Source organism: Myxocyprinus asiaticus, chromosome 14, assembly GCF_019703515.2.
Source record: "Myxocyprinus asiaticus isolate MX2 ecotype Aquarium Trade chromosome 14, UBuf_Myxa_2, whole genome shotgun sequence".
Classification (NCBI taxonomy): domain Eukaryota; kingdom Metazoa; phylum Chordata; class Actinopteri; order Cypriniformes; family Catostomidae; genus Myxocyprinus; species Myxocyprinus asiaticus.
This window is the reverse complement of record NC_059357.1, coordinates 45,626,834-45,771,012: the sequence shown is the minus strand read 5'-3', so window position 1 is coordinate 45,771,012 and position 144,179 is coordinate 45,626,834. Positions and strand designations below refer to the sequence as shown.

General features: G+C 38.0%; 2 protein-coding genes across 4 annotated transcripts; both read right to left on the bottom strand.

Annotated features, from left to right (window-relative positions):
* Positions 1–15,625: 15,625 nt before the first annotated feature.
* Positions 15,626–18,260, bottom strand: LOC127452179 (suppressor of cytokine signaling 3-like). The gene is made up of 2 exons (XM_051717485.1): positions 18,093–18,260; positions 15,626–17,655 (listed from the first exon to the last, which is right to left on the bottom strand). The coding sequence occupies exon 2, from the start codon at positions 17,548–17,550 to the stop codon at positions 16,921–16,923; it is 630 nt and encodes a 209-aa protein (XP_051573445.1). The 5' UTR covers positions 17,551–17,655; positions 18,093–18,260; the 3' UTR covers positions 15,626–16,920.
* Positions 18,261–58,954: 40,694 nt separating this feature from the next.
* On the bottom strand, positions 58,955–143,709 carry LOC127452165 (cytohesin-1-like). Of its 3 annotated transcripts, none has more exons than XM_051717452.1 (13): positions 143,462–143,709; positions 89,479–89,561; positions 84,453–84,517; positions 83,352–83,418; positions 83,136–83,254; positions 79,240–79,320; positions 78,955–79,067; positions 77,105–77,253; positions 76,706–76,817; positions 71,222–71,298; positions 67,333–67,401; positions 66,960–67,114; positions 58,955–62,647 (listed from the first exon to the last, which is right to left on the bottom strand). In XM_051717452.1, exons 1-13 carry the CDS (start codon positions 143,535–143,537, stop codon positions 62,569–62,571), a joined length of 1,245 nt encoding a protein of 414 aa, XP_051573412.1. In that variant the 5' UTR covers positions 143,538–143,709; the 3' UTR covers positions 58,955–62,568. The 3 variants fall into 3 exon arrangements, with proteins under 3 accessions (XP_051573412.1, XP_051573413.1, XP_051573414.1); XM_051717453.1 differs by lacking the exon at positions 143,462–143,709 and adding an exon at positions 109,128–109,297 and having other exon boundaries at positions 71,222–71,300; positions 76,705–76,817; XM_051717454.1 differs by lacking the exon at positions 143,462–143,709 and adding an exon at positions 99,955–101,015 and having other exon boundaries at positions 71,222–71,300; positions 76,705–76,817.
* Positions 143,710–144,179: the final 470 nt, after the last annotated feature.

The following is a 144,179-nucleotide window of genomic DNA, read 5'->3' as shown; positions in this document are numbered from 1 at the left end:
GTCTGTAAACTGTCCCAGATTTTATTGACATGCGGACAGTCCTCGTCTGTCGACATCGTCTATGTATATGGATGGGATTGGCTAATATGTGGGTCCACTAAGTGGCAACATTTACAGTCAGGTCATTGGTTTTAAGTAGTCGAAGAAGAGGGTGGACTCTTACAATAAAAGCAATAAAGTAGTAGTAGTAGTAACAACAACAATGAAAGGGCATTTTGATGAGCATTTGTGTGAGGAGGTGAGAAGATACCCCCTTTATACAAGTCCAGTCTTGAGAAGTATAAAGACATCTTTTGTTGTATGAATTCATGAGGGAAATTGCATAGATGCTGAACAAAGAGGAACAGTTTTGCAGACAACTGGGAATATCTCTGCGACAGATATGTGGAGGCGGCCAAAAGGTTGAATGGAAGCAGTGGCGATAAGGGTGGTAAAAAGGCCTTCTCGCAGGTTGTTACCATGCTTAGCTGGCTCTCGTGTTTTATAAAACACAGTAAAACTGATGCCAATGTCTCCAAAAGAGGAAGGTTAAGCGATGTTTTTAATTGTGAAAATATAAAGTAAAGATAGGGTCCTAATTAGTTATGCACACACTCTATGAGGCAGTATTTATCTTGCTAGCATGCTAGCTACCTACATGTAGTTGATGCACTGATTCTGTACATTTCTGACTGATATTATACATTTTCCAGATGGAGTGCTCCATCGGTAAATCTGAATCTCTGGTCACTCTGAACTTGGAGTGCATCACCTCTGAAGCTCCCAACGCCGACATGGAGCAACCTCCCTTCCCATCCTCACCATCCCCTTCATCTTCTGAGCTGAGAGTCATGGCGTTCAGCGGCATCATCATATCCATCTCCCCCTATTTTGAAGAAGCGGAGGAAGGACCACTTGACGGCAGTTCAAGATGCCATAATGGCTCAGCTGGCCACCCTTACAAATTTTGTCACACTTGTGGCGAATTGTCCATTGTTTCCAAAGGTTTGCTGCATGCACACAACTACCAGTGAAGAGCTGCAAAGTACTGGCAAACATTTGCTATTCACAACACAAGCTCATTTGTATTTGAAAATAATAAGTAGCAAAATTGTGGCTAGTTTGGCAGAGTATGATGAGGACAGGCAAAATGCAGAAGAGGACATGTACTGCAGCAAGATGGTGGGGAGGACACTCTCCAAAATGTTGTCACGAAACAAGGCACACATCCGCTTGGAGATTTCCCAGGTGCTTTTCAAGTTGTAGATGGAGGAGTGCAACTCGTCCATGCCTAAATAAACTTGGCTACAGACATTGCACAAACAAATTTGCTCTGTTCTCTACATGATCCACTGGCCAAAAACAATACTTGTCTCAATCTTTGCACAAGGACCATAAACTCTATCTGAGCACTCAGTATTCCATTTAATGCACATCATATGCATGAAGAATGCATCTATGCTAAAACAACTGCACATTATTTACACTTAAAGACTACATTAAAGATGGATATTGCGTAAACACTTATAAAAAAATATATTTTCTATATACTTAATTTTTTTATTGGGATTTTTATTTATAACCTGCAATACAAACACTACAAGTCTTAATGCCTTTTTTTTCAACATTGTGTTTTTTTTTTTTTTTTTTACTTCTTTTTGTGCACTTCAATATTAACATTGAAAAACTGAGTTGTTTTTTTGTTTTTGTTTTTTGTGCTGTTCACCCAATATCTACAAATAAAACACATTCCAGAAATCACTGCATTCCAAGTGTAATTACTGGTGTAATACACTGTTAAAGTAATCTATTGTAGAAAGACAAGCTATGTTTTTATACACTTATGTACAGTATACAGATTTGTCACATATGCACAGTAAGCATATAGATATGCCAGATTTAGTAAGAGCTATGCTAAATAAAGCCATCATTTATACATGTAGCTACATGTTGTGTGGCCCTCTTTTGACAACTCCCTATTGTCATGGTAGAAGTCCATTGGGTGTTTGGAAGAATGACGTCAGGTTGTGCCTTGAAAAAAGTGCGGTAGAGAGTTGCTTTGGGTCAAGAAGGTTAACGTCAACTGCCAAGAGTCACCTCCACTTCTCTGGATGGATGTCACACTTGCAACCGGTGCTGTCTATGAAATTAGTGGGAATGTATTTGCTGCTCCCTGGATTTGAACCGTCGGCACATGTCAAAAAGTTGTGTAAAGCCACCTAGGCTTTAACAATGTGCATGGCATTCATTGTGCTATAGTCTATCGGTTGGCCACCCTCCACCGACAAGGCAGGATCCCAAAAGCATTCTCGATTGTTCTTCGCGCCCAATAAAGTTGAGAAATATAGATCTGCTCTGCAAGGGTGAGGTATGATGTAAATAAGTTTTGTGAAGACAACATCACTTTTATACACATTATCACCAAATACATACAATAGAAATAATTGCAATGAGCCTCAGAACATTAGGGTAATACTCACTAGGAAATGGACATTTCAAATTTGAGAGAATGGGGCAGGCAGGATCTCCCACAAATGCGTATGGGCACACAACATCTGTGTCTGGTAGAGTGGTTGGCAGTGGCAGCCCCTAAGGTGCTCTCTTTTATGACACCACCATCTCTCTCATGGCCATAGATTCCTACGGCCACCATGGTAAAGCCATAGTGTGTCACATGCCACCATTAACACCGTCGAGCAAGTCCATTTGTAATTGTAGTAGTCACTGACGGCATTCGTAGTGGCTCTAAACTGTGCATGTTTCACATCAATGGCACCTACACACCGTGGGAAGTTCCATATCGAGAAGAAATCATGTGCAATGTCCACCCATTGTGTCTGCGATGAGACATCATTGTGTGGTTTGATAAAATACGATTGTGAATTGTGTAAGTAATTAAATAATAATTGTATATAGAACCCCAGTGAGCAAGCCAAAGGCAACTGTGGCAAGGAACACAAAACTTCATAAGATGTTGGTTAATGGAGAAAAATAACCTTGGGAGAAACCAGGCTCACTGTGGGGGCCAGTTCCCCTCTGGCTAACAACATGAATATAATGCCAATATTACTTATATATAGGTTTAAAATTATTAAACTAAGTAAGTGTTAAGGGTCAGTGTTTAAACAAAGATTTTGTATAAAATGTAAGATTAATGACAATTAAACATTTCGATGGAAACCCAGCTATTGGCATTGTTGCCAAAGGTTTGCTGCAGGTTCACCACTACCAGTGAAGAGCTGCAAACTTCTGACAAACATTTTTACATGTGAAAATAAAGAGTGGCAAATTTGCGGCAAATGTTGGGCAAGTTAGCGGCTAGTTTACCAGAACTCTAGATTTTTTGTAAGATAGAAGTTCTGCAGAGGTACAACTGCAGAGGTGCTGTCCTCAGTACCACAAGCAGTCGTAGTATGCATACGTCAAACATGTCCGTCTGCACTCAGGGTGAATGGTGAATACTTTGGAAACCAACACGGTTGATCAGCTATGATCTGATCCGGAATGCCTTAACTGTTGATGTATGGAAGAGAGCTTCATGAAGATTTTTCAAAACTTTGTGTTCCATGGAAAAAATAACAACAGGTTGGAATGTTATGAGGGTAAGTAAACAATGACAGAATTTCCATTTTAGAGTTAACTATCCTTCTGATATATATATTAAAAACTCAACATGTTCTAACTGGCCTGGGTTTTAATCTAATTTCTTTACAAACACATTTCTTTAAAGTTTCCTCTTTCATATGCGGACTCCATGACAACCGCTATGGTACAACATGTACAGTACCTTTTTTTTTCTTTTTTTTTTTTTTTTTGCAGGTGGGCAGCATGTTTCCATGGAAGCAGCAATGGCTGTTTTTGGATTAGGTGCTATAAGGTTTCCGTTGACGTCAATGTTTCTGGCTGTAATCTGGTATGGTCACCATGGATGCAGTGTTTTTTTGTTTTTGTTTTTCTTTTTTTTTTTCTTTTTCTCTAGGAGTGGTTCCAAGCCATTGCTTGTCTTTTCCAGATCTGAAAATGAGCAGATGCATTGCCCTTTTTTATTCTTTTGCCTTTGCTGTACTCTGATTCTGGATAAGAGCTGTAATAAAGGTATTTTAAAGAAACTCAAAAAGTGGATAGAACGTCAACACAAAAAAATTAGTGTCTAGTGTGTTTATGTGTATGTGTGAGTACTAGCAGCCAGGAAAAGCTGTTTCCTCAGATCAGCTGTGTTTTATTCTTGGGCACAGCAGTCAATCTAAACATGCAGCCATCAGAAAAAATAAATTGTCTATTAGCCAAGGTGTTTTCAAACTGCTGTCTGTGGACCTCTAGGGGACCACAAAGGGACACTAGGGGGTCTGTGGAAAATTTGAGAAAAAGAAGAAAAAAGTTTATTATGAAGTGTTTTTATAGGGCTGTGAAAGTTTAATAATGATAAAAATTTTAAACATTTTTACTGGTGGTCTCAGACATTTGGACCCCAATGTACAATACAATTCATAACCAAAATCAAATATTAATGAATACTTCCCGACAAAGCTGGCAGGCTGTTTAATTATTTCGTATTTTCAGTGAGCCATGCAAATTAAGTTAAAGTGCTTGCATTATGCAATAGTTCTCACACTATGCAACCATTGCATGGGAAACAGCACCCTGGCAATTATCATACAAAACACAAGATCTTTGCTGTGATCTGTGAGCATCGTCATGAATCACCTTTTTACCCTCTTTCTTTTTCACTTTTTACTTGAACCACTTTGCTTTTCTTCAAGCACATTTACAGTAAGCAGAAACTCTCCTGCCTGTCTTGAAAATGAAACAAATGACATGAAGTATTTTGACCTTTTCTTTGTTTCCCCTCATTTCATTGTCGTGGCATGTATGGATGCTTGTGTGTGTGTGCTTGAGCTGGTCTGTGTGTGTGAGATTGATTAGATCCACAATCACTTCAGTAAAAAAAAACAACAAAAAAAAACATGTACAAAAACATGGCAATGATCGGGACTGCAAAAGGATGCCATTTAATTAAACAAATATGTAATCTGCATGTGCTGCATGCTTTAAAATGAATGTGTGTAATACATTCATAAAAAATAACTATTCAATAACCATAATTATAATTTTGTGTATCCTCTGTGTTTTTCACTTAAATATTACACCTGTTGGCCAAATAAAATGTCCTGGAAAATTGTGCCTTGAAAAGAGTGGGAACCCTGACAGTACCAGAATGGAATCGGTTGGAGGGATTGAAAAGTAAAAGGGATTTGAAACGTAAGCCGAAAAGGAAAGTAATTTCAGAGTCAGAGCAACTGAATCGTTCGCCAAAGACCATGAAAGTGATAGCAAATAGGGCCACTTTTGATTTAATGTTGTGGTGGTTAAGGAACAAGGACACAGAAAGACAAAACTAAATAAAACACGGCAGACAGTCAATATGTATAAATGTGTCAAATGATTAGGACTCGTGAACCATGTAAACATACAATACACGTGAGGTGTGGTCTAAATGTTATGTTATAGTACATGAATCAGTACTAATTATGTTTTTGAATGTCATCACCACTAATTCTGTCGTGCCTGCACATATAATTTAATATAGCAACATGCTAAAAAAAAAAAAAACTACAGTAACACTTTACAATAAGGCTGTATACATTATTTAACACAATAGTTAACATGAACTATTAACATGTACATCCAAAACGATTCATGCGCTTGTTTGCCCCCAACTATTATTAGTTCTTGTGTTGTGCATATAAATATTCACACATATGAGGAAGGAATCAATGGTAGTGAGGGAATTTCTGCAAACCATTTATCTCTGTTTAAACTGAAACAGCAGAACTCTAAAGAAGAACTAATGCACTTCAGGCTTTCTGACTGGTTAGTCTGGTATTTTTACTATCATTTTCTGTGAATTTCATCTGAAGCAGACAGAACATTACAGGGCCTTTAGAGGGGAAATACCATCTACATGTTTTCAGTTTGAAATGGGAACTTTGGGATTCCAGTGTCCAATACACTTTCACTTACATCAAAACTACACTGAAACTTTCATGGAATATTGTCTCCAATAAAGCACATGCCACCTGCAGAAGTACAGCATGCATTTCTTCCTGTTCTAAAGTATTAATTGTTTTATTTATGCAAATTGTTTCTTATTTAGCCCTAAAATAGGCAACGTGCACCACAAGATACATCCTGTTTAGTTTCATATAGGGGATATGAGAAAGAGTTTCTAACCCAATCTTGTTATCATTTATCATAGTTGGGTCTATTTTGAGTATGTGGGTCACATGAATAAGTTTACATTTTCTGTGATCGTTAAATCAGCCTGACCTAAAACCAACATGGCCGCCCATGGTGCAGGACATGCTGACTTTGTGATAATTAATTATATATTAATCTTACTTTTCTTCAGTGAAAAAACCAAACAAACAATAAAAATGCTAATATTAATTGAGAACATTGTCTTTAGATGTGGAAGAAGAAAATTAAATCATATGTTGTTCATGCTGTTATTTAGCACATTTTGAAGTGTGTGTATCCCCTGAGATACGTTGCCAGATTAAGGGAAGAAAAAGGGTTAATCCATAATATTACTCATACACATTTATTACACTTACACATGTCATTCATGCAACCTTAAGCTCAACTTTTCATGTTACACAAAGTGCTGGGTAGTAACAGATTACATGTAATCTGGATTATGTAATCAGATTTCAAAAATCAAGTACTTGTAATTGATTAAATTACATTTTAAAATATTCATAATTGGACTACAGTTACTTTTTATGGATTACATTATTACATATTAAGAAGGCAACGGCAGTAAATTGTTAATAATTTATTGATCACCCTAATCATTCTCTTTTTTCCATTCTAAATCAGCATACCATACTGATATACCTAGCAACATCATTGCTCTTGATTTTATGGTCATTAATTTTTGTTCATTTTATAATCATTTTATGTTGATTTTATGACCAATTAATATTTTTAATGTTTCTATTGTTTTATGCACTTAAACTTAACTTGTCTGATGTCTCAGTGTTTTGAATGATAAACTTGGCCATGCACTGTCATTGATGTTAGATTTAATGTTTATTGTATTCTCATTCAGGTAATGTTTAATGCACTTTTTAAAAATGTCATAAGGAGCTCTATTTTGTGAGGCTCTTTTTGTTTGTAGTAAAGAATGAAATACATTTTCTTTCTTATTGTACTTTTATGTTAAAATGATACAAGGTTATCCTCAAATGCATGTGACATCAAATAAAATTTGTTTGGAAGTAATCCAAAAGTAATCAGATTAGATTACCCAAAAAAATTTAATCTACAAGATAACATAACTGATTGCATTTTTTATCATGGAATTTGTAATCAGTATCTGATTACAATTCACAAGTAATCTGCCCAGCACTGGTTACACACACACACACACAAACATACACACACATATTGGTATTTGTGGTTTACAAGGACTCTCCATAGCCATAATGTATTTTATACTGTACAAACTATATATTCTATCACTTTAGAAACACTATAGCAACCATAAAACTACAAAGTACACTCTCAAAACCCTAGCAACCACCCAGAGAACCTTAGAAAATTACATAGCAACCAGACAGAACATTCTAAAGACTGAGTAGCAATGTGCTAAGAACCACTTAGTACACTAAGACAACCACAAAGCAACACCCTAGCAATCACCCAGAACACCTTAGCAATGACATAGCAACACCTTGGCAACCCCGAGAACACTCTGGCAACACAGATAAGGCCCAGATATACTTCATACGAAATTGAAGAACATATGGGTATGACGTAATTTACATCCAAATCTGACCAAAAAGAAGGTGTTTTTGTGTTCATTTTGGTGGTTTGGAAAAGCACACCTGGGCTAACTTCAGGCAAATTCTTAACGGCTGCTAAACACCTTACTGCCATTGGTCCACATCATCGGTTGGTATGAATTGTCTCCACCTATCTCCACCTACTACTATGTTTACGTTTTGCAACTGGCGTGCAAGACCAAGTCATATGATTTATTTTTTTATTAGTCTACAAATAATTCTTCTCAAAAACTCTCAAGTGCCCATTCACTCATGTGCCAGCAAAAGCCATTTACACATCTGCCCAAAGTAAGACATGCCTAACATCATTCATTTGTCTGTATTCAGAATATTCACTCTTTTATACACTTATCTTTGCAATAGTATCAGTGTCATCATAAATTACGATACACAATTCCTTGTGTAAATGAGAACACTTGGCAGTAAAGCTCATTCTGAATCTGATTCTGATTCAAACGGAGTGTAATCGGCACATATTATGGCCGTGTATAGTGTGTTAGCGCATTAGTATCATGAATTCAGAATCTAAACTAAAGAATCTAAAGACCAATTAAACATTTTCTACTGCATATACAGTATATTACTTTAAATCATAATCGAGTGGTTAAAACAACTTCTTTACTGACCTCATGTGAATTCTACACATAGAATAAGGAATAAAGTCAATGATAACACATTTTAATGTCACATTAGTTAAGGTTTTACATGTAGCGTCCTCATATTTAAATGCTCCTCTAAACGCCTCCCACAGCGGTGTGGCTGGTGTCTGAATGTTTGCAAAAAGTATACCGTTGCTCTGCTGTTTAGAACTTCTTTTTACCTCGAATGAAGAATGAAAAATAACTTCTCTGGAAGTGTATCAGGGCCTTTACAATCACCTAAGAGTTCAGAACACCCTGGAAACACTTTAGAAACACCATAGCAGCCACAAAACCACAAAGTGCGTTATCAAAACTCTAGCAACCTCCATGAACACCTTAGCAACCACATAGCAACCACAAAAAACATCCTAGAAACGAGTAGCAATGTGCTAAGAGCCACTTATAACACAATTACAACCACATAAGGACACCCTAGCAACCACCCAAAAACACCACATAGCAACACCTTGGCAACCATCCAGAAGTTCAGAGCGCCCTAGGAAAATGCTTTAGAAACACTTTAGCAGCTGCAAAACCACAAAGTACATCACGCAGTATATTCTTGAAACTTAGTAGCAATGAACTAAGAACCACTTAGAACACCATGACAACTACATAGCAACACCCTAGCAACTACATAGCAACCACACAGAACGTTCTTGAACCTTAGTAGCAATGTGCTAAAAAAAAAACACTTAGAGCACCATTAAAACCACATACGTTAAAAATGCCCTACCAACCGCCTAGAACACATTAGCAACCTCATAGCAACTCCAGAGAACACTCTGGCAACAAACTAGCAATTACCCAGCAGTAAAGAGCAACCACATAGCAACACACTGGCAATGATCTAGAACCCCCTAGAAATCACAAAGAACACTATAGCAAAACCCTAACAACCACCCAGAACACCCTAGCAAACACATAGCAACCACCCAGAACATCCTAGAAATTGAGGAGCAATGTGCTAAGAACCACTCTAAACACCATGATAACGTGGCAGTTCCCTAGCAACCACCCAGAACACATCAGCAACAACATAGCAACACCCTAACAACCACCCAAGAGTTAAAAACAACCTGTCAACTGCATAGCAACACCCTGACAATAACCCAGAACTCTCTAGAATTGTGGCAGGAGCAAATCTAGTTTTTCCTTTTTAATTAAATTTGCCCATATGTTACCCTTTAAGAACATCAAAAAGACATTTCACAATTTAATTTCACAATTTCATTCATGAAATGGAGAGTTCAGGCAGTGATGTATGATAGTGGAATGTCTCCTTACACAGGTAGTGTAGTTACTTTTAAGCACTATGGGCATGATGTATATGTAGTTGTGTTTATATTCGTGCCTATAGTGTTAGCATGTGTGAGCGGGAGTGAAACGTATTCTGACTGACTCACTCGACATATTTATCGAGCTGTATAATGGAAACATGCCAAACAGAGATTTATGAACACATTGAGTCTGTTTGGAAAAGTTGCATTCAAATTGTAAGCTTTTGGGAAGTAACTAGGCACCACAATTAACACACAGAGCACAAGACTTGCGAAATGTCTGTGATGACTTTTTTAAAGACTGTTCGCTTCTCAGAGATTACATCATTTCCCTTTAGTCATAAGGGAAGAGTGCAGGCTCACAGCAGCGAACGACAAAAATGACAACGAGGTGATTGAAAGGGGAAGTCCTTTTAACTATAATCGACAACTTTTAATTTTGCCATTTCATTTCGTAAGCATGTGTCATCTCAAGCATCTATAATTTATATAGATGTCTGAGATAGAGTTCTGGGAAGTTATATGACATCTGCTGTAAAGCTTGGTTGGGAGCTTGGTTGGGAGCTTAGAATTTACACTAAGCTGTTTTTGGCAGTTCTTTCTTTTCGTGGTAGTTCTTGGTAAATTCCTTAAAATTTGACTACAATAGTGTTAATGAATCATTTTACAGTAGCTTTTATATGAATTATTATATAGCTTATATATGGAATATACACTCACTGAGTATCTTATTAGGAACATTATGGTCCTAATAAAGTGCCTGAGGTGGTCTTCTGCTGTTGTAGCCCATCTGCCTCAAGGTTCGACGTGTTGTGCATTCTGAGTTGCTATTCTGCTCACTACAAATGCACAGAGCGGTTATCTGAGTTACTGTAGCCTTTCTGTCAGCTTGAACCAGTCTGGCCATTTTCTGTTGACCGCTCTCATCAACAAGGAATTTACGTCCGCAGATGTTTTTTGTTTTTGGAATAAATTCTAGAGACTGTTGTGCGTGAAAATCCCAGGAGATCAGCAGTTACAGAAATACTCAAACCAGCCCTTCTGGCATCAACAATCATGCCATGGTCCAAATCACTGAGATCAAATTGTTTTCCCCATTCTAATGGTTAATGTGAACATTAACTGAAGCTCCTGACCTGTATCTGCATGATTTTATGCATTGCACTGCTGCCACATGATTGGCTGATTAGATAATTGCATGAATAAGTAGGTGTACAGGTGTTCCTAATAAAGTGCTCAGTGAGTGTATATGTTTTACTGTATTCGTTCCAAAGAGTGGCTTATCCCGCCACGGAATTAAAAAAATGAAAGAGGGATATAAAGTCACAATTGGGAGACTTAAACTTACAATTGTGTGATATAAAGTCGAAATCATGAAATAAAGTTGCAAATGCAGTTTTAAATCAACCAATTGCGACTTTATATATCAGAAATGTGTTATTACGTCGCCATCTAGGCCGTTTCTAGGCATTAGTTAAGTAGGCGGTCACCTAGGGCGCCACCAGCAAGGGGGGCACCAACACGTAAGTCCCCACAACCCACACCCAACCAACGGGATCACCAATGATGAGATCGTTCTGGCAGACAGAAGCACCAATAACGAGGTCACCGCACGATCTAGCGATCTCGCCAGGGCACCAAAATTACCAGAAATGGCCCTGGTCGCAATTGCAAGAAATATAAGACAGGAGTTGTGAGATGTAATGTCAGAATTACCTTTTTTATTTTTATTTTTATTCCATTTTTTTATTCCTACTTGCGGCAATTAAAATATGAACACTTGCACTTGTTTTTCTCATGTGGTTTCTGTTTTTCACTTGAGGTTTTAGTGTAGATGTAGAACTTCCGTATTTCTTTAGAAAAGCAGGGTCCAATGTGCCTCTGACAGACAAAAGCAGAGCGTCACACAGCTTATGAAGGAGAGTGAAAGAGAGAGCGAGAGAAAACGTTACGTAGTGCCATTATGCCATTACGTAATCACAAAGAAGTTCTGTTGAATCACTTGGTCGCTCGATTAGCTACTAGAGAATTTCACATTTGATTATGGAGTACACTGGAAATCTCTTGCTGCCTAGTTACAATTTAAAAATAACTCTGACCTGGCCAGATGTCATGAAAGTATTTTTTATATTTTATCTGTTTATCAAAGCAATTTAAAGTTAAAAACAATTATCAGTGGTGCTTGCTATTGCTCATAGTTAGCATTAAGGTTTAACTATGGTTTGCAAATGAGGCAGGAGCAGAAAATTATTGTTAAAAACACATGCAGTATTTGAAAGAGTTGTTAGGGTTTGCAAACATACAACTGACCATCAGTTTGAATTCTGGTAAATGTAACAAGTTGAGTTGGTTTGTGCACATGCTGCATGAACAGCAGCGAAGATGGTTGCGAGCCTTGATGTGGCTGGTATGAAAGTGTTTCCTGGTGTTATGGCTCCCGTAGTTCTCATGTGCTGTGACACAGGTAAGCTTTTTCGGTTTACTGTAAACGCCAGTGTAGCAGGAAGAAGAAACAGACAAAAGGGTTGTAAGAATCGTGACAGTTTATCAGCAGCACCTTATTTTTTTGTGGTGAGAACTTTTTTCTCCCACTCAGTATTCAACATAAAAAAAATAAAAAAAATTATGGGTCTAAAAACATTTTATTGCAAAACTCAATAACATATCGGTAACAGTATTTTAAACAAATTATTTCTTATAATAAACGGCACCTCTTGAACCCAAAATACAAGTTCAGTTGTAACTGTGGTAACACCACTGTACCACATTGTAACACATGACCTTGAGCTGTGTATTGCTTTTATAAAATGGCGGCAAGAGCCGTTTATTGTTGCCAAATCACTGTGTTGGGAAGTAACTAGATAAAAGTAGCAATGCAACTAACTTTACGTTTCATTAGCATGTCAGAATTGTCACAGCAGCGCCATATTAGATCTTCTAACATGAAAACGAGGCTGTGAGGGATAGACTTCGCCTACGGAATTTTGCCTTGCGAAGGTAAATCTGGCCACACCTTTAAAGGGACTTTGCCTTCTTTTTCGAAGTGAACAATTTAATTAATTGCTGCTGTTTATCACTATATTTCGCCTCACGTTATATAAAATAGGGTGCTTTATAGTTTTATTTGTTTATATTTAGTATAAATGTATGTTTAGTTTAAAATTCTCCCCTAATTGTTTGTCAACCTAATTAATTAATTAATTAATTAATTAATATCATTAATGTAGTTAGCCCATTTGTTCCTGCTTTATATTAGGTGTCTTTAAATACTATGTACTAACATTAAAATACATACAATGTATTTACTGTGTAACTATATATTGTTCTGCAAAATTCTCAAAGAAATTCACATTTGTTGCTACTGAGGTTGAGGTACAGATAGGTTTAGCGGTAGGGGTTAGGTTTAAGCCCAAAGTATATTTCGGTCACACGCAGGACGTGTGACGCAAATCTCGTCATCAGCAGAATGCGTGAGCACTGAACGCGTGCAGCCCGATTTTTCAAACCGTATCTTTGAACGCACATAATGCGTATCCACCTGGAGTATTTGCACTTATTAGTGGGTCCACAAGGTGGCAACACTCACATTTTGAACTGTTGCTGTCACGAAGAAGCACTAGAAGAAGATATAATCGCTGCTAAGCATCAGGAGATGAAGGTAAAAACAACAACAGTGGATGTGCACGTAAAAATACCACCTTTGTATGCACGCAGTTATATGGAGTATATTTTCACAGGCTTGCATTCGACTGTATGCAGATGCTGAGCGTGCGCTTCAAAATTGAAGTATACCTAGGGCTTTAGGGCTAGAGTTAGGGTTTTTGGTAAGGTTTAGAGTAGGGTTAGGTTTAGGGTTAGTGGTAGGGTTGCCACTTTTGAAGTTGTAAAATACAGGACACTCTCTCTGGGATTGGTGGGGTGGTTTGGGATGCCGGTGCTGACTGACGTTTTCAGATGGTCTCTTACCACACCTTCCACATTTTTAGCACGTGTGTGGACTTTTCAGATGGTCCCTTGCCCACCGTAGGCTTAAATTAACGATTTTGCTGTGACGCCATCGGACCAGCTTAAATACGTGACAAATCGCGTACCTTACTGATTCGATACGGGACGAATCATTTCACCTTTAAATACGGGACCATCCCGTATTTAGTTAGCGGTAAGTTTGACAGTGTAACTACAGATGTAATGAAATGCAGGTACATTAAATGTAAGTACAATGCATCAACTTGTATGTACATAATAAGTACATTGTATCAAAGGCTTAAGAACATAGAAGTTAAAGACACCTAATATAAAGTGGGTCAACTCCTTTTTATTAGTACTTCATTATTATTATTTTAAAGAGTAGCTTTACTGTAGTTTAACAACTTTAAGTTAACAGTGGCTTGTCGCTAGCTACAGTTTCAAAGTAGGTTCCCAACACTGCGCCTAGCAACATAGCAACTTTGCAGTTGGCACATTAGTACAGAATTTAACTGATGTACTATTACAGTTTGTGCATATACCATATTTTACAAGGGATTCATATGTAGCTCATTTGATCAGATTTTAATGTCAGAACTAGAGTCATTTTATAAATCACCATCATGCCCTAAAGAGAAGCATTTTACTCCTTTTAACTCCATGGATGTAGTGTGCATTGCGTTGAAATGAAATGTCTGCAAATGTCAAGTATCAATAACGCAATTTAATGAAGTGTTGAACTCATACAGATGCATTTTTAATATTGTGATGATATATGTGGCGATGTATAGATCCAGTCACATGTACTAACATATTGTACACAAATACACTCAATCTCCCACATACATTCTCAGACAAACCCTCATACACACACCCCAGCTGTGTAAGTACATGCATTCCATTGCTGTTGGGTACACCACAACACAGCGTGACTTCAGAAACCTGATTGGTTTCCCAGCAGACTGAGTTCAAAGGAGTTCAAAAGTTGCAACTGTCACACCTCTTCCCCATTATTACAGTCTCTACCAGGTAAAGCAAACAGAGTTACCAAAAGCTTTTTGAGGAAGGAAGATCAGCTGTCTGTGTACACACAGTGCCAGTCAAAAGTATGAACACACTTGACTGAATACGTTTCTCGTGAACTTTAAAAACCTTTTGATTAAAAGGGTTATGCTTAAATACTTGAATGTTTTTTGTAGACTAATAAATGAATATGAATTGTGCTTATATATGAATGTCTTTACAAAATAAAACTGTTAATTAAAGACTTATTTAAAGACTAATTCAATACTTTGATCGCAGCCAACAAGTGGCCAGCATGTATGTATACATGTATGTTTTTATCTAAGAAGTACTGTATAGGGACAACAGTTCACAATTAACAATTAAGTTAACTAATAACTTAGCTTGGGTTTAAAAATGTCTTTAAAATCAAGTAAATAGAATCAGATGGCATAACTTTATGTACATTAGGGGAAAATGTCATTTTATAGATATTACTTTTCAGTTGAAACCAACACATTACGCCCTAGAAACATTTTTTTTTTAATCAGTTTTCTCTCTCTCTCTCTCTCTCTCTCTCTCTCTCTTATGTAATTTCTTGCTTTGTGATAATTCACTTTTGTTATCCAAGGTTCTTCCCTTAAATACTGTGTAAAGCATTGACTGTAATCCTGAGCTTCCTCATATCAAAGTCTTACTGGAACAGCCTTGTCAGGCCAAGAGGGGAGGAACATTCCCCCTCCCTAACATGAATATCTTTGAATCCACTTTGAATCTGGAATGTGAATCATAAACGACACAAAGCTATGATTCATACACAATATGAACTTTTCACAAATAATTGTATTCTGTTCTTGTGGTAATATACTTCAAAAGATAGGCCATAAAAATGAATAACCACACACATGGATTTTGTTTGTACAAAAATAATGCTCTTTAATAAATTATTGAAATGATGTATAAATATAAATATGCATTGTCGAGACAAATGTTTCGTATATCTTTACAAAAGATAAGTGATCTGAATTTATCTTCATATACAGTATGTAACAATATCTTGTATGACAAGGTGAAACATGGGTGTTCTTTAGACAGACAACATCTGTGTGAGTGTGTGTGTGTTAATACATTCAATAACAAGCAATCTCTTTTAAACTGCTCCTGACATTAAACACAACCACATTTCCTGTCAAACTCAACTTTGGATCTAACCCTCCTTCTAAAACTCCAAAAAGAGACAGCAATTTTGTTCCAAAGTTGTCGCTCTTTCAAGTATAAACAGAATTCTGACATTTGTCCATGATGGGTGATTCTCACAAAACTTGTCAAGAAAATGATCTTGTCCTATTTGAATCCAAAATAAAAAGAAACCAGTAAGAAATCTTCTTGACAGGTTTCGTGAGAATCACCCCCATATTTATATATATATATATGTGTGTCCATCTCAGTGTTCAGTCTTAAATTTCTTTGACTCATTTGTTCCCTTCAAGAAGTAATTTCTCAACAGCATGTCCGCTCTGCCTCAGTGGTGTGCAGTAACTCACTTCTTCCTTTTTCCCTTGAAAGGCACAAATATTTACTTGGAAGAAGGCGGAGGCTGGTTCCTGTTAAATGACTTGCTTTCTCTGTGCAGATTCGGGGGAAGTGCAGAGGCTGGCACTGGTACAGGCGTAAAAACAGTACAAATGGCACTTGAACATCAGTCACATAAGAATGCCCCCAGTTGAAAAGACTAGCATTGACGGTCACCAGCATATGTTGTCTTTTTGGATGCACGTGTCCCCACCAGGCTTCATAACCCCCTTCTCCAGAAAGACCAGAAAGAAATTTTTGATGGTCTAAGCCTTTGGCGGTACTTGGATGTGATCTTTTGTGGGGAGCAGTTTGATCTTTCGGGTTGGCAACTGATTGTCTCTTCTTAGGATGGGGGCACAAGGAAAATCTAGGGGTGCCATGCCCCCTCTAGCCCCCCATTAGACCCGGCCATGCTAAGCTGGTCTTTTCAGTAGGGGCATTAATGAAAGCACTCAAAATTATCATTAAGAGCTCAATACTTCAAGCTCTTAAACTCAGCTCATCAAGCCCCAACCTAAAATCCATCTCCTTGAGAGGCCTTTTGCGTCTGCCAGACTTGCTTCAACGACCTCATTGCTTCTTGTTTCTTCATTCAAAATAGCCACATCTATGTTCCACCACTCTATCAATTTAGATAGGTGCATCATACTCCTGTAGGAAGTCTTTAAGTTGTTGAGGCAGCTGGTCTCTTTTGCTGGAAACATCTATATGTCCATTCACCGTCTTCCTGCACAGATGCTGCAGGGAGGACATGGTGCATGGTAGCGGTCTCAAGAGCTCCAGGGGGATTTTATCACCTCCTGAGTAAATGTAGTATGCACTTTGAGAGTTTCCTATTAACAGTGGACTCCTGGACAATGGCATGTAGTGATGGACGAGTTTGAGCACACAGTCAAAGCGAGGCACAGACTGCATGCTCTTGGAGTCCGTCTGGAGGAAAAAGCACTTGCTGTCACACTGGACTCGCAAGTTCTTGGTGCCCGACTCTGTCTTGACGCTGAGTGTGAAGAAGTGCCGGTTGTCCGAGCTGTCTCGGACCAGAAAGGTCCCACTGGGCTCTGAGTTCAACATGTGATTGGCATCTTTGCCACTGATGGGGCCCCAATAGAAGCCGCTCTCTTGAAGCTTCCGGACGGCGTGTTGCACCATCTGATATTGCAGTTTGGAGCTGAAGGTCTTGTAACGGTGAGATGGCAGCCGCATATTTGCGTCAAACAGGCTGCTGCTCATTGCGCTGTCAAACTTGCTGTGGGTTACCATGGCGCTGTGCACAAAACTTAGGCTGCCGGTACCACGCTGTATATGGAGCTCTGGTGAAGTAGATTACAGAGGAAGTGTGAGCCTCTTAAAGCCGGTTACAGGAACCTGAAAAGTAAGACATAAGATTAGTATACTACAAGAAATAAGCATTCAATAGGACAGGTATTTGATTGTTCTTAGGGGTCAAGACTAGAGTAAATGTATATTTATTATATTCATATTTAGATCATAAAAAAAACGAAGCTTAAAATTGAAAGCCATTACAGTACAAGAAGTAAAGATACCCCAAAATATTCCTTTGTTTCAGTCTAAAATTTAAATTGAATGTTCTTCTTTCACTTGAAGATTATGATCAGTGACCAAAACTTTATAGAAAAAATATTTCTTACACTCTAATATACAAGATATTTATATACACATTTCTATTATATTTAAATTAGGGATTCATTGGAGAAAAATTAAGAACTTTCAGCACTCTGTTGCCACTTAGTCACTTGCCATAAACTACATAAAAAGTATCATTAACTTAGAGTCTCTCTTACCTTAATGTTTCTGTTGGTAGACGAGAACTTTCTTATTATATCCAGTGTAGTGAGCTTGTACTCTGCGTGAACTCGTCTCTAGTTAAGAGAAGTTAGTGTTTGTTCACTGTTCTTGTGCTGAATTACTGTTATTTGTACTCGTGTGCTCCTCATATGTTTTAGTTTGACTCCTCCCTCATTAGGGCTTTTCCAGTAAGAGTAGGCTCTCAGTAATACTATTCCTGGTACTACAAATGCTCTTCCCCTCCCCCTCTGTGCTCTTCCAGATCTGCTGCCTTACTGTAAACGTAGTCCTTACTACATCACCTCACCATTGTCGATGAACAGATTGCGTTGCCTAGCAACAGTGCGATAATTATTTTTACGGATTTGATGCGGCTCTTCAGGCACAAATTTGCGCCATGAGTGCAGTCAGGATCATAATCTCTCTAAAAAGAGGTTTAGACCCCTTGCCACTTTAGTTAATGTAGTGTTTTCCATAATTATGAAATATGTACACACGTTTGTGTCAAAGAGCGTAAATATGTTACATTTATTACCGTACATAGATCGCAAGTCATGACAGGATAGTTTTGACGTTCTTATTAATTGTGATAGTACCCGGATCTGTCCACAAGACGGCGCTAATGTAACCGACTACTGTTAGGAACCTTCAAAAGTGGTTATATGTTAGCCTTTTAATAATTATATTATATTTACATATAGGGTACGATGGGCCTTTATTAAGGGGGGAGAGGTTGATTTGTTATGAAAAATGTTCAAAGTGGACTCAAAGTGACTAATTCAATCACAATAGAAATGTATTTGTTCATAGAATAATTGAGATATTATGAAATTTCAAATGTGATTTAAATGACCAGGAAATGGTTCACACTTTTCTGAAGTGGTTATTTTGAATAAGCATTATCTTAATTTGTTACTAAACACACACACACACACACACATATCTTGCAAAAGTGTTTGCATAAGTTGACAAATTTTGTCATGGCCTTTTACCCCAAGTGTGGCTAAAAAAAAATTTTTTTAAAGAATTTTAATCAACCATCAACCTTCCGTTATTATTTACCTTCTTACCGTCACATAAATTATGTTGCTCCATCAATACTCAATAAAAATGAATATATTTTTTTCTATCTTGATCAACTTTGCGACCAAGAAGAAAATCCTTAAGGGGTGCTTTAACCTCGTTGTACCCTATTATAAAAAAAAAACATAAGGGTATTAAATTATTTAAAAAAATAGAGTATAAAATTATTAAAATACATTTTATATATTAAAATATAATAAAATATATAAACCTAATATTATTAGTATTTTAATAAAATACTGATAACAGAACTCCAGCTAGTAATAATCTGGAAATACAGTGTCCCAACTTTTGTGAAATATAGTATTTTATGAAAAGTTATTGGGCAGTTGCCAACTTTTTAACTGGCATATATCAAGCGATTATCAAGTGAATACTCACATTATAAATAAATCATGCAGACTAATCCAGTTTGACAAAACAGATACAAAGAATAGTGGAGAGACAACAGCCCGGAATTGAATGTGAACAGTGCGGCTCATTTATTTCTCATGATGTCTTCAGGCAGAATTGAAAACTGAAGTTACTATTAAAACATGGGCAGTCCGACAGCCCGAGAAAAGGGAACAGAAAGAAATCCTGTGTCTCTCATTAGAAACTGGACAAAATAGTTGTGTTGTGTGTTTTCTTTTGGTCAGTATTCCATTCACCCGCTCGTTGAAACTGGCTGTGGACTTCAGACCCTTGTCAAGCAGAGAGTTTTGCACAGAAAGCAATTACGATAAAACTAGATTATTGAACTTTAATACTTGTTTCAAGTCCCTTACCCTAAGTGTGAATAATAGTGTAGCACCACTAATTGACTGTGACAATTTGGCAATCTTATCAACACATTATGCATTGTAATTTTAATCATTTTTAAATAACATTGTAGAAAACAACAGAATAACTGCCCAAGGATCAAAAGTGTCACCCTCATAAGGTTTCCTGCTATTATTCAGTTACATCTGCATTCGGTTTTCCTGGTAACCCACTTGCACACATATTAAACCATCAACAAACTGTCTACTTGGCTGCATCCTCTAATGACACATTTCAAAAACAGCTCATCATAGTACAAGTGACTAATGCAAGAATAATACGTTTATAATTAGTTGCGGCAAGTCACACACAGCATTTGTCAGACTTTACGTTTGCTCAGGGCAAATTTGAAGAGTCGATAATTGCCATGAAGGATCCAGGAATGGGTTTTATCATATTTAAACAAGACAGTTTACATTAACAGGAGGGTTTCATGTAAATCACATGTGGTTGCCCATTCAGGGAAGCACAGCCCCTTATCAAGGGCATCTTATAAAATGACTCAGTCTTTTGTTCAGTAAAGGAGATATAGGACAGGAAAGACAACGTTTTGGAATGAAAATAGTCTTTGCTGGTCAGTGAATAATGCTGATGTGATGAATATTCCAAATTCGCATGAAATTATTTGGCCATTACTAGAAATTCTGCAATGCATTGAGGCAGAAATATTGAGCATTGAGCTCTGCGATGCTTAGGAATTTTCTGTTCTGCTTCCAACTTTCCTCCCCTGCAATTTCACAAGGGAGGTGATATTTCACATGCTGTGGAAAAGCAAATTTCTTTTACAGCTTTGTTGCCAAAACAGCACAATCTTATCAAAATCTTGTTTTACAATTTTAAAAAAATGTATGAAAAATTAAAGGAATATTCTGGGTTCAATAAAAGTGAAGCTCAATCGACAGGATTTGTGGAATAATGTTGATTACCACAAAAATTAATTTTGACTTGTCCATTCTTTTCTTTAAAAAGGCAAAAATTTGGGTTACAGTGAGGCACTTACAATGGAAGTGAATGGGGGCCAATCCATAAACACTGAAATACTCACTGTTTCAAAAGTATAGACACAAGATTAAACAATATGTGTGTTAACATGATTTTAGTGTGATAAAATTACTTACTAACCTTTACTATGAAAAGTTATAGCCAATTTTACAACTTCGTTACCATGACGATGTAATGTCAACAAACCCTAAAACCCTAAAAAGATGATTTAAACAACTTTACAGCTCAAATAATACATGCGTTTTAACAGAAGAATTAATGAAAGTGCTTTTATAAAATTATAAGCTTCACATTTCTGCTTTTAAACCCTTTTAAAAATTGGCCCCATTGACTTCCATTGTAAGTGCCTCACTGCAACCCAGTTTTTCACTTTATTTAGAGAAAAGGAAGGACTGGTCGAAATAAATGGCCAAACATTGTCACAAATGCTGTTGATTGAGCTTAACTTGTATTGAACCCGGAATATTCCATTAACTAAACATATTGCATTGTTTGGGAATGATTCAGCCGATGCTTCCACGGTCTCATTGACTGTATTTAAACAAAGACAAATGTGACTGCAGTTGCACCTCATCAGTTTGGAATATTCCAGCTGGCAGCTGCAGTGTCATCCTCTTCTCTTCCAGTCTTTGTGTACTCTGTATTTAAGTCACATTTCGGAACTTGTTTTTCTTTATTTTGACTTTTCAAGAAGAGCACCAAGGCTCTTTTAGACTTAATTATTTGCATGAAGCAGTGACTGTCAGGACCACCATGTGTTGTTGTGTTGAATAAGCTGCTGTTTGGGGAAAATCTTTCTGATTTTGATTATTTGTTTCAAGAATAGCTACAGTAGGTTACGTCAGGTAGCCTATATTTTGTTACACAGAATTTGCATATCATTGTTTGCACAATGCTGCTTCCTTGTTCATGTTAAATCTGCATTTTTTAAATAAAAATATGTTGTGGTTGCTCCCTCATTTAATGTCACTTTTACCAATAAAAACACATGAAGATTTTAGTGCAACCCTGGTTTACGTACTTGATGTGTAGATATGAAACTATAATGAATTCACAAAAAATTACTGTTTACAAACAAACACTCCGCTCTGGCACTTCCAGGTGCTTTTGGCAGTGGAGAAAAGAAATTCTGTCTATGGGCGCTTCGCTCAAATTGAGCTGAAAATACCCAAACATATTGTTTGTGGTATTGAAACCATACATTTCCAAAAGATTATTGGAGATTTGTGCTTTTTTAAATTTCCATCAGGATTTGACCAATTTGATGATATTTCACAGATAACCGTCATTGTTTTGTCTACTCTATTAGACCCACTTAACCCACAGCTGCTGTTGGTAGATTTGAACTTTTCACGAAGGAATCACATGAACTCAGATCGCAAAATGCTCTTTTTAATTTCCAAAGTGCAGCCGCTGTGACAGATATGAGGTCAGATGTGTTCTTACAATGATCTTATATGAACAAAAGCCATGGAAGATCTAATAGGAAGAATGGGATCCCATCTCCACCATTGCAGCGCATAGGCTACTGTTTGTGAAAGGATATGCGAATAAAAATAATGTCATGTCAACTACTAAGATTACATCTTTGTATTTGTTTTGAATGCAGTAACAATTCTTCAATCGAAAATGTCAGAAATTAAATTTGAAAGTGTTGTTAAGTGTGTGCGGATGTGTATTCATCAACCTGTTATATGTCTGACATAATCATACAGGCATATTTAATCAAGTAAAAACTTTACAATAATTCAGAAACAACATACCTACATAATTTCTTCGCTGTAGACTATGGAAATCCCTTTTTTAATAACTTTTATTAACATCAACAAACATTATTAAATTATATACTTAATGCTTAAAAGACTTTTAAAACAGCAGTGCTGCCCATCTCCACTACTGAAATCTGCTGCTCGAAAGAACCCGGAGGCGCGATTGCCTGCGGTGTGACGTCAGAGTAATTTCATCTATTGACTTTGTTTAGGGTTTTTCCAAAATTCCTAAACCAAGACCAAAATTATCAATTGTAACTCCTCCTACAGCTTTCAAGCTACATCCACTAAATCTGGCACAGACCTTCAGACTGTTCTGACTCGCGTTTGCTATACCTTTCAAATTGATCAGAAAAACGGTTTTTGTGCAACGGGCGATCAAATATCTGAAAAATTCCATTGACTTTACATGGACAGAATATTCAAACGGTCAACAGAATGCTCATTACTTCAAACCCTAACTGTCAAAAATTCTAATGTAAACAAACACATACACGGCTTTAGGTTACAAAACAAAATCTATCCATCTATCTATTTTTCTGAAGGTCTTGACTATCTATTTTTTTAAAACTTTCAGACAAACGCTTTGTCAAGCCAACATCAAAGACTGTCTTGACAAAGTTGACCTATTTAGTTTATTTATTTATTGCACTGTTTGCAAATGCATTGATTCTGCAATGTACATTTTATCAGCACATCCAGTAAATCTGAATCTGTTCTCTGACACCCCGTCAACACCGGTCGTGTTGTGTGTCACCAATATTGCATGTCGCCCCCATAAATCATCTTTTGGTCATAACCACATGTAAACCATGTTGTAGCAACAATAACATTATGATAACACCTATATGCTTATATCAGTGGATTTCCATTAAAAATAAAGTAGGAAACCACCTATTTTCCCATTTAACTGTTGCTAAAGTCTACTCGAGCTAACAGCTGATTGGTCCGTGTTTGCTCTGACGGCCTCAAGCGTTGTGCCACATCAATGGACGCATCCGGTGTAGAGAGGTTGAAATTTAAAATAACAGCCATTGTAAGAGCTTCTGTGAATGACAATACATTTTGTTAAGCAAAGGACTATCAGGAATAAATTATCCATGATGCTATTTTCAGATGTTTTTGTCACAGTAGTGTTGTGGAGATGAAGGACCAAAAGCAGAAATGGAAAACAAAAGTGAGCTTTATTGAGGGCAGAACAGACTGGAGAGCCGCCGCTGAGGGCTGGGCAGACTGGGGAGCGGACTTACTGGACATGGGCGACCGCTGGACAGTGGTCAGACTGGACTTGGGCGGATGCTGGGCGTTGATGGCCGCTGAAAAATGGTCTGACTGACCCCTGATGTTGGATGGGTGCTGGTAACTGGACTGAGCAAAGGGCTCGTCGGCGGCCACTAGGGACTGGATAGGATAGTTGACAGCCTTATGGAATTGGACAGGCTCGTCAATGGCCACAGGGAACAGGACAGGCTCGTTGATGGGCACAGGGAACAGAACAGGCTCATCGACAGCCTCATGAAACTGGACAGACTGGACAGCGGCCGTTGTGGACTGGACAGACTCAATGACCAGAGGGAACTGGACTGGCTGTGCGGTGACCGCCAAGGTCAGGAGCACTGGCAGCGACTGGCAAGGAACGACCTTTGTGACCGTGAACACTGACAGGGACAGGGGAACTGCCTCTGTGGCCATATGCACTGACAGCAGCAGGGAAATGGCCTTCATGGCCATGGACGCTGACAGCGGCAGGGTAACGGCCTCCGTGGCCGTGGACTCTGACAGCAGCAGGGAAACGCCCTCCGTGGCCGTGGACACTGTCAGCGGTGGGGAAACGGCCTCCATAACCGTGGACGCTGACAGTGATTGGGGCTCGGCTGCCTTACTCGGCTTCCTTCCCCTCCAGACGATCGGAAGCACTGCAAGCACTTCCCCTCCTGGCGGTCGGCAGTGGGAAACACAGATCATAGATAAGCTGAACGCTCAGCATTCCCACGGAAATGCTAATCACCCACCTGTGTCACTGGAACACATTGACACACACAGACATGGCACACACAGACATCACACTCAGACGAGACAGACAGACAGTCAGGGGAGGCACAGTCACGCATGACTGTGACAGTTTTAAAGTGTGCTGGTGTGTACCATCAGGGCTGCTAACTGCAAAGTTGCAGGTCATGAGTGAGCCTTTCACCATCAATTGTGTCCTTCAGTAAGGCTGTGTATACTTTGTTTTTCTGCATTTCAGATCAGAACGCACCCGGTCGATTGTGTTGACTTTTGGGGTGATCCTGGTCAGTACCTGGATGGGAGACCTCCTGGGGAGAAACTATGGTTGCTGCTGGAAGAGGTATTATTGAGGCCTGCAGGTGGTATGCACACTGCGGTCTGTGTGGGTCCTAACAGCCCAGTATATTAATGGGGACACTATACTGTAAAAATGCACCGTCCTTCGGATGAGATGTTAAACCAAGGTCCTGAATCTCTGTGGTCATTAAAAATCCCAGGGCACTTCTCGAAAAAAGTAGGGGTGTAACCCCGGTGTCCTGGCCAAATTTCCCCCATTGGCCCTACTTATTCACGACCTCCTAATAATCCTCATCCCTGAATTGGCTGTATCAGTCCACTCTCTCCTCTCCACCAACAACTGGTATGTGGTGAGCATACTGGTACACTATGGCTGCCGTCACATCATCCAGGTGGATGCTGCTGGTCATGGTTGAGGAGATTCCCTCTGTACATGTACTATGTACAACCTAAAAAGCACTATATAAATGTAAGGAATTATTATTATTTGAAAGTATACTCTTTTGACCGTGAGTGAATACCAATGTGTTCGACACATGTGCACTACGACTGCTTTGCGATACTTTCTTAGTACAGTCAGCTGACGATGTGCACAGACGAGGACTGTCCGCGTGTCAAGAAAATCTGTAGAAGCGATATGGTAGGTTTGGGTGAGAAACAGATCAAAACTAAAGTTATTTTTTTACTCTAAATCTCCACTTTCACTTTTTCATCTGAAAATTACATGTGGTGCCTGTTTAGTTTCACTTTCACATTTGAAAGTGAAAGTGGAGATTTAGAGTAAAAAATTACTTAAATTTGTATCTGTTTCTTACTCACACCTATCATATTGCCTCTTAACATATGGAGTTAACCAGTGGAGTCTACAAAACATTAGTGACTGTATTCCACTACAGTTACCATTTAAATCGTTGGAATACAGAATATAGTTATTCAAAAAAGTATTTTGATTACTGAAGAGATTTCTTTGCATTTTACTGTAATTTGTTCAATTTATTATTTAGTCTGTTCAGTTGAAAAAAATGTATCCGGGGAACGTTTGAACAGCGGTAAGTGTTTTTTGATACAATTAACACGTTCTTGTTCTTATGTTCTTGTAAAAATCAGTCTTGCCTAACTAGCTTGAAAGAGCGAATTCAGAAGACATGACAACATAAAACACATCTATGTGAGTTTTGAGATGTGCTGCAATCAGGGACTAAAATGAAATGTTTTTCATTTCGGTTCGTTCTGAGCAAAAACTGTATTTTTTCGTTCCGGTTCAAAAGTTCAGCAGCCTCCTTTCCAAATGGTAACCGGTTAGAGCCAAATAAAAGAACGGTTAATAACGTTCTTTTTAAAATGACAGTACTCTGTTCTAAGGGGTGAGTGAAATACAAATTGCAGTGCTGCAAGATCTCACAAGAGAAACAAGCAACCTGTCTGGAAAAACAAGCCCAAAATACATGGAAAAGAAAGCAATTAAATTATTTCTGGAATGGTGGATTTATCAGCATAGAAATCATAACAAGCATACAGTTAATAACAGTTAAGTATAATTTTTATTACAGAGCTTCTTCTGAGTCAAAACCCAGCAGCATCAAATCTGTATTAATGCATCAAATCTGACAATAATTAAGTGAAGACTAGTGAAGACTTGTATCTGGATTAGCCATGCATGTACAGTATATGTGGTATTTATACAAAGTTGTAAAAAAGTTTTCATTCACAGAATGCAACATATCCACAATGTACAATTAGGCAAAGAAATGTGTGATGCAGCACTTTTCTTCAGATCAAAGCATGTTTCATTTTTTCAGGCAACATGAAGTGGTGTAGTTCCAAAGATTTATTGTGATAAATCCTTTGGTGTTTGGTTTCATGAAAAAAATATATATATATTGGAACAAAATTAACCAGTTATAACCGGTTACAAGCATTTATGAATAAAGTTTTCACTAGAAAATCACTTTGTTCTGTTTTTCGTTTATGTTCTGCAAAAAATTTCATTCATTTTCCGTTTTCGTTTTCGTTCCTTGAACCATTTTTAGCCCATGGCTGCAATATGTAGATTCAACAAACTCTTAACTGTTTTCTTTTTTGTAGGTGGGTGATGACATCAAACAAGTCCACAGAACGTAAGAACGCAAAAAGACATTGAAAACGGACATTGAGAAACAGCCTTTATAATAATGTTTCAAGGAGGATATGACATTGAGGAAAAAGATGTGGTTGTGTACACTCTGTGGGGTTTTGAAAAGTTTGGAGCAGCAGAAATAGTTAACCTTGTGTAAACTGTCATGTGAACATTTAGCTTTTTGCTAAGCTAAAATGCTATTTCTAGCCCTTTTACATGCACCTGTTACCAGCCACAGTTAATTTGTTTTGAAATCAAGAAAATCCATGTTCGTATAGATAGATAGATAGATCACAATTTCAGTGGGTCAGAAGTTTACACCCAGTAAGTTAACTGTGCTTTTAAGCTGCTTGGAAAATTCCAGAAAATTATGTCAAGCCTTTAGATAATTAGCCAATTAGCTTCTGATTGGCTAATTGCTAATTGGAGTCAATTAGAGGTGTACCTGTGGATGTATTTTAAGGCCTACCTTCAAACTCAATGCCAATGAAATTAGCCAAGACCTCAGAAAAAAATTGTGGACCTCCACAAGTCTGGTTCATCCTTGGGAGCAATTTCCAAACACCTGAAGTTACCATGTTCATCTGTACAAACAATAATATGCAAGTATAAACACCATGTGACCACGCAGCCATCATAACGCTCAGGAAGGACGCATTCTGTCTCCTAGAGATGAACGTAGTTTGGTGCGAAAAGTGCAAATCAATCCTAGAACAACAGCAAAGGACCTTGTGAAGATGCTGGAGGAAACAGGTAGACAAGTATCTATATCCACAGTAAAACGAGTCCAATATCGACATAACCTGAAAGGCTGCTCAGCAAGGAAGAAGCCATTGCTCCAAAACCGCCATAAAAAAGCCAGACTTCAGTTTGCAAGTGCACATGGGGACAAATAGCTTACTTTTTGGAGAAATGGCCTCTGGTCTGATGAGACAAAAATTTAACTGTTTGGCCATAATTACCATTGTTATGTTTGGAGGATAAAGGGTGAGGCTTGCAAGCCAAAGAACACCATCCCAACCATTATGCATGGGGGTGGCAGCATCATGTTGTGGGGGTGCTTTGCTGCAGGAGGGACTGGTGCACTTCACAAAATAGATGGCATCATGAGGAAGGAAAATGATGTGGATATATTGAAGCAACATCTCAAGACATCACCCAGGAAGTTGAAGCTCAGTCACAAATGGGTTTTTCAAATGGACAATGACCCCAAGCATACCTCCAAAGTTGTGGCAAAATGGTTTAAGGACAACAAAGTCAAGGTATTGGAGTGGCCATCACAAAGCTCTGACCTCAATCTGATAGAAAATTTGTGGGCAGAACTGAAAAGCTTTTGCTAGCAAGGAGGCCTACAAACCTGACTCAGTTACACCAGTTCTGTCTGGAGGAATGGGCCAACATTCCAGCAACTTATTGTATGAAGCTTGTGGAAAACTACCCAAAAAGTTTGACCCAAGTTAAAGAATATAAAGGCAATGCTATCAAATACTAACAAAGTGTATGCAAACTTCTGACCCACTGGGAATGTGATAAAAGACTGCAATAAATCATTCTCTCTACTATTATTCTGACATTTCACTTTCTTAAAATAAAGTAGTGATCCTAAGTGACCTAAGACGGGATGTTTTCTGTGATAAAACGTCAGGAACTGTGAAAAAGTTTAAATGTATTTGACTAAGGTGTATGTAAACTTCTGACTTCAACTATATATATATATACACACACATACATACACTACCGGTCAAAAGTTTTGAAACACTTTCTCATTCTTTATTAAAAGATTTTTTTTTTATTCACATTTTAGAATAATAGTAAAGTCATCAAAACTATGGAATAACATAAAAGGAACTTTGGGAATTATGTTGTGACTAAACAAAATCCAAAATAAATCAAAACTGTGTTATATTTTAGCATCTTCAAAGTAGTCACCCTTTGCCTAGAATTTGCAGACATGTACTCTTGACATTTTCTCAACCAACTTCTTGAGGTATCACCCTGGGATGCTTTTTAAACAGTATTGAAGGAGTTCCCATCTATGTTGGGCACTTATTGGCTGCTTTTCTTTATTATTTGGTCCAAGTCATCAACTTTTTTAATTAAATTTTAGTTTTATAATGAAATAAATTAATATGGTGGCACAATTATATTTTTGTCTACAAAACTAATTTCAAACATTTAAGCATACGCCTTCAGATCAAAAGATTTTTAAGATCATGAGAAACATTTCAGTCAGATGTTTCAAAAGTTTTGACTGTTAGTGTATATACCTGTATATATATTTCTCTAGTAAGACCTTTGATATTAGGGCAAAGATATACTGCAAAAAGCTTATTCTTGATGATACTTTTTTTAGTGGTTTTCCTGTAAATATATATATATATATATATATATATATATATATATATATATATATATATATATATACCTTGAGTAATCTAACAGAATACATTACAAATTACATTTTAAAGCATGTATTCTGTAATCTGTAGTGGAATACATTTGAAATGTAACCCTCCCAACCCTGCATATGGATTACTTTTATGTTTCCTCAATGTGATTTGATTTCCTCAAACCTGCATTGTATATACCAACAGAGCTGAGATATTCTTCTAAAAATCTTCATTTTTGTTCAGCAGAAGAAAGAAAGACATACGCATCTGGGATGGCATCAGGGTGAGTAAACGATGAGAGAATTTTCATTTTGGGTGAACTATTCCTTTATAAAGTGTTCGTTAATGACTAATAATTTATTTACAAATGCATTATAAATCACTGATATGCATTTATAACAACATGCATTAAAAGGGTGATTTTCATGCAATACCTGCCAAATAGTCAGTCATTTTCCTCAAATGCTTAATTTTGAAGGGGCCTGGGTAGCTCAGCGAGTGAAGACGCTGACTACCACCCCTGGAGTCGCGTGTTCGAATCCAGGGCATGCTGAGTGACTCCAGCCAGGTCTCCAAAGCAACCAAAGTGGCCTGGTTGCTAGGAAGGGTAGAGTCACATTGGGTAACCTCCTTGTGGTCGCTATAATGTGGTTCTCGCTCTCGGTGGGGCGTGTGGTGAGTTGTGAGTGGATGCCGCGGAGAACAGCGTGAAGCCTCCACATGCGCTATGTCTCCGCGGTAACGCGCTCAACAAGCCACGTGATAAGATGCGGGGATTGACGGTCTTTGCGGAGGCAACTGAGATTCCTCCTCCTCCACCCGGATTGAGGCGAGTCACTACGCCACCACGAAGACTTAAAGCGCATTGGGAATTGGGCATTCCAAATTGGGGAGAAAATGCTTAATTTTTCCTAGTGCTTACCTAAATCAGTCGATTAAAATCATCATGATTTATCATGATTAATCGCATAATTTTTTCGTGGTTAATCGCGATTAATCGCAGATTTTGAAAATGCTTACATTTTAATCTATATACTTCTTTTCCTGTTAAAATGCATTAAGTTCCTTCTTGGAAAAGAAAACTAAACTGAAACGTTTGCTTCCTAAAAAATCCCACAATGCACCGCAAAAACCAAAGAGCATCGTTGTTACTGGAAACGTAATCATGTCTTCTGAGTCCCTCAAGTCATTAAAAGATGAGTACAAATGTAAATATGTGATGTCAAAGCATTATTTTCTCTTTAAAAGAGATGTTGTTTGTAATGTCTTTCATCCATAGTTACAATGAAAGGGAAACAATCTAAATAAATATTAGAGTTGTCAAAAGTAGGTTTAAAATACACTCCTTTTTGTTTTTATTTAATGTAATTTATCTTTCATATTAACACTGTACGTTTGAATATCTTCAACGAAAATTAACTATAGTGCCATTTGTATATCAATGGTGCTGATTAATACCAGCTGTGCTTGAATGCGGGAGCTCGTTATCGTGTCGCAGGTACATGAGTCATAAGTGTCCCAATGTTCAGTGGATGAACACCCTTGCCAGTGCCCGAATTCGTGTTCACGATATATTGATTCACGACACAGAGAGCTAGGGATCTGATTGAGATGCACCCTAGGACTAGGTAAGTTGGCACAGCACCATTATTTTTACATCAAGCGACAACACAAATGAGTCAAGACATTAAATTAATGGATATAAACACAAAGTAACATAATCCCTTCTTTTAATATCACTATAATAGTATGTTTCTGTGACAAAAATCATAAATTAGGACATTTTATATTTTTGATTAATATAAGTATTAATAAGTGTATTTATTAAGCATTTATAACATGTAAGTTAAAATGCTCACTATTTGTATTGCAAGTATTGCGTGAAAGTTGTCTTTGTTATTCATGCTGTTATAACTGCATATCAATGAGTTATAATTAGTGCTGTCAGTCGATTAAACTTTTTAATCACGATTAATCGTATCATTATTTGTAGTTAATTGCGATTAATCGCAGATTTTGAAAGTTCTGAAATTTGACACTATACAGTATATACTTCTTTTCCTGTCAAAATACATTTATTTCCATCTTAGGAAGGAAAAAAAATGTAACATAATGCATTATTAAAATTTTCCAAACAGAGTCTTCCACAATATAAAGATAGAAATGCACTAAAATAGCACCAATTCAAGCACAATTTCTCTAAGTTCTCTAAGTCTAAGTTGGAGGATGACTAATTGAAATAACTAGTCCCCACATGGGTTGCATTTTCATTGCAATGGGCATTAATTCTCTTAAAATCAAATCCTCCACAATCTGCCGGTAGACTTTCACAGGACATCAATGCCAGCGGCGCTTTGAAATCCACATGAAGAGCGCTTGCGGACAAAAACGTCTCATTCTGTGTTTTGTTGGTAGTTATGACTTAACGTTCTTCTGTGGTAATTAAAATGCACCTGACATAGGCTTGTTTTGTACATCAAATAGCATTAAGAGGTCCATTCTCCATCATTTTATCATGGAAGCGCTGTTGTTTGTGTGTGCGTGTGCAGAGATTCTTTTATTTACTGAGAATATAACCTCTGCAACTCTATCATAGGAGAGAGTACCGGCCATAGAATGTCTATGGGACTGCCACGGTTATTTTATGCTAAGCTTGTAGGCTCTACATGGTAGAAGGTCTCTGTTGTGTATTTTGTGAAGCGTGTATCTAAGAAAAATGTATGTGTTAAACTTTAATTAATCACATGCGTTAACGCGTTAATTCTGACAACTCTAGTTATAATGCATTTATAAATGACTACTTAGTCATTAATGAACCCTTTATAAGCCATTAACAAAGGGAACATTAATGTAAAGTGTTACCGTAATAGGTTACACTGAAGATGTTCCATTCCATGTTACAAGATTCCCCGATCTCACCTACTTCACAACAGTGACTGGGTTTACTGGTATCTTGGTAACACTTCAGTACATTAATTACTCCTGACTGGAAGTGGAATTGAATCTGCAGCCTTTTAGATATTAGACTAATCCTTTACAACTAACCATTACCAGGTGAAAAATCGACAACATTCTCTAATTACATTTATACAGCTGCATGATTATTATTGCTTCCCAAAACTATCAAAACACTGTGTGCCGTTTAACTGCAATACTGACATACAAGACCGGAACCTGTAATATAATATTTATATTACTGCATATTTATTTTCATTTGGATCAAGTCGCTCATTTCCTTGTTTTAAAAGTGTACAGTAGAATGGCTAACAGGCAAACAAGAATTCCCGCAATGAGCTTTCTTGAGCATGCTGTACACTGTCTAACACTATTCCACTTCACTATCACATCATGATTTATCTCATATTCATCTTTAGGAAAAGGAACTTGATAAGCATTTTTGCTTTCTCTCTTGATAAGCTGGTATCTTCTACATACCATCTGTCTCATCATTATTGACTTTACCTTGGATCAGATCGGGGAAAACCCTTCCGACAGAGCTGTTAAAAGCCTGTTTCAGATTACCCATGTAATTTCTGATACAGTGCTTTTATTCAGACATATTGTTAAATTCAAGAGGAAGAGCATGTGGCTGCACTTCTTTTTCAGCTCATACAATGGCAGACACCTGCAATGGTAAAGAAAACACACCCACACAAGAGAGCTCCTGTAATTGTGTCATGATTTCATTTATATTTGGGCATTATAATTGGTGTCATTACTGTAAGGAAGTAAGCTCAAAGGAAATCTATAATGTTATTCATTTCCTTCAAAAAATGGTTTTAAATGTGTTCAAAGAAGAGAAAGAACATAGTGCTTTGGTGTCAACATTCAAAAAAGGAAAATATCAACAACAATACATTAATGATCAATACAAATTCAACAGTGTAATTCTGTCATAAGTTTAAATGAGCCTGTTGATCCTAGTTATGAAGAAATTAAAATAGCATAATTAAAAGACATGTAAGAAACACACACGCACTTAAAACGACTGCAACGAACTATACAATGTCATGCTCTAGGGCAAATGACAAATAACTAATAATATATTCAAATGTTAAAATACGCTATCTACACCAATTTCCTGCTACTATACAAACCATGCAGATTGAAACAGATTTTTTGTATTGAGCCAAGAGGTCAGTGTGTGCCGTTTATACCCTCTACTGATCAAATGTTCTCTGGCCGTCCGAATTCACAGGTCAGAGTTCACCAAACTTGAACTTTTCTTTGCATAAGCTTGCATTTCCAGTCTAATGTGTTCAAAAGTGTATGAATGGAAGTGAAGGAAACACCGTCACATGAATCCTTTATGGAGAGGGCAATCCTAAAATGCATTGCAACAAGCTCAAAACTCAATCCAAGATAGCAGATGAAGCCAGCAGAATGTCTATTATATAAATATTTGTATTATATGAATATACGTTTTATGTAGTATTGAAAAACAAATGAAATTTACATATTAAAAATATTTCATCTTATTGATAGTAACTATCATTCAGCAAATGCCACTCAAAGTGTTTCCCTAGAAAGAAAATTGCATTAAAACAAGAACAAATGAAAAACAAATAAAAAAGTAATATCAAATAAAAACAATAATAAAAATATAAACAATTAATAATAGTGTTAAATACTAATAAAAAAGGGAAGTAAAAAATTATGGACTTTAAATATAGACATAAATAACACAGTTAAATAAATATAAATACATTTATTCTGTTACAAAGCTGAGACAAGGAGTTGAACCCAGATGCAGTTTATTACAAACTCAGGAGTAAACAGGGAAAACCACAGATTAAATCAGGGTATAAAGTAACTAGGCTGACTGAAGATTAACTGGTAAATTACTCACGAAATCTAAAAGTCAAGGGAGAGCTGTACACACTTGTAGCAGGTCCAAACAAGACTAAACAATGACTGAGAAAAAGTGGTGAGACTTTATACTGTTCTGGTTGATTGTTTGATGGGGAGCAGGTGGAAGTAATTAATAATCAGGGGAGTGAGAGGAGTTTGGAGGAGCAGAGGCTGACGCGGATATGACATATACACATATACATACATACATACATACATAATAAAATGTAAAATGATAATAGCAATTAAAAGAAAAGTCAAAATGTAATGTAAATGTTAATTTTAAATGTAAATAAATAATACATATAATAACAATAACAATACTCATATAAAAATAAACAATTAATAATAATGTGTTAAATACTAATAATAATAAAAAGGAAAGTAAAAAATACAGAATAAATAATAATACAATAGAATACATAATAATAAAGTGTCAAATAATAATAGCAATAAAAAGAAAAGTAAAAATATGGAGAATAAAAAACATGTAAATAAATAATAAATATAACATTAAAAACATTAATAATAATGTGTTAAATACTAATAAAAAAAGGAAAGTAAAAATGATGGAGAATAAATAATACATATAAATAAACTATAAATATAATAATAGTAATAATAAAAATAATAAAGTGTCAAATAATAATAATAAAAAGGAAAGTGAAAATTATAGAGAATAAATAATAATAAAAGATACAATAAAAAGACAAATATATATATATTCACATACTGTATACATGCATATGCATATTAATCAAATGGAAATATAAAAAATATATACACTCACTGAGCACTTTATTAGGTACACCTGTACACCTACTTATTCATGCGATTATCTAATCAGTCAATCGTGTAGCAGCAGTGCAATGCATAAAATCATGCGGATACAGGTCAGGAGTTTCAGTTAATGTTCACATCAACCATCAGAATGGGAAACAAAATTTGATCTCAGTGATTTGGAGCACGGCATGATTGTTGGTGCCAGAAGGGCTGGTTTGAGTATTTCTGTAACTGCTGATCTCCTGGGATTTTCACACACAACAGTCTCTAGAATTTACTCAGAATGGTGCCAAAAACAAAAAACATCCAGTGAGCTGCAGTTCTGCGAATGGAAACACCATGTTGATGAGAGAGGTCAAAGGAGAATGGCTAGACTGGTTTGAGCTGACAGAAAGGCTACAGTAACTCAGATAACCACTCTGTACAATTGTGGTGAGCAGAATAGCATCTCAGAATGCACAACACATCGAACCTTGAGGCAGATGGGCTACAACAGCAGAAGAACACTTCAGGCACTTTATTCAGTAAGTGTATTTGTCTATAGATAAATCTAAAATGCTTGGAGCTGGTCTAATTTTAATTAATAGAAAGTTCCACGTTTTTGAGGCATAATGGCTAAAAGCAGCTTGCACCTTGCTTTTTGAGATTGCTTTTACGTTTTAAAGGACAATGTTTAAAAAAAAATAAAAAATCTCACAAGGTTTTGGAACAGAACCAATATTCTGCTCAGCCCTGGTTGTCTGAAACTCTCTGCGGTTTTTCAGAAGTGTGACAGTTCCTCATCTGCACTTTCTGATTCTGCTCTCTATCCTGGTGTCTGGCAGCTGTCTGTATTTGCTCCAAACTTCTGTTTTTGGATCGGTGAGAACAATTAAGCAGTGTTCAACAAGGAATCAGACATCTCTTTGTGCTCGTAAGGAACATATTCCCTGCCTGGCATTTGTACGCAGCTCTTTGGTTTCTCTGAACATCTCTTGACCTCTGATATGAGGGAGCTGAAGCAGGCTGAGGCCTGTTATCTGTAGCATTTCCTTGTTGCTCCTTTCATATGAAACAGGCTTCCTGCCATGAGGAAACTCCTCTGGAAGCACTCCAAGTCTCTCAGTCACAAGGCTTTCAGAGAAAGAACAATCTGTCTCAACAGAACCAACTCAAAACAATCTTTTCAGCCCTGTGGCGCTGTTTGAGGACACATTCTACTCTCTGTGAACATTGTTGGTGTTCAGATATAGAGATAGCAAGTTAGTCCCTGGAATTAAGTATATTATTTGAGTTCTGCCGTCATTGCTCATGGGCACTCACTTCTGCAAGAGGTGTGATAAAAGTGCCTACTAACCTAGTCTGTGCAAAATTAAATCCAACTTTTCAACTCACGCCATCATGACAACTGTAAATCCAGTAAAACTGGTCAGTTTCACCTGATGTGATGAACTATCACCTGATGAACTGTCTGTATAGCAGCTTTTACATGGAGCAAAACTCTATGATGGTAACGCAGGACTAAACACAGTAACTAGGATCTTATGGGCCCCAGCACAAAAACACCTGATGGATGCATTAAATTTAGAATAAACAAAGTAATTATACATTATTCATTTAATTCATTATAACATTCTCATTATTAAATGTTATACGGCCCTGTGTCAGCACACGGTTTGCCCCTTGGTCCTTGTCTGTTTTCTGTCTGTGTGCGTTTGTGGTGTGTATGTGCATGTCACAACTCCACCCCCTCATTTCCTCTGGCCTCACCCCTAGACTAGTCCTTGTTATATTAATTGTCTTCACCTGTTCCTCATGTGCCTTACCTACATATATTGTGCTCCTTTCCTCTCGTGTTTGTCGGACTGTTTTGTTCCCCATGTTCAGTCTGTGTTTTGTTTGCTCAGCCTCCAGTCTGGTTTGTCATTTTGTCTTTCAGTTTTTAAGTTCATTGTTGTTTTACTCTCCAGTTGTATTCTCCCTAGTGAGTTTTTTGTTTCCTAGTGTATTGTTTATTTAATAAATCTTTATTCTGCATCACTTCTGCTTTTGTGTCCTTATTCCTGACTTATTGCATGACGCATATGTACAACACTAGCTAAATCAGATTTCCCAAGAAACCTTGTAGTGCAGTACCAAAACTGGATAGAATAATTTGATATACTAGAATTTGAAATGTGTCATTTTGTTATGTTAATCAGTTTCAGGGTACGATTAATCCCTTAAACTCACTCAAATTGAAAAGCTCACCATTCACACATACTGTGGACTAATTGTTAAAAAAAAATCTCATTTTTCAGAGAACCGGCCAAATAAAAAATACAATAAAAAAAGACTCAAATTATTCATAAATTATTCTGTATATGTTTATAATCTTATGCTAAAAAGAACTTTTTTTTAATTATTTTTTTTTTGTTGTTCTAACTTTGTGAACATGTTAAGTCTGGTTCTGTTCACTCAACCTCACTTTGAAAAGTCTCATTTTATTCCACTAGGTGGCAGAAAGCACTAGAAAAAAAAATTCTCTATCACATTCCATCACAGTATACAGATCTGAAATGTATGTGGCGCTCTAATGCATTTTAGCCCTCACAGATGTGTTCGTACATAGACATATAGTCTAATTTTCAGTTCAAGCACCACCCTCATTGTTTCATTGAATATCTTGGCCTCTGAGTGGACTAGAAGCTCAATCTAGATGTCATTAGAAAGCTGAGATCCTCCCCTTTGCAATGATATAAAACATTTTATCATCAATAGAAAATATATTTTCTGATGATTTGTTTTGCATGCTTTTTCTTCTGGATGGCATATTTTGTTCTGGACATCTAAGATATAACATTGGATTATTCAGCCAAGCAAGCTCACAGACAAGTAAACAATGGCTCATTTTTATAAAACTCCCTAAGGTAAAAGGAGATGTAAATATTGGCTACTTAGGGCTTATAGCAGCAGTTATCGGGGCATAAAAGTGATGTTTGTATTTGATGACTTACAGAAATCATATTTCACTTTGTGAAAATCATTTGAACTGTGGTATTTGGGCAACAAAACAAACTATACAGTCACATTCCTGAGAGTGAGAGCTTTCATTTGATATATGACGTGTCCATTTATGTGCTACTTGAAGGACTTTTATTTTTATATAAATATTTCTACCCCATTACCTCTAGGTGGCGCTAATTTTCAACGTGAACGTTTTGAGGCCTTATTTTGCTATTTTAAGTAACATGAATTCAGAAGTTAGCGTTATCACGGTATACTCTGTAGACTTTATTTTCTTGAATCTACTTCCGTTTATATGTGAATCTTTTTTTTTTTTCTTTTTTTTTTACATGTAAAGCACTTTGTAAAATCTGTCATGAAATGTTCTACAGTATATACACTGGCGGCCAAAAGTTTGGAATAATGTACAGATTTTGCTCTTAAGGAAAGAAATTGGTACTTTATTTCACTAAAGTGGCATTCAACTGATCACAATGTATAGTCAAGACATTAATAAGAAAATTAATATTATAATTTGAAAAAAATGTTCAGAACTTCTTAAACTACTTCAAAGAGTTCTCATCAAAAAATCCTCCATGTGCAGCAATGACAGCTTTGCAGATTCTTGGCATTCTAGCTGTCAGTTTGTCAAGATACTCAGATGACATTTCACCCCACACTTCCTGTAGCACTTGCCATAGATGTGACTGTCTTTTCGGGCACTTCTCACACACCTTACAGTCTAGCTGATCCCACAAAAGCTCAATGAGGTTAAGATCCATAACACTCTTTTCCAATTATCTGTTGTCCAATGTCTGTGTTTCTTTGCCCACTCTAACCTTTTCTTTTTGTTTTTCTGTTTCAAAAGTGGCTTTTTCTTTGCAATTCTTCCCATAAGGCCTGCACCCCTGAGTCTTCTCTTTACTGTTGTACATGAAACTGGTGTTGAGCGGGTAGAATTCAATGAAGCTGTCAGCTGACGACATGTGAGGCGTCTATTTCTCAAACTAGAGACTCTGATGTACTTATCCTCTTGTTTAGTTGTACATCTGGCCTTCCACATCTCTTTCTGTGCTTGTTAGAGCCAGTTGTCCTTTGTCTTTGAAGACTGTAGTGTACACCTTTGTATGAAATCTTCAGTTTTTTGGTAATTTCAAGCATTGAATAGCCTTCATTCCTCAAAACAATGATTGACTGACGAGTTTCTAGAGAAAGCTGTTTCTTTTTTGCCATTTGTGACCTAATATTGACCTTAAGACATGCCAGTCTATTGCATACTGTGGCAACTCAAAAACAAACACAAAGACAATGTTAAGCTTCATTTAATGAACCAAATAGCTTTCAACTGTGTTTGATATAATGGCAAGTGATTTTCAAGTACCAAATTAGCAATTTAGCATGATTACTCAAGGATAAGGTGTTGGAGTGATGGCTGCTGGAAATGGGGCCTGTCTAGATTTGATCAAAAATGACTTTTTTCAAGTTTGGACGTGTTTTTTTACATCAGTAATGTCCTGACTATATTTTGTGATCAGTTGAATGCCACTTTGGTGAATTAAATTATCAATTTCCTTCCGAAACAGCAACATCTGTACATTATTCCAAACTTTTGGCCGCCAATGTAAATAAAGTTTTATTTAATTACATCCATTGTAAGTGCATTACTTGAAGTTAGAATTTAACCCAGAATAATTTATTAGTCAGAAATGCAATTTTATTCAGATGGTCGAGGTCTTTTATAGATGCTGTAGCCTATATTTAGTATTCATGGCTTATAATGGTTCTCGGTGGCATTGTAATTGTTTGAATCAAATAAATGTTGGTTTGTAGGTTACATGATTATAAGCAATAAAGTGAATTTAGGTCAGGATTGATAAATAATATTATCCAGGAACTCTGTTTCATAATTTCATGTAATAAACTTTGCATGGAGTTGTGGAGGTGTGTTTTAAGTCACCTTAGGATGTGGTAAGAGAGGTGCCACTGAGCTTCAGGTATAAATGTGTACTGCATACTGTGCATTATACACTGAATATTGACTACTAAACAAAATTGTGAAACAGTAAAGATTATGCAACGGAAAACTGAAAAAGATATTGAGCAAACCGGGAAGGAGGCATCTTTACATATATATTCTTGTATACGACTTCATGTGCTATAGAATGTAAGTGTATAATTTATTTCATATCTTTGCTTTCCATAATTTGAATCACATTTGAGCTTTTTTTTTTTAAATGATTAAAAAAATCAATTTATATGATGAAATTGCATTTATAATAACCATACAAGCTGTTGTCACTGTTTAAAATGTCATACACATTTTAACACACAAAAAAAAGTGAAAGCAAACTTTACACGCATAATGTACACTGATGAGCCATACCTAATATGCTGTTGGTCCTCCATGTGCCCCAAAACAGCTCCGACCTGCCGAGGCATGACTCTACAAGACCCCTGAAGGTGTCCTGTGGTATCTGGCACCAAGACAATAGCAGCAGATCTTTCTAGTCCTGTAAGTTGCGAGGTGGAGCTGCCGTGGATCGGACCTGTCGATCCAGCATATCCCACAGATGCTCAATCAGATTGAAATCTGGGGAATTTGGAGGCCAGGGCAACACCATGAACTCTTCATCATGTTCCTCAAACCATTCCTGAACAATATGTGCAGTGTGGCAGGGCACATTATCCTGCTGAAAGAGGCCACTGCCATCAGGGAATACCATTGCCATGAAGGGGTGTACCTGGTGTGCAAAGACGTTTAGGTAGGTGGCACGTGTCAATTTGACGTCCACATGAATGGCCAGACCCAGGGTTTCCCAACAGAATATTGCCCAAAGCATCACACTCCCTCCACCGGCTTGTCATCTTCTCACAGTGCATCCTGGTGCCGTCACTTCCACAGGTAAATAGTGCACAGGTACACGGCCGTCCATGTGATGTAAAAGAAAACGGGTTGTTCATGTTGTTATAACCACATATCCATGATTTATAATGCATTCATAAATGACATATTAGTAATTTATGAACCCATTTATAAACACTTAACAAAGGAAACATTCATGTAAAATGTATAAATACAATTTACTACAATAAAACAGAAATTGTAAGAGTAGTATGGTAGTATGCCTCAGTTCTAACCAAACTGTATTCTTGTGTCTTTGGTTTCCAAGAAATTGCTCTGGCAGGATCTTTATTGTTATTCTCACAATGCCTCAAATGTAGAGCAAAACACTGGCACTCTTGTGCTTTCCTACAATAATATCTCTGTAGCAGTGGAGATATTGTGTGTGTGTGTGTTTGTGTGTGTGAGAGTGGGTGGGTTTGGGTGGTTTACAAGGAATTTTTTTTTAGGTTACAAACTGGTAATTACAAGCGTATTATGCTATAAATGTGGTTTATGAGGACATTTCTAGTGTCCCCATAATTCAAATCACTTAAACATACTAAACGATGTTTTTAAAAATGTAAAAGGGTTAGGTTTAGGGGTAGGGTTAGGGGATAGAATCTATAGTTCATACAGTATAAAAATCATTATGCCTATGGAGAGTCCTCATAAGGATAGCCGCACAAACGTGTGTGTGTGTGTGTGTGTGTGTGTGTGTGTGTGTGCTGAATCAGGCAGGAGTGTGTGAGAGGCCATGAGAAGTGCTTCTCTTCTGGGAAACAGGCTGGACTAGATTTGGAGCCTGAGAGTTCACACATGGATCTATTTAAAAATGGGAATGAGGAATCCCGCAAGTTCACATATCTGTCCTCACTCCAGCATGAGACATGGCTTTTTCTCAGCAGCTGCTGCCATGCGCACATCAACTGCTGGGCAGTTCCAGTCTGTTGGCAGGAATAACATGCGCCGGCTGCCATTCAGTTTCCCATTCTTGAACAAGGACACACTCACTCATTCACACTGAGTTCTGGGACTCACGATGCGTAATAAAGTGAGCAAAACACTGCATATAAATCGCCCACAGTATTTCAAACTTCCTATGCATTAGTATTCAGATTTTTCCTCACTATTAGTACTGCTCACAATGTTGGGTAGTAATGAATTACATGTACTCTGGATTACATAATCAGATTACAAAATCAAGTACTTGTAATTAGATTACATTGTATTTAAAAATCACACAATCAGATTACAGTTACTTTCTTATTAAATACATGATTACATGTTTATGGTCCTGAATCTCCTTTAAGACTTGACAGTAAACGCCCACTGGAAGTAGAGAACGAGTCGTTTTGTTGGCTTGGTTTCAACAAATCATCTTTTTGCAGTGAGGAGGAAGTTTTGAGTTCTGAAACTTACAGTATGTTTTCATAGTACAATGACATTCTATATTTCAAAAGTTAAAGTAAAATTAAATTTTTATAAGTTCTCATTTATTTAATTTTTGTTTAGTCTTTGACAAGCTACAATAAAGTTTTTCTGGTTTTACCTAATTCTTTGCTGTTTTTCATATGCAGCTTCTGAATATCCATACTTCTCTACTATATAGTATGCCAAAAATAGTCAATGGAGTATGTCCAAATCCACAGTATTCATGAAGCAGTAAGCGAGAAATACCCTGATGACCTACTATTTCCGACAAGATTTTGTAGTGCAGATCGACTGGACACTTAACGATCCCATAATCCTTCGGGAGGGAGCTGAGACAACGTCACGTTCAAAACACTAGATTTAAAGGAACGGCAGTGAATTCCGAGGCGGACGCCTCTTTACAAATGTAAGTGCTATATATATACCAAGATAATTGTTCCCTGTGCTTAAATGGTGCTTGTTTAACAAAACCAGAGCAGATGGTTTTCGCGGTTGATGTTCTTACGTCATATATTCGGGTCACGAGACAATGCCCACGTCCCAGGATGATGTCCGAAACCTATTCATACTACACGCATGCATGCCTAAAAGAACGTACTGTTTTGCTGGCAGATAAGTGCATCCTTCAGCAAATACAGTACATACTGTGACAGTACGCAGTGATAGAGTTGATTTTTGGCGAATTGTATGGAAACCAATGTGGCTCAATTTGACCCCTAACACAATAAGAGGACCAGTTTTTTTTTACACAACAGGAGGGTTAAAATAGGAGTGTAGGCTACCCCTGCCCAACATAATGTTGTTGATCTTATTGAAAAGACAATTTTATAAGCTGTGTACTATGACTGTCATGTTTCTATACTGATAAATGAAATTAAACTAATGAATAAGCTGATTTTTTATAGTTATCAGTGTTTTGGTGTGCATGTAAACACGCTTACCATTTACTTGTTTGTAGACTTGGTTGTATAAAAGCTATATCACTATTTTTCTGAATAACAGCATGGTTTTGATTACCTGCAGAGCAAATTACAGCCATGCTGATATTCACAACAACAGCACACTTGATATTGCTTAATCATATTTCAGTTGACATGAACATTAAGACGGAACAATTCTGGCATTTTCCGCCTTCACGCACAGATTCTTCTTTAAAATGTGAGAGAATACTGATTGACAGAGCCAGTTATAAAACAACAGAATAATGATTGGGTGCTCTACTGAAGCCTTTACTCAAAACACACTGTGCTGACATTGTTTTTCTCTATTCATGCTTCCCCAAACAAAGTGAAAAATTAGCAAAACAAAGCAAAATTTCCTCTAAGCTTTCAAGTCTCATAGTACTTCAAGTACTCAACCCTCTCTCTCACTTGTTCTCTATTCTTTCCCTGTTTCTCAAAAATGTCCTATTTCAACAAAGCACACAAAACTCCCCTCTGTTCTCCAAGGGGATGTACTCAAAATGTGTGTGTGTGTGTGTGTGTGTATATATATATATATATATATATATATATATATATATATATATATATATATATATTTACAATAATAGGGTGTCATGAGGAAATTTTGAACACCAGCTGACTGAATGAAAGATACATGTGTTGATAAGTCTATAAAAATACACGGTGCTGCTATAACACAGATTTATGTGACATATTTGTCAGTAAATTGTGTTACAATACTTTATTGAGACTGATGTGGTCAGGAAATAAAATAGGACAAGGAAGTGTGTCGCAGCTTTTCTTCCCGGATGGCATTTCTGTTGTGTGAGTGCTATTTTTCATGAATAATCAGGTACATCCGGTGTGTGAAATTAACATGAAGGTGAAAATCAACCTTGGTGGTTAATGATGTCAACTCGTTAGCCAGTTTGGCAGGATATGATAAACAGATTACATTCTATCAATTACAACGCTATAATTTCCCTGAAAGTATCAGGTTGTGTGTTCGGTATTACTGCTGGTCATCATACAAGCAATGTAGTATATTTGTATTACTGTTAAGTGAGTTTCATATGGAAATATGCAAAATAACATATAATTCAAGTAAACAATAACATAAATAATTTTCTAGTATATACATTTACCATATTATTTACTTTCTCTGTCCCAGTGCAGTTTTCTTGAATTTATGATTATATCACAGTGATGCCTGATGACTCCACAATGAATATTTAAGATGCATTCTTTGCAAGCAATATTGTAGTTCCTAAAGAAATAGCATTTGTGGCAAAATGTTGATTACCACAAAAATAATTTTGACTCGTCCCTCCTTTTCTTTAATAAAAACGCAGAGATTTTCGATATAGAAGATCTTGAACCGTCTAACAAGCCAATTCACTAAATTGAATTGGACTTTCTCATGCATTTTAGATCTCATAATGGAAATTAGTTTTTCCAAAACAGACGGCAAAAACCAGGCTGATCTCCAGATAGAACATGTATCTATTTACCTGCGGGTCCTAAAAAATTACCATTTAAAATTACCTATAGTTAATTTAAAAATTTGCTTAACATTTTTTTAAATAATCTTAAAGGAAATGGTAACCATGGTGACCATTTACACTTAATTTCTAATATAAAATCTTAATGTAGCCTATCACTAATTTTATGCAAGAATGTGACCGCATTAGTCATTCTAAAGAGTCTCTTCGATGAGCTGTACTGCAGTTTAAAGTGTTTTTGGATCGTTCCGCAGACAAAACATTGAAAAAAATATCTTTTCAATAACATTCCATAGACAAAGAACACCAGACAACATGAGTTGTGAAAATCAGATGGGATCTTGGAGCTTTTTAAAGATTTATACTGTGCGTGCCATTGAAGAGACTGTAAGTCTATCCCTCACAGCCTCGTTTCCATTCCCATTCATAATCAAACATGGCGCTACTGTGAATAAGGTCTGTTAGGTCATGTCTTGCTGGAAAACAAGTGACAAAAGAGAAGGGTCACAATATAGGCTACATACATTCTTAATGAATTCATTTAGAGTTTTAATGTTTTATTATATTATAAAAAAATTAAAAAAAAGAAAACACATAAATGCACAATACAATATAAAAAAAATAAATAAATAAAAAAAAACCATGTCCAGAGACATCCAAGTAGCCTCAGTGGTTTTGTATTTACCTGCCAATTAATTAATTTATTGCGAAAGTGGTCTTAAATTTTTCTTTTACTTGGTCTTAAAAAGTCTTAAATTTCATTCCTTCAATCCTGCATATACCCAAGTACATCACCCAGACGTCTATTTGATGTGTGTGTTTACACCAGACGCATTTGTACATTGTTTGCTCATCTGAATTACTTCTATAATACGTATGTCAATCAGTATGTCTCTGATGTTAATAAGACATTCATCAGATATCTTTGAGATGTTTATGATTTAGAATGTTTGTAAATCTGATCTTTTTAAGATGTTCAGTAGATGTTAATTAGAATGTGACGCTTTCCAGATGAAACGCTCTTAAACAGAAATCATGGACAAGTGGCAAACCGTATTTTCTGTCAGATGTTTTGAATCAAACTCGATGTCCGACTGGCAAATGAATCACTCTTTTGAGTCAGTTCCTTACAACAAATTGATCAAAAGGCTTACGATAATGCTGTGAATCGGTTCGTGAATCAGTCTGAATGATGGTTACTTTAGTATTAGTGCGCGGCAGCAGTGTGACAGATTGCGAACATGGTAAGCGATATCAATAAACGTGTGTGGAAAGGCATGTCGTTTCTATTGCAAACTGAAGACAAATTGGCCATCAAACAACTTGGTCCTGACAAGCCACACATAAAAATAGTTTGGCAATCAAAAGACAAGGGTAGCCCTTACAAAAAAATCGAATATGCGAACTCTCCATTTTCGTAAGGGAGGTGACAACTAAGACATTGCATGTATGAACTGTAGGTGAAAAGGCCTTGGCTCTTGGTTGCACTGAACTGAATAAAATGTAACGTTTCCCATATTTGCTTTTTTCGTTCTTTTGCAAGGGGCATTCTAGGTCTATGTGATTTGAAACCTTTCTACTGCTAACCTCACAACATGAAATTTAAAGGTTCTGTAAGCGATTTTAGACGTTCTAAAATTCCCACAAGTTGAGCCATTGGATTAGCCACGCCCCTTTCCAAAACCCCACACTCGAAAGATGCCAAATGAGCTTTATTGAGACCGACACGAGCAGAAACGGTTGTTAAAAACAACAGCAGCAATAGCGCCCTCAACTAACAACTGTCAAGAGCAACCTGACATAAAAATGGAATTAAGCCTCAATAATTCGCAGCAATTAAAATACTATGAGAACACAAACATGATTGACAGGTAGAAAGCGCGATAGACCGTGGACACATTTTTGTTTGCTGTTTACAAAGTCTAGTCCTGTCACAGAGAGTGGTGAGATATCTCAGGACACTTATTTCATTAATATCTTTCAGGGAGTAGGACATTTTTTGCATACCTTTACATGAAAAACAAAATTGCTTACAGCACCTCTAATGTGATTTAAAACATTATTATTATTATTATTATTATTATTATTATTATTATTATTATTATTATTATTATTATGTTCTTATAGTGCCACCTTGTGGTGGAATAATGCAGGGACATGTGTCAGGTAGAAAAACAAAACAAACACAAAACCAGTGGTTATACAAGATCTGGCCCACCTATATCTGTAGTTAGGAGCCGCTACTGCTATTGTCCATTTATTTTTTGAATGTTCCTGTTCAACTTCCTTTTGGCATGAGATGTCGCAATTTCTGAGTTTGAAAATTAATAATAATAATAATAATAATTTAGTCACAGTTTTCAGTTTGTGCTATTTATTTTTTAAATTAAAAACATGGAATATTCTAATAATTTCTTTAGAAGTTTTGTTGCCAACATGTAAAGACAAGGATGGATAGCTGGCCGCAGCTAATTATTTTTGTACTGAAAAGCAATTATAACAATATAAATGTTCAGTAAACAAAAGAACACAGCTTGAGCAATGTATAAACACATTCACTGAATGATATGTAAAAAGTGAAGGTGAATAACAAAAAATAAATAAATAAATAAATAACAAAAAATTAAGAAAGAAAGAAATACATATACAAATAAAAACATGCTAAAATGTAAATAATTAAAAAATATCATACTTTATAAGTCATGGGTCAATAAAAACCTCATTATAGCATATTAGAAAAGATATAATTTTTTTTTTCCTTAATAGCTCTCATACTATTTATTAGGCAGTCTGCCGCACCCACTATGAGACTGTGATGACGCATTTCCGCCTTACCGTACGCTGGTGACACCTGCTGGCCAAAACTGTGTAAATGCAACGATAAAACAGCACAAACATGGATGACACTTTGATGACACTAGCAGCCAAAGTGAAAGGGGCAGTGTTAGAAGGGGTAGTGAGGGAAAAGAGTAGTGACATAAAAAAAATAAAAAAAATAAAAATAAAAAAAAAATAATTTGTAGTAGTATTTTAACATCCAGGTACAATTTTTAAGACCTTAAAGTTTTAAACGTTTTGTATTAAACTGTATAGTCCTGTGTCGGTAATGGAAATGATTTGACTGTGACAAGGACAAAGCAAGACAAAAGCAGTGTCATTAGACATTTTAATTTAGTTGTCCTTCAGTCCATGCCTTGTAGGAAGGATATATGTTGTGTCAAGCTTCTTGAACAATGCCCTGAATTCCTCATCCTCCACCACTGAAACTGGCTGTGAATCCTTCGTCACGTCCACTAAAGCCTCATCAATGTCCTTTTGCCTTCCTGGCGAAAAACAAATAAAATCATTACTTCTTACACTGTATACTGTGGGAAGTTTTTAAACTGGTCATCTTAGTGTGCATAGTTTTAGGATTTTAGACACCTAGAATATTTAGTGTGAAATATTCAACAGATGTATGCCATCAGATAAAACATTATGGTTGTTGGAGCGCAGGTGTCACAACATCAAGGAAGTATTATTGTGATTTGACAACTGTTGGTCACAAATCATGCACTTTACAAGATTGCTAATAAATGTTGTGCAAAAAAAAAAAAAAAAGACGAATTGCCAAAGTTCTCATCTACGTAAATAACCCGTAACATCAGGCCATTTTTTTTCTTTTTATGGTTTACATTTTGAAACAATATGACATAATGAAGACCCTTTTGCTGAAATCACGTGACTTGGCCAGTTTAATACACACTCCGACACATTGGTTCGAAACGAAAGATTCCTTAAAGGGGTCATGACATGAAGAATCAAATTGTTGACATATAGGATGTCATTGTACTATAAAAACATACCCTGATGGCACACGTACATCTCACAGACATCTATAAGATGTGTGTGTTTAGATCTGGAAGACGTCTATAAGACGTCTGCTCTCTGATGTCTATTAGACATTCAGCAGATGTCTTTGAGATGTTTAGGATTTGGAAAGTTCATAAATCTGAAATTTGTAAGATGTTTAGCAGATGTTTATTAGATTATGATTATTTTCAGATCAAAAGATCTAAAACAGACACCTCGGGGACGTATGTGTGCTATCTGGGATACTGTACGTTTCAGAACTCAAAAATTCTCTCAGCAAAAAGAGCATTTTTTGAAACCAAGCTGCCTTGTTCTCTACTTCCTCCATATTGTGATGTCACATCTGACCACCTCCACAAAACCACATTAACACCTACTTTACCTTATCACTTCCGTAGCCCACCCAGTAGTGGTGAGCAGTGAGATGGCAATGGCTGCATCCGAAACCAGTAATATGCTGCATCTGGAGGCTGTATACGGAGGTAGGAAGGGATCAAGACATGTCCGAATTCAATGTTCACGTTGCATGTTTTTGAATACAGCATAGATTTATCCTTTTCTGCCTATCAAATCCCCCAATCCTGTGCATGCGGTTCCACAGCAGTTGAGCTAAAGAAAGAAAATGGCAGCACGTTTGTGTATAAATGAACGTTTTTCCCCACTTTTTCCAACTTTTAAATCCATTTCTAGCGAGAAAGTAGTATTGTAGTTTTTAAATATGCCCAAACTCTCTTGATTTTGTTCTGGATTAATAGTGTGTTGTGGTTCAGTTGGACTGAATGAATGCTGGTATCCTAGCAATGATGCTGCCTCGGAAGCCTGTCTTAAACCAGTTTCCAGAGGTGCCTTTGTAAGCAAACGCTGCCTGTTAAGTCATTGACTGATAGGTCAGCGAGGCAACAAGGTATCTACCTTTGGAATTGGATGCAGCCAATGAGAGAGCAGGTCAGTAAAAAGCAGAGAGTCAATCAGAACAGTGGGCTTTTACTGTCAAGCCTTAAAGGAGAAGCAGCACCAAAACCAAAACCGAGTGTTTCTGTCAGAGGGTCAGATTGAGGGGGGGGAAATGATCATGTTTTACAAATATATGACTGTTTTTTTTGTGCAAAACAACTTTACTAATATTATAAGTGAACCTCAAGGAAAATATTAAAATGATCAAATTAGGCATGTCATGACCCATGACCCATGACACTAAAATAAAACCATGCTTCTGGATTGTCATCTTTGGTTTACTTCAGTAATTTTGTTTTTATTAAATCACTGGGGATTGTCATATGACTGGCGTAACAGCTTTAATTGAGGGCTAGTTTAACGCTAGCAATTCAAAATGCAGCTTACTTTTGGAAAGTGTTGACAACATTTCTAAATGTCTTTTGAATGGTTAATGTTGACAGTTCTTAGCTAATAGCTATTAAACATATAAATTCATTGTTTCATTGTGTATAGGTCATTTATTAAGCAGATCTTGGTTCAGTAAATGTCATCATGAATAATGTGAATACCTAAGTTGTTTTAGTAGCTGAAGTGTCCTGATTCAATCTTAATTGTGGTGTAATGTAAGGTTAGGTGAAACTACAGAAACACAATGAAGATACAGACTTTCTGTCCACATACTAGTTCATGATGTTGACCAATAGTAAATGCAGATGCTACTCATTTATGTAGTTTTCAATACAACTCAAATGCACAAATACGTTTGACCAACAGCAGAAAAAAATAAAGATTAAACATACCAATAATGTATTATACTGCCCTACAAAGCCAAATGATACACCAACACTGAAGTATTTAAACTGGATTACAAAACATTCTTCATTTTCCCTGAGCATAGTTGAGCCAGCACCATCTTTTTCAAGACAGATAAATAGGTAATAATAATAATACTACTACTGCTTTTTGCCTTTTGGCGCAGTAAAATTAAGCAAGTACAGTGAACTAAACCTAAATCAAAAACATTGCTGACATTTAGTCATAAATTGTCCTTTTTTACCTCAGATAACGCTAAAAAATGCAATTTACCAGGCTTGTGAAGTTAATGCGCATGCACATTCTATAGTTGATTGACAGACGTTGTCTGTATCTAAAAGGTGATTGGCTGTTTTACCTGTAAGGCGGAACTTCCTTTCTACATCCGTAGACCATTGGGCGTTCAAATTTCTCCCATTTATTTAAATAGAAGTGGCCCATCTCTGCTAAATAGTCTCTGACCAGAGATCCCCTCTCATGGTTTGGGAAGTGAAGTCTTGTTCCTTGAACATTTCCGGTTAGTTCTAAACAACAGCTGTTGGCGCTTTATTCTCAGTGAGTTTGCGGTAACGTTGGGACCAAAAAAATTAAAATTAGGACCAAATTGTTCTGTGGTCGGTTGCTAACTTAGGCCTGTTACTAACCTACTTTCTGAGATTAAAGTGTTTCGATTTCTGAAAAACAAAACACAACGGGACGCCTGGATTGCGGCAGTGAAGCAAAGCGGCTGGATGCCGACTAGCTCTGCAAGGATATGTAGCACACATTTTATCTCTGGTAAGAGAACGACTTTTTTGCCAAGGTGGAGTATAGCTGGCTAGTTAAGTCAAAGTATTTCTTTACAGGTTCTGGTTAAGGCTTATCCTCACAGTTTGAATTAGGATTGAACTAAGTAGCCCTGTGATTATTTTCATATGCAGATGTATTTTCGTTTAATTTCTACATGCTCTCTGGGCTTTATTTAGGAAAGTAGCAATTCACATTAGTTATCTAGCTATTTAGTTAGTTTACTTGTTGTTTAATGTTAATTCCAACATACATTAATTGTGCTATATGTAATATTTTTACTGTACTAAATCATAAAATGGCCATAATATGTCATTACAGAATTAGGAAACATGCTAGGTTGAAATACTGGCTTCACCGATAACAATGCTACAGCCAGTATATTCTACTTTGAAGTTTCCATTCCGGGCCGGAATTTCTGTTTATGTTTTGGCCTGTGTGATCCCGCCCACTGCCCACTCACCAATAGTGTTTCGACACCGCTGGGTTGCCAGATGTGAACAAGTTTGCAGGCAAACAACACTGCGTGCAGCAGTAGATGTAGCTCATGGCTTCAGCATGATCAAAACTCCACTCAAATACTTGTTAACACCATTAGCTTTTCATTGGGTACGTCATTCACCAATGTTACTGTTGCCCGTTGTCTTGAATGATCTACGGCCAGTGTTGGATGAGAGCTGTAGCCTATCCCAATAAAGTTTTTCTACTTCTGTCCATAGGCAAGCCATCAGATGACCCTCTCAGTCCAGACTTCGCTCCGTCAAAGTTTCCTCACAGACCTGACCCAACTAGAAAAATGGAGAGAGATATCAGGGGTCTCTGAGAAGAGCATCAGCACTTCAGTCTTCAAAGGAAGTAGTAAAAGACATGGACAAAGATAAAGAGGAAGTGAAGTACTACACTGATAAATGTCTCTCTATGAGGGATAACGAAGACCTTCAGAAACCTAACACGAGTTTGAAAGTGCAAGTGAGAAGCCTAGAGTCAAAGGTGGAAACGTGCACATGTGAGAGCGTCATGCCAGCAAAGTACTTTGAAATTGACATTGTAACTAAGAAGCTAAAATGTAATGTGGATGTAAAGTAGGGATGCACCAATAAAAAAATATTTTTGGCCAAAACTATAGGCCGATACCGATATTTTGCCACCCACTTTATTTTGTCATTATGCTTTAAAAATGTATAAATAGATTTTGTAAAATACATTTGTAAAAAGATACAAAAAAATAACTAAATACGATAACATGATGATTGATAAGAAGAAAAAAAAAGCTAGTTTGTACTTTAAAACAATGTATGATAGAACATTACAAGTTCATACCATATGTTGGGAAATTCCACAGAAATTTCAACCACATCATGGAAAAATAAAAAGATTTAACCCAAGAAACAAAACCCCTTTTAAAGCTACATTATAGCGGTATAATGGATAATGCTGACGAGACCGCTAGAGGGCGCTGCTTGCTCACAGGGCGCTGACTGAAGCACTGAATGTTGAAAAAATTTTGAAACGCATCCTTTTAAGGATTGGTAATCGTGCAAGGCCATTCTTACGATTTCAATCTTAATTCAATCAATTGTTAAGCATTTATGGATGTCATACTGATGTTTCATAAGTCAAGGTCTGCTGGTTTCAAAGCATTTTTGATGGTTTCTCTCATCATGTAGCCTATATGTAAGTGCCGTTTTCAGAACTGCCATGTCTGTTTATGGTCGTTTTTCCATTAACATAAGAACGAGAAAGAATAAAAATGAAATATTACATGTTCAAAGGAGTGCCAACCCTTCTACATATTGAGGCTGTTATTATTTCTGGATTGTGCATTAAAATTTTAACAAATTTAACAAAAGTTTTTTACAAAGTGCGTTACTATTTAATTATAAATAAAACATTTTCTTGCTTATAACTGATAATCTAGATGGCTTTAATTTGGTCAGTAATTGGCCGATAAATATCACAAGCCGACAGTTTCCACAAACAGTCGCCAGTTTTTACAAATAAATTAAACTAATTTCGAGGCACTTGGCAGTAAACATCAACTGTTTAAATAGTTTCTTTGGCTTTACACCGCACTTCACTATGTGTATCATCTTCCACTTTAATGTATAATAGTATTTGAGCAAGGCGATTATCAGGGCAAAGTTTTCCCAGTTCATGAGGAGCTGAGTGCTGTTCAGGTTACTCCCAGAGGGATTAATGTGCTCAACTCAAGCTTTAAGTCTTTTAATGTAATTGTTTTCAGTATTGCAGCATGTGAATCTCCCATTTGTATTTTAAATATAATACAGTTGTAGACTCTGGGACATTTTCAACTTATTTACATTGCATTCGGTCGCCAGTGAACGCTTCCCCTAACATCACACTCAAACCGTGAGGATATAACTCCACGTTTACAGTGATTAAACAAGTTATTTTCTGTAACTGGACTCTGTGATGGAAAAGTTTCTTTATTTGAACGTTTTTAAATGGATCTTATAACATACCTGGAGATTATATTAAAAAGGGAGCACATGAAAGCAATGTGATTATTATCATTGCTCATACTCTGTACCATCTTTACTCAGAATATACTTTTTTATATACATACGGTATAACCCTGTCTTGTTTAATGCTCTTAAATATGTACATGTACTCTTGCTTGTACTATATTGCCTTCCTCTAATAAAAAACGTATTTGTACTCCGTTAAGTGCTGCCTACTCACATGCATACATACTCTCCTTTGAAATCATAAAGTGACACCGTTTTTCTTTGTTTTATCGTCCATGAGAAATGATTGGAAGGTGAGATAGGTCTGTTAACGAAGTATTTGAGATGAATATGTATGAATTATATGTAAAGTAGACCATAATCATTTTGCTGTATGGGCACTGCCATTGAATTAGCTTCTGCTGTTCGAACGTGGAAGTGTGATAAATTGCCAATGGCAACTGTTGATGAAATATTTCTTGTATTTTCTGATTTATCTCATTTGGACAAGTCCTTGAGTGCATAAGAAAATACAGAGACAAACAAGCTTTTACAAACCTTTTACTTGTTGATTGATCGAATGATTGTGAATAGTATTCACATTGGTGGCAGATTTAGCACATAAACATGAACAATGTGGCCTTTCATATCCTAGGCTTCTGTTTATGATATTTTTGTTTCCTATTTAACATCGTATTATTTGATTCTAATTATCTAGGAAAAATATATTAAAAAAAAGTTTTGATAAGAACATTTGCTGTCTTGCAATCGATTAAATGTATTTCATAAAAAGATTAATGAACACTTTACATTACTCAAATGACATTTGGTGTGATTTCACATTATTTGGATCATTGTGAAGAATCTAAACAGAACCATTGCTCACCTGGATGCCATTTAGGTGAAACACATTGTGACAGACAGAGCACTGTGTGACAGTTGTCATAGACATATTTTTACACAAACACGTGGTCTCTGCAATCTGGAAATGTTTCCTAAGTTTGTGTGTGCAGATATCTGTTAGAATGTGGTGCCTACAAAAGAAATCCAGTTTTGATTTGATCTGAGCCCAGTACTCGCCAGAGAACTCTACTTTGCTCTTTGTAGCATCAGTTTCAGACATTTTTGCATGCTTTGAGAGGCATTTTATTTCAAGTGTAGCAGGTGGACAGCACTTGAAATGTACCTCCTAAATGAGGAAACCTTGGATTTACTACCAACCCAACTGCTTCCACTGTGCAGCAGTCATGACAAGTCACCTGGTCTGAAGTGAAGGCTGCTCTAGCTAGTTTTTCATTGTTCTTACCCCAAGCTAAGACTGGTGCATTTCTGCTGGATGTGTAGCCCATAACTTTATTTGTCATGCTAGCTTGACTTGTATTCCATTCCATCACTTCATTTATACTTGTGATTCCATACTAAGGCCTCTGCATACTAACTACGAAACCGAAGAACGAACCAGTATGACGTAATTTAGAATAAAATCTGGCCAAAAAGAAGCTGTTTTTTTAGTTCATTTCGGTGGTTTGTAACAGCTCGCCTGGGCGAACTTTTAGGAAAACGTATAACCCGCTGCTAAACACCTTTTTACTGCCATTGGTACAAGTCATCGGTAAGTGTGACCTGGAGCTCCACCTACTTTGAGGCCGACAGTTACAGTTATTTGTTCAGTCAGTTAAGATCAGTCAACATGAACACACCATCGTGCAGTTCTTAGCGAGCTGGTGCAAACTCACCTACATCTGTACGATCGTTCATGTAGTGAAATTTTCCAAGATCATATCATGCTATTTTTTTGTTTAATTAGTCTACAAAAGGAATCAAATCTTCTCAAATACTCTTAAGAGCCCATTCACACATCTGCCCATAGTAAGGTATACCTATCATGATTCTTTTGTCTGTATTCTACCCATTAAGACTCAGCTTCCCTGCCATTGGCACCCCGTCTGCCAGAGCTATCTCATGGTGAACCAGTCAGTCTGGGAGACGACCGCCTAGTCTGCCTATGCCTAGAAACAGCCCTGGGGACAGGCAGTGCAATTTCACAGATAATGTCAGGCAATGGAATCTCAGAGGTCTCCTAAAGTATTGCCTCAATGATAACATCAGGCAATGTCATTGCCAAGCTATCCTGCTTGTTGGTTTGGGTGGGGGCAAGCTCTGGGACAGAGCGACACACAACAACCTTTTTCCGACAACATGGCCATTCATCGTCAATCGCACAGTTGACGGTCCTGAATTAAGAGAACAGTGCGTGGAGCTCATCGCAGCTCAAGTTGAACAGCAGATTCTGCACATACAGGCTCATGTTGGCCTCTCGCTCAGCCTGACGCTCCTCGTATGTCTTGAAATGAACACTAGCTAGTCATTGAGGAGCATGCCGTCAAGGGTCTTGATGGCCTTCTCGGCAGCTTCGAAGGTCACATAAAGGATGAATCTATATCCCTTTGACCCATTCTCGTCGCAAACCATCCTGCAAGACAGGACATCCCCATAGACAGAGGGAAAAAAGACCCTTGATCAGTGCCGTAACTTGGATCTTACAAGCCCTAGTGCAAAGCACCTGTTGGGCCCCTCTGTCGTTTTCACCTTCCGTGGGGGTGGGCCCCCATGGTCGATTTCAGGACCCATCGGGCTGCACACCCTGCACTGCCTGTAGTTACACCACTTCCCCTGATGTAGTTGTTGCTTATTCCACTTCTTCTCAAAGTGGAATCGTCCCGGGCCCACATGATCCTTATCTGCATGCCCAAGTGCTCCTGAAACATCATTGTGTTAGCGCATGTGCACCGACAGTGTGAAAATGCTCGTTGATGAAGGTTTTTTGATTTTGTCAATGATAACTAAGATGTGACCAAAAGTTAATTGTTAACAGATCACGATCTTGTTACAAACACCCACACAATTTTGTTCCTAAATGACAACGATTCAGCTGTCTATTAATGTTTCCCTGGGATGTAAGGCTGTCAATTAAAATGTGAATATTCGTTGAATTTAAGATAAAAATGCACATTAGAATGCTAAAACTAGGCGTTAAAATTTTATATGTGTGCCAAGCAATGACGATGACTTCAGACCGATCACATTCTTGTGCTAAGAGAAGGCTAGACGCAGCTCAACAAATACAGTTTAACAGAATGCAAGTGTCTTCTTTCTAACTTGACGTGGCATCTAAAAAACACAGCGCTCCGGCACAAGATGCTGAACAAACTAGAAACGCAACGTCCGTCTAGAGCAGGGGTGTCAAACTCAGTTCCTGGAGGGCTGCAGCCCTGCAGAGTTTAGTTCCAGCCCTGCTCCAAAATGCCTCCTTGTAATCTTCAAGCACTCCTGAAGACCTTGATTAGCTGCTTCAGGTGTGTTTAATTAGGGTTGGAGCTAAACTCTGCTGGACTGTGGCCCTCCAGGAACCGAGAACACAGAAAATTAATTGGAAAACTGCTCAGATGGTTGCAAAAGTGTTTAGTATGAACAGCCCCTTAGGTGGAGTTCTTTGGCCGTTATGTCTAGCTCTATAATCAGTGTTTCACAGAATAAGCAATGCTTTTCAAAATGCTTTGTCAGGAAAGGAGTTCAATTTGGAAATGTGAGATCCTCGCGTTCTGTTACATTCTGATGTAGTCCATCTGTTTGAACATCAATCTCCACTTCCACTTTCTTCTTTTGTTTTTGATGATTCGCATTCTTTGTGCATATTGCCAACTTACTTAACAGTTAGGAGAATTTATGTTAAAAAAGGACTTAAATATTGATCTGTTTCTCACCCACACCTATAATATCACTTCTGAAGATATAGATTTATCCACTGGAGTCTTATGGATTACTTTTATACAGCCTTTATGTGCATTTTGGTGCTTCAGAAGTTAGGCACCCATTCACTTGCATTGTTTGGACCAACAGAGCTGAGATATTCTTCTAAAAATCTTAATTTGTGTTCAGCAGAAGAAAGTAAGTCATACACATATGGGATGGCATGAGGGTCAGTACATGATGAGCGAATTTTCATTTTTGGGGGAACTATACCTTTAAAAGAGTTACACAGTACTAATCCGGCTTTATACAAAGTGTTTGTTAAACAAAGCACCAATGTTGCGAACTCTGAGCCTTGCATTCTTTTGACATTTGGATTCTGGTCGTAACATGAATGATATATTAAATTAAAAATGTATACAGTACATCATTGCAGTACTGTATTTGTTTTACAGCCTTTATGCTGAATTTAATTTATCTAATGGTAATTTTGTGGGAAATGTGCTTACTTGTTATGATAATGTCACAATGCACAACAATCATAAAAGTCCTAAAATTAGGCTTCATTTTATTTTACTTTATGCAAAATATAACTTCATTTTTTCTCTCGGTTAAACCTGGTCATTTTTTTTTTTTTTTTTTTTTTTTTTAGGTATGCTGGAGAAGGTGACCAATGATGTCACGGCTTGCAAACAGGTAGCCAACTGAAGAAACTCACCTTTAAAACTTTTATTCAGGGTAGTTTTTGTATGATTATTGTTGGAAGTATTATTTGAAAGAGGTCATTTTATGTCTCCTTAAAATGTCAGTCAGGTTGTTTTTGTGTCATAATTTAGTATTTCATTATAGTTTTTAACTTCCTCTTTACAAAGCTGTTACAATTTGCTCCGACACTTGGCACCATAGTGGGCTGCTTTAATTAATAGCAGCTCATAGCCCCCTTCTAACATTCAACAGATTACATGGTAGCATTTACCTTGATCTTCCATCATTTCCCATTAAAACAGTAAATGTGGGATTTGATGCAGTGCAGATTACCCTTATATTTTATGGAACAAATTTGTTGAAACAAAATGTGTGGAGACTTATTTTTCTGAGCTCTCCATTTAAACTTTTTGTTTAGTGGTTTAATGGCAAATATGTCATACTGTTCATGTTGGAGATGGCTGTGTTTCAGCACACAGATATTCACCAATAACTCTTCATCTTTAGCATTATTTGCCTGAAAACGAATACAATGCCAGTAAATTAAACAGATGTTATTTACCAAATATAGCATAAGGACTATACATAATTCATGATATATTAAGTTTTTGCATTAGTGTTGTATTTTTAGCAATATGTTGTTTTCACATTCTTTTTAGTGATCAACTACAATCATCAATCATTGTGAGAAGAAATAAAGAAAAACAAAACACACTTCTGCTATATCATCTTTATTTCAGTGTAGTCTGGCTACCATTGCAATGGTATCGACCTCCAACAAAAAAAGAAAAATTTAAGAAAATAAAATGGCACTCAACTATTACAATACTGCTACATACACACATTTATAAAATGGAAACCAAAATTCTCTATATAATAAAGTATGTACATCTTTGATAAATTAAACCAATACTGATTAAGATTGGATATTTTGCTTTAAAAATAACTGCTAGACAGATGGAAACCAGAGAAATTAAAGACTTGAGGATTGAGTGGAAAATATGAGAGCAGGCACTGGAGTGCATGTTGTAATTATTTAACTGCCATTAACCTAGTTTCCATCTACTTTTTACTCCACATTTTGTTATCGACAGTGAAAATGCATAAAACTTTTTTGGGAAATTTGCCGTCTTCTGCCTGTTTCCATTCAATTGGCCTTTTATCAATAAAAATGGTGTGCGTGATGACATCATGCTTAAAAAAAAAAAAAAAAAACACTGTCACATAAGTTTTGGTTTATCGCAAAATAAATCTGCCCTTAAGGCGTTTCCATACAGAAATGTGTGTATACCGCTAATTGTGTACCTTTTGCCTCCCAGATGTCCCTCATTTTTTATTACCCCAAAAGTTTTGGTAAAATGGGGAGTGTATTGAGACAATTAATTGAAATTAGCCAGCTTACTGTCATTTTAATTTCTCAAATAAATGCAATCAGGAGGAGGAATTGCAATCAAAAGGGAACAGTTGCCCTTCTGACAGGACTGTAATATTGGTCCTGATGTTGCCTATATCACAGGTTGCCACCAGTTCTGACCCGAAAGCAAATCGTCATGGCCCTGTTCAAGCTGGCAACTTGCACCAAGTAGTGAGGAAACTTTCATTCTTAGTATAAGGACCATCCATCGATGTGTATATGCTGTGTGCACAGCTATTAAAGAAAAACTGATGCGGTGTAATGTCAGGGTTTACATATATGATACATTCCTGATATTCAATAGGCTATTTTGAACAATCATCTAATCTAAAGCATCGCCATCACAACTGCATTATGTCCCGCATATTTGAACAGCAACTTTTAATGACCAACTGAACTTGATTGTCATCTCAAATTAATTTTAGCATCATAATGCAATTTACATTTTCTGAAGAAGCTCAGCAAATGTGATCTGAGGTAAAGAGGGTTAGATTTAAAATAATTAAAAGTTTTAAAATGTTCAAAAGCTCATTTTCTGAAAGTGAACTCAGCATTGGACAAATAGTTCTGATAGTTTATAGTCTTGGAAAAAAGTGTAGAACATTCTGAGAATGTTATTTAGCCGACTTTTTTCGTCTACAGGACAGGATAAGGCTAATTTAAGTTTGTGTAAAGGAAACTATATAGACCTAACAATATTATTTTTTTCATTTGGTAATTCATTTAATTTAATAATTTATTCATTTGGTAATTTATTACATTTAATACAGGGAATTTTGCTGGCATTTTTTTCAAAAGTATAAACAATAATTTGATAGAATTGGGCTATATGTTAGTGTTTCAAAAAAGCACACTGAAGTATTTCTCCTAGTATTGTGTATTTATTTTTAATTTAAAACAACTTTGTGCACAGAAATGATATGTTTTTTTGTATTGTGGGCTAATTCCATGACTGCCGTCTATTATTTTGAATCGTGTGGAAAAGCAACTAATGAATAAACGGATGTCTACCGCGATTAAATAAATCACAAAGAGTGGCCTTTCATTTGTTCTCCTTGCACTTGTCGATAACAGGTGCATGATACGAGATATTTCCGTTGGCACTCCTGGAAGTGTCATGACACAGATGTGTTTGCAGCGTCGGATCTGTGCAGGTATGCCATTAAGACCAATCCATAACAGTGCGAGTAATGCTGCATGTACAATAAACTGGCTTTCAAGGATGTATACCTTGTCGTCATGATTAACAGAGTCCAATGACTGGGGTCAATTCTGTCATGTGACACTACATTTTTGCGTTAAAGCCAATTTTCTCGACAAAAAGTGTTTACAAACCAGTTTTTCGTGACATTTGAAGTATCAACAGAGTTCATGCGCTAGAGTTAAACGGAAAAATATTATGCCGACACTTGTGAAATTTTAGCGATAATTTGCATTCCATCAGCAATATCGGTATGCGCTACACTATTTGTCGCAAAAAACCCTTGGATGGAAACGTAGTTATTGACATAAAAGCTCAAATTAACCTGCGATTTCACCATCAGTCAGTATTAAAACTTTTACTGTAACTGTTGTTAAAAATATTTATTCATTTTAAAAGCATTTTATTTGGAGGTCAACACACAAATACTTTTGTATTGACTGACCCCAAGTAAGAATAACATTTCTGTCTGTAAATTACAGTACTGTCTGTTTGAGAGTAAAACTCAACAATAAGGATTTTTTTTCTGCTGGCCTGGAATTGTACTTTCCTTGCCAACATTTTCACTGGCCCCATCACAAAAAATGATAAATGTTTTTAACAACATATTTTTAGATGTGTCAGAAAGGTACAGTGCGCAACAGGTGTAAGACTATCACTAATCAGTGTTGGCGAGCTGGGTGAATTTACCATTGGGCAGAATTAACAACAACAATGTTTAAGTTGTTTAGCACTAGCCCCAAACTCCCTCACACTGGCCCCAGGCCAACCAACAATCCTTATTGTTGAGCCCTGGAAAGGTAGTACCAATGTAAGATATCCTGGTAATGATGCTACCCATAATCTTTAGCTGGCCGCCAAACAGCCTTGCTTTAAATGTGCAGAACGGCTGCATAATGGCACACTGCAATCCAAGCTATTAACATTCAAACCACTGCAGCTTTAACAAACATTTAGGACACGTTATATGCATGTCACATTTAGAAATGCATTGACATCTGCCTACAAAATAATCGTAAATGCCCACGGATCTGTTTACTTTCAGGAGAAAACAGGCTAACATTGAAAGTGATTTTCCACCCTCCCGACAAAAGTTTCATTTACTGTTTTTCTGTTGCAAATTGTAGTAGTCTCTTTGGCAAAAAAACCAACAAAAAAAAGTCACCAGTTAAATACACAAACTTCTGAGGACTAAGCCACTTGTGCACAGTAGAAATGTAAAAATACACTTAATGCCTGTACAAATCAAAGCTCAAAAGGAAATCTTCCTTTTCCGATGCAAGTAGGAACTTTTCCCGCCTTTTTTTCCACATTCTGTCAGACCTGCTGATTTCAGATAATGCAAGTGTGCACATGTGCAAAAGACAAGAGATAGAGACAAAAAAAAAGAGCAAGAGAGCAAAAGAGAAAGAGTGCATTTTGGTTAAGCATGTGGAAAATGTATTCTTTGGGGTTTCAAGGAAGCAGCAGAAAGGAAAAAGCCCACTGACTTCCTTCAAACACACACGTGCACACACTTGAGCCGAGCGAGAAGGAATTTAAAAAGACAGGGGCGGAGACTAGCTTTGTGAGGCTTGATCTCACTGATCCGATTAATGATTTTCTCTGGTTTCTTTGTGCAGTAAGTTTGTGTTTGACTCTCTGCATAGCTCTGTCTTCTCCAGCAGGGGGAGCAGCTCCACACAGCCCTGAATCTGTAACACCAGCGTCCTGAGCAGATCTAGTGTCTCTTCATAGATGACACTTTCTTCTTTCTAGCAGCCAACATCTCATAGAAGGGATCTCGACTGATGGCCGCCCTGGAGAGAAAACCACATTATATGAGTGTTTGAAAGTAGTCAAATAGTGTGCCGGTCCTGAATTGAGGTGGTATTCAGGACCACGGATACTTAAGACCCTGTTTCCACCTGATATTACAATGCATGTCGGGTGATTCGATCACATGTGGTCAGGTGGTACACATGGCTGTTTACACCTGGTCATTTAAATGCCAGTCATCAATCACTATGTCAGTGTGTTACTGCATGATATTAAAGTGCAACAAAGTCAGAAAAGACAAAGAAAGCGTAAAAATGGGGCACTGTTTCTCCCAGATGCGGTTGAAATTGAATCAAAGCACAAACGCAACATGTCAAGCAGAATTATCTGTCATTTTAGTGGATTACCTGTATTAAAGGTGCTACACGTGTTCTTGCTTCTTTTCTGTGTTCATATCAGACAGACAGAAGATCCGTGAAGCTCTCGTGATTATGTATCTGCTTTTTAAAATCTTTTGATCGGACGGTTATTTCCTTTTAAAGCCGCTCATAATCGGCAAAGTTTAAACTCTTGTTTTAGCACAGCAGTTGATTGACAGGTGAGGGGTGGTGCTTCACTGCTGCAAGGACGCATACAGGACGGATTAGGGTTTACACCTCATATGTTATGTGGACACATGCTTTTTTGACTACATTCGTATGTGGTTTCTGTGATCTGATCACAAAACGTTTTAGACCCCGTTTAGACCTGTATTTAGGGCTGACCACATGTGATGGGATCACCCGAAACGCATCTTAATACCAGGTGGAAACAGAGCCTTAGAAAGACCATTACTAGGCTTAGGATCCATGGCGTTTTCACATATCGATAATCGGAAGATTTTCCCGATAATGTTTTTTTTTTCTTCCAGATATAAATATGTCTGCTCATTGCACAATTGTCTTTGTCTTTTCAAACATATTTCTCAACACAACTTTGGTAAAGTGTGAGTGGCAGTTTAAATTAAAATGTGTTGCACACCGGACACGTTCTAAAATGAAACAATTATTTATTTTATGTGAAGGTACGTACGTACACAGCGCAGGCTCGCTGTCTCTGGAGGCTTTTTAAAAAATCTACCGCATCACAGAGCTCAACTCGCATAGTTTTCCATTAAATTTGACCCAAATCATTATCAAAGGACAAAGATTATTTACTCTAGTCATTACTGGATAATACACTGCCTGGCCAAAAAAAAAGTCGCCCTTCTTACCCTGACGCGCCCATCACTTTGGAATAGGGTAAATCTGGACTCATCAGACCACATGACCTTTTTCCACAGTCCACTCTTTAAGCTCCCTAGCAAATTGTAGTTTTTTTCCCCGATTAGCCTGACTAACAAGTGGCTTTCTTGTGGCCACACAACTGTTTAGTCCCAAACCTGTATGTTCTCGTCGCACTGTGCGTATGGAAATGCTCTTACTTTCACTATTAAACCTAGCCGTGAGTTCTACTGTCGATTTTTTTATGATGTGACTTCAAGTGTTTGTGATCTCCGATCATGATCATTCAAGATTTTTTCTGACCACATTTCTTCCGTGAAGCTGACTGTTCACCACTATCCTTCCAGGTTTTAATAATGCGTTGGACAATTCTTAACCCAATTCCAGTGATTTCAGCAATCTCCTTAGTTGTTTTCTTTGCTTGATACAGGCCAATAATTGACCACTTCTGAAACTCAATAACATCTTTTCTACGACCATGAGATACGTCTTCTGACATGGTTGTTTAAGACATGAGAAGCTAAACACTGCATCAGTTAGGGTTAAAAGTATTGTTGCCAGCTGAAACATATTAATCACTGCAATGACAATCCAATCATAGGCTCTTAAGTATCTGCTTATTTAAATCCAAATGGCAATTTTTTTTTTTTGGCCAGGCAGTGTATAATGTGTATAAGTATTTTAATAGAGCCAACACAATGTATTTTCAGTTACAAGTATGTCTTTTTGTGGTTTGACAGCTTGAATGAATCCTATTCAAGGCTAAATGCAGAGAAACAGCATAATAAACGTCACCATTTCTAATCATTCAGTTTGCGCAGTTACACCAGTTTCATACACTAACCTGCAAACTCATCATCACATTGTTCATTCTTGAAGTAGTACAAAAACCTTCGTAACTTTGGACTGCCATCAGCTCGTAATGAGCATGTGATATCTGGCTTCAGTAAATGTTATGTTGCCCCCTTGTGGTCTCCCAAATCTATTATGTCAGACAACATTGAAATGCAACTGACAGTAATTGGAGAGCACACAAATTAGGCTTCTAATTTAAATGTCGGCTGATGTTAATACTATATATCGATGCCTCAGAAATGACAATCAATAATCGATATATAGATATTTTATGACATCCCTAAATCAGAGAATTGTACTAAATGTGAAGAACTAAACCATAACAAACTAGTATGTAGGAACTACTACTTTTCCCGTGCACTTTTTCAGCCATCTTAGTTCCAGAAGAATTTTTCCCATTCATTTCTTCCATTAGGATTTCATTAAATTCTTCATAAGAGTTATAAGCCATGAAACAAACAAACCAGCGCCGAGGTGAATCACAATACAAACTTTTATTTGAAGCAAAAAATTATTTGAAAATTGACAAAAAGACAAAGATAACAGACTGTGTCCTTAACGTCTTTAATGAGGAAATAAACTACAATGCCATAACGCACTGCAAATGATGAAAAATATAAAACTATTGATTTTAAGTTGTTGATTACAAGTATTATAACAATATACTTATACATTTGTATATGAATATTTTCCAATAAAGTTTAAGTAGTTTGTAACTCAACTGCATCATTCACAGTGTGTCATGGGTGTGGGCGGTCGCTGCAGAGCTCTTTTGGAGAGCTTTGTTTGCCGCAATAGAGCGTAACAGTGACCACCCACTTTTTCAGCTGTCTGGGTTCCGGAAGTATTTCCCTCATTCATTTCTTCCATCGACTTTTAATAAAATCCTTCATTAAAGAGTTGTAAGCTATGAACCAAACCAACCAGCTCCGAGGTGAATCACAACATCACAAACTTTGTTGTGAGACAAAAAATTAATTGGAAATTGGACATAAAGACAAAGGTACAAGGCTGTGTACTTACCGTCTTTCATGAGGGCACGGACTACAAGCCCATAAAGCATTGCAAATGATGTCACTGAATATAGAACTATGGAAATATATAAAACTACTTATTTTAGGTTGTTGTTTATAAGTATAGAAACAATATAATTCAAGTTTATTGCAAAATATCCCGATATGTACAAATATATAAGTAGTTTAATGGTGAAGGGAGGCCGACTCGATTACGTCATTTACAGTGCGTCATGGGAGCACGTGGTCACTCCGAGCCACGTTTCGCAGGTTCTCTGATTGGTGGATATTTCTCTATGTACCGTGGGTAATGTAGTTGTTTACCATGAATTCTGCTATCAAATGTGATTTTTAAACAATGAAGTTGAGATAAAGCAGACGGATGGCTTCAACGGAAGCAAATACCATCGGTGTACAACCTTGTTGCTCATTGTAGGTCTGTCTTTAAAGGTTTATAAGTTATTGTTGAAAATCAATTAGTCTATGGGATAAATTAATGGGATTTTTACTTCCAAAAACAAACTGTTGTGCTCTATTCTATGAATGGTGGATTTCCCCCTCAGGATCATGGTTAGTGTAGTTCCTCACCAGGAATTGCGCTATTAAACATGATTTGTTTTAAAAGAAGTTAAAATAAGACGGTCTGATTGCTTCAACCGAAGCATTTACCATCGATGAACAACCTCTGAGCTCATGGAAAGTCTGTCTTTAATGGTTTATAAGTTATCATTAAAAATCAATTCCCCTATGGAGAAACTGAATGGGCTATATTTTTACTTCCAGAACTAAACTGCTGCACTCTATTGAGCATTTCAGAGAGGAGTGGAATGAAACAGGGATATATAACAATTATCTGGACCTTACTGCACGAACTAAATTAAAGTAATATTCTGGGTTGCATGCTGTTGATACATTTATCTTATGCTCCAGTTTGTAAAACTGAACAAAAATGTGTTCACAGTGATTCTTGTGCCTCAGTTTGTAAAAACAAATAAAAAACAGGCTTTACAGTAACACTTTTACAATAGAAGTCTATATTATTAATGGTTTATTCGCCGTCCTGCTGGCCTGGCTTTCATAGCAAGTGTATTACTGTAAATCTGTTTAAAGACTGATTTAACAAAGTGTGGGATGAACTTAAATTGCATTTAACCTGTAATTATAAAACATTCTCTTTATCCAAAAGTGATGAAGGTTCTTAGGTTTAGAGGAGCAAGACTCACTTAATGCTGTTCATCCATTCGTCTTTCTCTTCTGTGGTTGGAGCAGAGATGCGGTAGAAGGTGTGGTTGCCTTCAACGACCCGTCCGTCTGCCTCTGTCTTGCAGGCCTTGATCACCTGATCTTTATTGTCAGGGATGAAGAGTTCAAAGCAGTTCTGTGGAGCAAACACATATGCATGATCACATTTTTTAACACTAGGGGGAGTCAAAGCTCTTTTAATAAGTGAAGTCTGGTGCAACGTTTGTAAATCTTTTCTAATGTACTGCTTGCGGCATACTGCACAATAAATACTTTGTGCTGCTTACTATTTTATGTGAAGTATTATGTATTATGCAATGATAAACGATTCAAATAGCTGTAAAGAGGTTTTACCGGTTTCTTGTCCTCTACTTCACGGATGCTGAGGTTCTCCAGTGGGATGATGCCTCGTGGTTCTTTGTCCTACATGAGAAGAGGCACAATAGTCTCCATTCATCATTATACACCATAGATCACATGATAAACATCAGTGTGAATTTTATCCATCTAGAATATAGGCCTAATCACATGACAAGGAACATCCAGTGACAACACAAAATATAAAAAATGTTTTTTTTTGTTTTTTGTATTTTTTTACAGAAATTCAACCTTTTCTACTTAGTTACTACATTTACATGGACACCAGAAAGCGGCTTATTGCAAGAAAGTGGCATTCCCGTTTACATGCACTGTATAAGCGCCGTACACTTTACTCCCATATATATGCGGCTCGATTAGTAAGCAGCTTTCTCCACAGCAAAATCTTTTCCCCGCAATGCTTGTTTAACAAAAATGGCATCTGATGAAGACTATTCTCCGTTGCTTCACTTTATTTCCAGCTATTCTAAAGTTGTTGCTGTTTTTGTTTCCTTAACTTTGCATTGCGAACTGCAGCGGCATTGTGCTGCAATAGCGGGGTTTCCCTCTTACATAAAACTCTGGGATTCCCCCAATGTACAAATGCATATATGCAAACGCGAGGGACCGTCAATATTTTACACTGGAGTGTATAAATGGGTATAGTTTATAGTGTATGTGCTTTTCCCACTGTAGTCTGAGAAATGTTGAATTCTTTCCACTGTGTTGACTTGTTGTTGGGCTCCATCCTATGACGTTTGTTATCCGGTCTCACATACATTCATCAAAACCTGTAAGAACACTGCTTATGCGTTTACATGACCACATTAAGCCACATTCTCTGGGAGTAACCTTAGGTGTGTTAAACTATTTCTCTTAATCCCCTTAAGTGCTGCAAGGAGACTAGCGTTCTCATTTACATGACATTTCAGAATGCCACTTTCTGCAAAAACCCTTAAATCCATGTAAACGTGGTCAGTTATTAGTTCTTTAAAATCATGTCAATCTACAAATGGGACTATTGGGTTCTAAAAAACAGCATACAACAACACCTTTACACCACTGTGTATTCAAAGGGAACAACAGTGTTCACAGGTCAATTTAATGTATTGTTTGAACAAATCTTTTTACTTTTGTTCTAAAGTAAGAAACAGCATTTTAATCTTAACAGTAAGACAGCGCAAAACAAAGATGAAAATAAATTTGTGAACATTTAGACAAAACAAATTAGCATTGGGAACGGGAATCTTGTGGAACTTAACTGCGGTTCCTTAATGGTTCCATTAACGATTCTTTTTGTACGACATTACACCACTGGCTCATGAGAGTCATTTGTAAGTGAATCGGATTACACTGGTCACACTGTATGTTTATGATTCTCTAAAAAGAACCGGGTCGTTAGAGGCATTCGTTCAGGAATCAGACTACGCTATGTTTCTAACAGGATCGCATGGAGAAGTCGGTATGTTTTTTCCGAAAGTTACAGTATCCTAGGATCTGCCATATTATGCCGACTCACTGAGAAGCACCATCCCCTATCAGACATTTTTGCATCAGCTCCAGTGTATTTACCCTCCTCTGTGGTGTGAAAAGAGGGGCGTTGCATGAGCAGAAAGTACCTAATGGTACTAGAAATAGAGGTGTAAAAAAGGGGTCGCATAATCAGTGATTAGTGCAATTTGGAGGATGCATTTTCCCCTCTACCATTACGTTTATACTCCACTGATGGTTAGGTTTAGGTTTGGGGGTCGGGTTGGGCGGCTCCCCTCATTGGACATTTCACCAGGAAAATGGAGCTCACACGTGCCCATACGCCTAAGAACCCTTACAGCTTTGGCCACTGGGGGCAGTGTTTCCAATTTCAGTAAGCACAGAACGATTTCAGCTAAAGAAAAGTCAACGTACTTTTCACTCTGAGAACTGGAAGTCGTTGAATAGTTCAGCAGGAAACACTATCAGAATATTTAAGTACAGTGTTCCATCCGCATCAGCAAAAAATTGCACGTTTGGTAACCATTGACGGAACCAGTAGTGTAGTCTAGGGCAGGGGTCGGCAACCAATGGCATGCATGCCAATAGTCACTGGCACGCCAGTAACGGCGAGAGAGAAGTAGACTATTTTATTTATATAAATTCTGCACCTGCATCCCAATCTACATCTTGATGTAACCTTCCTCATGATCCCGCAGCATGTTTTCATCAGGTGAATGGGAGGCTAAACAAAGTAAAAATGTGACGAGACTATAGTATACCCAACAGACTCATATTCACACATTACGAGCCAGCAGCGCTTCACTTTCGGTTAACTGCGCAAGTTAATACGTGCCCGCTTTGCTTTGGTCAGGCTGCGCAGATGACAGCCTACATTCCGTGTTTCATTTGTTTCTTTTTGTTTTCAGAACACGTGCTGTAATAAGGAAAACACCACTATTAATCCTTGAGATTTCCAACCCAGCATACAGGTACACACTCTTTAAACCATGGTAACACTCAAAATTACATTAAATGATTAAGAGAAAACATAAAACAAAAATCTCTTCAAAATATAAATTAAACCTGGAAATAAAGTTTTAGGATTTTGCAGGTGCGATTCACCGAAAAGGGCTAAAAAGTTGAATGGCTTGTGATGTGCGAATGGCTTGCACGCGCGAGTCTCGTCACACTTTAATAGTGTTTAGCCTCCCATTCAGATGATTAAAACACCTTGCGTGATCACGATTAAGGATTACATCAAGTTGTAGATTGGAATGCAGGTCAGGTGTGAAAAACTTCATATAAATAAAATAGCCTGCTCCTCCCTCGCTATTGCTTGCGTACTAGTGATTACCCCTCTGTGTGATTTTGAAAAATGTATGACATAATTTAAGAAATATTTAAGATTCCACACAATTTTGTGATCAGTAATCAAATAAGCAAATTTGTGACATTAACTGTGTTAACTCATTTTGTACAAAAGGACAGGTTTTCTTTCATTAAAGCACTTTCACAAGATGATCTGTGATAATTCACATGCAGGATCATGATTATATCATAATCATTGGGTTTTGCACAAATTTTTCGCTCAAACTGTTATGCTGATAATATAATTTGTAATGAAAAATAACCGATTAAATCAGAAAAATGCTAAACAGAAACATTTTCGGCACAGCCACTGACCAGAAATGGTGGAAGCGGAACTTTTATCACTTGATGATCATGCGCTACACAGATGGGTTTAGCCGTTGTGCACCCTCTCTGTGTTTACACCAGTGTCTCTGCAGAATGCGTTTACATACGCGCCCTCCCGAGAAGGGAGACTACCACAACTGGGCACACAACCCCTAGGAGTTCGGGAATGTAAATATATAATGTATGCAATTAAACTACGAAACTTACCCTGATATACATTTTCATGTGGGACTATAATTACAACAGCCAATATTCTTTTTTTTTTTTTTATGGAGAAACTATATTTCTTACACATTTTACATATGTACTGTATATAAATGTAAATATATAAATTTTTGAGACTGGGTGCATGTTTTATTTTATTTAAAAAAAACAAATTTCATTCATAAATTCACAGTATGCCCACCTCTTCTGAAACTACTACACCACTGGACGGAACTGAAATTCATGAAAATCAAACAGCTCCAAAAAATGTTAAATATGGAACCGGTTTTAAACAAGAACTGGTTCTCAGTTCCCAACCCTAATTAGCATACACAGAAAATCACATGTATGTGACTTCTTTTTTTTAATCTAATGATAGTTAACGATTCATTTTTATGAAATAATACGTGTCTTTGGGATCATATTATATATCAGTTAATCTCTAGAAAACACCAGCCATAACTCTCACCATCACCTACTGTTTTATTTACCCAATTCGTTTTTCAGTACTTACAGTAGTGTACTCAAAGTAGTAAAGGCAGTTATCAGTGAGAATGAACCACCGTCTTTTCCAGGTTTTGACACGTCCTCCTGAAGAATAAAAGATGAGTTTATTAACTCCCAGTGTGAAGAAACGTCAGATTTGAGAAAAGCGTGCAGTTGAAGAGTTGAGCGGCAGACGAGCAGACAGACAGATGAACAGACAGACAATGAGAGCTCTTCTACAGGGACTCCGTGTTCAATGAGGCCCAAGCACAGCATTCCTCACCAGCACCACACCATGCTCAAACCAGCGCTGTCACACTCCACGGATGAACCTCACAACTATCACACATCACATGATAGTTGCCATTCATCTTCACCTGACTGAAAACTTCCTTCTTAAAGGCCCAGCACAAAGTCAAATGTGTTTGAGCACTATCACACCGTTACAATGCAACTAGCTATAAAGATGTAGTATACTGTAGCAGTGAAATCTATAGAAATAAAAGTATTTCAAGTATGTTTCTTGCCTTAGAAAAGCATAAACAACAATCAAAGCTCAGGTAATAAAATTCAGTACATTTTAAAGTCACAAATGACTAACAGGTTAATAGTTCAGTGATCTGCTGTAAAAGATGCTGATGATAAGCTCCAGATCTTGTAGATTTATGTTATCTCACGTCCTGCTCTACAGGGACTGCAGGGTAAACGCAGTGCTCTATGATCCGAGGTTGATCTCCGAACTGTGCCAGCCTACTTTCCTCTGGAATGAAACCCGATCACAGTGACGGATGGCACATTAACCAGATGGTACAGCATCATACATGCCCAATAAATAGTATTGGAATCCAGGACTGTTGATTATGGGTTTAGTTCTCTGAAAACTCCTTTTAACTGATTGTGTATTAGGGTAGTTCATGCTTAACATGTCCATGGAATTTATCATCAATATTTTCATTCATAATCAAAATATAGACGTGTATATTTTAGGTGGTGTTACTGGTCACCATTTTAATCACCTTTTTGCATACACTAGTTCATTTAAAATGTTCCTAAAAAGTACAAATATTCTATGCAGTCTCTTAACTAATGTAACAGCATAAAAACAGCATGATTAATAATTATATATACTTTATATTAGTGCTGTCAAAATTAACGCGTTAACGCATGCGATTCATTTTAAAAAGTAAATTTTTGCTCATCGCGATGAACGCATTTTTTATTAATACACCATAAACCAGCATAAACACTTGGTGGAAGGGTGGAAACTTTGCGATGTGTTGATGAAATTTTTCAGCCTAAGTAAGTACATTTTAATTACCACAGAAGCACGACAAGTCTTAACTATCATCAAAATGCAGAATGATACATTTTTGTCTGCAAGCGCTTTTCATAGAGTTCAAAGCGGCATTTGACACTGACGGGAATCATGAACGCAGCTTCACGATTGCTGTAACAAAGCGGACAGTCACAGTCTACTGACAGATTAATGTTGTGGAGGATGAGAGTTTAAGAGATTTAATGTACATTGCAATTAATATGCAACCAATGTGGGATCTAGTTCTTTCAATTAGTCAAACTCCCACTAAGACTTTGGGAAACATTTAATGTTAACTAGAATTGTGGATATTTGAGTGCTTTTCTATCTTTATACTGTGAAAGGCTTTGTTTGGAAAATGTTAATAAAGCATTAAATTGCTACATATTCTTTTGTTTTATTTCCTAAGATGGAAATAAAGCATTTTGACAGGAAAAGTATATATAGTGTCGAATCTCAGCACTTAAAATCTGCGATTAATGCGAAAAGCGATTAACTACGAAAAATTATGCTATTACAAATTACAAATCGACTGACAGCACTAATATACACTGGTCAGCCACATTTAAACCACCTGCCAAATATTGTGTAGGTCCCCCTCAGGTCACCCTATATATTTATTTATTTATTTTAAATGCTGCTTAAATAGTTTTAAATGGAGCAGAACAGGTCACACTGCAGAACATCAAAAACATTATGTAAACTACCCATTAGTTAATAAAAAAAAAAACATCAATAATAATTCTCTCAGAAAAGACAAAAGAAACACTAGTCAGAGAGACTTGCACGTGGTTGAAAATTCAGATATATCTTAGAGAAGAGCTTTTCAAGCATTTCTGGACTTTATGAGCCCTTTAAACAGTAAATGACCTCCTGCACTGTAGAGTGCCATTGTATTTGAATATTGGCATGAGCGACAAACAAAACGCACAGAAATCAGAGCGCTTTGGCAGGTGCGAGGTTTCTGAGCAAGCTGATTGGCTGAGTTATGGGCTGTGATAATTGATCAGTCCAGCTGCAGCTGTAGAACAGAAGACCCGTCCACACACACACACACACAGAGTTGTGGAGAGGCCGGAGGTCGTGCTGGACTGCAGTGGAGGCAGATGGACACCCAGAACACCAGGTGACTGACAGACACTTATTCAGGGCTGGGTGATGGATGGGCGGGTAAATTTTGCGATCTAATTTCCATTACTGTACCGCAAAATAATCATTAGTAATTAATATAATTTAAATAGTACAGTATTTAAACATCATGGTAGCAATTGTTGAACTGAACAATTAATTATTGCTGATTTTAACAAAACAATTTCAATTTTGTATGTAATTTGTTGGATTTTGTTCCAGATTTTTGTAACATTGTGAATTGTAATATTTTCCCCCCAATTCTCATTACTGTAATGCAAAAATAATTCTATTTAAATATTATGTATTTATACATCACGGTAGTATTTGTTGTACTTAACTAAATTGTTGCTGGTTTTAGTAAAACATAGTAATTTTATTTAATTTATGCTGACTGTAATAAATGTATTTCAGTAATTTGATTTAATCTATGCTGATTTTAATAAATAATTTCAGTAATTTTATATTAATTGTGTATATAGTCTTCAGGATTTTTTTTCTGAAATGTAACATTATGCAAATTGTAATATTTCCCCCCAGTTCTCATTACAACAATAATAATAATAAAACACATTTTCATTACTGTAATGATTTTTTAAATTTATATATATATATATATATATATATATTATTTAAATAGTATTTAAACATCATGGCAGTAATTATTTAATTGAAATGAACTTGAATTGTTGAACTGAATTACATTTTTAAAATACATTAATGAGAATGTGAGGACGAAATGTTCTCATTTGTAAATGAAAATGTCCCAATTTAAAAACCAGCTTAATTTGCTTCATTTTCTTATTTTGTTTTCTTTTGAATTTTGGGGTAAATTATGACCAGGACATGCTCTTGACAGGTTGAGTGCTTTAGGTGAGATAATGACAAACTCCTAAAATAAAACTGTTTAATGCCGTTTAATTTTGGTGTCAGTTTCACTGATGTCTGATACATCAATTAAAACCCACCCTCACCCAGTATCCTAATGGTGAGTCCAATCAGACCACACACACACACACACACACACACACACACACACACACACACACACACACACACCATCAGCACTGCAGTCCAGCATCACACACACACACTTCTATATTTTACATACAGCAAAGTGAACAGCAGGTCTTTGGTCCAGATGCAGTATTCTGTTTCAGTGTAATCACATAATAAACACCACATAAATGCTGCCCACTCTAACAGGGGTAAAATGGTTGAATATATTGTTTAACTTCTTATACTGTGGATATTTCCTTCTGTAGGTTTTCACTGGTGTTTTCTGGGCTCCATTCAGACCGAGCGTTAGCTGAAAATACTGCAGCTCCCAAAGTGAAAATGACACAGTAAGAAAACATTTCAAACATAACAGCAAACAGAGAAAGGTACTCTTCACTACAGTGCTCACAAAATCAAAAATCAAGCCCCCGCCACCACACGGACGAACTGCTGGTTCAATGAATTCAATGAAATTGGACAAACAAATGAACAAACATGTAAAAAGACTAAATCAGTCATGGAAAGACAAACCCCATGGTAAAAAAAATTTACCTACAGTGGCTAATTACAGAAATAAAGGGGACAGAAAGCAAGGCTGATCACCAAAAGCACCTTAGCGCGGAGATGAGCGAGTGTTTGGGAAGAGCAGTGTACATACCTCCTGAGGGAAAGACAACAGCCAAAATCATGGGAACAAACGAACAAATGAGGAAGAAAGGAAACAAAAAAATTAAATTAAATTAAATAGGAATTCACCCCCTCCACACACACACACACTGCCTCTCTGATCACGGGAAGTGCTTGTGCATCTCTCGTTGCTTTGAATTATTTGTTTCTTAATCGATTGAAGAGGACCACTCAAACAATTAACGAGGGGGTAAAAGAACAAATATATGATAGAATCAACAGGCATTCAACTCACAATAATTTAACACAAAGATTTATTTTCCTTTTGGTTTGGTCCATTTGTTTGTAACAAAAACCAATTGCTGACATGAACAATTGTGTAATTTCTATAAAACTTCTATAATGCACTACAAGGGCAATGTTAATGCATAAAGCTTACACTGTACTTCATTTGTACATTCTTTGTACTGTATTAACAGTTATAATACATTATAATATTACCTATTACTGGACATACCTTTAAAATAGATAGATTATCTAGATAAACTAACAATTCCACATTGCACTGGATTGAAGCGATACGTTTTTCTTGAACAAAACCTCATGTAGTTGATGAATGATTGCATTTGTGAGGATCTTCAGCTGTGATCACCTTCATTTGATTGTGAAAAAAAAACAAAAACTTTGAGATCCATGGAGAGATCAGAAAAAATGTTGTGTTGTTCTCTGATGTGTGGAAGAGTCACAGCACCATCAGATGAGCTTACAGTGACTGAAGGAACACGTGCTACTGTGTATGCGCATGTTTTAAACTTCTCAGCTAAAAATTGGTCTCACAAATCAGATTATCCACCTTCATATTTGCAGTTACTCATTTCAATAAATAGAATACAAATTAAACTAAACATCCATTTCGTGTTGCTAACACAACCAAAACAAATTGAGTTAAGAATCAATAAAATAACACAGATGATGATCTTCATTGGGGCATTCTGGTCTTTTACGTTGAACATCTTAACTTACTCTCGAAATTTTGAAGGCTATCGCAAACAAAGAGACATCTCTTAGAAAAAAAACATGGCCATTAGCTTCCACATCCTGTTACTTCTGTGACTGTTTTAATGCTCACTTGCTGATTGAAGTCATTTGTTACTAGGAAAGTTTGATGATCACCCTGTTGGGGTTTATTTTACAATAATGACTGGCTGGCTGTACATTATCCCTTACTAATTTGTGTCTTCAGTGTGCATCATTTGTTAAGAATTGACAACTGGTTCCCACAGCAACATCCTTGACAGAACCTCATCGGTTTGAAGCACATAGCAACGAGATCTACTCAGTTTTGAGCAGGCATTCCTCAGTCTTTGGGTACTGTCATGGCCTGAATGAGGGGTATAATCTTTTTTCAGGAGTGAGGATTAATGGTAATTGAGTCCCACTTACCCAGTTTGAGCAGCCAACCCTCTCTGTCTGGATTGAAGAAAGTATGCGTTAAGTCATTGCCGTCATCCTCAGGGATTTTGAAGGGCTCATTCTTGATGCTATCATACAAGTTCTGCATGAGTCAAGGTAAAAGACTGCGAGTCATTACAGAAAGAAGGTTTGAAACAGGGTGAGAAGGTATTTTTGAGAAGATACAAATTAGATAAAAAGCTCAAAAGGAGCGTTACGTCCCCCAGTTTAGTGTCAGGCAAGGGCTTAAATTGGGGGCTTGTCCGGGATCAGAAAAAGAAGAAAGGACAGAGGCACGCAGGACATGAACACCATCCAAGAGAGTTTATAAACTCTCAAACATAACAATGTACATACATTTAATGACATAATGATTGAAAAAGGACAAACCCTGAGCAGGTCTTCTGGCAGGTCTCCTCCGTCATTAATGCCTCTGTTCATAGAGATGAATCGCTCCACTGTGGGCTTGTCTTTAACGTTTGGGTTGTGAAGGCTGGTGTTCAACATGATGATGGCAAAAGACAGGATGTAGCAGGTGTCTGCAAAGAAGTTTCATCACAACCATCCACATTAACATAAAACTGCAGCAGTGAATCACAGTTTCCCTGCACTATCAATATCATTACGATAACGTTTTTTTAAAATAGACTCTGAGTAAGACTGTGGAGGGGAAGCAAGTCTAACACAGAGGGCAAAAGAAAGGCAAAAGAAAAAGCTTAAGGTGAGTAGGGTACCAAGACAATCCTTGTGTGCACAATCCCAGTCCTCAAAGTGAGTGGGTATGAACCGGAACGCCGTACTGCCAATGATGTGAAACTGATGTCACAGTATCGGTAGCTATTAGTGTGTATTGGCAGCTCTTAAGATGCTGGTATGGTGTACTACTCCCATGAAAAGCAAAATTTTCTCCCAAACAGGTGAGGTTAAGGGTAATGCTCTATTGAGTTTTAAATCAACTGCCTCCCTACCCTAAACCTTAAACCTAACTGATAATGTCAGAAAAAGCAAATGTGAGATGAAAAAAGTAATTGCTGAAGCAACCACATAATTTTGTGGTGCTTCTATGACACTTTTGTCTCAAGTGTCAATTTCCATGCTCTTCAGGACTTGTATCTTGGTTCTTTGCATTGCAATTAAAATGCTCTATCAGTTGAGCTGCTTCGCAATTGTTTATGAACTGATCATTCCGATTTGTGTGAAAGGGAGTAAAAGTAATTGTTGTTGTAGTGCCTCTAGTGTTTATCTGACACTAGAGGCTCTGAACCACCAGATCCTCGTGTCCTCCCCCTCTGACCTAGATATCACAGGAACTGTGCTTGGCTAGTTTGAGTCATACATCAAAGACAGATCTTCCATGGTCTCCTAGAGAGGAGAGGTGTCCAAGTCACACCAGCTAACATCTGGTGTTCTTCAGGGATCAGTGCTTGGACCACTCCTTTTCTCGATCTTCACAACATCACTCGGATTGATCTTAAAGGCACTTGGCTTTTACTATTAATGCTATGCAGATGATATGCAGCTCTACCTGTTGTTTCAGCCTGATGACCCCAACATCTCAGCCCATATCTCTGCCTGCCTTTTGGAGATCTCGGCCTGAATGAAGGACCTGGTGGTGGCCTACCTTCAGCTCAACCTTTCCAAGACAGAACACCCTGTGATCGCAGCCAACCCATCTGTTGACCACAACTTAACTATTTATCTTGGTTCAAATACACCAACCACAACCAGGACAGCCCGGAACCGTGGAGTGTTGTTTGATGACCAGTTGAACTTCACCACACACATCTTATTAACCACCCGGGTCTTGCGGGTTTGCGCTTTACAACATCAGGTAAAATCAGACCTTTCCAGTCTGAATAGGCTGTGAAGCTCCAGGCTCAAGCTCTTGTCATTTCAAGACTGGACTACTGCAATGCTCTGCTGGCCGCCCTCCCAGCTACTGTGATAAAGCCACTGTAGATCGTCCAGAACACTGTGACACATCTGGTCTTTTATCAACCAAAGAGGTTTTTCGTCACTCCCCCTTGATCTTACTCCACTCCTGTGTCAAAACGCCTATTGTTACTTGCTTTTGCAGCACTTCTGAAAAGTATGCACGCACAGGCACACAAACAAAATCACAATTTGTGTTTATTGCTGTGGAAAGCAATATTGAAAAACATATGGCCAGTGTTTCTTTTATAAATATGGAGAGAAGTATTGGCAGAGAAAAATCTAAAGCAAACTAATGAATGTGTTACCTGTGGACTGAAAGACTCCAGGGTTGCACTGGCAGTAGCGCTGAGCAAATGCCTCCATCATTCTGTCGATCTTTTGTGCCTCACCAGGAAGTCTAAAGCTCCAGAGAAACTGTCTGAGGAGACACACATAATAATGTTCTAAACCAGAGCACAAATTAAGTGTGTATCAGTGTGTGCAAATTAAACCATTAAAAAAATTATTGTATAAAAATTATATTCCAAGTCTCCTGATAGCGATCAAACAGTGTTGTGAAGTGACAATTTACTGTAGTTTGACAGTTTTACCTGAGGGCCTGGACCAGGTTCAGATCTGTGAACTCATGCAGCTCCACAAACGCATGAAGGACCTGGATGTTGAAGTCATCCCTGTTGAATATTTAAATAAGTAGTACGTAAATTGCCATTTAGCAGACACTTTCATCCAAAGCAACTTAGTGTAGTAACCTGAGGATAAGAGCTCAAGGGCACATCTTTTGTTTTATAATTTGAAACCAAGAAACTTGTCTATAAAATGTGCTTGTAAAAAAAACGTATGCTATTTTCCTTAAAAATAAATGCCACTTGATTTTATATTGAGAGTCTGACATTTTTAGTGTGACTTAAGTGTCCACAGTTTAGTTGTCCAGTCACTCATCCACTGGTCCAAAGACTAAAATCACCCATCCAAGACAAAATGCATGAGATCATCCAGTGTTGCATAATTTGTCAAAAGCATGATATCACATTTGACTTTAGCTAACAGAGGAAGTGATATCCCTCATTGAAACTGACGGTGATCTTCCGCTCCCACCCTGGTGATCTGGTGACAGTCTATTCATGGGAAAAAGCCCTGCAGAGCCCCTCCCTAACAGATGAACCATAACACTTAGAGATACCGATCTGATCTGCTCTTTCACAGAGGTCTGCTCTCCATTTCCTAACTGTTCCAGCAGACACGTCAAGAACGAGGAAGAGAAAACAAAGAGGAAAGAAATCCAGGATGCACTGCAAGCATTTTCTTAATATTTTTGTGTTGTTTTTCACTAAAATTATCAAAACATCCTTAAAACAAGATGCATTTACTTGAGAAGCAAAATAACAGGGGTAAAATGTGTCTTGTTTTAAAGATGTTTTTATATTTTTCCTGTGAAAAAAGACAAACATTCTGAGTAAGAAAATGATTTTTGCAGTAAGGGAGGGAGATGGAAAGAAAAACAATTCTGAAGCACATACAATAAAGTCACAAGATGTTGCCCAATGACTCTCTAGAACAGGGGTGTCAGAGTTTAGCTCCAACCCTAATTAATCACACTTGAAGCAGCTAATCAAGGTCTTTGGGAGTGCTTGAAGATTACAAGGAGGCATTTTGGAGCAGAGCTGGAACTAAACTCTGCAGGGTTGTGGCCCTCCAGGAACTGAGTTTGACACCCCTGCTCTAGAATAACATTCTTTAAATTCAAGAGTTTCAACCCAGTCTGAGTCAACTTTCCTTAAATATGAAGAGTTTAATGAGATTAGTGTCATTATTAGGGCTGAAACGATTAGTCGACGTTATCGCAATAAAAAATTGTCGACAAAAATGTTCGTTGTTGAATAGTCGTTTGATCTCATTTAATGTAACATGAGATCACATTTAACTCTAATGATGCTGCACGAGAGCAGCACTGCAGTTCGTGCCTGACTGAGGAAAGAAAGAATACAGCTCACAGTCCAGATGCACTCCAAACTTTTCAAACAGCTTCAAGTGATGTAGATCGTAAAGTATGAGGGAATAACACAAAATAAGTACTCTCGTTGTGAAATAAGCAGAGCTGGAGCTGCCGCTCCGCAGAAGCAAAACTTGTGTCGAGCGTCTTTAAAGGAAACACCCCAGCGTTTCATCTTTAATGTAGCTATATTTAAAGCTTTATTAAAGTTCAAATAATAAGGAATCAGGTCATGTAAATAACTACTAACTCTGAATCTGTCATTTCTCTGTGCAGCCAGCGCCTCTTCTATGAGTTGTGCGAAGCATCCAGATCTAAGGGGGAAAGATTGAAACTGCACCTGGCTGATGCACACTCTGTCACGGGGACGCTCATCCCCCGAGCGAGCACGCTTAATGCAGCTAGATTATAACGTGATGGCTCGTGACTTATTGAATCATAATATATGTGTCACTGTGCATTTCTTATCGTGAAGAAAATTGACAATATGCAGCTTTATTAATAAGAGAGAGTTTGTTTTTTTGTGAGTTAAATTTGGATTGAAGTGAACAGAAAAGTGAGAGAGGGTAGTCTTCGCCCCATTATACACTGCAACAAAATACATTTTTGATTTGTTTTTGTATTGGCTTGTTTTCCAAAAATAATATCTAAAACTCATTTAAAACAATGTACATTTACTTTAGCAGCTATACTGCAGAAGAAAAAATTGTTATTGGAGAATGTTGAATATAATATTAAAAATACTAATATTTTAAAAGATCTAAAAATCCTTTAAAATGATGCATTCACCTGAGAAGCAGCATATAAGATATTTAGACTTGAGAACAGATCTTGAATATAAGTATATTTTGTCTTTACTGCACTTGCAGAAGTATAACCAAGTGAAAAAAAAACACTTAGGGGCTGTTTACACCACAACGTTTTCAACTAAAAACTGAAAACTTGTTATGTGTTTTGGCTGTTCATTTACACGTCAACGCCGTTTTGGGGCCTGAAAACGCAAACTTTTGAAAACAGGTTTCAAAGTGCAAGTTTTTGAAAACAATGCCATTATAGTCTCTGTGTAAACATACAAAAACGCAAATTTGTGAAAACGATGACGTCATGCGCACGCATATTACGTGTTCAGTCTATAGGCATGCGCGCGAGTACTTCAAAACAACGCGCAAAACATTCAAAACTACAATGGCGGACTACAGGACTGTGTTTGTGCTACTCGATTGAGTTTATTGACGCTTCTCCAGCAAAGTGTAGATTTACTGCATAACTACTACGACCAGCGATCGCCATCTTCATTGTTTGTATTCACCGCTCTGTGGAAGAATGCTTATGTGCGCAGGTGCGTGGTGTTTCTTTACAAAGTGACATCGCCATCTACTGGCCCGGCATGCATAATACAGCATTTTTAGTTATTTTCGCGGATCCATGTGAACGGGGATCGTTTTGACAACGTTGTCATCTGTATGCGAAACTTTTCAAAAACGCAAAAGAAATAACTTTTAGTACATCGTTGTCGTGTAAACGTACCCTTATATACAAAACAGACTTATATTTAAGATACATTCTCTTAAAGCAAGTCTAAATATCTTATATGCTGCTTCTCAAGCAAATGTATCTTGTTTTGAGGATTTTTAGACTATTTTAAATGGAAAACAAGAAAAAAACACTTGATAACAATAGGATTTTTTTGCAGTGAATTTTTTACTTAATATAGTAAAACTTAATAAACTTAATAAAAAGTATTTTTTTCCTTTAATTCAGTGAATGTCATTTAGAGGCATTTTTAAAAGATGATTTTGTCCTCTGTATTGTTAGCAAGCACGTTAATTACAACCTTTTAAATCGGGCCGCAAGCTGAATAGTCGTTTAGGAGCTAATGATTAATCGTTGCAATAATTGCCGAATAATCGTTCTAATAATCGTTTGATTAGTCGATTATCAAAATAATCGTTAGTTGCAGCCCTAGTCAGGATAAAAGGGTAATAAAAGACCGATGGAGCAATTCACATTATCCTGTCATCTTGGTACAAACCACAGTGGGAAGAAGACCTGCACAAAAGGCCATTTGACATACATATCAGGCTAAGCTAATGTCTCTACAGCTAACTGATTTTGGAGATATGTGGAAGCAGTCTATTGCTTCAAGTCCACCAAGAAAGTTTGTTCTTATAAGTTTGGAAGTCGTAATTATGGCGTGATGTCCATTCAAGTGATTTTAGATGGAACTAAATAGAAGTGTTGGGCAATTTATTTATTTATTATTGATTAGAATATGGGTGTTTATTCAACTTTGGGCACTTTTGTGGTGGTGTCTATATACGTCTCGCCGATAAACTCTGCTCAACTTTGTTGCAGCACCATTGATCGATGTCGCCTCAAATCACTAATTCTCACTGAAATTAAACAACTTCAGATTGCTTTCTTGCTGCAAATAGCTATCAGTGTGAACGCCCCTTTATGGTACAGATAGGAGGCACTAGTAAATCACACACTGACCTCTCTCCAAGGTAATCTCCTATGGCAGTCTTGTTAAGACCTTCACCCTTGTAGAGGAACCGTGCAATGTCTTCCCTGGTATTCTTCAGAAGGTCATTTTCAATAAGGAACTGGATCCCCTGCAAACACACACACACATTCAAAATGTTTATCCTGTGAAATAAATAATCAGGATTTCATTCATTTCAGGAACATTCAATGGGCACCTTAAATCACCTTTTTGGGGTCCATGTTGAATTTCTTGCGGCCCATTGCCACTTGTTTGTTCCTCTGCATATTTTTCCTGTAGGAAAAAGACAGCAGATGTACAACAACAGAGTTTTCTACAATTTCTAATGCTAATGCTCTTCATAACTTAAACTTTTACATTAGACGCTGATAGTTTCATATACAGCAATGTTGATGCCTTTCTGAAACCTCTGACTGATAAGATATACTTTTTTTTGGAAAAACAAGCACCAATAGTTCACAATAGCCACATTTCCACTATCGGGCCAAATGAGGGCGTGCTAGTGTGGGCCAGTTGCGTTCCCACTGTCACATCTGGGGCTTCATTGTGCCTCCATGGGGCTTTCTCGGGGCCCGCCGATTACCTTTGGGTCAAACAAGGCCAACCGAAGATTGAAGCAAGTTTCACCGAACTTCCCATGTTGTGTATCCAGCGCACAACACAGCAGTACATGTTCGGGGAAAAAAATGCGGGCAGAGTACAAATCCGTTAAACGCCCAATGGACAAAGAAATTACTTTCCATGGTTTGCTGAACTTTCATAGATGGTGTGCTTGGACATCGTCCCACTGTTAGTGGAGAGACCACTAGTGACATCATGGCAGTTACAGTCGTGAGTTGTCAACGCTAACTTACCTTGCTGTTTGCATTAATTCGATATAAACTCGATATTCTAGATAATTAGATAAAATGATACCTCAGCTTGAGCTTCTCTCTTGCTTGTGAAATGGGCAGGGTGTGAGACATTGGCACCACAGCGGTGTATTAAGGGCGGTTTTTGGTCAACGCTGCAGAGTTAGTGGCCCTATGGTGGGAACGCAGGTCGATTTCGGTCTAGCAGCTCGAGGTCCAAGGCTATTGGCCTGGCTGGCCAGTTGATAGCCCTGGCTCGCACTGGCCCAATAGTGGAAAAGTGGCTAACAAGACCAGAAATGTGAAATGGGGTCAATTTTGATGTCATGTTGACTTTAAGATGCAAGCCAGATTTGAGAGTCAAGCAGGCACCTCACGCATGAATCACAGCTTGTAAGTGAAAAGACTGAAAAAATACAATGTGTAAGAGCAGTGGGTGAGTGGGCGTTCACTTACCTCTCCTCTGTGGAACCCAGGTTCTCAATCTCACTGGTCACTTCTGCTATCTCATCTTTTAGACGCTGTGAGAAGACATGAGAATGTTCATTTCAGACAAAACTCCAGGAGTTCACAACCGTCAGCTTTACAGCTAAAAAATGGCATAAAAATATGAAACACAAAGACACATGTACACAAATTGGTGTGTCGCAGAAACAACTTAGCTAAGACTGACAATACATTCCAATGCATGATATGTAAATCAATAGATTTTTATAGGGTTATTCAATGTAAAATCAACCAAATTTCAGAAACTTCCATGGCTTTTGCGTGGCGCTTGTTGTTGCTACTGGTTAGCACACAAACTCAGATTAACAATGAAGAGATATGGATTTATTGTTGCCTTATCGCATTGTGCATGATTAAAACATGCTGCTGTAAAGAGTTTCATGCTTCTGTTATCTAGACATGCGTCTGACTGCATGCGTCCTGGCAATAATGGCTCAAATCTAAATCCTGTGGATGAATCGTCTGCTCTAGAGAACTCTATTTGATATAAATGACATTATAGGAGGACCACTGGAGAAAGGACCCAGAGTCAAGACTAGAGACATCAAAATTGAACTATTTTTTGGTGTCTTTGGAGAGATTAATGGGATTAGAACACAGGGCCGTCTCTTCTGCCAAGAGTTTATTGACGTCTGGAGCCGGGCTGGCCCTGAGGTCACATGATGAAGAGTTTTCACCTCTAATTGTCATTTATCCTACTTCAACACCATCTGTACAGTTCAATTCTCTGAAGTGTTTGTCCCTGGTTTCTCTTTGTATAGGTCTGTCCCGTTTCTGCACTATTCTATGCCATTTCTTTTGTACAAGTAGGTCACAGCTTTCCCTACACAGTGGAAGGAATGCTGGCCTGATAAGGCCTGCCATGATGGAAAAGGTGGCAATGCTTTACCATCATTGTGTGATTCTTTGTATGTATGTATGGAAAAAGTCATTTTTGGGCACTCAGGTTAGCTAACATGCTAAAGCTAGCAGCAACACTACACCAGAGGACGTACTTCTGAAACGTCAGTTTCCTCAACTTAAAAATGTTAAATGCTTTACCATGATTGTGTGATTCCATTAAGTATATAAAAAGTCATTTTTGGGCACTCATTTTGAACATGGATGCAGGTTAGCTAACATGCTAAAGCTAGTGGCAAGACCACACAAGAGAACATACTTCTGAAACATCAGTTTCAAAAAAACATTAGTGCTCCATTTGAGATGGCACTAGCTTATGAAAATTCATTCAGCTGCATGTGAGTGCATGGTGTGAAGAGCAAGTAAATTAGTAAGTTAGTAAAGTACATTTATGGAAATGAAGCAACTAAGGAAAACAACTAAACACTGCATTTGTGACAGAAGACCTTGACATTGAGAACGCGAGTCTGGGAAAAGCTAGAAAGTTTTCTTAAGTTTGTTTACTTAATATAACTAGAGTTGCCATAGCAAATGACAGGACATGCATTCTCATGAAAAACTAAAGGAATTAAATATGTAGTATATTAGAGGTTATGTCGTGTGCGAGTGTCTCTTTCTAAACTATTCTACCCTGTTCCAGTCAGCTTGAGTCATTTCCTTTTTGGACAAATTCTGTTCATACTACACGAATTACTGGCCAAAAGTAGGATACTACATTATCCCACACTTATTTTTTAAATTTGTGAGATTTCTTTTTCTGAGATTCCCAGTTAACTGTTATTTCACATCTTTTTAACAGGATCTGACAGATAATGTTATTTCTGTGTTACATACAGTGGCAAGAAAAAGTACGTGAACCCTTTGAAATTGCCTGCATTTACACTACCGTTCAAAAGAAATGTTTCTCATGATCTTAAAAATCTTTTGATCTTAAGGCGTATGCTTAACTGTTTGAAATTAGTTTTGTAGACAAAAATATAATTGTGCCACCATATTAATTTATTTCATTATAAAACTAAAATTTTATAAAAATAAAAAATAAGTTTTTGAAATTGATGACTCGGACCAAATAATAAAGAAAAGCAGCCAATAAGTTCCCAACATAGATGGGAACTCCTTCAATACTGTTTAAAATGCATCCCAGGGTGATACCTCAAGAAGTTGGTTGAGAAAATGTCAAGAGTACATGTCTGCAAATTCTAGGCAAAGGGTGACTACTTTGAAGATGCTAAAATATATCACAGTTTTGATTTATTTTGGATTTTTAGTCACAACATAATTCCCATAGTTCCATTTCTATTATTCCATAGTTTTAATGACTACTATTATTCTAAAATGTGAAAAATATAAAAAAAAAAAGAATGAGTAAGTGACCCTAAACTTTTGAATGGTAGTGTATATATAAATGCGTCTTAAAATCTGGTTTGATCTTCATCTACGTTTCAATAATGAACAAACACAATCTGTTTTATATAATAACAGACAAATTATAGTATTGTTCTTGAACATACTGAATACATTATTCAAACATACACAGTGTAGGTTAGAAAAAGTATGTGAACCCCTAGGCTAATCAGAATCTGAATCAGAATGAGCTTTATTGCCAAGTATGCTTCCACATACAAGGAATTTGTCTTGGTGACAGAAGCTTCCAGTGCACAAACAATACAACAACAACAACACAGAGATAATAAAAAATAGAATACAAATAAAAAGTGAATAGAAAATACAAGTAAATATAGAAATACACAATAAGACAAAATATACATTATATATACACACACATTTACAAATACAAATATACAGACAGTGCAAAGGAATGTAATGGCAGAAGAGATAGGATATGTTGGACAGATATAAACAGACAAAGCTGTGTATTGCACATAATTATTCCTCAATAGGGCAGTTTGAACTGTTCACGAGATGGATAGCCTGAGGGAAAAAAACTGTTCTTGTGCCTGACGGTTCTGGTGCTCAGTGCTCTGTAGCGCCGGCCAGAAGGCAACAGTTCAAAAAGGTAGTGGGCAGGGTGAGTGGGGTCCAGAGTGATTTTTCCAGCCTTTTTCCTCACTCTGGAAGTGTACAGTTCTTGAAGGGAGGACAGGGGGCAACCAATAATCCACTCAGCATTCCAAACTGTCCTTTATAGTCTCCTAATGTCTGATTTTGTAGCTGAACCAAACCAGACAGTTATTGAAGTGCAGACTGTCTGGTTTAATGACATCAACAAAAGCTAATTAGAGTCAAGAGTTGGAGCCAATTAATTAAAAGCTGGCAACCATTTAATTAAAAGAGATTGGAGGCTTGGGTTAGAGCTATTTTGACTTATAAAAAGTGCTTGAGCATTTGAAGTTTGACAAGCATCTGCTGATGTGGACCATGCCTCGCAAAAAAAGAGATATCGGAAGACCTACGATCAAGAATTGTTGCTTTGCATAAAGCGTTACAAAGTTACCTCGAAGAGTTCAGATATTCATCTGTCCACAGTTAGACAACTGCCTATAAATGGAGACTATTTAGTACTGTGGCCAAGATCCATCCAGCGAAGATGACTCAAAGGGCCCACCGCAGCAAGCTCAATGAGGTAAAAAAAGCACCCTGGAGTGACAGCTAAAGACTTTAAGGAATCACTGGAACTGGTTAACATCTCTGTTCATTAGTTTCCTATATGGAAAACATTAAACAGGCATGGTGTCCATGGCAGGACACCACAAAAAAAGCCGCTGCTTTCCAACTAAAACATTTCTGCCTGCCTGAAGTTTGCCAAAGACCACCTTGACACTCCACAACACTACTGGGAAAATGTTTTGTGGACTGATGAAACTAAGGTTGAATTGTTTGGGAAGAACATGCAGCACTACGTATGGTGTTAAAAGTACACCGCATACCAACATGAAAACATCATCCCAACGGTGAAGTACAGTGGAGGGAGCATCATGATTTGTGGCTGCTTTGCTGCTTCAGGGCCTGGACCGCTTGCCATCATCAAGGGAAAAATGAATTCCTAAGTTTATCAAGATATCCTAGGCGATATTGCCAGGGTGGCTGTGCGCCAGCAGCTGCTCGGTAGAAGTTTTGTGATGCAGCAGGACAATGACCCTAACATCAAAATAAATCCACTACAGAATGGCTTCAAAAAAAGAAAATCCCCCTTTTGGAGTGGCCCAGTCAGAGCCCAGACTTAACCCAATAGAGATGCTGTGGAATGACCTGAAGACAGCCGTTCACACCAGACAACCTAAGAATATGGCTGAGCTGAAGCAGTTCTGTAAGGAAGAACGGTGCAAAATTCCTTCTGAACGTCGTGCAGGTCTAATCAGCAGCTACCGGAAATGCTCGTTTGAGGTTATTGCTGCCAAAGGATGATTGACCAGTTATCAAATCAAAGGGTTCACTTACTTTTTTCACAGCACTGTGAATGTTTAATGGGATATGTTTATTAAAGACATAAAATGTTATAACTGTTTGAGTGTTGTTAGCTTAAGCACATTGTGTTTGTCTATTCTTGTGACTTTGATGAATATGAGATCACATTTTATGACCAATTAACGCAGAAAACCAGCTAATTCCAAAGGGTTCACATACTTTTTCTTGCCATGGTATAAGAGCTCCACACAGAGCCTAAATGCACCACTTAAAATCATTGACAGATATTTATAATACATTTCCTTTAATTTTCATCTTTGAGATGTCCTGATTGAAATGCATGATTAGACATGCATCTCTTTGTGTTTTCCTCTAATCCAGACTCAATTTGCCATTTGACGTCATGTTTTGTCATTTTTGGAGGCTTCTATATGTTGAGATGCTTGGCTTCATCCAACAACAAACACACATTTAAAATCATTCACTCACACACAAAGCCCAATGTTCATTTACAGAAACCACTGACACGTCGCCTGCAAATCTATTCCTGATGAAAAATGTCATACTCTTCCCTAATGTGCACACTAATGTTTTTAAAGTGTGGATTCTGTGATTCTGTCCATGTTTTACACATTGTGATCATAGGGCAAAATCGAACATTTTGCACATATTAGTTCTGGAAAGAATTTTTGCCACAGTTTTTAATTACCTGAATGTCATCAAGCAGTTCTTGCTTTCGTCGCCGGATGTTCTCCAGCTCTTTTTGCTCCTCGGGCGTGAGGTCGTCAGGCACTGGAGACAACAACAAAAAAAACATTGTTATTTGAGAGAGCTAGTTTCAGCCAGACAACTTCTCAACTCAAATTTTCTGTGAACCAGAGACTTCTAGAACATACAAAATAATCGTTAGAAATATCTCATTAGACCGATATTGCAGACACTCAGAAAATTGTCTTTAAATTCATCTCCTTTAAAGCGCTGTTACTACAGCATTACGCATTCAGGTATTCAGACATTGTGTCACGTCTCGAGCTGTTTTTTGAGCATTCAGCCACGAGTGATTTAAGCCAATTTAAGTAATAAAATAATTGTCCAACTTTGAAAACACACTGAGACACCTGCAGCAGTTTTCAAAAACGCAAGAACACGTCTTACGCAAACGCCCCCCCAAAGAAACGCGTCCAAATAGGGTCAAGTGAACTTGAACCAACCTAATTTTAAAAGGCTTCCTCAAGACTGATTATTAGTCACCTAGTAGTTCAGGCAAGCCAGTGACTAGTACATTTTGAAAATAAGTAGTTTTGCACATCTCTAATGACAACAATGAAAAATTATCTTCAAATCAGATCCTACTGGCCCATATTATATATATATATATATATATATATATATGAGCCATTTTTAAAACAATCCATCTGTTAATATTTGCAGCTGTTCTTTTTTCGCTCAAACTGATCCAAATCAATTAACTTATAAACCCATTCTTTAGATGCATGTTCAACAGTCGATGAATGATCTCTTCAGCATCACAGAAATGGACTTCCTGATCTCTTGCCAGACTCCCACAAACTTTTATTCACCATGTCACCGCTAAATCTCACTCTCAGCATCCTCCTGTAGCCATGGCGACCCATCACTCTCTCCCATCCCATCTGCGAGTGTGCCGAGAACTCCGTGTCCGAGATATTGCCATTCAAGATGCTCCTAACCACTCATTTCTCAGCAGATATTGCTTCTGAACTATACACACACATGCTGCATTAAAGTCATGGAAAACAGGATAATTTCTGCCATTTATTAATGCAAGAGTTTGATTTACTATGTAAACTACATGACCATTAACATGACCACATACATTAACTTTTTATTATCAACATCTATTCAGTATTTAGCAACTTGACTCATCCTGATAAACGACACTCTGAACTAACCTTGGCTGCGTTTCCCAAATCATCGCAATCTTAAGTTGAACGTATAGACCATTGGCGCCAATAGTTTCTACAATCTATTTAGGCTTACAATGCTTTTGGGAAATGCAGCCCTGGTACACGGAGGTCAGACAATCCTAACAGGTGTCATTTACATATACAGGCCTTAAAGGTAAAGCTGCAACATCAACAAATGTGTAGATTATGGCACTTTAAAAAGGTACCGAGCCCCTTTTGAGGACAGGGAGGGAATATTTTTTCTGAAACAGTTTAGCGTTCCCTTACAAAACGTTTTGTGTTGTCTCGCAATTATTTTGGGCTCTCTCAGAATACATTATGCATCCCTTATGAAAGTTTGCTATAGTGTGGTGGTGGGGGCGTGGTTGAGCTCCGGATTATGAATGGAGAGTGAGATCAGGAGATGAGAACGGTAAGTATCATCACCTGGCAATGATTTGTCTCTAACAGCTGTTTGTCATTGCAGTGAGAGTGGAGACGGTCTTTAAGAGCGAGCCAGACACCAGTGAGAGGGAGAGAGCTGTCACGCACATACTGAGACTGTGCTGTTGTTAAAATTGCGCTGAAAAGCAAGTTGGTGAAAATATATGACCTTTTTGAGTTGGACCTCACCATCTCCCGCTTCCTCCTTTCCATTAAGTAGAGACATTTTACACATGGTTTTACCTTAGTAACCATATTTTAACCATGCTAGTTGTAGTAAAACCATGTTAATTATAAAAGGAACAAACTATGGTAATGAAAATCAATCATTCTTTTTACTACTGTTTTACTATAGTAACACCATGGTTAATCTTTGGTGCAAGTATGGTTTCTAAAGCCATGGTTTCCACCAAAGAAAACATGCATGAAAATTTACCATGGTTTCCTATAGTAAACCTGCAGTAACCATCTAACTTTTTTGGAAAAAACAAACCATGGTACATGTACCACAAAGCAACCATGGTGTTACAATTTTAAAACTAACCATGTTTTGGTAAAATTATTATGATGTGTATTACCATAGTTTTGGTTTTCTAAGGTTTTACTATTAATATCAAGGTTAAAATATGCTTACTGTAGAAAAACAATGGTACATTTGTGGTTACTTTTGTTTTACTACAATACCATAGGTCAACTACATACTGTAGTAAAACCATAACACTATGTAACACAATTTTTGTTCCTTGGTAGTGAGTGTTATTTCCTAATTGCTTTTGCCTCAAAAGTATAGAAAATGGCTATTATTCCCCACAAACTTTGTTTTTGTGACCAGGACAGTGATTTTTTGAAATGTACCTATTTCCAATGAGAAAACGAGCTAATTTGTGTCTTTTCGTTCACATAAAGTCAGAAAAAAACAACTTATGAACCTAAATCCTTCTTTATTTGTGGTCTGACGAAGACACCGGCTTTGACCTTTTCCTCAGACAGCTTAGGGAAGAAGTCTTGAAGGTACTTGAAGGCTGCCGACTCATCTAGAGCTCTGACAAATCGTTTCATAAGGCCCAATTTGATGTGCAGTGGTGGCATCAGCACCTTCCAGGGGTCCACCAGTGGCTCCCACTTGACGTTGTTCTTCCCCACAGAGAACTCGGTCCGCTGTGGCCAGTCCTACTTGTGGTAGTGCGCCTTGGTATCCCTGCTGTCCCAAAGGCAAAGATAGCAGGGAAACTTGGTAAAACTGCCTTGGAGACCCATCAGGAATGCCACCATTTTGAAGTCTCCTATGACCTCCCAGCCGTACTCATCATACTTCAAGGTGCCCAGCAATGTCTTGATGCTGTTGTAATCCTCTTTGAGGAGCACCAAGTAAGCCAGGGGAAGAGACGGGTACTTGTTACCATTATGGACCAGCATGGCTTTGAATATTACTTTAGTATAAACACATGTTAATCTGGATTCATATGTTGTTTTTTCTGACTTTATGTGAATGAAAAGACATAAATCTGCCCGCTTTCTCATTTCAAAATATCACTGTCCTGGTCACAAAAGCAAAGTCTGTGGGGAATAATAGCCATTTTCTATACTTTTGAGGCATAAGCAATTAGGAAATAACACTTACTACCCAGAAAAATAAAAATTGTTACACAGTGTAATTAATGCTCGTAAGGCATGGATGGTATTGCGAGGGAACCCAAAAAGAAACTGCGAGGGAACGCAAAACTATTTCAGAAAATAAATTCTCACCCTGTCCTCTGAACCAGAAAATCATTCAGTTGACCATTTACTAATATACTTTTAAAGTGAAAAGGTGCTAAAACATGTAGATCAGATCTACAACTTCTCCTGAATATGCAGGGTTGGCGCAGTGATACTCCATCAAAACCAGTCTGTTTTCTCAAAATGACAAGGAATTTGTAATCGCCAATACCACACTCAAAAATAGTTAAGAGTTCAGTAAGCCCACTAATACCACACTCCAAAATGAATACAGACCTCCAAAAGTCAACTTGTTAAACATAATAGAAAAAATTTCTTCGAGATGGCCATATCAAGTCACTGAAGGGAGGAAATGGTGAACCACTTCATGTACATGCTGCAGTTCTACTGTACTGACGTAGTTTGATGGTGGAAAGCCCGCTTAAAATCCTAAAGAACATTAACTGCTTTCTTCATCAAACAATGAAGTGATTCGGGCTCAGAGAGCATTTGAGGTGAAGAGAGATGTGAGCTTCATGTTTGATTTTCTCAAGAAACCACATGAGAAGACAGACCTACCATGACCTCTGCTGCATGATGTAATTGTGACATTATACACCGATCAGCCACAACTAGAGGCTTTAGACCGGTTTTGCCAGTTAATCGGCACCGATAACAGATTTCTGGACTATCGGTTATCGGCAAAAATCCACACCGAATTTGTTGAATAGATGTTGCATTAGTAGAGAACAGCAGTATGTTTGCCTACAAGGCTGAGAGGATGCTAACATTAAAGCTAACCTCAAGCAGTTAGAACAATGTGACAAAAATACAAACAAGTCCTACCCAAATGTTTAAATGTCAAGATTGTCACCATCTATTTGCATTAGTTTATATCCAGCTGGTCATGTTCATGTATTCGTTAGCCAGCTAAGTTGCATATTTAAAGCTAGTGACGTGAGAAGGCAAATGAATATCTTCATGCAGCCGAGAGCATCAATGTGCTTTTTAATTAGACACATCATCTAAAAACAGCGCTTCTGAACGAGACGCTGAATAAACAAAAGCAAAGGGAAACAAAGACGTTTGTCTAGTGCGTGTTTACACAGAAAAACAAATGGATGGTTGCAAAAGCGTTCGGTGTGAACAGCCCCTTACAGTAGGTGGAGGTCTTTGACCATTGCGTCTTGCTCTCGAGTTGTTTAAATGCTTTGTCAGGAAAGATGTTCAACTTGGAAATGTGTAATTTTGCTGTTATTATGAAGCTTGAGTCTGGAGTAGTAGGAATCAGTGCAAGTGTAACACCATGTGAACTGTCTATTGAAGTGTTTTCCCCCCTTATTTTACTTTTGACTTAACATTTGAGAATATGGACTGACTAAAACTTTTTATTTATTTATTTTATGCACATTAGTTGAAAATTAAATGCTCTTTTTTAACAGCCAGGATAGGAAAGTTCTATGCAATAATATAACGGTGCTGAATGGTTTATGTATTTATTGAGCCCTCTTGTGGACTAAGGAATCAACGTCAATTTATGTTTGTTAGACCTTATTTACAATAAACTCCAGAGGGTAAAATACTTTTAAAGTACACTCAATTTAGGATTTAATCCTACATAAGTTGTGCGACTGTTTTCGATGAAATTTTGCCAATTTCATTATCTTTAGCTGATGTTTGTCTCCACTGAAAGACTTTGTGACACTCCACACTCCAGCTCAGTAGGTGGCAGTAATGCACCATAAACTGGATTGCCAACCACCAGTCAAATCTCAAGAAGAAACACTTTCTTGCCTGTGACAATGGTATGGATCATGAAAAAAAGATTAACTAAATAGTACATAAATAACAGCAATGGTGTTGATGTCGGAGTTGTTGTTGTGTTCAGTCAATAGCTGTATTGCGTTGTCTGTGCTGTCTTGTTCGGTACACAACGCTGAAATATTAGACGGATAGCTAGCTGCTAGCTAGTGGCTACTGAGCCGCATTGCCGGTTTCCATGACAGCAGGGCTGTGTGCTAATACTTAACAGACTGTTAGCAATCTGTTAGCTAGTTGTGTGTATAACTTTGCCGAACTGCTTGCGTTTCTAGGGAAACGTACCTGATTCGATCATCTAGTTGTAGAACATAGGCTAATTAAAATAATTAAATAGAGGGAATCTTTCTTTTTTTTACATAATTACGTAATCTGCTAGCTTTTTTTAATGTAATTATGTAAACTGACATATTTAATACATTAAAGTACTGTGCCCTTAAAAAGATTCAAAGTTATTAGTTACTAGTGGTCGACCGATATGGGTTTTTTTAATGGCTGATGCCGATATCCAGAGAGCCGATTGGCCGATATAATGCCGATATATCACACAATATAATATAGTAAATAACAAACATAAAATTGCTTAAAAAAAAAAATAAAAAAAAAAAAACTTTTATTTAGCACTATATTTACTAAATTTCACACAAAACTTTAAATTTGTAAAAAGTTGGTAGATAACAGAGCCGCAACAGAACGCCCAACTGCAGCCAACGGTCAACGGATGTAGATAGGAAGTCTCGCCTTACAGGTAAAAGAGCTTTAGATACAGACATCACCTGTCAATCAACTCGAGAACGTGCATGCACATTAGCTATAAAAGCTGGAAAATTTTTGTTTTTTAGTGTAATCTGAGGGAAAGAAGTACCATTTATGATACCAGTGTTGTCAGATTTTACTGCTGATTTGAAATATGTACTTTGATCGTAATCTTGACCAACTATTTTGTAGATTTCAGTCTTTCCCCATCTCCTGACAGTTTAAACAGCCTGGATCACCTGCTTGGATTGTGACCACTAACCATCATGATTTGTGAATCAGAGGCACTTTTGATCCTGATCCAGAGGTTTTTGATTCTGGCTGATAGAATACGCACTTCAGGAGGAAGATATTAGATAAGCACTCGACGGTAAGAAAACGCTGGATTTTCGTGAGATTCGTGAATTAACTGCATATTTGCAAATGGTATATAACATACGTTTTATTGATATTTGCCTTTAATCATTACAAAAGAAAGTTAAAAGTGAACTGCTGAGGAGAGGCTGATAGAATACGTGCTTTAGAGGTAAATAAATGAGCGCTCCACAGGATGCTGGATCTGTTGAAGTTGTGTGAGGTTGGTTTATTACATTTGTTTAAACTAGATATGTGCATATTAGCAGATGGTATATATGATATTAGTTTTATTGATATTTGCCTTTTTGTCATTAGACAAGACAGCGAAATGTTACAGGGAACTGTTGAGGAGAGAGAGGGAGAATGAAACAGGCGAGCACTTTAACATTATGAGCTCAAACGCGTCTGTTGCGGCTCTGATATAAAGACCGTTTAAATGAGACTGTGATGTACATCGGTCTATTATTGTAGTAACACGATGGAACGTAACAACAAAATTAATCATGACTGGTCGTTTACATGTCTCAGTCGCTTCACATGCAAGCAGCCGATTTTTGCCACCCTCAAGAAAAAGAAAAATGTATCTTAAACTACAGTAAACCTTAGCAAAAGTAGCTAGCAGCACTATAAGCTTCTAACAAAAAGAAGCTAATAGTGGTCGACCGATATATCGCAGAAGCTGATAAATCGGCCGATATTCTGATTCTGGCTTTTTTAATTATCGGCATCGGCTGATTTATCGGCTTCTGCGATATATCGGTCGACCACTATTAGCTTCTTTTTGTTAGAAGCTTATAGTGCTGCTAGCTACTTTTACTAAGGTTGACTGTAGTTTAAGTTAACTACTTTAAATTAGCCTTGAAGTTTGGCAAAAAAATATTTTTAGAAAAGCTTCCCCAGCACTTGAATTTCAGTCAAACTATTCTCACATGTTCTAAATTGTGCTGGGTATAAAAAGTGTGGAAAAGGTTCCAATACAAAGAGAACCTACATATTTCTGATCGTGTGCAGAAACTTAAGATTCAAAGATGCACCTCAAGACTAGGGCTGGGCAATGTGGCCAGAAATATTAAAACAATATGACATAATTGCCATAGCCTAAAAGTCGTTATATCCACTGAAAGACTTTCTTGCCTGTGTCAAAAAATTAGGATGTAACAGTGCTATGGATCATGAAAAAACCTAACTAAATAGTACATAAATAAAAAAAGCAATAGCGTAGTTGTTCTGTTCTGTTCAGTCAATAGCTGAGTTGCATTGTCAGTGCTGTCTTGTTCGATATGCGACAACATAATATCCAGATAGCTAGCAACCTTGCCTCATTACTGGTTTACATGACAGCATGGCTAGTTAGCCGCTAACCAGCTAATACTTCCTAACTGGCTGATTTCATGACTGTGATTCAGTTAGCTAGTTGTGTGTAAATCTTTACTGAACTGCTTGTGTTTTAGGCGTCATGTACCTGAACGTGTAGATGTAGAACATACTGTAGGCAAAATATTGAAATACTCATCGATAACAGAATTGTTTTCTTCAGTAAATATTGAGATTATTTCCCAGCCCTCCTCAAGACTGTCTCACACAACCATGTTCAGGATTTGTGAAACAGCTCAGATGGTTTCAGAATGTGCTGCTTATTCATTGACCTCATTTGATCTGGGCTTTTTGCTGACATATTTAGTGAGCACGCTCACATCCCTGCTCTGAATTCCCCTGCTGACAGAAGAGATTTTAATCATCCATTTCCGATATCCTTATGTATGCCATCAGGTAATGTGGTTGCTGTTCTGGTCATTTACTGAGCAGCTCTATAGTCACTCTGATTGGTTGAAACGGTGGTGCCCATCCTAATTGCCTGAGGCACTGTGGCTCAGTAAAGAAAACCACAATTACTGAGAGGCTCTTGACATAAACATGCCCTTGAAGACCCAGCCCAATTTCCATCTTGGCAGGCTTGACACACACTTACTTTCCATCCAGATTCACTGCAGAACTTTCCTCTGACAATCAGGAAATTAAAACTCTTGGAAATAAAAATCTCCTCGCTCTGATCTAACCTAGTTCATCACGTACTACCGGGAGACCAAGACACCATGGGACATATAACATGCCCTTGAAACTAGAGTTCGACTGATTGTGGATTTTGCCGATATGATAACTAGGATGGTGGAAAAGGCTGATAACTGATTAATCGGCTGATAGTTTTTTTTTTTTTAATTGATTTATAAAATATAGAAAAAAAATTAATAGTCTTTCCTTAATTTGATAGATTTTTGCCAATAACCTATAGTTCCAAAAAGCAACTATCGGCACCGATTAATCGATAAAACCGATATATCGTCTACCTCAACCTGAAACCATGGTTTTGTTTGGAAAGGAATTTGATTATTACTAACTGAATACTAAGCAGTATACTCTGTAAACTATACCAACTAGTAAACAGTAGGCGTTATCAAAGTGGATGGTTTTTGGCCAGAATAAGCAGCAAAGTTAACTTTATGCTGATAGTCAAAAGCCTGTTTATGCGAGACTAGATCCATCATGTGACCTTCTATTAGAAAGTGAACAAGAGAACAAGAGAACACTCTGCCCCACTAACATCTTTTATTGACCAGATTCTTTTACTCCTTGCTTGCTGTAAGGACCTTTCGGTTGTATCCGTTTTATTTGCTACTTTTCTGTATCTCATACAATCTTATCTCTCAAACACAGCCTTGTCCCACCACAGTGTCTTCAGCAGAACCTGTCTCTGTCTCCCTGACTGAAGGTCTCTCTGCTTTAAAAGCGACATCTATTGGGCAAAGATTAAATCAGCCACAGACAGTCCACGTGGACAATAAACAGAAAACACTGATGACTAGGGTTGGGAACAGAGAACTGGAGTAAAGTCCAATTCCTAAACAAATAACACTAATGAGCCAGTTCTTTTGAGTTAACAGCACGTAACATATAGCGTGAACAGTGTTGTCCAATTCACGAACAAATGACTCTTATGAGCAGGTTCTGTTGAATCAACAATGCGACCGGTGTTGTCTGATTCCTGAACAAATTATTCTTTTGAATCTACAGGGCTAAATCATACAGCACGACCAGTCTAGTCCAATTCACAAACAAATGACTCTTATGAGCGGATTCTTTTTAAACTACAGTGCAACCTGTGTAGTGTGATTCCCGAATGAATGATTCTTATGAGGTGATATTGTGATGTTTTCCGATTTTGAAGGCCAGTTAAGTGTTATAGCCTTAGACTAGAGCTTTAAAAGACCATCTGAGATACAACAGCTTTTTTCTTACAATTTTCCCAAAAAGCGAACAGACTTGCTGTTGATTACTGCGGTGGCATTGAGAAATACCTCAACTCTGATACCTTGGCGATTGACCGTATAACTGAAACACTGAGAAACACATTCACTGGATTGTGTCATTGCTCAAGGTGTGCACAGGAGCACTAAACTCTAATGGAGTGGGGTCTCAAAAAGGCCACGTCCAGCTCTTCTAGTGGGATGTATGGGACTTACTGGCAGAGGAACACCGACACAGTGGGCAGATCACAGATCATTGGACTCTGTTGAGCCCTCAATACATCTATCCTCCAGATGAATGAGACAATACCTTTCTTCATGAGGCTGAGGACTCAACTGAGGATTGCTTCAAAAATCCACTCTAAAACCCATCCAATAATAAACATTGCCATAATGTTTTCTTCTTTATTCTTCAGCCGACATGAACCAGTGATCAACAAACTCACAGCTTTAATTGTCCCTGCAACTCCACGTGGACACGCAATAATTCTTCCTGATGAATTAAATGAAGTTAATGGTTAGCCAGTGGCTGCAAGACACAGCAGAAATGGAACAAATGACAGTGTGACGGTAGAAGCCATGTGACACTTACCTCACATGCTATGTGAACATTCAACACTGCCGAGAGTCTACAAACGATCTGACTGTTTACAATCAAACACTCAATATAAGAGAACATATTACAGACGCTTATATTCTAAACAGAAGATAATGTAATGCAGTATTTGTAAAATGCCACAACAGTCATGGGCTATGTCATGTTTTGTGCATCAAAGCTGCATTTCAAGTCAGTTCTGTCTTGATAAGCATTTCACTCAATTTTGAGACTCGGCCACAGACTGGCAGAGCAAGCAACCATTTAAGTTCATATCAAAGCAAACTGACCTGATCTGCAGCCTTTACTGGACTGTATCTGGTCTTCCTGATATCCGTCCACTTCCGTTTACTCATCAAAACTCACTCTTCCTCTTCTCACAATCACAATTAGGACCAGAGCTGAAGGTCAGCTCAAAACAGTCAGCTCGTCCAGGCAAAAAGTGGCAGTAAAGTGTCCAGTATGATAGAGAGAGACAAAAAGAGACATTTCACATTCTGCTGCAGTCCATCTGGAGACGGTCCTCTCTCTCCATCCCACACTCACTCCATCTCTCTCTCTCTCTCTCTCACACACACACACACACAGAGATCATGCCATCACAAACAAGGAAGCCCCATCTAGTGGTCACTCTCTGATCCTTCTGTCAGACATTAGTCCTAATCTGTTCACCCAATTTTTTGTAGATCAAGTAGATCCATTGTCCACAAATAGATTCATTGATCTGGCTCAAGTTACATCAGTAACTGAGCCCAAAGCCGCCATGCTCCAACATCTAGTGGGAGAATGAAAGCTGTTGCAGCAGCATAGGGATGACCAACTCCATACTAATGTCCATGGATCAAGCATATATGGGTGTGGCGTACATTTATTTGTGTGTGGTCATGTGATGAGGGAGCCGTGACTCAGGCCAGTGAGTCAGAGTGTCATCATTACTTACACACACATACTAATCATCAGATCTGAAGAAATGATGTGGACAAGGCGGAGAATATAAGCCGCTTTACAGTTGCGTTCAAAAGCCTGTGTCCACTTGCTTCTATTTTGCATTTTTCTATTTTAAAGCTGAAGTTTTCGGTCTAAAAAACACTTTCTTCTATCCCAGATGAAAATGCAGAAACAACTATAAATCCTTCATACTTTAAACACTGTAAGCACTATAAAAATTCCTGTTTGTTTTCAATGACCCATCTATCTTTCCATGGGTGTTTAAAAGTGGTTTTTAAAAACAATGTTTATTTTTGCAATTCCGTTTGGTGTCACAGAAATTACAAGCTTCAGCTTTTATGCAGTTTTACTTTATTACAAATGATATTATCATCATAGCAATTTGAGTGAAAACTGTCCATGAATTTCATAGTCGGCGATTCTTCCGAATGAAAAAATATGACATTATATTTCGCCTACACTTAGGACCATACGTTTCTTTGCAATGGGACATTATTTTCATTACAATTAAGCACATTTCACTCCCCAATTTTCATTACCAGAATACATTTCAATGATGATTCTCATTGCTGTATTACATTAAAAAAAATGCTGTTAATATGTAATATGAGAAAATAGAAGACAGTATCAAGGGAGTGCCACTATGATGTATAAATACTAGGGCTGTGAATCAATTAAAAAATTAACTAATTAATCACACAGTTTTCTCTGATTAATTGTAATTAATCATGGTACATAGTATATTAAAACACATTTTACAAATGTACTGTAGAGCGGAGGAGGGCAGGGCTGGGCTGGAATGACGCACGCCCGGTCCCCAATCAGCCTGATGGGGCGCGCGAGTGATAAAGGCGGCCGGGTACGACAGTTCGAGAGAGAGAGAGAGAGAATTACTGGCAGCTGCCCTGTGTGTGGTTATGTTTGTGTGTTTTTGGTTAAGTTGATCATTAAACTATTATTTATATTCTCAAGCCGGTTTTCACCTCCTCCTTTCCCTTGAACCCCCTTACATTTACTTTATACTTTGTCTCTAAGAACTTTTAAGAAATTGGTTAGTCATCATTTATTTTAACTATGTACATGTTAAAATGTTCAGGTTTTTGCAGATAGATTTAATTAGACACATTTTACAGGTATAAATCTTTGATACATATATATGTTTACATGGCATAAAATCAATGGACATGCTGTAATTAAAAATTGGGCAAAATCTTCTGCCATTTTCCTGTGGAGTTTTTTTAATAATAGGATCAAATGGGCAGATTCAGTTCATATGATGAAAGTGAGTGAGTGTTTTCGGGGGATTTGAAGAGGTACTGCAGCTTCCCCATTTCTCTCCCACACCTGGCTCACCACTTGCGGTTGTAGTCTCATTCTCCATACAGTAGATTCACTTGGATGTTTATAATGCAAGGGTAATGAATAAGCATGCACTGCTCCACACAATCAGTTTCTGTGCTAGGATGTGCAGTACAGTCAAGCCTCCTGGAAATTTATATATGCCAATTTTCACCACAGGAAGTGGGGAAAAACACCAGTGAAGTTTTAGGAAGTAAAAAACAGATCCTGCAATTTTTGCAGCAATTTTTTAATCACAGAAATGAACGCGTAAAATTTCACAGCCCTAACAAATGCTTCACAAATTAAGTAATATATATTTTTTCACATTGTGGTAATGACAATTGGGGGTGAGATACATAAATGTCACAGTGTAATAAACAAATTATATAATTAAATATTTTTGATTTTGATTTTGGAGTAAAATAGGACCAGGACATTGTCTTGACAGGTTTCTTGAGAATCACCCTTTATTTGGTGTCCTTCTTTTGCTTTAATGGCAGTATACACTCCTGTTGATCCATGTTAATCCCAACACATCATTTTAAATTTCTTTGTTTCACTTTTTTCCAGGTTTAAAATGTCCAGGTTTAAATTCGATTTTGAATCCTAGATCTGCAATGTGAACTCATCTATGCAGATAAAGCTATAACAGCAGAGCGATCAATGTGACAGCTCATCATGGCCTGGCATGATAATTTATCAGCTCTTACTGGAAGCAGGTCCATTGTGTCCTGACAGGGTCTTACCTCAGCTTAGGACAGATCTCTGAGGAGATGGCACATTTCTGTGTCATGCAGACTATTTCAACATCACATAAGCGAGATTTAAAGTCAGTGAATCACTGCAGTAGGTATGAGCCAAAAATAACATCTACAACAATATACAAACTCTATAAAGTGTCTCTGAAGTCCACAATGCAATGTGTTTTATTATTATAATTAATCTAACTAAAGATTTATGAGGCACTGGAGTATTTTTACTGCAGATCTGATGTGGGATCAGTGAGAGGGGAGCACAATGTGCTGAGCAAACATACTGAAGCTCTGCAGAGTAAATATCCTGCAGTTTCCAAAATGTGCAGAGGAGAAATCACATGAATAAATAAATTCCACACATGTATACACCGTGATTGAGACAGTGGATCACACCATCTCATTTTTATTCTTAAGCCCATAGAAGTGTAAAGGTTCATATGGCGAGTACAAGTTTTAATTTACTTGATAAACATAAATGACATATTTAGGAGCCCTGCAGAGGCATTTGGTTTGTGTAAATTAGTACCTGACCGATTCATCGGTCAGCCGATATTAGCCTTTCACAGATATATCGTATCGGCATATATGTTTTCCGATATGCGCAGATGTAAAAACTTTTTTTCAGAAAATATAATGCAGAAAACAATGCTTGGGGTGATTTAGAATTGGTGTCATAGCGTAGTTTGTCCAGCAGAGCGCGCTCCGACTCCATTGTATATAGAGCTGAGCTGCCGGTGGTTCTGGTTAGGTGGTGTCTTCACGGCAAATTGCTAACTAGTTTGTGAAATACATACTGAAAAGTTTATAAACAATGACCGCATCATTTTCCCTTTTCAATATAACTAATATAACATTAACCCTGTCCCAAACAACCATGTCACTCACGTTTATCATATCTGTTTGTTATGTTAGCCAGCTATAGTTTGTCAGTGCAGTCAGTAACGCAGCAGATTGAAAGGTAAACATCAGAGCATCTTTTTGTAGCTCAGCAGACAACGGTGTGGTGGTGGATTGTGTCTGTTGAGTGTTGATTTCACGCTATGTTGTTACCTAGTTGGTGAGATGCAATGCTGGAAAGTAAATAAACAATGTCCATCTTTTACTCTCCATGACTTTCATACCTTGTCAGCTGAGTGGAAGCTAATGTGTAAACATGTATTCACCAAACTGTTTTGTACAGGATTCGCAGTTTGGTACCCCCTTCAACCGAACAATTCCAGTCACTGCATTTACAAAATGTAATATTTAAAAGTCTGGTTTTCCACCGTTGAATGTTTCCCCTGAACTTGTATAGCAGAATACGGTGTAACACCGCTGCCGCTGTTTATCTCGACTCGGCAGCAACGAACCATGAGTTATTGTTTGTGACTGTTTGGTTATACATTAACAGCAAAATATTGCTGATGATATTTTGATAAGCAAGAAAACTGTACTTTAGTACAATTTAGAGGTACCTGTACTTCACTTGAGTATTACCATGGCATTTTCTATTACTTTATACTTACACTCCACTACATTTCAGAGGGAAATTGTACTTTTTCCAGTGCATTTATTTTTTTAACAGCTATAGTTACCAGTTAATTTTCAGATCAATATTTTATACGTAAAATATATGATCAGTTCAAATTAACCGTTATCTCTACATTAAAAAAATTCCCAGCTTAAATAAAATGTTCTTTCCTCTATCACATACAGATGGCTGAAAAGTGACTGTAAAATTAACTATATCGGCCACCATATCTGTAATCGTTGAATTTTCCCCCTCTAAAATCGGTATTGTCTAAAGAAATCCCAGGCTCTAGTGTAAATATTGTTTTGTATTTGTGCAAAACATTTCTGTGCTGGATTTTGACACCTACTGAAAGTGAGAATACAGGCCTATAGTAATCATCCCACATGCCTTTCAGCCGTTAAACACGAACACAGGATGCCTTATGCATACATGACAGGAAGTTACATGAACACAGCAGCCACAATAGATTATCAACAGTGCGCACAGACAGGAAACTGAGCAGAGCTGAGAAATAAAATAATCAATGTCATCCTATTTTGCACTAGAGCTCTTCAGCAGACAGTTCACATGCTATGGCACGTCAAACTGTGGTCCGAATCTCATAGTTGCGAGATTTAAAGGGCAGTAAGAGGAACAGTTCTTGTTGTCCGGGGTTAAATGTAAGGCAGCATTTCCTGTTGAGTTACTTTCTCAGAGGGAAGGTCACTGTGTCCACACCACTATTATGGGAAAGACAACTCTAACAAGACTTTTTAACACCCAACCCAAAATTGTGTACATTGAAATGTACATTGACTGTTGGTCTGTTAAGAATTAAATAATATAATTTGTAATGATACTTATTGTAATATATAATATAATAAGTGTATTTATGTATTATAATCATTCATCATTTTATGAAAGCATCAAATCTAAATCAAAATTAGAGTTGTGCTTTTACTCCAAGTCTCTTAGCTTTGAGGTCATTTATTTGCTATACACAAGTGCTTAGAATCAATAATGAATTATTACACTTTGGTAAAAAATCGTGGCTGTTGATTTAACGTGTTAAATCAGTGGGATTAATTATATTTAAAAAATAGCACGTAAAAAAAAAAATTACGCAATTAATCATGCCCCACGACCATAATAAATAATCTTTCTTCCACTGGAGCAAATCAAGCTTGAAGTACTGTCCCACTTTCACATTTTTATGCATCTCAGTCAGCAAGGGGCAGTAAGTGCAACTCCAGCTGTACAGGCAACAAACCACACTTACTGAAAGCAGACAGCTCAAACAGCTGGACGGAGCACAACTCAGGCCTCGAGACATGTTTTTCTAAGTTTCAAACTACGTTTTAACTTAGCACAGTGACCTAAAAACGCTGTGTTTATGACACGACACAACCAAAGTGATATGCTCCAAAAGCATCTGTCTGATGCAGGCAGGGCCGTATTAACGCACGGGCTCACTGGGCTTAAGCTGAACGCCAAGGAGGTTGGCCCGGTCACGCCATCCACCACCGTATTCTCCCCAGTCAATGATTTTATTTCTGACAGCATTTTTTCCTTAATAAGTAAAGAAAACAAAACAAGTGTAACTGGATGCCACTCATAGTGTCACTTGTAACATATTGCCGTTTCTTTAACTCGCCATTTCATGTCCAAGGGGTTGATTTTCATCAAAACTAACAGATTTATATTAGCTTCTTTCTGTTACATGAGCATCTCATTTAAACAGATTTTTAACCAAGCCTTCATTATTTATTTTTGGTACTTTTCAAATGCCTTTTGTTTTTATAATGCGTTGTTTTAGCCTTGTCCCAGATACAGATTTTAAAAAATATGAAAAATATTATGAAGGGTAAAAAAAGTGTAAATACTGCCTAACTGTGTGTATTTATGATGCATAAAATGTTAGCTATGAAATTAGCCTAGCAAGACAAAGGTTTTGGACATTTTATTTCAAAAAGGAAAAAAAAACAAAAAAAACAATAAGTGACATAAATCTTCTGTGATGCATGTACATACACAGTTGGAGATTATTAGTAGACCAATTCGGCCAGTGTCTGACTTATGGTCGGATGTTAAGAGTGAATGCACTTGACGGCACAGGAAATCTATTTGATGCTCCTTGCTCCCTATTTAGTGAATGACTTAAACTTCAGTGAGCTGTCTGTCTCGGAACAGTTCGAAATGCACTTTATTGTCATCGCTACCCCATATAAAGCCTCTGAAAGCAATTTTTTTCTCAATGTTATAATGCACAGTAAATATAGGATTTCTAATGAAAAACTAGCGCTATGGCCCACTATAGTGTACATTGTGTTTAGCAATGTGGCGTTTTGTGATGAATCGCTAAAATTTTCTAAATGGCATATCGGATGAAACTAGAGACTCTAATCTTTTTACTCAAACAGGTGTCAATGTCCTAAAAACTTAATTAGGTTTCTTACCAGATGTAGTTTTGTTGGTGCTTCTCCCAAAGACAAACTCTGCTGTGGTCGGCGCCGTGTTGTTTTGTCACATGTTTAAATGAATTTAAATTATGTGTTGTGTATAGCCAAAGCCAAAATACAACATCCAAGCATGAAGACACAGGGTCGCACAAAGATAAAAGATTTCTGCAGCAGTGCTCTTAAGGGGCTGTTCACAGAAGACACGTTTGTGGGTTCATCTATATTTAAATGATGTAATATCCTATGTAAACGTGCACCAGACTGGCATCTTTGACCAGTGTCTTGTGCCATGAGCACCACGTTTTTAAGACACTATATCAACTTAAAAATGTGCAGTTTGTTCCATCCTGTTCTGTTAACGTGAACCAGACTAAGCTATCAGCATTCAACCACCCACCACCCCCACCCCCACCACAGGACGCAGACAGCTGGGTCACATTCCTCTCAATCAGACACCACAGTTGGCACAAGTGTTAAAAACACACACGACTACAGCATGTAGCAATACAGGAAACATGTTGCTTTAAAATCATAGGTTGAACGTGAACCTCTGTTCGCACTGGCTTTCTGCCTGATTCCTAAGGAAAGTGTTGAGGATAATGCTAACGGTATGCTGAATATTGTCTACAGTTTGTGTGGTTTCTTCCTCAGAAATAATAGTACGTATGGACAAGCTGCAGCTTGCTTGAGGCTCACTGAAAACACAGACACAAGAATGAGGAACTGCAGGTAAATCTGCACAGACTCTTGAATTAAGGCCAAAGTATACTTCAGTTGTCCGTGTTGCTGATCGGTCCACACATAGTATGCATGATGCAAATTTCATCCTCTGCACAGTCCATGCGTGGCCCAGATTTTCTCAACATGCAGACAGTCCTCATCTGTGTGCATTGTCTGCGCATGTACCTGCCGTTGACTTACAAAAAGTGTACAACAAAGCAGTAGTGCACATGCGTCGAACGTGTTCGTATTTGCTCGCGGTCAGAAGAGTATATTTGAAAGGCAACATGGTCTATTTAGATTTTGAGGCTAATTGCAAAGGCATATTTGTTTGACAAAACACTGATATGCCCCAGTAACTTCTAGTCTTGTACAACATTACTATAGTTATAAATAAATTGAGCTACAAGAAAATGGACAAACAGATCATGGGATGTAAACAAAAGTGGCCCCAATGAATAAGGCCTTGACAAAACTCCATATTGTTAAGACATATAGCACAGCTCACTGTTAAAAAATAAATGAAAACAATCTTGTTGCTTCAGTGTTCGTGCTACCATAAAATTTTAAGTTGTATCAACTTACAAGTCATTGTGTAAAAAATGTGTTTTGAATTATTGACAAATAACTGAAAGTGACAACAAACACAACAACCAACAACATAAAAGCAGCAAACAGTAAAACAATTAAAAGTAATACAGTAACACTGCAATTTGCACAATTTATTCATGCCAAAGTGCATGCTGGGAATCCAAATACATGAGCGTGATAACGTGCATGGTTCGTTTGACTTGTATTTTTTATTTCAGCTGAATTGCTTTTCTAAGTTCAATCATTTATTACAAATTCAGCCAACAAAAACTTGGATATTTGAGTTCTCTCAACAAGACTGATCCATGGCAGTTATTCTAACTTTATCTTTTAACTTATGATAACTAAAAGACAAAATAATGTTTTACAGTGATGTGAGCATGAATGAAGAGCAAACCATTTCAAAACTCACACAGTACTGCAATAGAAAACATTATTTCAACGCTTAATAAGAAATGCGCAGCAAATATTTACTGCACCATCAGTTTAAAACTCTGCCAAAAAGCACAAACCAATCCATCAGAGGAGTTTTGGCAACAAGAAGAATATATAACTGAGACATTTGCACATTTATGAGTTAGAAGACTGTGAAACAATAAACTACTTTCATCCACCATCTAAACCATCCAGGCCCTTTATTCATAATGAATAATTTAAAATACTACTGCATTAACAACAAAGATATGATGGTCAGTTCAACAGAGACCCATTTTTATAGTATATGACAGTATTAGCCCACTCATCTTGAATAAAACAAAACCCTAAGGTTTCTGATTATCCTCAAAGACAACATTTTTAAATGTATTTCTGTTTTACCACGAGCAAGCTTGGAGATGTTAAATGTTTTAGCATACTTTTGTCAACTTTGTGAACGCGTGAGCACTGTAGAAACACGACTCAAACGATTTACTTTGTAAATAGAGATATTAAAAACAATGTGGAAATAAAACGATAAGTAAAGTATAACTGTACATTCTGACGAGAGCACAACAATCTGCAAACTTCTATCAAGACGGAATAGCGACTCAGATATCAATTTAAGTTTATTTATCTGAAATTACACAATCTGTGGACGCAAGATGCGGTGAATGCGTGAATGTGTGTGTTATTCACGGAGAAAAACTTTGTGAAAGTAACAGTTGACGATCATCACTCACCGACGCCGTCTTCAGATTTCAGCACCATCGCGCGTGCTCTTCGGTCAGTTAATACTGTAAATATATCAACAAAAAGTTCAAAACGGCTCGATTTACAGAGACAACTCAACTTTAACGTCAACGTTGGATATCTGAAACAGGTATTTTACATAATACTCGATACCGGAAGCCTTGCGGTTGAGGAAGGGTGTTCGCTTGTGATCAAGGGAGTGTCTTAAACCGTACCGAGCCAATCGCGAGCGCTGTACATGAGCCCGACAGAACAAACGCTTCAGCTCCTCAGACACTGGTCGTGTCTCAGAACCCCAGTGAACACGAGCCTGTCTCAAAACCCAGTGAACACGAGCCCGACAGAACAAACCCTTCAGCTCCTCAGACACGGGAGGTCCTCAAAACCCAGTGAACACGAGCCCGACAGAACAAACGCTTCAGCTCCTCAGACACGGGCCGTGTCTCAAAACCCAGTGAACACGAGCCCGACAGAACAAACGCTTCAGCTCCTCAGACACGGGAGGTTCTCAAAACCCAGTGAACACGAGCCCGACAGAACAAACGCTTCAGCTCCTCAGACACGGGAGGTGTCTCAAAACCCAGTGAACACGAGCCCAACAGAACAAACGCTTCAGCTCCTCAGACACGGGCCATGTCTCAAAACACGAGCCCGACAGAACAAACGCTTCAGCTCCTCAGACAGGGGCCATGTCTCAAAACCCAGTGAACACGAGCCCGACAGAACAAACGCTTCAGCTCCTCAGACACTGGTCGTGTCTCAAAACCCAGTGAACACGAGCCCGACAGAACAAACGCTTCAGCTCCTCAGACACGGGAGGTGTCTCAAAACCCAGTGAACACGAGCCCGACAGAACAAACGCTTCAGCTCCTCAGACACGGGAGGTGTCTCAAAACCCAGTGAACACGAGCCCAACAGAACAAACGCTTCAGCTCCTCAGACACGGGCCATGTCTCAAAACACGAGCCCGACAGAACAAACGCTTCAGCTCCTCAGACACGGGTCGTGTCTCAAAACCCAGTGAACACGAGCCCGACAGAACAAACTTGTCAGCTCCTCAGACACGGGTCGTGTCTCAAAACCCAGTGAACACGTGCCCGACAGAACAAACGCTTCAGCTCCTCAGACACGGGACGTGTCTCAAAACCCCAGTGAACACGAGCCTGTCTCAAAACCCAGTGAACACGAGCCCGACAGAACAAACCCTTCAGCTCCTCAGACACGGGAGGTCCTCAAAACCCAGTGAACACGAGCCCGACAGAACAAACGCTTCAGCTCCTCAGACACGGGCCGTGTCTCAAAACCCAGTGAACACGAGCCCGACAGAACAAACGCTTCAGCTCCTCAGACACGGGAGGTTCTCAAAACCCAGTGAACACGAGCCCGACAGAACAAACGCTTCAGCTCCTCAGACACGGGAGGTGTCTCAAAACCCAGTGAACACGAGCCCAACAGAACAAACGCTTCAGCTCCTCAGACACGGGCCATGTCTCAAAACACGAGCCCGACAGAACAAACGCTTCAGCTCCTCAGACAGGGGCCATGTCTCAAAACCCAGTGAACACGAGCCCGACAGAACAAACGCTTCAGCTCCTCAGACACTGGTCGTGTCTCAAAACCCAGTGAACACGAGCCCGACAGAACAAACGCTTCAGCTCCTCAGACACGGGAGGTGTCTCAAAACCCAGTGAACACGAGCCCGACAGAACAAACGCTTCAGCTCCTCAGACACGGGAGGTGTCTCAAAACCCAGTGAACACGAGCCCAACAGAACAAACGCTTCAGCTCCTCAGACACGGGCCATGTCTCAAAACACGAGCCCGACAGAACAAACGCTTCAGCTCCTCAGACACGGGTCGTGTCTCAAAACCCAGTGAACACGAGCCCGACAGAACAAACTTGTCAGCTCCTCAGACACGGGTCGTGTCTCAAAACCCAGTGAACACGTGCCCGACAGAACAAACGCTTCAGCTCCTCAGACACGGGACGTGTCTCAAAACCCAGTGAACACGAGCCCGACAGAACAAACGCTTCAGCTCCTCACACACGGGTCGTGTCTCAAAACCCAGTGAACACGAGCCCGACAGAACAAACGCTTCAGCTCCTCAGACACAGGCCATGTCTCAAAACACGAGCCCGACAGAACAAACGCTTCAGCTCCTCAGACACGGGCCGTGTCTCAAAACCCAGAGAACACGTGCCCGACAGAACAAACGCTTCAGCTCCTCAGACACGGGTCGTGTCTCAAAACCCAGTGAAAACGTGCCCGACAGAACAAACGCTTCAGCTCCTCAGACACGGGTCGTGTCTCAAAACCCAGTGAACACGAGCCCGACAGAACAAACTTGTCAGCTCCTCACACACGGGTCGTGTCTCAAAACCCAGTGAACACGAACACGACAGAACAAACGCTTCAGCTCCTCAGACACGGGTCGTGTCTCAAAACCCAGTGAACACGAGCCCGACAGAACAAACTTGTCAGCTCCTCACACACGGGTCGTGTCTCAAAACCCAGTGAACACGAGCCCGACAGAACAAACGCTTCAGCTCCTCAGACACGGGACGTGTCTCAAAACCCAGTGAACACGAGCCCGACAGAACAAACGCTTCAGCTCCTCACACACGGGTCGTGTCTCAAAACCCAGTGAACATGAGCCCGACAGAACAAACGCTTCAGCTCCTCAGACACGGGACGTGTCTCAAAACCCAGTGAACACGAGCCCGACAGAACAAACGCTTCAGCTCCTCAGACACGGGACGTGTCTCAAAACCCAGAGAACACGTGCCCGACAGAACAAACGCTTCAGCTCCTCAGACACGGGTCGTGTCTCAAAACCCAGTGAACACGTGCCCGACAGAACAAACGCTTCAGCTCCTCAGACACGGGTTGTGTCTCAAAACCCAGTGAACATGAGCCCGACAGAACAAACTTGTCAGCTTCTCACACACGGGTCGTGTCTCAAAACCCAGTGAGCACGAGCACGACAGAACAAACGCTTCAGCTCCTCAGACACGGGTCGTGTCTCAAAACCCAGTGAACACGAGCCTGACAGTACAAACGCGTCAGCTCCTCTTAAGCTTAAGTTTTGACTATTCTTACTAGTTTCGATTAAGTTACCATTTTAATAAAGTTGACGTACTCTTTAAATCCTAAAGTGTTCATTAGTAAAAACATTTAAGTGGTCCTAATTACAGTAAACAGTACTAGAAATGTCACATTTTGGAATCATAACTCAAATATATATGTTATTTAAACTTTGGCTTCGAGTACTATTAAATTATCAAGTACAAAATTGCGGCACTGTGGAATACCCAAAAGCCCTTGCGCTTGAATAAATTATGTATGTTTGGTCAAAACAAGGAAACTTATGTTCAAAATTAATAATTGTTATTTAAAAGTATATAGTTTTAATTCTTATGAGTATTGTTGTTGTTTTGTTGTAGCTGGTTGATAGTTGTGATTTGTGAGAAGTCACCATGAGGGTGATTTTTGTTAACTCTGGTGAACTTGGTGGCTGTTAAATTTAAGCAATTCTTGTATTTGTACTTTACAAAGTGCAGATTTATGTGCACTAAGAAGTAGTGTGGAGAATCCAATGTGCCATTTGGCTAACTTAGTCCAATCATAATTTCCCTTATACTGTATAAGTCATGCTATAATCCAATTTAAATAATATAATAAAAACAATGATACTTTAATCACAGAGGAGTTTACTTGTAACTCGTTAATGTTACTTAAAAAATTAAGTTCAGTTTACTTGAGCCAAATAAGTATGTTTACTTAGAAAAAGCATGCAAACCGATTGCCTTGAAAAATATAAGGTCGACTAATTAGATTTTACAGTGTAGAGTAGAACTTCCTAGAGGTCCTTAAGGCCCAGGTATTCTTTGTTTTTCTGCGTTCTATATCAGATCGTGCCCAGTCGACTGTGTTGCCTTTCAAAGTATACTCTTTTGACTGCGAACTAATATGAACGCATTCAACGCACGCACACTACGACTGCTTTGCGATACTCTTTTATTATAGTTAACAACAGGCACATGTGGCATCGATGCACACAGACGAGGACTGTCCATGTTTCGAGAAAATCTTGGCCACAAGCGGACAGTCCACGCAGACTGTGCTGATGACGAAATTTGTGTCACGCATACTGTGCGCGGAGCGATCAGCAAAGTGGACAACTGAAGTATCCTCTGGTCTTTAAAATCAAACCCAAACCTGAGTTGTACCCGAGACTGCGTGACTCGAAAATTTTCCAAACGTTTGCACATTTTGTCATTAAAACTGACACAATTATTCTGGTTTGGTAGCTATATCTGAAAATGTTGACAGTTTTGCAATATAAATCTGATTAAATTAAGCTGTTTTATTTGTAACACTTACAACCCTGCTGAAAAAAGCAGCTTAAACCAGCATAAGCTGATTTGCTTGGCCAGGCTGCCAAGATAGTACACGTACATCTCCAAGATGTCTGTTTAAGAGCATTTCATCTGGAAAGCATCAAATTGTAATTAACATCTGCTAAACATCTTAAAAAGATCAGATTTACAAACATTCTAACTCATAAACGTCTCAAAGACATCTGCTGAATGTCTTATTGACATCCAAGAGGAAAAGTCATTATAGATATATTGCAGATGAGCAAACAATCTTAATAATACGTCTTCCAGATGTAAACACACATCAAATAGACGTCTGGGTGATGTACATGTGCTATCAGGGCTGCACTGTAAACCCAAATAATTAATTGTATTGAGTAGGGAAAAATTAAATCATACAAATTAGTTCAAATAAATTAACCTTAATGAGTATTTAGAACTTTCATGAAACTGACACCTTTAAATTAACCTGAATTGTTTTATTGTTTTGAGTTTAATGAACTTGTCTTTAAATTTAGAGGAACTTAAATTTAACTGAAATTGGGCACTTCGCCAGCATGCTTTGCATGGCACTTGACAGAGAGAGTAAATGTTCAAATTAAGTGTTATATAATGTAGGGATGTCCCGATACCATTGTTTTTAGACCAAGTATGAGTACCGATACTTTTTTTTTGGTGCTCGTCGATACCGAGTCCATTACCTGTTTTGTTTTTTGTTTTTTTCTGAACTGCATATCAACAGTTTTTCAATTTTATCATCAAAATTGTGTTTAAATAAATAAATTCATTAAAACTTTAATTAACTAAAAGTATAACAATTAATTTTCAACATTATTTTGTATTATTTTTATCAAATGAAGTGCTTTTATTCAGAACCTCACAGCACAATCTAAAATACACTGGAGTTGTATTTTATCAAATAAAGTGCTGCACTACAGAGCATCACAGATGTAAGATATTGCTTAAATATAATACAATTACTATTGATTTATTATTATTATTAGTAGTAGTAGTAGTAGTAGTAGTATAACAGTGAATATTACATTTCTGTCATACTTATATATATAGCTTTCATTTTGACAGAGCTTTTATTTTGAAGTGTTTCTGTGTTGTTATGACCAAGAAGCTCATAAGCTGGGAGGTGATGCATTGAAAGCATGCGAAAACATATCAGTCGAGATCGGTGAAGGATCCTCTCGATGACATCCTCCCTCTAGTGGGAATGTCAGTTATGACAAAGAATCACAGAGATGTTTACATAGATGTAGAGAAACTGTACGAAAATACATCGGCTGTGGATAAAGTAACATTTCGCGCATTTATAGTTAAGGTGGTGAACCTTGCGGCGGTTCAAAAGAGCCGTTCAGATAGATTGAAAACAGTGGTGGATACAGCTGCAGAATTCTTGAATATTAGTAGTGTGACTGAAAAAATGATTCATGACCTGCTTACCCAACCGGCACATGAGGATCTGTCTCTTGTCTACTGATTAAAGTAATGGTTTGATCCATTTTGCAATGGAATATTAAGAGTATATACGCTAATGGACAAGAATTAAAGTAATACGTGTCTGATCTTAACACGAAACCAGATATTATTTGTTTGCGAGAAACATGGCTATGACCACAGTTTGATTTTTTATTATCTGGATACAATGTTGTTAGAAAGGATTGACAATAAGTGTGAGGCGGGGGTGTACTCACATTTGTTAAAGATACAGTTTCCTACAGGGAGATAGGTATCTCAGATTACATCAAGTGTACAATAGTAGAAATACTGTATATAGGGATTCTGACAATATTACAGTATACAATCTATATAATCCATGTCTCCCTCTAGCCAAAACAGAAGGTAATGTATTTAGTAGAACTATAGAGGCCTAGAGATATGGTGTGGAGACTTCTACGCACATAATAGATTATGGGGAAGTATAGTCACGGAACTAGAATAAATACGAATAAAGGAAATGTATCATGTTTAGATCTTACAATGGTGTCAGCCTCTCTGGCAAGAGGAAGTGAAAAATTGCTAAATTACGAGTTGCACTCAGTAAAAATGACCGAGTGCACCTTTAAGGGGGAGACTTGACAGTGTTTGTTTTGTTGCGTTATTCAGAAGAGTTTCTGTTATGTTAAAGTTTTTGAGGTGAATAGTTGAGCTTGAGCTTAGGTTGAGGACAGGTACAAGTTTAGAAATAAGAATGTGCAATAATGCTTTACTCTGAGCAATTGCTATGCTAATTAAAGTTACCAATTAGCATGCTAGCATTCACTGTACTTGCTAGTTCTTGCAAGCACTAGCTAGATTTTCTCTACTTGAAGTATTATGTTGAGATTACTTGTTCCTTTTAAATTCTGCCAAATAGTTAAATGTAAATTGCCATCAAAATGTGCGAGTAAGCTTACTCAATATTTCAAGTTACTGTAAGAGCAAGTCACATGCATGTGTAGTACAAAATTGAAATCTGAAAGTTTTATTAACTCAAATTTTTTATTTATTTTTTTCTGCTGGGAACAGCTTGAGCCAGAACCTAACTTGAAAATATTTTTGTATTAAGATGTAATCTTAGGACATTGTCTTGTCCATGTGGTAGGCTACACATGCAGCGTTGCCTCAAATAACTTAAAAGGTAACACAATTTCGTTGCCTGCATTTTTGTAGAGTCTCTATGTTGGAATGAATGCCCAAATATGCTGTCTAGGTAGGCAGCTGACTAGGTTTTGAGATACAGCCACAGTGTTGAGTTTCATTATCCACACCCTGTACTGGCAATGTGTGTGGGGAGCAGGGAGAGTGAATGACTGTCTAGTGCCCCTGAACGTGTGTGTGTGTGTGTGTGTGTGTGTGTGTGTGTGTGTCTGACTACACAGGAACATAAGAGAGATAACGGTCGTCAAAACAAGTGTAGTGTGCAGAAAATTACTTTTTAGAAATGTCTGTTTCATGCATACATGTTGTAGGCCTATAACAGACTTTACACAGTATACAATTGCACGTTTTTACTCATGATTACAATAAAATAAAGCTAACATCCATGCTTTTACTACTGGCAAGGCTCAACAATAAAAATCCACATCCGCACTGTTCAATTATATTAATTCATTCTCAGGCAAAAATGTTGTGGAGCAGCACACCACACTTGTTGTGTTTTCTGTTCAAGTACAGTATGTGATCACCAGATTATGTAATGTATAATTGAAACTTGTTTTTTCTTGTTTGTTGTAATTTAGCTACATTCTTTTATCCTGTGTTACAAGTACATAGATTATTGTAGTAATCTCAGCGACATGGCTCTGATATAAATCTGAGATAAACTCAGTAGTCTTTGTTGACAAGCACTCACGCATGCCGAGAAGAGAGAAATACTCTGTTTCAAAATAAACAAAATGTAACAGTGATGAAAAGGAACTCGTTAGTGTTACGTGCTTCCAGGAACAGAAACTTAGAAAAACGTTAAAGAGTTTTTATGTCTAATACAGAGCATTCATGTCCAATATAACAAATATCACTACAAATCTAACAATGTGTCCTCGGTTGAGAGGTGCTGTAGCTCATATAAAGAAAGGTCTTCCTACTACGCCAACTGACACACATACAGTACATCAATTACATTGAGACAAGAAATCCTTGTTTTTGGATCTCAGGTCAGTCTTCCAATCAAAGGAACTTTGCAGTAAAGAATTATGCAATTCATGTAAATTTAGATGGTTGCTTGTGTGGGCTGGAAATCTGATGCTTATGGAAAGGTCAAAGTGACATAATTTGGTTCTTCTTGTCATTTGTGTAAATGTATGTAAACATCCATTCTTGCTGAAAATTACAGATTATATTAACAAAATGTTTACTTTTTTTGAAGAGTATGGCGCTTTTCTACAAAACTCGTCACCATACGCACCAAAGTGTTTTACTTCGGGTGAGGTGTTTATTTGAATCCCTAATCTTATGAGCAACAGAAGTAATGCCTGCCTAATCATATATCACTAATACATTTTTTTTTTAAATGTCACAACAGAATTGTGTTGCAGCAAAAATAAAGTAGTTTAAATTCCAAACTTTTCAAGCTTTTCCACTGCACGGTACGGTACCACTCGACTCGACTCTGCTCGCTTTTTGGGGGTTTTCCACTGTGGATAATACCTGGTACCTGGTACTTTTTTTAGTACCACCTCGGTTGAGGTTCCAAGCGAGCCGATACTAAATGTGACGTCAAAACCCTGCAGATCACTGACTGGTCAGAGAGAATCGTCACTACCAGTGTCACTGGATTTGCGACACGGGACATCAACCCGCTAGTTTTAAAGTTAGCAACAGCGATAGCAGTATCATTTGTTCACGCGACTTTCGAATTGTGAAAAGAAATGTCTGTGCGCAAAACCACGGCGTGGTCAATAAACGAGGTGCAGACATTCCTCTCATTAGTAGCGGAGGAGAGGATCCAACGAGAGCTGGATGGGGCTACGCGAAATTAAAAATTCTTTCAGGAAGTGTCTCAGCTGTTGGCCGCACACGGCTACCACCGGACCTACCAAAAAAAAAAACTTAAAAGCGCAGTGGAAAAGCAAGCTCAGAAAAGTAAAGCGAGCAGAGTCGAGTCGAGTCGAACCGTAACGTGCAGTGGAAAAGTGCCAACAGACTACCTATAGACTATTTGTTAGTAGGACAAATATTAATTCCTGATATCAACAATCGTTTTACAACTAGTGAAAAAGCCAGTTTTTGAAATCTTTAAATATAATTTTAAATATAATTTTTGCTGCTTGTTCAATTTACTTATTTAAAATGACCTATAGCAACAATTCTAGAACATTTTGTCACAACTTGATTTCATTGTTTTCTATACATTAAAATTTGAAGTTTACTTAATCCAGTTGAGTTTGGACTACATTAATACTTTTTGGTGTTAATGTAGCATTGATGAAACTGAACAGGGGATTTCCATTTCAGTAAATGTTCAAATGAAGTGTTATTTTATATGTTTTTGTGCGAGATGAATATAAAGGGAGATACTTGTTAGTGTTTAATGTTTATGTTAAGATTTAGAAGAGTTATGTTGGAGTTTTAAGGGTTACCATTATGGTGAAGAGAGGAGCTTGAGCTAACGATGAGCACAGGTAGATGTCACACATTAAAATGATTGAGCACTTTGTTGAGCAAATGCTGTTCTAACCATATTGTAGTTGCTAAACTATACTCTGTAGTGCTTCTGACCAGCATGTATTTAGCATGCTGACATTCACTTTCACTAGTTAGTACATAAAGAAATAAAAGAGATTAATTTGAGTGACATTGACACGTCTAATTTTGTTGGCTTTACCTAGGGTGACCATATTCTGGTTTTGCAAAAAGAGGACACCTTTTTTATCGCCGGGGGGTGTTGGTGGAATAATAGGGTTCAAAACAGTGTTACTATGAATGCAAACTTTAATACAGTGAAAAAGACACTCTATTAGCATAACATAAATATATATAAATAAATAAAAAATTTCCAACATTCTTTTGAATGTCCATGTACTATTATAAAATATTTGATGCCATGAGTGTACCTTCATTTACTATTACTATTAATTTGAATGACCATGGAAAATGAAGTCACAATGTGATAATTTTACCTAGTCGCAAAAAGTAGTCCGTTAATTTACCTGATGAACTTTCACCTTTTGCTGACCCTTTATGCTTCGCAGAGCTAATGTGTGCTTCTAAATCACTTGCACCTTTATTAGCAACTGACACATAAGTGTCATACATTCTGCTTCCCACGGATCTCGCCCTGGATGAAAGCATGGGAATATTTGTACAAATCTTCTGTAAATTTGCACTTTCGTTTGGGCATTGTTTCCACTCAGCTGTCATTTACTGCTACTGTCAAGCAACTGTTTGATGCCGAACACAACATCGCTTCGCTCATTCGCGGAAAGACTGACAGGCAGGAATTTGGCCAATAGTTGCTGAAAGTGTCTTATAATCGACCAATTGGTGTGCGAGAAGGCGGGACTTACAAAGAGGGGTTAAAGCAATGCAAATATGCACGCACACACAATGAAGTATTAGACCAGATGCACATCATAATCATCATCACATCATCAGATGCAACTAAAGCCGAATCCTGGACATTTTTGCAAATTTAGAAATCCCGGCCGGACGTTTTTTTAAGGTCCGAAAAAGAGGACATGTCCGGGAAAAAGAGGACGTATGGTCACCCTAGTTTACCCAATTTAACCAGGTTCTTTCTACACAGTGTTTTTGTTGGGATCACATAGTAATTTCAAGTTAAGAAAACTAATTTCAAACATGTGGAACCACTGCCCACACTTGAATCAAGTTCAGCCAAAGAGCAAATTTTTTGAGTGTACTTCAACATGCTAGATTTGGTATTTCAGATATCTGGAAATAGATTACAAATATCAAGCAATCGAAGAGTAATAAAAAAGATATTTTAAAAAGCTTTCTTACTTGTTACAATAACGTACAGGAATTACATTATCTGAAATTAACATTACCACTAGAGAACACCAAATTACACATAGCAAAAATGTGCATTTTGAATTGTACTAGTTCAATTGTTAAATCAATGGTTGATATTAGGAATGGGCATTTGCACTAGTAACAATGTAATTACTGAAATCTGATATGATCATTTTTACTAGTAAGAAGTACATTGCAGATATGTATATTTGAATTTTTACTAAGAAATTCATTTAAAGAGGAGTGAATGACAGATTATTGTGTAATTCTATAAGTGAAAATGCAGCTATAGATATTAAAAATTACAGCTTTTACTGGTTGAAATTCCATTTTTGATATCATGAATGGTCACTTCTGTGAGTAATGACATCATTTTTAACAAGAATAAATGTCTTTACTAGCGCAAACCTAATTACTGATATCATAAAAGCACTTTCACTAAATAGTAATTCCACTGTTGACCTCAAGAATGATCATTTTAACTTGTGAAAATGAAATTATAGATATCTAATTCATATCCTGCACATGATTATATGTGAAAAGGCCTCGAGATCCTCTAAATGGCTTTGTGAGTGTATTCTTTGGTTTATTATCATAGCAGCACTGGTACAAACACAGCTATTTGTGGAATGTTGTTTTTCCTTGTATTGTTTCTCAGGACAGTGACAGGAACACTGGAATGTGGCTGTGGGAATGAGGACTGGCTGTCATGAACACCCCCTCAGATCAAATTCAGTATTTAACTGTAAACACTCCTTTCAAACTAACAACATTAGAGAAGAAAGTTGAGTTTGAACGAAACAGGCCCTACTGATGAAGTGTCAGGAATGCATTATGAAAAAGCATTTGAAGTGAACAAATATGAGCTTCAACAAAACTATACATTTCCACTGTACTGCTATAATGTACAGTGGTATAATGGAGTGTAGTGTAACCTTAGAAGATCATGACACCATTCACTCATCTTCTGATATGATATATTTATTATAGAATTATACAATAATAGAGTAACCCTATGCCTGTTCAGTTCAGAGGAAGAAATGTAAATAGATGTGCCTCTATAGAAAAGGATGAGAATGAGGAATTTTTCTACTTCTATACATTCAATCTAATTATTGTTATTATTATTATTCAAATTCCTCTTGGAAGAAAAAGGATATCATTGTAAATGAATTAAATGAATATGATCAATATTTATCTGACAGACAGTTTTGCACATCTACCAAAAATGTACAAGTATACTCGCATTTAAAAAGAGCACAATAAAATGCTTTGCGCGTCACCTGCTGGCTCAAGAAACCTAGTGCACCATGTCAGTTCAAAGGGGGTTTGAGGGGGCATTCACTGTGAGATGAATGAAAGAGAGAAAAACACATTAATGCATGTCAAAGAGAGCTCAGGGCTTATTTTGTCACTGTAGAATGAGAGATTATTTACTGTCATTATTTATTCATTCATTTATTTTTTTCCCAACCCATATGCTGTTATTTGATCCTGTGGAACACAAAAGTAGAAATTATATTTAAAAAAAGGCCATGATTAATCACTGAGTGAAAGTGTCCAATAACAGGACAGTTACTGAGATTAAGCGAGTAGTATTCGGCTGGTCATGTGATTCCACAGCCCCCATATGTGGACCCTCTCCATGTAGAATAAAACAGCTTTTATAAGGTTACTGATATGACTGGAGTATTCATTTTAATGTGAGTGCTCATGATTTTATACAAATATACTATTAATTTCTTTAGGAGTAAAACTTTTAACTTTTAATTCAAACAGGAAGAACCAAATTTCTCTCACATTTTTGTTGACATAAACACTATCTACTGCCAAAAAATAAAATCTCCCACATAAAAAAAAAAAAAAAAAAAAAAAAAACATTATAGAGAAACGCTTAATGTGGCTTAAAGGAATAGTTCACCCCAAAATGAAAATGTACTCACCCTCATGCCATCTAAAATGTGAATGACTTTTTTTCATCTGCTGAACACAAACAAAGATTTTTAGAAGAATATCTCAGCTCTGTAGGTCCAAACAATGCAAGTGAATTGGGCCCAAAACATTGAAGCTCCTAAAAGCACATAACGGCAGCAGAGGTGTGTAGTAACGCACTACATTTACTCCACTACATTTACTTGAGTAACTTTTTGGAAAATATTTACTATTATGAGTATGTTTTATGGTGGGTACTTTTCAGTCTTACTCAAGTAAATGTCTGATGAAAAAAATGTACTTTTACTTTGTTACAATGGGTAGTGTTCCAGTCATTACATTACTGGTTATAATTTAATAAGTGCTAATAAATGCGTAATTTATTGAGATTTTTGAACGGGACTCTTACGACAGCGGAACTTCACAACTGCACGCTGTCACTCGAGTCGAGTTCAACACTACAGCAGCAAGCACACAAACAAACATTTCTTCAATCCAAGACAAGGATATATTTCAAGATTAAAACTGCAGCTCCATGATGAGGTAAGTTTTAGAGATTGTGAAATGTGGGCTCTGTGTCATGTCTCATTAATTTTCAGCGTGAATCTGTAACTGTGAGCTCTTATGTCCGCAGTTTCTAAGTTTACATTTTTATATCAGTGCTGCAACATATCAGTGACTACTGTATAAATCCTTGTAAACATCCACGATAAGTGCAAATGTTATGCCCTGCCGATAGCGATTGTGAGCATTTCTGCACGTGCAAGGTTGGCGTGGCACAGCGTTTGACAGATGCAGGCGGCTTTGTCTTATGGAAACTTCCAAACTGCTGGAGCGTTACTGAACTAAAATCACGCAGAACGTAAAAAGCTGTGAAATGACACAGAAGGCATGAATAAAGCATGATCTTGCTTCAGTGTATAATTAAACATTATATATAACTTGGGACTGTGTGACATTGTTCACGTTTTTCACCATAATAATTATTAGAAAACGGTTTCCAAACTTCTAACTTAAAGTGAAGCATCCTTAAAGTGATAGTTCAGCCTTAAATTAATATTATATCATCATTTCCCTGCCCTCATGTTCTTACAACCCAGTGAATCTTTTTGTATTCTGTGTACCCAAAAGATGTTAGACAGAATGTTAGGGAGTGGCAGTCTCAGTCACCATTACCTTTCAAAATATGGGACATGCAGTTTAAGTAAATTATGATTAATGTTAGCATTCTGTCTAACATCCCCTTATAGGAATAATTTTTCCAAAATTGAAAATTCTCGCATCATTTACTCACCCTCATGACATCCCAGATGTGTGTGGGGGTTTTTTTCTTCAGCTGAACACAAAGATTTTTAGAAGAATATCTAAGCTCTCTTAGTTTATACTAGAATGCAAGTGAATGGTGAACGAAACTTTGACGCACAGAAAGCACATAAAGGCAGCATTAAAGGAATTCAAATGACACTGGTTCAGTCTATGTCTTCAGAAGGATATGATAAGTGTGGGTGAGAAACTGATCAATATTTAAATCATTTTTTACTAATAAATCTCCACTTTCATATACTTCTTGTGTATGGTGATTCGATTCATTGTGCATATCACCACCTACTGGGCAGGGAGGAGAATTAATAGTGAAAAAAGGACTGTATATATTATAAAGTTATATATATTTATCTGTTTCTCACCCACACCTATCATAATGCTTCTGAAAATCACTGGAGTCATATGAATTACTTTTATGCTGCCTCTATGTGCTTTTTGAGCTTCAAAGTTTAAACCATTCACTTGCATTGTATGGACCAACAGAGCTGCGATATTCTTCTAAAATTTTCATTTTTCAAATCTTGTAATTGTACTTTTACTTGAGTAAAGTTTTTGGCTACTCTACCCACCTCTGAACGGCAACATAAAAGTAATTCCAAAGACTCCGGTGGTTTAATCAATGTCCTTTGAAGTTATCCAGTCAGTTTTGGGTGAAAACAGAGCAAAATATTACTCCTGTACTGTACATCTTGACAGCAGTCTCCTTGGTGATCATGATTTCAAGCTCAATTACACTTCCAACAGAGCCATCTTGCGCTCTGCCCATGCATCAAGCACTAGGAAGTGTAATCCATCTTATAATCATGATTGTGCCTAGAGACTGCATATTTTGGTCTGTTCTCACCCAAAACCAACGCTTAAGAAAACATGGATTAAACCAGATGGATTACTTTTGTGCTGACTTTATGTATTTTTTGGATCTAAGGGTTGATCACCATTCACGTGCATTGTATGGACCTACAGAGCTGAGATATTCTTCCAAAAATCTTCATTTGTGTTCTGCAGAAGAAATAAAGCCATACACATATGGGATTTAGTCAAAATTAGTTTGACATTTATTTATTATGGATACTATCTACAGGCAGCTGAAGTGCACAAAATATAAATGCAACTCGTAAAGTTTTATGTAAAGCATTTTCCCCATAGAAAACCATGATCAAGAAAAAGCTTAAAGTGGCTTAATGTACTAAGACAGTGGTTTCGAAGAGAAAATTCATCTTGCAACTTATTAACAACTATCTATAGGCAAGCTGATGTGTCCATAATATAAACACAACGTGTCAAGTTTTATGTAAACGTTTTTTTCTATAGAAAACTGTTATCAAAAAAAAAAAAAACACAACACCATTATTTCCCTTTGGATTACAATGTTGCTGTTTTGACAGCAGGTGACAAGCGACATGTGAGAGAAATTTGGTTTTGGTTTTTCCTTTTTGTTGTTTTAGTACATTAAGCCCCCCTTAAGCGTTTTAGAATGTTCCCTCCTTTTGCAAAAATAAATAAATGTAAAATATAGATGCAAGCAGCAATATGGGGACAAGAACTTTTGACCAATAGGTGGTACTGTCACCAAATGTATATGGTGCAGTCAGGGTGTGTTTAAAATTACTATAAAGTTTCATGTCAATACACAAAAGTGTTGCTGAAATAGAGCCTCAGCTCCTTTTAGGAGTCTTGCCATCTATTTTGTTGACGTGTTATTCAAGAATGGTTTGGTCTATCGAAAAACATTTAATACATTTTTGTCATAAGTGTCTCTAGATGCGTCAAATTTAAAATGGCGCAAAATCTAACGATGACGCAAGACGCACAGCTAAAGTAAATGTACTGGCTGCGCAGCACATCAAACTCAAAAAAACCGAATGAGCCGGTCCCACTGACTGTCGAAATTTGCCGAGGACTTGCTATTTGTTGAGATGTTAACGGCAGTAGCCGAATAAAACATTTTTGAATGATTTACAAATATTTGCAAATGAAGGTCTTGAGAATTATGTAGGCATTTTTACTCAATGATGTTACTAATACAGGCAGGCAGCTCTTACGAGTTACTAGACCGGTTATTGAACCAAAGAACCCATTCGAAATGAAGGAATCAAACCTACATGCTGAATCAATAGTCAACTTTTCGGTTGTGTCTGACTCAAAATGAACCGAATGTGCCGGTCCCACGAACAGTTGAAGTTTGCAGAGGATTACCGAGGACTTGTAATGCATTGAGACGTTACGTGGAAGAACCGGTTTGCGGAAATGAATCGGATTTCCCATCACTAGTTTCTTGGCCTAAAAGTTATAGGCTGAAACATGTGTCCAACTTTGAACGGTTGGTGGCGCTAGAAGGTTTGAGTTACAGACCCTAAATTTGGGTCAGCTGCATATGAGAGTGTCCTCTTTCTTTGTGCCAAATTTCACAACGTTTCTTATATATGGTTAATGGGCTGCCATAGAATTAAAGAGCGAAGGAATAAAAATTAGAAGAACACTAACAGATACAATAGGTTCCTACACACTTTTTGTTTTTTTCAGGCGAGACAATAGTTAACGTAGTTGAATTATCAAAATTGGGCAAATAGGCCTAATCCAATGGAAGACAACTCAAATATGCAGACTCAAGCCAAATGTAACAAACCATATTACAGAAGAACATGTAACAAAGACAATAATAGTCATATTTCACTCACATAATGTCAATTTCATAGCTCATGTTAGATGCTGATAGGGAATTAATTGGAATCAAGATTGTTTTGAGGCCATTAGAGTCTCAGTAATCAATTTAGTCTTGGATTTGGCTCTCCAGCTGGTTCTGCTCAGTTTGTGATTCTGCTAAAGAGATTAGAGCAGTGGGCACTCCTGGCAAGAGCCCCAGAGCAGAGAGATGCTGGGTTAAATGCCAATGCTCTGCCATGAGGACACACACACTCACAAACATGCTACAGATTCATTGGCGAGAGAGTTTCCTGTATTTCTGACCTAATCTAATCAAAGCTTTTATAGAGTGTGAAATGATGCACCTCTGAAATGAAGGTCCTCTCTGTTAGAACTTTACCTGTCTAGAGTAACCTTACCATCTCCAACATGAAAAAAAAAACAAACATCATAGCTGGTCACCAGGATATGTTGTGTTTTGAATGCTGGTCAACAACACAGCTGGTGTGCTAGTGTTCTAACAAGGCTAGCTGGTTCACTGGCATTACAAGAAACACCATACTGGATGACCTACACCAGCTAGACCAGTACCTAACCAGTATAAACCAGCATTTAATTGCATGCTGATTAAGCTGCTCTTTTCAGCAGGGACACTACACATACACTGGCAGCCAAAAGTTTGGAATAATGTACAGATTGTGCTGTTTCGGAAAGAAATTGGTACTTTAATTCACTAAAGTGGCATTCAGCTGATCACAAAGTATAGTTAGGACATTACTGATGTGAAAAACAGCAGCATCACTATTTGAAAAAAGTCATTTTTGATCAAATCTAGACAGGCCCCATTTCCAGCAGCCATCACTCCAACACCTTATCCTTGAGTAATCATGCTAAATTGCTCATTTGGTACTTGAAAATCACTTGGCATTATATCAAACACAGTTTAAATCTATTTGGTTTGTTAAATGAAGCTTAACATTGTCTTTGTGTTTGTTTTTGAGTTGCCACATTATGCAATAGACTGGCATGTCATAAGGTCAAAAATGGCAAATAAGAAACAGCTTTCTCTAGAAACTCATCAGTCAATCATTGTTTTGAGGAATGAAGGCTATACAATGCTTGAAATTGCCAAAAAACGAAAGATTTCTGTAACAGGTAAAGGTGGGCAAGAAGGAGGCGGGAACCGGCTGAACAGTAAACATAATGTATATGTTATAATGTATAATGTCTCTCTCTCTCCTGAACTGGCTGCCCTTTATCTTGCTCTCCCCTTCTTGGCAGATGCCATGGCTCCTCCGGCTCTCGCCGGCCGGCAGCGACGACTCCGTCCACAGGCAGACGGCCGCGGCTGCTCCCCTGGCAGATGGCAGCGGCGAGGACTCTGCGACAGCGCATCCCTCCTCCCTCCTCCCTCCTCCCTCCCGGGTTTCGGCACCACTGTAACAGTTAAAGGACAGGCAAAGAGGGGGAGGGAACCGGCTGAACAGTAAACATCAAGTTTTAATGAGGAACTCAACTTAAAACAAACGTAAACAAACACAGACACACATGCAATGCGGCTGTGTGTGTCTCACTCTCTCTCAAACCGGCGTCTCCGGCTGGCCTTTATCTCGCTCTCCCGCTGATCAGCTGATTCAGCGCTGGCTGTGCTCCATCACGGCCTGGCCACGCCCTCATCCTCGTCCCACTCCTCCCTCCCCCCCCCCGATTCAGGCCGGGGCGCCACCGGTCTGACTAACTCCCCCCACCCCCCCATCTCTGGAGGGAAGACGCTGCCCTTCCGGACATTCTGTCAGCCGGTGGTACACAGACACACATGCAACGCTCCGGCTGCCCTTTATCTTACTCCTCCTCGTCCCACTCCTCCCCCCCGATTCAGGCCGGGGCGCCACCGGTCTGACTAACTCTCCCCCATTTCTGGAGGGGAGACGCTGCCATTCCGGCCGTTCTGTCAGCCGGTGGTCCACCCCGCCTCCTGCGAACCTGGAGGAGAGACAAGGGGAGGCGTAGGGAGAGGAAAAGGGCGAGGGCGAGAGAGAGAGAGAGAGGAAAGAGAGAGAAGAACCTGCTCGCCAGCTCCCAGACGTGCTGTCGCCCAGCCCTCAACAACAACTCCGCCCTCTGGTGGACACCAGCTCGCTCCTCCCCCGGCTGACAGCAGCGAGTCCTCCGGCCCCTGGCGGCACACATACAGCGCAGCTGTGTGCATCTCTCTCTCTCTCTCCCGAATCGGCATCTCCGGCTGCCCTTTATCTTGCTCTCCCGCTGATCAGCTGATTCAGCGCCGGCCGTGCTCCATCATGGCCCAGCCATGCCCTCCTCCTCATCACAATTTCATACAAAGGTGTACACTACAGTCTTCAAAGACACAGGACAACTGGCTCTAACAAGGACAGAAAGACATGTGGAAGGCCAGATGTACAACTAAACAAGAGTCATCAGAGTCTCTAATTTGAGAAATAGACGCCTCACATTTCCTCAGCTGACAGCTTCATTGAATTCTACCTGCTCAACACCAGTTTCATGTACAACAGTAAAGAGAAGACTCAGGGGTGCAGGCCTTATGGGAAGAATTGCAAAGAAAAAGCCACTTTTGAAACAGAAAAACAAAAAGAAAAGGTTAGAGTGGGCAAAGAAACAGACATTGTACAACAGATAATTGGAAAAGAGTTTTATGGATCTTAACCCCATTGAGCTTTTGTGGGATCAGCTAGACTGTAAGGTGTGTGAGAAGTGCCCAACAAGACAGTCACATCTATGGCAAATGCTACAGGAAGCGTGGGGTGAAATGTCACCTGAGTATCTGGACAAACTGACAGCTAGAATGCCAAGGATCTGCAAAGCTGTCATTGTTGCATATGGAGGATTTTTTGATGAGAACACTTTGAAGTATTTTAAGAAGTTCTGAAAAAAAATTCTAATTGTAATAGTAATTTTTCATGTTATTAATGTCCTGACTATACATTGTGATCAGTTGAATGCCACTTTGGTGAATAAAAGTACCAATTTCTTTCCATAAGATCAAAATCTGTACATTATTCTAAACTTTTGGCCGCCAGTGTATAATAGTGTAGTTGACATGAAATACTTTTGGGATGTATTGTCTGCTTTTTACTATATGGAAAAGAAGGGCTTGGAAATTCTCCCAAATATCTCCCTTTGGTTTTCACAGAAGTCATACAAGGTGAGTAAATGATGACATAATTGCAATTTTTGGGGTGAATTATACCATCAAATCTAGAATAACCACCTCTTGTATTACCGCAATGACGGTGTCATATGCCTGTCTTTATATTAGGGATGGGTGATACCACTTATTTTCTTTTCGATATTTTAAAATATTATTTTTAGTCATAATTCAAGTCATTATTATTTTTTACATTTGTGAGCCTAAACAGAAAATTATTAGACTTCTGTTTTGTTTACCCTTACAAAAATTAAACATGGTTTCACTACAGTAACTATAGTTTAACCATGGTAATTAGTTAACCCAAAGTTACCACACAATGAACCATGGTTACTATTACAATATTACTGTAGTAAAACCATGGTTTCAGCCCAAAAAAATAAAAAAAATAAAAATAAAATATGGTTATTACAATATTTCTTTAGTAAAACCATGGTTAACTATTTTTTTTTATTACTTATTAACAACAATTGCACACAATTATAAGAAAGAAGAAATGTCACCTTTAGATACAGTTGTACTCAAAAGTTTGCATACCCTGGCAGAAATTGTGAAATTTTGGCACTGATTTTGGAAATATGACTGATCATGCAAAAAAACTGTCTTTAATTTAAGGATAGTGATCATATGAAGCCATTTATCATCACATAGTTGTTTGGCTGCTTTTTAAATCATAATGATAACAGAAATCACCCAAATGGCCCTGATCAAAAGTTTACATACCCTTGAATGTTTGGCCTTGTTACAGACACACAAGGTGACACACACAGGTTTAAATGGCAATTAAATGTTAATTTCCCACAACTGTGGCTTTTTAAATTGCGATTAGTGCCTGTGTATAAATAGTCAATGAGTTTGTTAGCTCTCACATGGATGCACTGAACAGGCTAGATACTGAGCCATGGGGAGCAGAAAAGAACTGTCAAAAGACCTGCGTAACAAGGTAATGGAACTTTATAAAGATGGAAAAGGATATAAAAAGATATCCAAAGCCTTGAAAATGCCAGTCAGTACTGTTCAATCACTTATTAAGAAGTGGAAAATTCAGGGATCTCTTGATACCAAGCCAAGGTCAGGTAGACCAAGAAAGATTTCAGCCACAACTGCCAGAAGAATTGTTCAGGATACAAAGAAAAACCCACAGTTAACCTCAGGAGAAATACAGGCTGCTCTGGCAAAAGACGGTGTGATTGTTTCAAGGAGCACAATATAACAATACTTGAACAAAAATTAGCTGCATGGTCGAGTTGCCAGAAAGAAGCCTTTACTGCACCAATGCCACAAAAACCCTGGTTACAATATGCCCGACAACACCTTGACACGCCTCACAGCTTTTGGCACACTGTAATTTGGAGTGACGAGACCAAAATAGAGCTTTATGGTCACAACCATAAGCACTATGTTTGGAGAGGGGTCAACAAGGCCTATAGTGAAAAGAATACCATCCCCACTGTGAAGCATGGTGGCTCACTGATGTTTTGGGGGTGTGTGAGCTCTAAAGGCACGGGGAATCTTGTGAAAATTGATGGCAAGATGAATGCAGCATGTTATCAGAAAATACTGGCAGACAATTTGCATTCTTCTGCATGAAAGCTGCACACGGGACGTTCTTGGACTTTCCATCACGACAATGACCCTAAGCACAAGGCCAAGTTGACCCTCCAGTGGTTACAGCAGAAAAAGGTGAAGGTTCTGGAATGGCCATCACAGTCTCCTGACCTTAATATCATCGAGCCACTCTGGGGAGATCTCAAACGTGCGGTTCATGCAAGACGACCAAAGACTTTGCATGACCTGGAGGCATTTGGCCAAGACGAATGGGCAGCTATACCACCTGCAAGAATTTGGGGCCTCATAGACAACTATTACAAAAGACTGCACGCTGTCATTGATGCTAAAAGAGGCAATACACAGTATTAAGAACTAAGGGTATGCAGACTTCTGAACAGGGGTCATTTAATTATTTTTCTTTGTTTCCATGTTTTGTTTTATGATTGTGCCATTCTGTTATAACCTACAGTTGAATATGAATCCCATAAGAAATAAAAGAAATGTGTTTTGCCTGCTCACTCATGTTTTTTTTAAAAATGGAACATATATTACCAATTCTCCAAGGGTATGCAAACTTTTCAGCACAAATGTATGTTGTTATTTTAGCATGAATTTACTCCAGAAGCTGTTTCTCTGATTTTCTATCATCACCTCTACAAGGTACTTATCCCTCTGAATCTATATTTTTTTGTGAGGATCGATATTTTTGGTACAACATCAATATCGGAAGAATCGATACTTTAGGACTGATCCGCCCATCGCTACACTACAAAAAAATATTTTCAAGACTTGTTTTTGTAAAGACTTTTCTTGTTTTCCAGGAAAAAATATCTAAACATTCTTAAAAAAGGCAAACTGGCATATGTCTTGCTTTGAGAGAAATCTAATCAATTAAGTGAGATTTATGCTTAAAACAAGAAAAAAAAAAAAAAAAAAAAAAAAACCTGTTTGTCAATGGGGTAAGAAACATAAACTTAATTCAAAGGGGGAAAAAAAAGTTTCTTTTGCTTACCCCAGTGGCAGATTTTGTTTCTAGTTTTAAGTCTAAAGACAAAATGTTGTCAGATTAATCTTAAAACAAGACTTAATATCTTATCCCCATTTTGCTTGACAAGTAAATAAATCACGTTTTAAGAATGTTTAGATCATTTTACAGGAAAACAAGACAAAAATACTTTTTTGCAGTGTACTTTATATGCCCCTGTTGTTTTCCAGAGGTCAGAGGAGTAATGATCCCTTGTCTCTAGCTGTTCCCTGCCGCTCATAGCCGCCTCCAGCTGTCTCCAACCAAATCTTAACGTAAGGAACAATTTCCATGTCATTCAGTTGACAGCAGCTGTAATTTCATCACACCTGCTCTGACAAACAAAGATGCAAGGATTTAATTAGAGTGATATTACTCCCCTAATTATCGTCAGCAGCACATAGAGCAATGTTATTGAGGGACTGGCTTGCTAATGAGCTGAAGATTGCTGTGGGAACATTAATGCAGCACCATTGGGCTGGATGAGAGATTAAATGAATGTTCAGAATATCATACTACTATAATACTGTCACTATTTCTGCAGCGTAAAGTTTGTATACTGTGCATGTTATGCACATTTTTTGTGTGCTTACAATACCCTGTTAATCTATTATTTTTTTTTTTTACAGTGCCCACATAAAATAAAGATATTTTGATGGAGATATAATGTGAATTTATCCATATAATTCAAGTCACTGGGGTCCAAAACCTTCAAGCTCCAAAAATAAAGGCTATCCATATGACTCCAGTGGTTTAAGCCATGTCTTCTGAAGTGATGCAATAGATTTTTTTTTTGGTGAGAGACACACAAAAATGTGACCAAAATGTTTATAGTGAAATAGGAGTTAAATTTGGTCTGTTCTCGCCCAAAACCAATCGGATATCTTAAAAAAAAAAAAAAAAAAAAAAAACATGGATTATACCATTTAAGCAATATGGATTGTGTCCTTTTTGGAGCTTGAAAGCGTTGGACCCCATTGACATATATTGACTGGATATATTCACATCTCCATCAAAATATCTTCATTTGTGTTCTGCAGAAGAAAGAAGGTCATCCGAGTTCTGTTTGATACAAAAGAACTGACTCTACCTGGTTGCGCTTTGTTTCGTGCTGTAAATTCAAAAGAACCGGCATTTGTAATTCGTTCAGTATTCGGACTACACTGATCGCACTGTATGTTTGGCACTGCTGATTCAATAGCGGTGTTGCAGTGCTGCTGTACAGTACCGCAGGAAACACTGAGTGCATTTACATGCACTTAAAGAGTTAGATTACAGTTGGACTAAAGTAATAATTTGTCTTTATTAGATGTAATGTAAATGCTTTAGCCAGACTAAAATCGTACAAGTCTGGTTTTTGCTAAATCAAACTAACGGACCTAGATAATGTGATTGTAGATCAGCTTCATTCCGCATATATACACGTTGATCAGACAGCAACTGGCCTTGATGGTATGCGCATGCTCCGAAAAACAGACCTGCCTTGTAACATATATTTAACCCGGAAGTTGAATGCAACACAAAGCAGAGAAGAAGAAGGGTATCAACAACAACAACACAAAGATATCATGGCGAATACTAGAAATTTAAATTTTTGGATGGAACAGCAGTCTGTAAGCCATTTACACCTTTGACACATTGATATGCATCTAATTATTGTTCTTTTGTCTGTATTCTGCCCATTGACTAATCCTCTTATCTGTCTGCTATATTAACACCCATATCACTAAATATACATCTTTGCAGTAGCATCAAATGCTCTTACAAAAATCGAGAGTTCTGGCAAACTTGCCGCAAATATGCAGCAAATTTGCCATTCATTATTTTCACATGAAAATGAGCTTTGCGGCAAACTCTTCATTTTCACTACTGGTGAAGAGCTGCAAACTTCTGGCGAACATTTGCAGCAAATAGCAAGCTCATCTGCACATGAAAATAATGAGTGGGAAAATGTACAGATTTTGCTCTTATGTAAAGAAATTGGTACTTTTATTCACCAAAGTGGTATTCAACTGATCACAATGTATAGTCAGGACATTAATAAAGTGAAAAATTAGTATAACAATTTGAAAAACAGAGAAAAAAATAACTTTTTAAACTACTTCAAAGAGTTCTCATCAAAAAATCCTCCACGTGCAGCAATGACAGCTTTGCAGATCCTTGGCATTCTAGCTGTCAGTTTGTCCAGATACTCAGGTGACATTTCACCCCACACTTCCTGTAGCACTTGCCATAGATGTGGCTGTCTTGTCGGGCAATTCTCACACACCTTACAGTCTAGCTGATCCCACAAAAGCTCAATGGGGTTAAGATCCATAACACTCTTTTCCAATTATCTGTTGTCCAATGTCTGTGTTTCTTTGCCCACTCTAATCTTTTCTTTTTGTTTTTCTGTTTCAAAAGTGGATTTTTCTTTGCAATTCTTCCCATAAGGCCTGCACCCCTGAGTCTTCTCTTTACTGTTGTACATGAAACTGGTGTTGAGCAGGTAGAATTCAATGATGCTGTCAGCTGAGGACATGTGAGGTGTCTATTTCTCAAACTAGAGACTCTGATGTACTTATCCTCTTGTTTAGTTGTACATCTGGCCTCCCACATCTCTTTCTGTCCTTGTTAGAGCCAGTTGTCCTTTGTCTTGAAGAATGTAGTGTACACCTTCGTATGAAATTTTAGGCATTGTATAGCATTCAATCCTCAACACAATGATTGACTGATGAGTTTCTAGAGAAAGCCGTTTCTTTTTTGCCATTTGTGACCTAATATTGACCTTAAGACATGCCAGTCTATTGCATACTGTGTCAACTCAAAAACAAACACAAAGACAATGTTAAGCTTCATTTAATGAACCAAATAGCTTTCAACTGTGTTTGATATAATGGTAAGTGATTTTCTAGTACCAAATGAGCAATTTAGCATGATTACTCAAGGATAAGGTGTTGGAGTGATGGCTGCTGGAAATGGGGTCTGTCTAGATTTGATCAAAAATGACTTTTTTCAAATAGTGATGGTGCTGTTTTTTTTACATCAGTAATGTCCTGACTATATTTTGTGATCAATTGAATGCCACTTTGGTGAATTAAAGTACAAATTTCCTTCCGAAACAGCAAAATCTGTACATTATTCCAAACTTTTGGCTGCCAGTGTACATCAACAATTAAAATAGTGTAGATGGGTGAAAGAACGTGTCCATGACAGAGGCAGCAGCTGAATGAGAGAATTGCTTCTCCCTTTCAGAGTTGTAACTTGACACTGCATCTTTTAAAATACATAGCAGCGGTCAAAGAGTCTGTATAGTTCATGTTTATGTACTAAATAATTCAAAATAGTCCAGATGGGTCCCCTTTGGTGTTATGTTAGGAATAGTTAGCCACACAAGGCCTGCCATCTTGACTTGAACTACGCACCAGTGGGCGGGGCCAAGGGTGCAATGACGCATGTTGTGGAATGTGAAAATACAAATGAGCAATTTTTCATGACATCACGAACAGACAGATTTAAAAAGGAGATGTTTCAGCAGGGTGGCAACTATAAAAGGCTCTTTTAGACTGGGGAGGATGTTTTGAATTCTGAAATTTACAGTATGTTTTTATAGTACAGTTACCTCTTATATGTCTAAATATCAAGGAAAATTGACCCCTTTAGACATACTCACTCTCAGAGTAATTTTTTTGTATGTGTCCCGTCCGCATTGGTGGAAAATGCACGTTCTGCTAATGAAACCAAAAGTCATGAACATCATTTGGTTACAGTATTTAAAAAAGTATTAATATAGACCGGTTCTGAATAAAAAATAGTTCTAGTACCCTAGTACCTTACTATTTCAGTTCATTGTAGCAATAAGGAGAAATAACTTTATTTTAAACAGTTACACACTGGCAATTTAGCAATGACTAAGAGTATGAAATTGTGATCTAGCCATTAGATGAGTCATGCAGTCGAGCTCTCCGACAGTGTTCAGTGAATCTGAGGGAGGTGCAACATGAACTCAAGTGAACTCAGCACTTACACCATCATATGGAGGAATTTCCGAACAAACGTCCCTTGGCCTTAAAGCTGCTCCCTACTGTACTCCATTGCCCAATGCGACAGGACCATAACCCCTATGGCACTCTGTCCATTTGCATCACACCAGCTCTAGTTCTGCTGCTTTAAACCAGAACATTCAGGTTTAGAAATTTCTGTTCTTACCCCATAAACACCCTCTGCCTGGACACAGTCTTCTGCTGACTCAACTCATGCACCTCAGCATGGTGACAAAATCCTCAAATCACTTCCTCAGTCTATCACCTCAGTGAGTGTGCTAACCGGATATTACCCCTAAGGCCAGGTCAGCCCTCCGAAATCTAGCTTACACACTACAGCTGCAACTCCCTGTGTAACACACAAACACTAACACAAACGTCCAGTTTTTCTTGTCTGTAACAGTTAAATGTTTTGGAGTTTTTGGAGTTTGTGGTGACTGCATAAATTCCACCCTTACAGCTGTAAATGAAGTCAACATGAAATGCCATTCACAACCCTTTTTGCTTCTGTAGTTTGAGCTAAATAAGAGAAAATATAGTGCGGCAGCTGATTTTATCTATCAGAAATATTTGAACCATTAATTTTTTCCTTCAGACATTTAAGAAAATTAAACTGGTCTCATAGAATCACATTACTGTACTGACATTTTTGCAAAATTATATTTACGTGCCTCATTTTATGTATGACAGCACTTTGCTGGTGAAATAAACACTTACTTTTTGCCCTGCTCCTCACACGATGTTATCTTATGACATTTTTTTTTTCTACTCTAGCGCATGACTTGTAAGGCAATATATTTGAATGTTTGGCTTATATAATCGACTACATTTACAAGCTTGTTCGAGTGTGATCAAATTGTGTGGTAGATAAACTGATATATGTGCATTGCACATGTGATGTAAATGTGTTTTTGTTGACATTATATCGGTTAGGTTTAGGAATAAGGTTTAGGGTAGGGAGGTAGGATTTGTTGATTTAAAACTCGATAGAGCATAAACCTTAAAAACCTCATCTGTTTGGGAGAATATTTAACTCGCTTTTAACACCAAACAATGTACATTTCACCGTAGAACTGCCGCATTATGTGTAATTAATCATTTCATATAATTTTGCAAAATGTCGCCACGGTCATGCAATTTTCATGAGATTACGATGCAGAAAATTATTTAATAAAGAACCTTGAAGTAAACCAACCAGTTCCAAGATAAATCACAAAAACAGAAGAAAACCTCCAGCAAACCTTTGGCAACAATTTGCAGCAAATTTGATGCTCGTTATTTTCACACGCAAATGAGCATTTGATTCGCCGCAAATGTTTGCCAGAAGTTTGCAACTCTTCGCCGGTAGTGGTGAATGTACAAGCTAGGTGATTCAGGAGCTGCATTGAACCTCATTGATCATAAGATAGTTACCAAATTCAATATCCCTACAATACCATGTAATCCTCCCATCCGAATCACTGCAGTAGATAATGCACCCATAGGCACGGGGCAGATAACCCATAAAACCATCCCTATCCAGATTCAAATAGGAATTTTCCATATCAAAACCTTAACACTCTATGTCATCACATCTCCTCACCACCCCATTATACTAGGATACCCATGGCTATCACTCCATGACCCATTGATCTCCTGGAGAAAAGGGGAATTGCTGCGTTGGTCTCCATTCTGTCAAGAGCATTGTCTAACCACCGAGTTAATAGTACCATACCTGACCACGAGTGTGGAAAGCCCCCAGACTAACATCCATGCTCACATCCCCAAGGAATATTCTGAACTCATAGAGGTATTTAGCAAAGACAAAGCCACCCAATTACCAACCCACAGACCTTGGGACTGTGCCATTGACTTGCTACCCAATTCATCTCCCCCTAGAAGAACTTACCCTCTATCCCTCCCTGAAACGCAGGCTATGGAGGATTACATCGAGGAGGCACTAGCATCGGGCTTCATCCATCCCTCTACATCACCAGCCACAGCTGGATTTTTCTTTGTGGAAAAGAAGGATGGTGGACTCCGGCCATGTATAGACTACAGGGGTCTGAATGCCATCACAGTTAAATACCGCTATCCCCTGCCATTAGTCCCATCTGCCTTAGAACAACTAAGAGAAGCCAAGATTTTTACTAAGCTGGATCTCAGAAGTGTCTACAACTTGGTCCATATCAAAGAAGGGAATGAGTGGGAGACTGTATTTATTACCACTAGGGGGCACTATGAGTACTTGGTCATGCCCTATGGCCTTGCCAATGCACCTTCAGTTTTCCAGTCATTTGTCAATTAAATTTTCAGAAACCTTCTCAACAGCTGTGTAATAGTTTACATTGATGATATCATTGTTTACTCGAAGACCAGGGATGAACATATTCAACAAGTCAAGACAGTGCTCAACTGTCTACTCCACCATCAGCTATATGTGAAAGCAGAAAAATGTGAGTTTCACACCACCACCACAACCTTCTTAGAATATAACATCAGCCCCAAAGTAGTAGAGATGGATAAGTCCAAAATCAAGGCAGTCACTGAGTGGCCAGCCCCCACAACCATCAAGGAACTACAACGATTTCTTGGGTTTGCGATTCATAAGGAACTACAGCATCATTGCAGCCCCTCTCACTGCATTACTCTAGGTGGTTGACTTGGCCCGTGAGTGCACAAGATGCTTTTAAAAGACTCAAGTCTAGTTTCACCACTGCTCCCATCTTGAAACACCCAGATCCAGACCTCCCCTTCAAGGTGGAAGTGGATGCTTCAGACTGTGGCATCGGAGCTGTACTCTCCCAGCGTCATGATTATCCGGGTAAACTCCACCCATGTGCCTTTTTCTCCAAAAAACTCACCTCTGCAGAGACTAATTACGATGTAGGCAACAAGGAACTGCTATCCATAAAATCTGCCTTAGAGGAGTGGAGGCACTGGTTGGAGGGATCCAGGCACCCATTTCAAGTCATCACTGACCACAAGAACTTGGAATATATTAAGAACGCCAAGAGAATGAATCCACGACAGGCCAGGTGGGCGCTCTTCTTCACCTGATTCAATTTCACTGTTACTTATCATCCAGGCAGCAAGAATGGCAAAGCAGATGCCCTGTCACGAAGACATGATCCAGTTCATTCATCACCTCTCCCAGAACCCATTCTGCCACAGTCTGTCATCATCGCACCCATCTGTTGGGATATTATGGAGGAGATCCATCGTGGACAACAAGATGAACCACCACCATCGGAATGTCCTTCCAATAGGGTATACGTACCCCAAAATCTCAGACAGAGGGTCTTACAGTGGGTGCACACTTCCCTAGGCTCTGGTCACCCAGGAATTCAAAGAATGGCAATGTTGGTATGTAACTCTTTCTGGTGGCCCACTCTTCTCCATGATGTGACTACTTATGTTAATGCCTGCCATGTCTTTGCACAAGTTTAGAACCCCCCGTCAACTCCCTGCAGGGCTGCTGGAACCTCTGCCCATCCCTCAACGACCATGGTCAAACCTAGCAGTAGACTTTATCACCGATCTCCCTAATTCCAATGGTTTCACTTTCATCTGTGTCATTGTTGATCGTTTTTCTAAATCATGTCATTTGATCCCCATGAAAGGTCTACCCACAGCTATGGAGACTGCAGAGGCCCTGTTCAACCAGGTTTTCAGGGTGTATGGACTCCCAGACGACATTGTCACAGACCGGGGACCACAGTTCACATCACGGGAATGGAAGGCCTTTTGTCATTTAAATATCAGTGTCAGTTTAACCTCTGGCTATCACCCTCAGGCTAACAGTCAAGTGGAGAGAGTAAACCAAGAAATTGGATGCTACTTACGCTCCTATTGTAGTCGTGAACAGCACCATTGGAGCACTTTCCTGCCATGGGCTGAGTATGCTCAGAACTCCCTCACACATTCATCCACAGAACTAACCCCTTTCCAGTGTGTTCTGGGTTATCAACCACCACTGTTCACTTGGTCTGGACAACCATCAGAGGTGCCGGTGGTGGACGACTGGATTAGGAGGAGAGAGAGGGGGTGGGACAGCGCCCATGTCCGGCTTCAGCGAGCCATCAGGAGACAGAAGATTCAGGCCGACCGCCGGAGGCTTCCCCACTCTAATTACCAGCCTGGCCAGATGGTATGGCTTTCTACGAGGGATCTACGTCTGAGGCTACCTAGCAGGAAATTCAGTCCAAGGTACGTAGGTCCCTTTATGATACTAAGACAAATCAACCCGGTGACCTATAGACTAGAGCTTCCTGCTGATTATCGTATCTCTCCTTCCTTCCATGTATCCCTCCTGAAATCTGCACGCCCTGCACTGTAACCTGTAACCACTGAATCAACGCCACCTCCACCATTGGAGATCGATGGATCCCCTGCCTCTCTCGTCCGGGAGATCCTAGATTCCTGAAGGAGGGCTAATTGACTACATTACCTTGTGGACTGGGAGGGATACGGTCCTGAAGAGAGATCCTGGGTAGCAGCCTTCCACCGTGATCATCCAGACTGACCAGCACCCAGACCAAGGGGATGGCCCAGGAGGAGAACACCTGGGGGTGTTCCTAGAGGGGGGGAATCTGTAATACCTCAGCCAATGAACAGTTCATCCCTCCACCAGAGGGAGCCGTCACCTGAGTTTTAGTGGCACTTCCTGTTTGTATTCTCACTTCCTGTTTGTAGCTTTATAAGCCATATGCTTCACTGAATACGTTGCGAAGTATTGCCAGTCTACCCTGTCTTACCGAGTGTTTTTCCATTGCCATTGTTTCTTAATTCATGTTATGACCATTGCCTGTTTTTCTGGATTTACTGCTTTTTGGATTACCCTTTGTTTTGTTTGCCTGGTTGGACTGTCTATTTGGTTTATTGGATTTATCCCTGCTTTACGACTACGTCTCTCTGCCTGCTGTTTTGGATTGTTTGCTTGTGTCTCTTTTAATAAACTCTCGATTTTCATAAGGGCGACCATCTTGCATAAGGACATGTTTCTTCATGACATAAACCCGGTTGTTGACTTGCATTAGCATAGGTATAAGTGACTGTGAGTGAAGACACTCATGAAATTAACCATTGAGCATGAAGGATTACATGTGCTTACAGACCTTAATGATATTAACTGATGTCCTCTCTCCTCAGCTTCTGAAACAGATCCCTTAAGCTGACTGACAGACTACAAGTTCATTTGGCACAAACACGCTACCACTATTGCAGTCCTTCTGCTTGCTGTTCCAGGAACTGTTGATTCTAGTGCATAAACTAAAGTTACACTCCACATGCTGAGTGAAATCGGCCATATTTAATTTACACATTTCTGATATTACTGTGAATGATTCATGATTAAAAAAATTTTAATAAATAAACAACAACAATGCTTGTCCAATCAATTCCCAATGAATAAAATGAAGTCCATTCCTATATTTTTTTTAAGGTATGAAAGTACAAATTGGTAAGGAACACAGTTTGAGGTTCACTTTAAATTCTCAAAGTAATATGCAAAAAACACACTCATTGACACTAAAGCCAAACCAAAAACGATGATGTTCATCTTACAACATTATTACAACATTGTTCAACTTAACACAAATTTTTTTGGGTTCAATACAAGTTAAGCTCAATTAAGGTCATGTTCACACTAATACTAATTTAGTTTGACATGTGAAGCAGTCATGCGATCCATTCAACCCAAAACAATCAAGATGGAGGCCCATGTTGTAGTGGTGTTGTTGTGTCTGTTATTCAATTTGATAGCATTGTTAAAGATAAATGTTACTTGGGGGGCCTGGGTAGCTCAGCGAGTAAAGACACTGACTACCACACCTGCAGTCGCGAGTTCCAGGGTATGCTGAGTGACTCCAGCCAGGTCTCCTAAGGAACCAAATTGGCCAGATGCTAGAGAGGATAGAGTAACATGGGGTAACCTCCTCGTGGTCGCTATAATGTGGTTCTCGCTCTCGGTGGAGCGCGTGGTGAGTTGTGCGTGGATGCAGCTGGGAAAAGCGTGAAGCCTCTACACACACTATGTTTCCGTGGCAACGCGCTCAACGAGCCATGTGATATGCAGAGGCAACTGAGATTCATTCTCCGCCACCCAGATTGATGCGAGTCACTACACCACAATGAGGACTTACTCAGAATTGTTGTCTGGCAGCAGAACACGAGAACGATTATGTTTCAGACTATACATGGAAATGACGCAGGGTCATGCTTCTTACGTTGTTTTTTGCATGTGAAGTAAATGCGCGGTCACACATACCTTAGCACAGCAAAATCCGATGACGAAATAAAGTTATCTCAATGGAAATCTATGTGACTGTGAATTTCATGTGGTGGACTTTCGATGGCAAAAAAATCTCCCCTTACGGATTTCATGTGGAGTTCTGTGAGCTTTGACTGGTGAATTTTGCACCAAATAGGAAATTGTTTGGTTTGGCATTGACCTCTCTGTGGGCGGTGCTTCATACACAGCTACACTGAATATTCACATTGGACAAGGATATCATTTTAGAAGTTTCTTTTTAACTTAAGTCTCACAGGACTAAATCAGGTGCAGTGCAGCATTAAAAAGAGGCTGTTTGACAGTTATATTTTTGCTGGTTTCACACGCGCTCAACATCCGCCCACGTCATCTTCACCCACGGAATTTCACCATTCAAAGGTATGTGTGACCACGCCTTAAGGGGATTTAAGCGTTTTCAGGCATTTCAGTGGGGACAAGGGAAAACGTTTGAAAATGGCAGTGTAGACGGAGAGTGTTTCGAAAACAAAAACAACGTATTCAGTAAAAAAGCTGCCACACATAAATTCCACGGGAAAAATACAGTCATCTCAGTGGGAATCCACACAACCATGAATTTTGCATGATGGACTTCTAGTAGTGAAGAATTTCCCCTCGCAAATTTCACATGTTCAAGTTTGGTGAACTTTGACAGGCGAATTTTGCCGTGTTGACCAATAGGAAGTTGCTTGGTTTGGAAGTGACCTCTCTGTGGGTGGTGCTTCATACACATCTACACTGAATATTCGCAATGGACAAGGACCACTCTAGTGGTCTCTGTGACCACTCAAGACTTTGTAAACAGCAAACAAAAATGTGTCCACGGACCGCGGCCTCTGACGCTTTCTGTCTGTCAGTAATTTTGCCCGTTCTCATAGTGTCATTTTCAGTTTTATCCGGATTAATGAGGACGTAGCCTAACAGCAGTTTTCGACTTGTCCGTTTTTATAAAAATCATGGTTATGGGCACATTCAATTGTGAAGGGGGCCAGTACAGTAAAAACAATTTTTAAATACACACTTTTTCAAAAGTATAGCTACAAGACGTAAACATTATAGGTGTTAACATTATTTTAGTGTGATAAAATCACTTATAGGGTTTACTGGCATTGTGTCTTTATGCCAGTGAAGTTGTATTATTGAATATAACTTTACACAGATAAGGTTAGTAAGTGATTTATCACACTAAAATCATGTTAATATTTACAGTATAATGTTTACATCTTGTGGCTATACATTTGAAACAGTGTGTATTTTAAGGTTTATAAATTGGCCCCATTCATTTACATTGCAAGTGCCTTACTGTAACCACAATTTTTGCTTTTCTTTTTTTCTAATAAAACAAAATATTTTTATGGTAATCAATATTATACTTAATTGAGCATAGCTTGCACTGAACCTGGAACATAATAATTGATAGAAAAATTCTTCTATCAAAAAAGTCAATACTAAAACATCTGTATTTCAGATGACACAATACCCAGAGAATAATAGTGTGTTTTTTGATAACTAGATTATTAAGCAGCTCTTACCTGGTGGACTGCTTCGTACTGTTGGACACAAGAAAGTCTGAAAACTGGACACACACAGTTCAGTGACTGTCCCCATGACTGCAGGCCAAATGTATTTTTTTCCTCTGTCTTTGCCTCTTCTTTTTATTCCCCAATTTCAGAGACCACATCGAGCAACGCATGCCCACACTAGCATGCTTGTCCTCTTACAGAATCTCGTAGCGTTTGTGCAGTGCGCAGGACTCTTCCTCTTTAAGTTCTCACATTTGTGTGTGAGTGTGTAAATGTGTCCTGCCTGATAAACCCACAACTTCTCTTTAACACTCTGTCTCAATACCTCACAATGTTGTTTTGTGTTTGTTTCCTCTTTCCAAACTTGCCAAAAAAACTGCAATGCTTCTCTTCTTCTCACTGCTAATAATACTCGAAATGTTTTTTCTGTGTTACTCCCCTCTCATCTTCTGCTTTCAAAACAACATTCTTTTTTTTTTTCTTTGTTTTGCTTGAAAGTATGTCATATTATGTAAGTAAAATAGTTCAAATGACGTTTCATGTTGACTTTAAAAGTGAAATGTAACGTTTTTCCAATGTTAAAATACTTTCTCCCATCCCGGCTTAACCCTTAAATGCATATCTTGAGTCTTTAGAGACCTGGGACCTCATTTCACCCCTTTTACCCCCAGCTCCCACCTCTTTAGTATTCCTCAAACTTTCTTTATAAATAGTGCATCAATACAAA

Coding starts and splice junctions, on each gene's coding strand:
- LOC127452179 (XM_051717485.1), bottom strand. CDS start 17,550: ATGGTAACCCACAGCAAGTTTGACAGCGCAATGAGCAGCAGCCTGTTT.
- LOC127452165 (XM_051717452.1), bottom strand. CDS start 143,537: ATGGGGACAGTCACTGAACTGTGTGTGTCCAGTTTTCAGACTTTCTTG. Junction 79,068..79,239: donor AACCTGGTCCAGGCCCTCAG/GTAAAACTGTCA, acceptor GTGTCTCCTCAG/ACAGTTTCTCTGGAGCTTTA. Junction 67,402..71,221: donor ACTACTTTGAGTACACTACT/GTAAGTACTGAA, acceptor CTTCTCATGTAG/GACAAAGAACCACGAGGCAT.